The 144179-nt window shown below is 40.4% G+C and overlaps 1 protein-coding gene across 3 annotated transcripts; it reads left to right on the top strand.

The window, feature by feature from the left end:
* Positions 1–32343: 32343 nt before the first annotated feature.
* On the top strand, positions 32344–141437 carry ADRA1A (adrenoceptor alpha 1A). Of its 3 annotated transcripts, none has more exons than XM_030817001.1 (3): positions 32344–35741; positions 125806–126191; positions 139835–141437. In XM_030817001.1, exons 1-3 carry the CDS (start codon positions 34859–34861, stop codon positions 140003–140005), a joined length of 1440 nt encoding a protein of 479 aa, XP_030672861.1. In that variant the 5' UTR covers positions 32344–34858; the 3' UTR covers positions 140006–141437. The 3 variants fall into 3 exon arrangements, with proteins under 3 accessions (XP_030672861.1, XP_012363809.1, XP_030672860.1); XM_012508355.2 differs by lacking the exon at positions 139835–141437 and having other exon boundaries at positions 32344–32916; positions 34192–35741; positions 125806–127827; XM_030817000.1 differs by lacking the exon at positions 139835–141437 and having other exon boundaries at positions 32344–34316; positions 34463–35741; positions 125806–127827.
* Positions 141438–144179: the final 2742 nt, after the last annotated feature.

Here is a 144179-nt window from a genome sequence, read left to right as displayed (position 1 = left end):
ACATTCACAGAATGATGTAATTATCACCACTATCAGTTTTAGAATATTTTCATAATTTCAAAAAGCAACCCAGTATCCTTTAGCTGTCATCCACTACCTTCCCTATCACCCCAACCTCCCAGCCCTAAGCAACAACTAATCTACTTTTTGACTCTATAGATTTGTCTATTCTGGATATTTCATATACATGGAATGATATATGTGTAGTCCTTTGTGGCTGGCTTCTTTCATTCAGCATAATTTTCCAAGGTTTATCTAAGTTGTGGCATGTATCTGCACTTCATTTTTTATGGCTGAGTAATATTCCATTGTATGGACATACCATGTTTTGTTTTACCATTCATCAGTTGGTTGACATTTGGGTCATTTTCATCTTTTTGGTTGTTATAAATAATGCTTTTACGAACATTCTTGTCCAAGTTTTGTATAGACATATGCTTTTATTTCTCTTGATATATACCTGTGAATGGAATTGTTCGATCACTTGGTAACCTTATGTTTAATTTCTGAGAAACTACCAAGTGGCCGTACAAGTTTATATTACTACCAGTGGTGTATGAGGGTTCTGCTTTCTCCACATCCTCACCAAACTTACCATCTGACTTTTTCATTCTAGCTATCCTAGTGAGTGTGAAGTTTCTTACTGTGGTTTTGATTTGCATTTCCCTAATGGTGACATCAGCAAGATTCCAGAATAGGTGGTCCCAGGTAGCATGATCCCCACAGAAAGTCGAATTAGAAACTAGCCACAGACAAGGACACCTTGTGAAAACCCTGAAACATGGGAATGAGACCAAGACACTTTTGTGGGCCATGAAACTTAATAAAAAACACAAGAGAGAGTAAGAGAAAGAGTCTCACTTTGACCACATCACCCCCCTCGCTTCCTCTCTCCCAAATTGGCACAGTGCCATGAAGAGAGAATTTCCTAGGGCTTATGGTTTCTATTTTGAGAAAAGAGAACCAGAAAGGGACATTCATCTTCTCTAGCATTCTGAGATGTTTCCTGGGAAGCCCCCTCCAGTTTCACCTCATGGAGAACACTGAGGGCAATGACACCACTAGACAACTCGGAGTCAGGTAGAAACACAGAATAGAAGTGAAACAGAGTTCACAACAACCAGCACGAGGATCTTGGTGGCAGCTGTGCTCCTGCCAGCCATGGTGCCAATCAGAGGTACCAGCCAACGACAAAGCCCACCTGCAAAAGCCCAGCTGGTCACTCCTAGAAGTGGTGGACAGTTCTACCTGGCCTGAATCCCTAGATCCAGGCCCAGCCTCAGACCCTGACCCAAGACCCCTCTAGGGAGAGACATGCTCATCACAGCACATTTCAGCAAAAAGCAGGGGCTAATTATGGCACACCTGTGAGTTTAAACAGTGCTCATTGTGGCCTCAAATCCCACCACAAGAGACCATGTTAGGGAAGGGGGATGCTGGAATGAAATCTACCACATTGCATTTCTGCAATAAATGTCTAGATCCAAAAAAGAAGAAAGATCTCAAATAACCTAGTCTTACACATCAAGGAACTGGAAAAAAAAAAAAAAAAGAACAAACTAAACCCAAAATTAATAGAGGGAAGGAAATAACAAAGATCAGGGCAGAGAAAAATAAAATAGAGACTAGAAAAACAACAGGAAAAAAGTCGATGAAACTAAGAGTTGGTTTTTTTGAAAAGCTAAACAAAATGAGCAAACCCTTAACTAGACTTACTATGAAAAAAGGGAAATAAATAAAATCAGAAATGAAAGAAAAACAATTATAATTGACACTACAGAAATACAAAGATCGTAAGAGATTATTCTGAATAATTGTACACCAACAAATTTGATAACCTGGATGAAATAGATAAATTCTTAGACATGTATATCCTAGGAAGACTGAATCTTGAAAGAACAGAAAATCTGAAAAAGACCAATAATAAGAGTTTGAATTAGTCATTAAAAAGTTTCCCATCAAAGAAAGCCCAGGACATGATGGCTTCACTGCTGAAATCTACAAAACATTTAAAGAAAAACTAATATCACTCCTTCCCGAACTCTTCCAAACAATCACAGGAGGGAATATTTACAAACTCTTTTTACAAGGCTAGCATTATCCTGATACCAAAGCCAGATAAAGACATTACAAGAAAAGAAAATTATAGGCCAATATCCCTGATGAACAAAGATGCAAAAATACTCAACAAAACACTATCAAAGTGAATTCAATAGCACATATTAAAAGAATCACTCCTCACGATCAAGTGCAATTTATCCTAGGGATTCAAGGATGGTTCAACATATGCAAAACTGTAAATATGATACAACACAGTAATAGAATGAAAGACAAAACCCATATGACGGCTAATAATGTTGTGTATTGTTTCATGTGCTTTTTGACAGTTTGTTTATCTTCTCTGGAGAAATGTCTATTCAGATACTTTTCCCATTTTTTAATTGGATTACTTGCTTTTTTATTGAATTGTAAGAGTTGTTTATGTATTCCAGTTACAAGTCCCTTATCAAATATATGATTTTCAAGTATTTTCTGACATTATTTGGGTTGGAGAGCTTTCCAGTAATACTAATAATGCCTGATGCCTACTCTTCAGAGATACACATTTATTTGATCTGTTGGCTGGGTCCACTCATAAGTTTTCAATGTGTGGTGGACAAATAGAGACCTACAGAATTAGGATATCTGCCATCTTGGGGGCCCAGACTCCAGAGCAAGGGCCAGCACACTGGTTATGACTATTTCCAGGCCCACAGTCATTTTATTTGTGAATTTTGTTACCCTTTGTTACCCTTTGCTGTCCCCAGAGCTTTGATTAGCGCCAGGTTCACACAAAGAGATTTCTGTAACTTTTTTTAGCAATATTATGAGAATTTTTATTCCAAAATCTTTTATCCCATACAACACAAGAACCTAGATGGTTTAGCATTAAATTATAACTTTTCTACCCATTAACCTTGAGATATTGCACCACTCCAAGGTGAATTTGTACTCTCAGTGACGTTCAGAGATTTACTCCTTCCACTAGGTAGCCACACAGTAGTGAACTTAGATTAGTGTACTTTCACTAAAAAGGTGACAAATGTGAAGCATTTTGTATTAGTTTAAGAAAATGTCTCAATCACTTAAAAATGAAATTTAACTTCTTAACACATATTCTTTTTTCCCCTTTAGCTATAAAATCACCTGTTTGTTTAAGTAATGATGACCTGGCAGAAAAAAATAATAATTGTAATATTACCTGCAGGAAAAACCCTATCCAGGAGTCTCTCAAACTATTATAAACCATGAATATGCAAAGAGATTTCTCTAACTTTTAACCGGAGCAGAAGAGGTTAGGAGGATCTTAATCCCTTTCCTCCCTCTGAGATTCTTATGCAAAAATCTTTGATGACCCCACACCCCCTCCCACAGCCTCATAGATCTCAAGCAGTTTTGAGAGGGACAGAATTTACCATGCCACAAAGAGAAAAGCAAATGTACAGTGTCTTCTTACACCTTTTCTCAGACAGTAAATGCCTTCTTGTCTTGTATTTATATACCTACAAAAAACAAATCTTTATCATACTAGAGAATATGCTCCAAGATAAACTGCTGTCATCACCTGTAGACACAGGCATAGCTGCAGAATCTTAAATAGCAGCTTCCCTTGCTTAAAGCACAGATAGGTAGATAATGACAGATAAATTGGTAGGTAAGTAGATACATAGAGATACATACATACATACATACATACATACATAGATTCTGATGGATTCTGTGCTTTTCTACCAAGTCTACAGAGGCTTATGGTTTCTACCAGCACCTTCACTGTTTTTCTAAAGGGTGCTGAGTGGGTAAATGGGTGAAGCAAGCCTGTCACTTTTGCTTCGCAAGATAGTTCAGCATCCTTCTCTCCCTCCCCCTTGACTTTAAATGTCAGTAGCACCCCTTCCAGTTATTTTGACAACCGAAAACATCCCATGCAGATCCAAATTTTTTTTTTTGTGGTTAAAAAATACATAACATAAAAGCTACCCTTTGGTTATGCTTTTAAGTCATTATAGTGCATGTGCCATGTACCATTCCATGTGTAAATCCCGTGAACAACTGAAACTTAACATGTTCCAAGGAAACTCATCCTCCCTCCCTCCAAACCTGCTCCCACGTCTGAATTCTTTATCTCATTTACCTTCCAGTGTCTATCCCAACACCTTAATCCCTCTTCCTGCTGTCCTCCAACTTAATCACCATGTCCTGTTGACTCTGCCTCCTCAAAATCTCTTGAACTCATCCCTTCAAATTTCTGCTCACTTTTACCTGAGTGGCTGTTGCTGTTGCCTCCCAAGTGTTTTCCTGCCTTCAGTGGCTTCATTGTCCAATCCAGAGTGACTTGTCTAAAAGGAAAATCTGATCAGTGTGTCTCCTTCTTAAATCCCTTTATTAGTCTTTTGACTGGCTCTGCCTAGTTGGTGGTTAGAGGATTTAATGGGGATTTAATGGACGATTTCCAAAAGGTTCCAGGAGGTTCATGTCATTCACAACCACAATAGTGTCTATTCCTTTCAACTTTTATCAATGAGTTAATAGAACAGAAACAAAGTTTAATGAATCAATAAATAAAGCAACGATTTTAAGTATTTTCCCTTTTAAAAAGGAACACTTTGCTAACATCTCAGCTTGTATCTAGTGAACAGGTATGCTGTGGCCAGTGAATTTCAAAGTAAATAAGCCTATGTCTCATTTATTTGTTACTCAACTAAACCCCACTAGCCATGATGGTTTTGAATTGCTTTTACTTACAGTCTTAGAGTCTTCCTTTTGTATCCATAATGGATCACTTGCTAAAGAAAGCATAAAGAATATAATGTCAAAATGTAACTTATGAGAAGAATCAAAATGATAGCAATTCTGTAACCTTATCTCAAGTTGATATTCACTGTATCTGTAATTTGTATATAAATTCTTATGCAGCAAATTAATACATATGAATTACTTTTCAAAAAATTGAAAATATGAAATATAGTAATGAATATATCTAAACTGACTATTCATTTATTGGATGCAAAGAATAACACACTATGTTATTTAAAAAGAAAGGTTAAACACAGCAGCCAAAAATCATCTTTTGTTTTATCATGTAGAACCATAAAAATAAAACCATTGATTTTTAAGCCATGACAGTTTTCATCAATTTTTAGTGCAGTAATAAGTAATTGCATTTCAACCTACATATTAACATACATTCCATTCTAAAACCAAAACAACCCAGTCATTTCTAATTTATTTGTCGACAAATTATGCTTTCTTTACACAGTTAATATAAAATAAATCAAACTGTGCAAATTATTGTTAATGAGGAAAAAGATTTTGGTTTTAATAGAACTATTATTAAATATATTATATATATGTGTATATGTGTGTGTGTATATATATATATTTTGTTTTTCTTTTTTTGAGACAGAGTCTAACTTTGTCACCTAGGCTGGATTGCAGTGGCACAATCTTGACTCACTGCAGCCTCTGCCTCCTGGGTTCCAGCAATTCTCCTGCCTCAGCCTCCTGAGTAGCTGAGTCTACAGGTATCCACCATCACGCCTGGCTAAGTTTTGTATTTTTAGTAGAGATGAGGTTTCACTATGTTGGCCAGACTGGTCTTGAACTCCTGACCTCAAGTGATCCACCTGCCTTGGCTTCCCAAAGCGCTGGGATTACAGGCGTGAGCCATGATGCTCGGCCTAAAATTATGATTTAAGAGAGCTTTACATTTTCTAGAAGAGGCTGTTATCAGCTGAGTAACATGCTGCTGAGAGATGAAGGAAGATGAAGGCTGATAAAGTCACAGAAAATTCCCATCTACTTCAGGCAATGCTATCAAACACTCAATTCCCCTAGCCATTGATTATTCACTCAACAAATATTTTGAGTACTTACCACATTCCAGACCCTCAGATTCAGTGCCAGCAGGTGGTCCCTGCCCTCAAGAATTATAAATTTGAAAGGGAAAAAAATTAAAGAAGAAATTGCAAATTATTATATGTACTAGTAAAGAGATGCTTTCAGTCTGCCTAAGAAGAGGACATTTAAGCTGAGACCCATAGAGTAAGAAGTGAGGAGCAGCCAGGGAAACCTTCAGCATCAGTAGCCCTGAGGGAAGGTGAGTTTGCTAGGAGGGAAATAAGAAAACTGGAAAATTGTATAATTTTCCAGTTTTATTGGCTATAATTGATGTCTTTCCTGTGGCTAGCCATCTTTAGTAGGCCAACATTCTCAGACACGGCCTTCACAGATGACTTGTTCAGCTAATTCAGTGGCTTAGTTTTGACTTTTATGACAGCTATCAGGACCATATCTGTATGAACATTTCAGAAGAGATTTAAACAGTATTCTCCTGTTGCCTTGTTCTTTGGGCACAAACTGAATATGAAGGCAGGGACAGCAGGAGAAGCTAGGGAAAGAGAGACTGTTATTCTCATTTTCAGTCTATCGGCTTCCCTGGGTAATTCACTCAGTGTGAAAGCAATGAAGCATGGATTTCACTTGTAATACTACAGACCCAGGCATATTAACCCAATTATTTTATTAAATGAATTACAGAAAATTTCTCTTATCTGGTGCTCTAATATTACTTTTTTATTCCTGAAACTGAGAAAGAGAACTAGAGGCTCAGTTCTTATTTTAGAAGAATCCCAGCCAGCAAAAACATTGATATTTAAAGCTTGGATTTAGGGGTAGGGAAGTGGGGGAGATTTCATTAGAATTCAATTCCTCTAGTGTTTATAAAATGTAAATGATGTACAGAGCATTGATTGGGCTGTGGAAAATATAAGAAAACCTAAGGCCAGCTCTCTGCTGTCTACTTAGAGACATATATGAAACTCAGAAAGCATTCAGAAGCAATGTGAAGACCAGCCAAGAGGATGATGTGTGTATAAACATCAAATCACTCCTCCCCAGTTTCTACTTCAATGGCTATAAAGACTATGAAAAGGAGAAAAATATCACTATCAATGCTGCAGTTCAAGGAAAGGTCACATTCACACACACAGAAACACACACACACACTCACACTCACATGTTCCAGAAGCATTAAAGCATTCACAATATCATTTAGAAATAGTGAAGTGAGCAAAGAACATGAACAGACATTTCTCAAAAGAAGACATACAAGCAGCCATGAAACACATGAAAAAATGCTCAGCATCACTAATCATCAGAAGAATGCAAATCAAAACCACAATGAGATACCATCTCACACCAGTTAGAATGACTATTACTAAAAAGTCAAAAAATAACATGTTGGCAAGACTGCAGAGAAAAAGGAACATATACACTGTTGGTGGTAGTGTAAATTAGTTCAGCCACAGTGGAAAGCTGTTTGGAGATTTCTCAAAGAACTAGGAAGAGAACTTCTAATTGATCTAGCAATCCCATTACTGGGTATATACCCAAAGGAAAATAAATTGTTCTATCAAAAAGACACATGCACTCATATTTCATGCAACACTATTCACAATAGCAAAGACCTAGATGCCCATCAATGGTGGATTGTATAAAGACGATATGGTACAGATACACCATGGAAGACGATGTGGCCATAAAAAATAATGAAATTATATTCTTTGCAGAAACATGGATGCAGCTGAAAGCCATTATCCTAAGCAAATTAACACGGAAACAGAAAACCAAATGCCACATGTTCTCACTAATAAGTGGGAGCTAAACATTAGGTACACGTGGACCTAAAGACAGAAACAATGGACACTAGGGACTACTAGAGGTGAGAAGATGGGAGAGGAGCAAGGTTAAAAACTACCTATTGGGTACTATGTCACTATCTGGTTGACAGGATCATTTGTACCCCAAACCTCAGCATCACTCAATAAATCCAGGTAACAAACTTGCACTTTTACCCCTTGAATCTAAAATAAAAGTTGAAATAAAGTGAGCCTCTTGCAGACAGCAGAAAACAATAAAACTTAGGCCAGCTCTGTGCTGTCTACTTAGAAATATGCATGAGAGTCACAGAAAGCATTCAGAAACAATGTGAAGACCAGCCAAGAGGATGATATGTGTACAAACATCAAATTTTTCCTCCCCAATTCCTCCTTAAATGGCTATAAAGACTACACAAAAAGAAAAAAGTCAATAGCCAGTGCTGGAGTTCAAGGAAAGATTATACGCACACAAATGTTCCAGAAGCACTAGAGTATTCACGATGTCATTTAGAAATAGTGAAGTGAGACGAGATTTAATGAAAAGAAAGAATGATCTACCACCATACTATTTGCCCAGAAAACAAGTGGAAGAGAATCCAGTAAAACTGCGTTCAGATCCTGTAATGCAGAGGAGAAAGGTTGAGTGCTGGAGGCCCTGGTGTCACCTGCAGGGAGCTGGGCGTGGGCAATGACATTTCCACCCTACCAGCATCTGCTGGAGGTTCTCCCAGGCTGCAGCCACCCAGAAGAAGCACATCAGGGAGCTGTCTCCTTGGGGATTCGCTTCCTCCTGGGATCCCCGTCCCTGGTTCAGGCTCCTAGAGGCTGCACAATGACCAGTATTGAAGCGGGGCTAGAAGAGAGGCCACCCGGGAATGCAGTAAAGTAAACCACAGAAAAGCCCAGCTGCCCTGTCTTCCTCCAACTAGACTGAAAGTCTCTAAAAGAGACAAGAGCTACCCATTCTTAAATAGAGAACGCACACACAAAACTCGTCAAATCCTAACTCTATAAGCCAACACTGGGTAAACCTGGACCTCCCTCCTTTGGGAGGACTAAGCAGAAAGCCATTGAAACCACTGTATTTCATATCAAGGGGAACAAATGTCGTCTTCTGAAATCTACAGTTGTTATCAGAAACTGGCATTTTAAAGAAATTGCATAGTCTTTGTTCTCAGTTTCAAAAGGGCACTGCAGGTATGAGATTAGAGCACGTATTCATTGAAAAATAAACTGAGACTAGTAAAGAAAATTGTGATGAAAACTACAATTTTTGAATTAAAAGGTGCAATGTGATGTTGAATATTGATTAGATACTACAGATCTAATCAGTGAAGTAGAAGACAAGCTACTTCTCTAAGTAAACAGAAGAAATAAGAAAAATGAACATGATATAATCTGTGGCAGGAAATACAAGGATACACAAAATATATTTAATTGTAGTCCCAAGGGTAAAGAACAGAATAGAACAATAATACTAATTGTCTTTTAAAACCATAGAATAAAATTTTTCAAAACAATGTAAACCTAAGTCTACAGATGAAAAGGGTCTACAATCCACAAGGTCAAGGTTAAAGACATCATAGCAAATGTTTAAAAAATGTGAGGCCAAATAAAATGTTCAAAAGGCTTCTGGATGATGGCCAGATGCTGTGGCTCATGCCTGTAATCCCAGAACTTTGGGAGGCCGAGGTGGGCGGATCATTTGAGGTCGGGAGTCCTAGACTAGCCTGGCCAACATGGTGAGACCCTGTCTCTACTAAAAATTCAAAAAATTAGCTGGGTGTGGTGATGGGCACCTGTAATCCCAGCTACTTGGGAGGCTGAGGCAGGAGAATCGCTTGGACCTGGGAGACGGAGGCTGCAGTGAGCCGAGATGGCGCCATTGCACTCCAGCCTGGGCGTCCAGTGAGACTCTGTCTCAAAAAAAAAAAAAAAAAAAAAAAAAAAAAAGATAGGCATCTGGATGGAAAAACAATCACCTCCAAAAGAATGAAAATCAAGAGGACATCAAACTTCCTTGCAGCACTAAATACCGTAAGACAGCAGAGCAACATCTAGTTTTGAGGTAAAATATTGTGGCTCCAGAATCCTGCACTCTATTTAAATGTGTGCATAAGAATAACAGAAAGACACTTTCAGATCTACAAGAGATTAGAAAGTATATCATCCACAGACTAAACCAGAAAAAATTATTCAGAATTATCCTGCAGGAACTAGACTACATTAAATTCATAAATGGGAATAAAGTAGTATAAAAAGCTACAGTAAGGCAGGAAACTCTATCATATACAGATTGAGTTAAATGATATCAGTACAAATGCAAAACATTTTAAGAGAGGTGATTGATACACAAAGGTAATAATATGGGTCTAAACATCCATAAATGCAATTTAGGAAGTAGAATGGAGAAGAGTAGAGGCAGTAGTGGCAAAAATAAAATACGAAATGTCTTATCTTGTGGTTTATGTGTTGGGAAAACAATGATATTGTTTTAAGTTTTCCTTTGAGTTTAGGAAAAATAGATTCAAATACTATTTTTAAAACTTACAGGAAAGCAATAGTAGAATTAAATGTTATATAACTTCTAAATTATTGCAGAATATATAAAATATAACAATAACTCAAATTTGTATAGGAAAAGTCAAAGAAAAAATGAAAAACACACAAAAACACTAATATTAGTAAACAAACTAAATGAAAAGGAACACAAAACTGAAAATATTATATAGGAAAAAGTCATTTAATATTGTCAAAATATATAATAAAAAATTAAAATACAGCTACCACAAACTTTTTCTCTGCCACATAACATTGACCCAAAATACAGAAAGCAAAACCTGCTAGAAATATAAACAGAAACCAAAAGAAATTAAATAGCAGTGGAATAACTTCAAATATACATCCTCAGTCTAAGGCAGACTAACATCCAAAATACAGAGCATTTGAACAATATCCTTAATGAGAGTTATTAGATAGATAACACTTTACCATTTAAGCATAAAAATATCTTTCTTTTCAAGCTTACAAAAATTGTCTTAATAGCCATAACAAAAGCAAAACAAATTAAATATAGAAAGTGGAAACTGTACAGGCCACAGTTTTGACTGCAATACAATAAAATTAAACTTGTAACAAAAAAAAAACACAACAAATATATTCTCAAACTCCCGAACAATGTTCTGAATAATTCTGAGATCAAAGAGGAGATCAATACCATTGTTAAAGAACTATTGAGATTATGGCAATGAAAACACTATACGTATATCAACATTTGTGGGATGCTACTAAAGCTATTAAATGTGTTCTTCCAAAATTTCAAAGAATAAATTATTCCCATATGGTCTAAACTGCTCCAGAGCATAACAAAGGATAGAAACCTTCCCAATTTGTTTTACTCTGATATCCACGCCTGAAAATGATAGCACTAGAAAGCCTACAGGAAACACAGTAAAATTCAGCAATTATTCAGAACAATAATAGACCGCATCAAGGAAGCCTCATCTGAAGAAAAGAAGGTTGACTTAATATTAAGAGATCAACTGTCACAAATCACATTAATAATGCAAAAGAGAAAAGTCATATGGTGGTCTCGCTAGAAGCCAAAAAAAGATATTAGTCAATATTCAACATCTGTCCTTGCAAACTTTAAATAAAGAAGCATCTAATTAATTAGCATAATAAAGAATATCTCAAACTAGCCACCAATATCACAGGTATATAAATGTATTGAGATATGCTTAGCACTTTTTAAAGAGATAGGAAAATAACAGTTTTAAATGGTATAATTTATAATACCATAAAATTACATTTTATAGATTTTGTATATACACTATATTAATACATACAGTATGTATTACTGTACTGGATTAAAAGCCCCAAACTATGCTTACTTTTGTACTTATTTTTATGAGCACTTTAAGGAATTCTCACTGTTTAGTGTTGCCTATGTTTTATTTTTGTTCTATGTGTCCAACTTTAGCACTTAATGCTTCCTCCTCCCATCACAGGGGACTTTGCTTACATTTTTACATCTTCCCAGTAATCCATGTGTTGCCTTTCACTGTCTTTGCAGGAAACTTTCCACTGTGGCTCAGCTTATATGAGTAGTAACCCTTTTTACTTATACAGAATATAGAAGAAACCTTTCATCAAGAAAAACTTCATCAAAGTAGAGTATTGCACATATGTGCCTCCTGGGGTTCTTCTCTTCTATTTACAGGAATCAGATGCCATAGGACTTCATTTCAACAATGATTCAGAATAGAATAGATCCTTACCTTCACTAAATCTTATTGCTTTCTTTATGAAAAGCAGTTCAATATTATTGTTAGATATGACATGGCACAATAAAATGTATAATATGAGACTCTGAAGCACTCTGCTGAAGATCAACCCCATCCCTTTGAGTTGGCATAATGTCTAGAACTAAGTGACAGAATAGGCTGCTGAAATAACAAGCCAAGCTACAGACTTAAATTTGCTGAAACCACTGAACCATTGGATTACTTTCAAATTCATTTTTTTAGAAACTGTTAATTTTTAAATTGATACACAATAGTTGTGTATATTTATGGAGTACATAGTGATGGGTCTACACATACAATGTAAGTGATAAGATCATGGTAATTAGCATATCCATCATCTCAAACATTTATCAGTTCTTTGTGTTGGGAACATTCAATATCCTCCTTCCAGCTATTTGAAAATATATAATAAATTGTTAACTATAGTGATCCTACAGTGCTATAGCATGCTAAAACTAATTACTCCTCTCTAGCTGTAATTTTGTATCCTTTAATACAGCAGTCTCCAAACTTTTTGGCACCAGGGACCAATTTCATGGAAGACAATTTTTCCAAGGACGGTGGAGAAGGATGGTTTTAGGATGATTCAAGCACTTACATTTGTTGTGCACTTTATTTCTACTATTATATTGTGATACATAATGAAATAATTACATAGCTTACCATAATGTAGAATCAGTGAACCCCTGAGCTTGTTTTCCTGCAACTAGATGGTCCCATCTGGGGGTGATGGGAGACAGTGACAGATCATCAGGAATTAGATTCTCATCAGGAGCATGCAACCTAGATCCCTCACATGTGCAGTTCACAATAGGGTTTGCCCTCCTATGAGAATCTAGTGCTGCCAGTGATCTGACAGGAGGTGGAGCTCAGGAGGTAATGGGAGTGATGAGGAGCAGCTGTAAATACAGATGAAGTCATCACTTGCTCACTTGCCACTCACCTTCTGGTGCAGCCTGGTTCCTAAGAGGCCACGGACCAGTACTGATTCATGGCCCAGTACTGATTCATGGCCCAGGGATTGGGGACACGCGCTTTGATAAATCTCTCCCTATTCTTCCCTTCTCCCTACCCTTCCCATCCTCTAGTAACCTGTTTTACTCTTTAGTTCTATTAGATCCATTTCTTTGGCTTCCATATATGAGCAATAACATGGTGTTTAAATTTCTGTTGGTGACTTATTTCACTTAACAAAATGTCCTCCATGCTCATCTGTGTTGCAGAAAATGACAATATGTATTATTTTAATAATATTTTTATACTTATTTTTATAAAATGACATTATTTATTTTTTTCATGACTGAATAGTATTCCACTGTGTATATATACCACATTTTCTTAATCCATTCATCTGTTGATGGACAATTAGGTTAATTCCATATCTTGGCTATTGTGAATAGGGCTGCAATAAGCAAATGGAATTATATAAAACTAAAAAGCTTCTGCACAGCAAAGGAAGCAATTGACAAAGTCAAAGACAATCTACAGAATGGGAGAAAATATTTGCAAACTAATTCATCCAATAGGGGATTAACAACCAGAATGTACAAGGAACTCAAACATCTCAACAGCAAAAAAATAAACAATCTAATTTTAAAATGGGCAAATGATCTGAACAGAGATTTTTCAAAAGAAGACACACAAATGGCTAACAAATGTATTTTTTAAATCTCAACATCACTAATCATAAGGAAAATGTAATCAAAGATGCAATGAGATATTATCTCATCACAGTTAGACTGGCTATTATCATAAAGACAAAAAAATAACAAATGCTGGTGAGGACATGGGACATGGAGAAAAGGGAGCGCAGTGGCATGATCATAGTTCACTCTAGCCTCAAACTCCTGGGCTCAAGAATGGGATCATTGTTATCCCAGACCTCAACATCACACAATGTACCCATCTAACAAACCTGCATATGTACCCCTGAATCTAAAATAAAACATGAAATTATTTTTTTAAAAAAGATACCACTACTGAGAATCCTGTATAATAACCAGCCTCATCCCAAATTGTTTGATCAAAGTTTAAAGTCCCCCCCAAAAGCTCATCTTACTTGTGTCCAATAAAATAAAAAACATCATAATCTTTGGTTAAAATAGCCTCAAGAAGCATATTAAAAATTATAGCTTTTGTAATGGAAAAAGGTGGCTGGCTATTTTTAAAAATTCCCCTGGGACTGAAGAAACTCAAAGCGTGTATCTAATAAAATAGAAACTCCTTATGAATGATATTGCAGATTTCATGTCCTCCATTAAATTTCTCCCCATTCAGCAAGGAAAGCATTTTCCTTCGGTCTCCATGTGCGGTTATCAGCCACTGACCCAGCACCCCAGCCTGACTCCCTGATAAATTGTGACCCCAGAGTCTGTGGGCAGGAGCTTGCTGCTTTGAGCCACAGTTGTCTGAGCCAAAGATGTCAGTTTTGTTGTGTTCTGTTTCTTACTGGGGACAGGGTTATTGGAAAGGGGTTTTAAGTTAAATGGTGCTTATAAACCAATCCAAAGCAGCATAATAATGTACTTCTGCTAAAGAAGATGCAAGCTAATAGTTTATTTGGCATCAAAATTTTATTTTCTTCAATAAGTTAATGTCACATTAAAAAGGTGGAGGAGATTGATATTTATTAAAAGAGAATTTTATTTCATAATGACCACATAAAATGTGTGGACCTTAATAAGTTCAAACAAACCAAAGGTAGAAAATATTTGGGATACAACTGGGGAAATTTGACTACAGGCTGGGTATTAGAAATGTCAAAGAATTATTATTTTTGTCAGCTGTAATAATAATATTATGGTTATGCAGGCAAATGTCCTTATTTTTAGAGAGATATTCTGAAGTATTAGGCATGAAGAATGTCAAGATATCCATAATTTTAAAAAATTAAGCAAAAAAATAAAGCAAATATAGCAAAATGCTAATAGTTACGGAATACAGAGGATTATAAGATTTTGTCTACTTTTCTCTATATTTACAATTTTTCATTATAAAAGTTCCTAATAAAATTAAAATTTGAATATTTTATTCAAAATTAAGTATTTAAAATATTTATTTAAAATTATTTAAAATATTTTAAAATACTTTTTAATTCTTAAACCTTTTCATTATAAAAATTTTTAATTTTCCAACAGTAGAAACAATATAAGGTATGAGAATACAATGGCAATAGAGACTTTTCGAGCTGTGAAGGATATTGGAGAACATTGATTCCAACACCCTCACTGTAGAGATGTGGAAGTTGCTGCCTCAAGTGACTGGAAAGTTACCTGAGGCTACATGACTGTTTGGTGACTGATATGGTTTGGCCGTGTCCCCACCCAAATCTCATCTTGAATTGTAATCCCCATAATCCTCATATGTCCTGGTGGGAGGTAGTTGAGTCATGGGGGCGGTTTCCCCCTTATTGTTCTCCTGAGAGTGAGTGAGTTCTCACGAGATCTGATGGTTTTATAAGCATCTGGCATTTCCCCTGCTGCACTCGATCTCTCTCCTGCCACCCTGTGAATAGGTGCCTTCAGCCATGATTGTAAGTTTCCTGAGGCCTCACCAGCCATGTGGAACTGTGAGTCAATTAAATCTCTTCTTTATAAATTACACAGTCTCAGATAATTCTACACAGCAGTGTGAGAACTGACTAATACAGTGACAGAATTTAAAGGAGAGACAAGGTTTCCTGACTCCTAGGTACAACTCTGCAACCACATTCTGATTCCTAGATTCTGTCCTGCCCACAGGTGGTCTGCAGCTAAGCCAATACCGCTGCCACTCAACAGCCACCAATCCCACCTCCTCTGGGCCATCTGTTGGGCCTTGGACACCATCACCGCAGTTGTCCCTGCCACCACTATGGACTGACAGGAGCTTCAGTCACTCCACCTTTATGCCAATCCCACCTCAGATACGGCCCTCACCCTCAATTTGGCAATGAAGAAACCAATACAGTACCCACATCCTTCCAACACTGGAACTGCTTCCACCTTTGACCTCTTGGGTTCTACCAGAGTGAAAAGAAGGTTCATTGTCATTTGTAACAAAGCAAATACTCCAAAAATATTTTAGTCCTAGAAGATATATTAATTGAGACATATTTGCGTTTCTTTAATGTAATGATCCTTTTTTTAGGATATGAATTTTTGGTATATGTTAGCAATGAACAGGAGAAAGAAATCACACGGATTAAATGACTGTTGTTTTCTCAGCAGGAAGGCCCTACAAACATTTAGGCAGGTTATAGAATTACAAAGTGCCTAAAATTGCAAAAACAAAATTGGTTACACAGTTCATATTGATAAAGAAAACTTAAAAGTTGTGAATTTAATTCTCATTTATCATTCTAGGTTTAAATATAGTCTTCCTTTCTTCTTTTTTAAAATTTAATTCCAGGAGGATATGTCTATTGTATTTTTTATTCATTTATTCTATATATTTATTGAGCAACATGATGGTTTGATACACATATACAAACTGAAATGATTACTGCAGTCAAGCAAATTAACATAACTATCATTTCACATAGTTACTTTTTTTGTGTGTGGTAACTATGAACATTTCCAGTGTACAGTAAAATATTATAAACTCTTGTCCTCATGCTGTGCATCAGAGGTATAGGCTTAGCTATCCTGCAAAACTGAAACTCGGCAGTCATTGGCCTCCATCTCCCCATTATACTTTTATAGTGAGAGTTGCTGAAGGTAGAACAGTTGAAGGATTATACAAAATACTGAATGCAGAGAGAGAGAGAAACATTAAAATATTTGATTTATTATGATTTTGCTTTACCACAAAACTTTCATCAGTCTGTGTTGTCTTCTGGCAAAGAATTTTAGCTTCCTTGTCTTACTTGGGGATTAGGAATCAATTTCAGCTGTGGGATTTTTGCTACTCTTAGTTCTATTTAGTGTCTATCGCAGACCTGTGAGGCCCAACAGGTAGCAGCGAATATAGGAAAGAGTAGATCACTCCAGGCTCAGAGTCCCTCCACAGCGCGCCTGCATCCTGCTCTGCTGTCTGCAGTGGTGAATCTCAACCTCACCTTCCTGTGCTTTCCTGCTCTGGCTGCCTTCTGGGACTTCACTCCTCAGCTATCAGAACTACAACAGCTTCCAAACTCCCTCCCATCTCCTGGACTTTTCCTACTCCTAAACCTTCCAAACAACTGTTCCATTGCTTCTTATATTCCAACATAAAATAACAGTTTATGGTTGAAAATAACTGCCACTCCCTTCCCCCAAAAATTCTAGAACTAAAAAAAAAAAATCAAAATTAAGATTTAATTAGTTTAAAATGCGCACACTGTTTTACTATGGGTTTTGTGGTTATCCTAGAAATTTATTCATTTATGTTAACATATTTAATAGCAGAGTAAACACAGCTAAAGAGAAAATTAGTAAATTAGCACATAGGTCAGAAAATTTTATCAAGAAAAATGCATAGAGTGACAAAACAAAGAAGAGAGAAGAGATGTGGGAAATTCAGTGGCAAGATCTAACATATACTTGATTAAAATCCCAGAAGTTAGAAGAGAAAATAATACAGATAATAATTGAAGAGATAATGACTGAGAATTTTTTAAAACCAATAAAAGTCATCAATCTATAGATTTAAGAAGTCCAGTAAATCCCAAGTAGGATAAATAAAAAAGAAATTCACACCTAGGTATATCATAGTGCATAATGCACAACTGCAGAAAACTTAAAGAGAAAATCTTAAAAGCAGCCACAGGTAAAAGGACAGATTATGTTCAAAGGAGTGACAGAATAAAGCCTACCTCTCAGCAGCAATATCAGAAATTAGAACACAGCAGAATATGACTTTCAAAATACTCAAACAAAATAACTCTGAACATAAAATTTGATACTCAGCTGAAAATATCCTTTGAGGATGAAGATGAATTAAAAACATTTTCAGATACACAAAAATGAGAGTATTTGCTCCCAGCAAACCTATACTAAAAGAAATCTGAAAGATGTTCTTTAGGCAGAAATAAAGTAATCTCAAATAAAGGTTGGAGATATAGAAAGAAGAGAAAAATGACAAAAGGGATAGATATAAGGATAAACTTAAATAAACATTGATGGTATCACAATAATAATAATATCTAATTTGGGTGTTATATATGCAACTGAAATAAATGGCAATAATAACATAAAATCAAAGAAAGAATTAAAGGAAGGCAAAATGTTCTAGGGTCCTTTTGTTGTTTCAGAGGAGAGTAAAAGGATCAATTATCAGAAACTTTCATAGGTCAAGTATATATGTTGAATTTTTAAAGTAACTACTAAAATAATAGTAAAACAGTGCATAAATTCCAAACTAACAGAGGAAATAAGTGGAATAAAAAATTCTCAATAAATTTTAAAGAAAGCAAAATCAAAAAACAAACACAGTACCAGTAGCACATGCTAAGATAAGAAATTTAAATCTACACTAGTAAGTACATTAAACATAAGTGTACAAAATATTTCAGCTCAAAGCTGAAGATTGTCAGACTGGTTCAAAACAAGAGCGACAGAGTCCCTTCAAGAATTCCTCTAGATTTCCACAAAGCAGTGATTCTCACAACCACATACATGGGGACCTCACATGATCTGAACTGTGGCCATGTGGCCAAAGCAGCTGTGCCTTTTCTTAATATTCTTCCTTATTTCCCACTAAAGAGGAGTATTTCCCCTCATATGTATTAGGTACAATTTATTGTGTGTTTATATAGGATGGGTTTTATTTTTGTTAATAAAAGTTGGACTTCACTGTCTTTTGAACTATTATAGACCTGAGTAGCTCTTTTAAGCTCTGGAATTTCAGTATAAGAAAACTTTTTGTGACTAAGTATTGGTTGCCATTCCCTGAAATTACTGGCCCTTGTGGGAGGGAAATAACTAAAACCACTCAGAATTTCTCAAGAATTGAATTTAGGTTGTCCTGATTTGTTAGATCAAGGTACCTTCAACCAAGACCTAAAGACAGGGAAGTACATTGAAGTCCCTAAAATAAATTGCATTGAGAAAAGTGGGAGTCAAGCTGAAGAGTAGTATTCAAGATAAAGACCTAAGCTTTCATATAAAAGGATTGGTTTCTTCAATGCTGTTGATACTGGAAGCTCCTCCAGACCAAACCCCCTGTTACCTTGTTTGCATCGTTGGAAAGTAGCTGAACATGAGAGCATCAACTCAAAAAAAGTCCAGGAGCATTCTGGCTGAGTTTGGCACTCATTTGCCCTTAGACAGCCTTGACAACCTATGTATTAGTGATTTATTGCTGGTTAGCAAATTACCCCCAAAATTAGTGGCTGGAGACGTTTGTTATCTGTTGGTATTTGTGGGTCAGCTGGGTACTCCTGGCTGAAAGTATCTGATGAGGTTGTAGTCAAGATGTCAGCTGAGGCTGTGGTCTCATCTTAAAGTGCCATTGAGGGGTAGGGAGCTCTACTCCAAAGCTCATTCACATGGATCTCAGTAGGCCTCAATTCTTTGTTGACTGTTCACTGAAGGTCTCACTCAGTACCTTGCTTCATGGGCCTTGCCACGGCACAGCAGCCTGGAAACCACTATCTTTTGGTAACCTAATCTCAGAAGTGTCATGCTATCACTTACCATATTCCAGTTATTAGAAGTGAGTCACTAGGTCCATCCCACACTAAAGAAAAGGGGACTACACAAGGGGATGAATGCTAGGAGGTAGGAAACTTTGTAGGCTTTCTTAGAGGCTTCCCACCACAGGGATGGATCAATAAGGTCTCACTACAAAGAGGTCGGCAGCTTCTGACTGCAGAGAACAGGCCCTCAACAGTGACATCATGACACTGTGTGGCTGGAAGAAGTAAGGGGAATGGCAACAATAAGAAACACTATTTATTGAACGTTTTTCTATGCAAACACTAATCTAATCAATTTACATGTTTTCATGGACTGAATGTTTGTGTCCTCCCACCGAATTCGCATGTTGAAATTCTAACCTCCAATGTGATGCTATTAAAAGATGGGGCCCTTGGGAGATAATTAGATGTAGATGAGGTCAGAGCACCCCTTGTGTGGGATTAGTGTCCTTATCAGACACTAATCAGACAGGAATTCTCTCTTTCTTTCTGCTATGTGAAAACTTAGTAAGAAGGAAGATGTCTGCAAGCCAGAAAGAAGGTCCTTAACAGGAATGAATCTGCTGGTACCCTGATCTTGACTTCCTAGCCTCCAGAATTATAAGAAACAAATGTATGTTGTTTAAGCCATCCAGTCTGTAGTATTTTGTTATAGAAGCCAGAGCAGACTAAGACATGTATACAAACGAATTTAATCATCGTGGAGACCTGTTCTTATTATCTATACCTCATCACTGAGAAAACTGAGGCACAGAGAAATTAAGAAACTTGTCTAAGATCAGACAGGTAGTAAATAGTGGAGTCAGCACTCAATCCCAGGAACTCCAATCAGAGTCTGTGCTTTCATTCACTACTCTCCATTGGGTTGGCACAGTGTGAGGACATTAAATGGATATCAAAATCCACTTCTAAAGCTTGGGTTTGGGAAGATTTGAATTAGAGAATAAAGACTGGCAGGTGGGGGCTTGAGCAAGTGCTAACCAAAAAAATAAAGAAGTATGGTGTCATCTGTGCCTGCAAAGATGAAGAGTTATGGAGTGAATTGCCCAGATTCACACAAAGTGACAATGGAGGAGCTTGTCTTCTTTGGATTAACCTTCAGACCCCTCTGCTTTTGGCTAACTGTGGAGTGTCTCAGACACAAGGAAGTTGAAAGCCCCAGGAAAGACATCCATGGTTCCTATCAAACTCCACAAAGATAAGTCCGAAGAAATACAGAATACAGCCTGCTTTCCTCAATGGTTTCTGGTGATCAGTTCTTCCCTTCTCCAGACTCACCCCAAATGCATGTAATGTAAGCCCAGCTTTCCATTAATGACCTGCCATAAAAATGAATTGGAATACATTGACTGGAGTTGGATACAATCTAAAAGTAAAGGAGATTTTTTTTACTTGGTACCTCTGAATTTCTCATGCTTCAGAGAACATTCCATTCCAGATGCCCCCACACCTAAAGTCATGGTCCATCTGTCAACAGCCATCACTGTATCTCCCCGCAGTACATGCTGTTTACAGCACAGCATGGGATAAGCTCCCTCACAAACTGGAACTAGAACCTATTTGCATTTCTTCCTACAAACATGAAAATTCTGAAGGGTCTTAGATCAATTTTGCTTTTGCCTTTGAAACAGATGCCTCTTACTTTTCTAGCTGATTTAGCTCCAGGTAGTCTTTCTGCAGGGGAGGGTATTCTTAGTGGGTATATGCTGCAATGAGCCAGGATAAGCACCCAGTAAATACTTGTTGGGTGATATTTTCAAAGAAGGCTTCCCCTGAATGCTCTGCATGAACCTAAGTTTTCATGGGCCTAAAAGGAGAATGACTATTTCCATTTGAATTTGGCCTGGCATCAACACTTCTTGCTTTCTCTAGTTTTGATACCACTTCTCCCACTGCCAATTTCTTATAATTCATCTGGAAGCCTGGGACAACTCAAACTGTCCTGATAGCCAAAGTAACTCCAGAGCATGAGAGAGTAATTCTGTGAGCTCCAGGCAGTAATACCCAGGGATTGGAGGCCACTGTAACAAATTCTCCTTTTGGAATCTTGGCGTATAGAGGGAAATATGTTGCTGGGGGGAGACTTGTTTTTGGTGTGGAAGCTTATTTTACTCCAGGGTAAAGTAGAAGCTGTGACGTCTGAAAGTGGGTAGAGAACCCTGGCATGTGAAAAAAGCAGAGGCAGCTCGTGATGGCAGTGAGTGAAGGTCACATTTGCATGTGATTCAAAATGCTGAGGACAGAGCCACCCCAAGTAGCTGTCATGTAGCAATACCTGTCCATGTAGCAGTGCCCCAGGGACTTCCCTGCAACAATTATTACATCCACTTTCCCATAGCTGCTTTGATTGCTGGAGCTGGACTGTCACTGGGTTCCTTGTAACTTTCTCAGGCAGACACAGCAAACAGATGTAATTTCTGGTTGTACCTGTCTGAGTCGCCACTAGTCAGTGGTGAGATTCCTAGTTCAACACCTAATTGGAGGTTTACATGGTTTTTGGTGTTGATGCCACTTGCCATTTATTTGTAGAACTTCTTAACTGGAAGAGAAGAAGCCTGCCTTGTAGATATTTTGTTCCTAATAAATAGAATTTCTAGAATTTACTAGACCTCTACTGATCAGTCATTGATAAAGAGCTACCTCTAATATTCACGTTAGCAGTAAAAGAGCTATGTGCTGTCAAGACACAGACATACTCAGTGCCAAAAATACACACATATACTCCCATTACATTTATCTTTAATACTTACTATAATGTTTTCATGCAGTTATTTACATGCTCACCTCCCTTGTCAGTCCTTGAAATCCTTCAGGACAAGTAGAGTGTCTCATTCATCTTCATGGTCCTAGCACTTGACACAACGTCTTTAAAGAGTAGGTATTTAATAAAAGACTGTTAAAATACCATCTTTAGCAATCATCATCCTACATTAAATCTTTTAAATGGTAAATATAAGAGACTAAAGCCATATGTCAAGTGGAAGGAAACCTATTCAACTCCCTAATGCCCTTTACCTCCTCTCACGCAACTGCAGTAAATTAGAAAGTGAGAATGGGGAAAACCTACCTGGTTTTGTGCTCACTATTGAAACATACTCCTTAAGCTACTTTGATATAGGGTTCTACACCAAATATTCCAGAAAATTCTTGGAGGATTTTGAAATACAGAGAGGCTCCATAATTGTTCTCCTACACACAATGCTGAAGGATGCCCAATATCCAGTTACAATACTAAATGCACAGCAAACCTGACCCTGTAGGCAGAAGCTGCCCAGTGGAAGCCAGTATTCAAACCAAGTACCCTTTTCTGCTCAGGTTCAGCTCCCTAGCTTCAGAAACTACATAGGTCAGTTCCTAGAGACTTTCTGTGAGGTGTTTCTTTCTGCTATGTATACCACTTTCAAGAGTGCACTGAAAACAGCCTAGAAAACCCTCCCCCTAAAGCCTTCAGCCTGAGGGAGAATTTGCCAGCAAAGCCTCCTACTGTGCCCAATACCTACACCGCTATAAACAGGGTTCAGCAAAACTTGCCTGTAGAGGACCAAATTGTAAGTATAAAATACTTTGTGTGTCACCTACATGTCAATCGCATATTTTTCTTCGTTTGCTTGTTTGCTTTTTTTTTTTTTTTAATACTTTAAGTTCTGAGATACATGTGCAGAGCATGCAGGTTTGTTACATAGGTATGCATGTGCCATGGTGGTTTTCTGCACCCATCAACCCATCATCTACATTAGGTATTTCTCTTGATGCTATCCCTCCCCTAGCTACCCCCACCCCCCGACAAGCCCCGGTGTGTGATATTCCCCTCCCTGTGTCCGTGTGTTTCCATTGTTCAACTCCCACCTATGAGTGAGAACATGCAGTGTTTGGTTTTCTGTTGCTTGCTTGCTTTTTGTTTGATTTTTACAAACATTAGAAGCGTTACAAAAGCATTCTGCACTGGAGGACTCTACTACAAAAATTTAGGCTGCAAAACTGGATTTGGCCCACAAGATCCAGTTTAGCAACCCACGAGAAAGGTTAGCAATATTCTTTTACTTTGGTGGTACTACCAACACAATAATAAGTTCATTTTACGGAAGGTTTTCTTATTGAAGAGTTAATGATGTAGGTTCAGAAAACCCAGTTTTCTCCCTCCAAGTCACTGTGTGACTTGGGCCTGCTCATTGGCCCTCTCTAATCTTCAGTTACTTCATCGTGAAAACATGGGTCGTAGATAAGCGTCTTATAGCGTTGCTCAAAGAATCCAATGAGATAATGTATGTGAAAGTTCTTTGTAAACCATAAGTTCTATTTAAATGTTAGCTGTTATTATTGTTAATGTTACTGAATTCTTAGGAAATATAATTACTCTGATGACATTATGGTTTAGTTTGTATATATACAGTTCCAGTGATAGATAGAGTGTGGGAAAATCCCCAAAAAAATTGGTTTGAATTATAAATTATTAGAAAGCTTCTAACTTTTCTTAGAATCTATTATTTTGTTTGTGTGGGAAACTACTTTTAAGGAAAAAAATGTTGTGGTTTCCTAACTTTCCACATTCAAGGCTAAAAACCACAAAAGAAAAAAATATATTTTTATAAAACATATTTGTAGAGGTCAATTTTCAAATGCCAAAGATTTCGTCCTCTTAAAATTAAAATGAGTGATGAGTCATTTCTTTGAAAAAAGAGAAATTGACATTTCGCTAAAAATTAATATAATATACTTTGGTAAGGAGGAAATGCACATTTAACTAAATGCTATTGGCTGGTTGTGGCCACAATGCTTTCTTGCTTAATACATTTAGGAATTGAACACCTACTGATTGTCACCAAACTTGGTCAACAGTCAAGACAAAAAAATAAATTTTTATTCTTTCCATGAGACTTTTAAGGTATTTCTTGGGTGAAAGCAGGTATATTCCTGGCAGTATGGCAATAGACTCTTAAGGTATGTCTCCCAAAAAAGTTAAATAAGATCTTCAGCAAATTGTGGTCAATGCAATAATGAAGCATACCTATTTCAAAAATATGTATTACAAATTTTGTTTGTATTTTGTTGTTTGTGCAAACATTAAAATATGAAAAGCATACAAAAATATAAAACGCTATCTCTAGTTTTCCAGTTTATTTTAATCTTCAGCGTTCAATATCAGACCACATCTTTCTTTTAAAAACCTTGAAATGCTTAACATTTAACTCTGCCAGCTCTTTTATTCTCTGGGCCCTCATCCTCATGCTCCCATGAAAACATGAGCATTTCCCAATTTTTTTTTATTGTTCCCAAACTCTCTCCTCAGCTCCATCCCTCAGATGATAAAATCACTCATAAATTATTATCTAATGTGCCTATTCTAATTCTCATAAGCTCTGCGAGAGCAGGGACTTTGTCTCATTCCCTGCTAAATCCCTATGTAAGGAATATGAAAGCCAGCTCACAGCATCCATCCCGGGGTTTCCATCCCCCCTGTCTATCTAACACTCTGTGCATAACTCTGTGTTCTGCCCCATTTCTCACCAGTGACCTCAAACTCAATATATCCAAGCCACACTTGTCACATTTAGTAGCTGCATTACAAATCTCCTCCTTCTGACTTAACTATACCAATGGTGCCACAATTTTTAAGTCACTTAGAAGTATCTCTTTTCCCCTCACTAAACATCGATTCAATTGCTAAGTTATCATTGCCGTCAAGTCTTTTTTTTTTTTCTGATTCTAATATGAATACGGTGACCATATAACACCACATATAAACCAGGGTAATGTTGAGAGAAGAAAGAAGTGCTGACTAGATAGGCCGTCAGGACCAGCAGGATGTAGCATCAACCTGAAATCACCAGCACGGTTTCCTGATACTCCTGCACTTCAGAATTCCCAGAGGTTAACAGTAGCTTTCTCTAATCTGTTTCCCAACATTTCCCAGCAATATTATAAGCCTCTGATTCCCTGTATTAAATCCTTCCTACGTGAAACAACTACAGCAGTTTCTGACCAAATCCTGGTGTATTAGTTTGTTTTCACACGGAGACTGGGTAATTTATAAACAAAAGACGTTTAATTGACTCACAGTTCTGCATGGCTGGAGAGGCCTCAGGAAACTTACAATAAGGTGGAAGGTGAAGGGAAAGCAAGGCACCTTATTCACAGAGCGGCAGGAGAGAGAGGGAGTGCAGGAGAAACTGTCATTTTTAAAGCTATCGGATATCATGAGAACTCCCTCGCTATCACAAGAATAGCATGGGGGAACCCACCCTCATGATCCAATCACCTCCCACCAGATCTCTCCCCTGACACACGGGGATTAGAATTCGACATGAGATTTGTGTGGGGACACAGAGCCAAACCATATCACCTGGCTAACAGAAATATGGACAAGCAAATCACAAATGAATACACAGAAATGCCAAATAAATGTAAAGAAATAAAATCATAACTAAAGACTACAAATTTTAAAAAATGAGATATTATTTTTTACTTATAAAATTGCCTAAGGTTTATTTTATTTACATATATTTATGTACTTGTCTAGTTTATTATAAACAGTCAAAGTTGGCAAGAGACAAAAAATAAGTAAGTATTGCCTAGGTTTTCTTGTAGGATTTTAATGGTTTTAGGTCTAACATTTAAGTCTTTAATCCATCTTGAATTAATTTTTGTATAAGGTGTAAGGAAGGGATCCAGTTTCAGCTTTCTACATATGGCTACCCAGTTTTCCCAGCACCATTTATTAAATAGGGAATCCTTTCACCATTTCTTGTTTTTGTCAGGTTTGTCAAAGATCAGATAGTTGTGGATAGGCGGCATCATTTCTGAGGGCTCTGTTCTGTTCCATTGATCTATGTCTCTGTTGTGGTACCAGTACCATGCTGTTTTGGTTACTGTAGCCTTGTAGTATAGTTTGAAGTCAGGCGGCATGATGCCTTCAGCTTTGTAGGCGTGGGCAAGGACTTCATGTCTAAAACACCAAAAGCAATGGCAACAAAAGCCAAAATTGACAAATGGGATCTAATTAAACTAAAGAGCTTCTGCACAGCAAAAGAAACTACCATCAGAGTGAGCAGGCAACCTACAGAATGGGAGAAAATTTTTGCAACCTACTCATCTGACAAAGGGCTAATATCCAAAATCTACAATGAACTCAAACAAATTTATAAGAAAAAACAAACAACCCCATCAAAAAGTGGGTGAAGGACATGAACAGACACTTCTCAAAAGAAGACATTTATGCAGCCAAAAAACACATGAAAAAATGCTCATCATCACTGGCCATCAGAGAAATGCAAATCAAACCACAGTGAGATACCATCTCACACCAGTTAGAATGGCCATCATTAAAAAGTCAGGAAACAACAGGTACTGGAGAGGATGTGGAGAAATAGGAACACTTTTACACTGTTGGTGGGACTGTAAACTAGTTCAACCATTGTGGAAGTCAGTATGGCGATTCCTCAGGGATCTAGAACTAGAAATACCATTTGACCCAGCCATCCCATTACTGGGTATATACCCAAAGGACTATAAATCATGCTGCTATAAAGACACATGCACACGTATGTTTATTGCGGCACTGTTCACAATAGCGAAGAGTTGGAACCAACCCAAATGTCCAACAACGATAGACTGGATTAAGCAAATGTGGCACATATACACCATGGAATACTATGCAGCCATAAAAAATGATGAGTTCATGTCCTTTGTAGGGACATGGATGAAAATGGAAAACATCATTCTCAGTAAACTATCGCAAGGACAAAAAACCAAACACCGCATGTTCTCACTCATAGGTGGGAATTGAACAATGAGAACTCATGGACACAGGAAGGGGAACATCACACTCCAGGGACTGTTGTGGGATTGGGGGAGGGGAGAGGGACAGCATTAGGAGATATACCTAATGCTAAATGACGAGTTAATGGGTGCAGCAAACCAACATGGCACATGGATACATATGTAACAAACCTGCACATTGTGCACATGTACCCCAAATCCTAAAGCATAATAATAAAAAATAAATAAATAAATAAGTAAAAAAAAACAAAAAACAGGTTCTGTTATGCACTCCTATTGGGAGTTTACATTTTACATCTACATTTGTAAAACCTTTCTAGAGGTCAATATCTTAAATATCTCTTAAATGTTCATAACCTTTGTTATTCTAATTTTAGTTACCGAAATTAATCTTAAGGAAAATTTGGAGTACAATGTTATATGTAAGAGTATTTATAAATGTGGCACATATACACCATGGAATACGATGCAGACATAAAAAAGAATTGAGTTCATGTCCTTTGCAGGGACGTGGATGAAGCTGGAAGCCATCATGCTCAGCAAACTAACATAGGAACAGAAAATCAAACATCGCATGTTCCCACTCATAAGTGGGAGTTGAACAATGAGAATACATGGACACAGGGAGGGGAACAACACACACTGGGGCCTGTCAGGGGATTGGGGGCAAGGGGAGGGAAAGCATTAGGAGAAATACCTAATGCATGTGGGGCTTAAAACCTAGATGATGGGGTTGATACGTGCAGCAAACCACCATGGCACATGTACACCTGCGTAACAAACCTGCACATTCTGCACATGTATCCCAGAACTTAAAGTAATAAATAAATAAGAGGATTTACCACAGTTCAAGTTATAGATCAGAATTTTTTTAAAGCCTGAATATTTAAATATTTAATTTATCATGGCATACAGTGTCTTAGTCTGTTCAGGCTGCTATAACAAAATACCTTAGACTGGATAATTTACAAACAAAAGAAATATATTGCTCTGGAGGTTGCAAAGTCCAAGATCAAGGTGCCAGAAGATTTGATGCTAGGCAAGGGCCCATTCCTCATATTGTCGCCTTCTGTGTGTTCTCACATGGCAGAAGGGCAAAGAGGCTCCCTCTTTTATAAAGGTACTAAGTCCATTCCTGAGGATGGAACCCTCATGACCTAATCATCTTACAAAGACCCCACCTCTTAATACCATCACCTCGGAATTTAGGCTACAACATATGAATTTTGGGGAGAACACAAACATTCAGACAATAGCATATACACAGAATAGAATCACTGTGGAGCGCTTATAAATCATGTTTTGGTATAAATGTAACAATAGAATGAGTTCATGAAATAATATAAGCGAAAAAGTAAGATATATAATTATAGGTACAGTATGATTACACTATTTTATATAATGTATACAATGTATAATATGTGAAACGTATACGTACACATAATAAATACATGTACATAAAATATTTCCTGGTATGTACATGTGTATATATATTTTTCCATGTATATAATTGATACACATTATCAAAAAATGAGAAAATATGACAAATATTTAACAGTAGCTATTTCTCCAGTGGCAGGATTACAGATAATTTTTATTTTCCTACATTTCTGTCTGACTTTTCCAAATGTGCTATTATGAGCATAAATTTTATAATTAAATACAAGTCAATAAGCATTTTAATGTGCCTATAACAGCCCATCAGCAAGTAAAGAGATGAGATAAAAATGTGTCTGCACTTGGTACACATATTGACTTTCTTTTACTTCCATTTCTAGATGATATTGACAAAGATATTGAAAAAATTTGATTGATATGCCTCAGCTTAGATTTGCTATGCAAGAGCAAAGTCTTATTGTTTTAAAGGAATCATTTGCTGATCAGCTATAGGCTGACTTGACCTCATATTCCTACCATGATAGTCCCACAGTGTAGGGATGGGGTGGTATGACTCCCAAGACTTGGAGTATGTTATTTTCTCAGGGCAATGAAGATTTGGACAAATGATGGCAAAGACAGAATTATTATCTCATCAAAGACATCCCTCAGCAGTGTCTGTGGGCTGTGCAGTGTTCTCAGTTCGATAAAGGATTAGAACACAATGCTTCTTTGGAGAGCTGTGACTTGATACTGCATCAATACCTTTCTGAGAAATGTTTTTCATTTTCTTGCCTCTTTAACTTCTTAAGCCTTAGGAGAATTCGTTGAAAAGCCAAGTCTTTGGGGTAGATACTAACATTAAGTCTTCTACTCTGTCATTTGCAATCATAAATTCCAGAACACAGCTCCTAATTCCATTGTGTATTGTTTTCTAAGGGAATGATAGACAGATTCTTTATTTTTTAAACCCCTAAGCCTACCACACTTGCTGAGTTCCTCACCAGTCACTAAGAAAGTCCTGCCCATCAATGCATGGGTTTATGTCCATTGCTCAGCTCTTCTCCAATCAGACTCATTCCCCCAGCATCCCTGACACACCACTCTAAAATGAGGCTGCTGATGGTTCACCTTCCTCACTTTTGTCTACAAACCTCAATCCTGCTGATTCCACAGATCCTACATCAAGCAATATCATTTTATGAGACTTTCCACAACCACCCCTTCAGGGGATTCTTCAATTTCCGTCACACCGGAAGTCTTCAGAGTATCACCCTCAGAGCCAGGCAAGAGGGACCCCTGGCTAGGGTTTCAGGCTTTAGAGAGTCCAGCTCTGACTCCTTTTGGCCATAGGACTAATGTGATATGCCCACCTGGAGCCTGTGCCCTCCCTTCTAGACCATGCCCTGGGACTCAGAATCCCTTGCCCTAGATGGCCACACAATCACTTTCAGGTCCATTCTCTCTGGACAGACAACATCACAAATGTGTGCACTCCAAGGCCTGAGGCCAAGAAGGCAGCTTTCTGGCTGTAGGGGCTGAGGTGTTCACACACATTTGCATGGCCCCTCAAGACAAAGAACAAGGGGGAAAGTGAGAAGAAAAGAGATAGCCAGTGATCAGGGCCAGCTCTCACAACTCAGCCATGTTGGGTTATTCTGATTAAACCACTTAGCTCAAGTGTAGTGCTCAAGACACTTAGCACATTCTCCAGCTGAATTTACCAGTGTTCATGGACTACCTGGGTTAGAAATATATTTCACTATAAAGTAACATACAAAATGAGCAGAAAGGGAGTTAATAAGATTAATAATAGACTTAGTGAACATTATGAGCTGAGTTTTTGAGAAACATAATTTCTTTCAACACTAATAACAACCTTGTGGGGGTTCGTTGTCTCCCTTTAAAAATTAGGAAACCAAGGCTTTGCCATGGTCGCATAGGAGGGTCAGAATAGCATCTTTATGACCCCAGAGCATACTCCTCTCCACTCCACCTACCCATGTGTCCAGCTCAGACACCTACTGGGATGTCCATGTCAACTATTCTTTAAAGAGTAACCAACAGATGGATAGTTTTCTGTTTGTGAATCAATGGTAGGTGACTGAAAAATTGGTTCTGAGAGGTCGTTTTGCAAGGATTGATGGTCACAGGCTGAGAAACAGATTTGAAAGACCTACCTGCTAGCAGCATGAAGAGCTGCTCTTTCTTATCTTGGCATTAACTAGTTAATTATTTGAGGTGGGTGCAGGGGTGGATTATGTGTATTCTTAATTGTTGTAAAGTGGGGACTGGGAGTTACAAAGACCTTTGTAATTTTCGACCTTGCAGAGCTGAGCAATTTTCAGTTGCTTTATTTGCTGATAACATTGCTTCTGTTATCTATCATGGAACACATCTTAATGAAGAATTTGCATTCACAGCATCAGGTTAATGAATATGAAACTAAACAGTGTATATCCCTCTGATGGATGGGATTTAAGAAGCACAGACATTATACACATATTTGATGATAAAGTACTAGAAGTGCAGGGAACTGAGGTCAAGCTTCCTCCTAACGGGACTGAATCCCAGAGACAGCAGGTGACTTAGTAATGAGAAGGGGAGCTGTCTGTTCAACCAGGATGCTCCTCCTATGGCACAAAATTCAGTTTTAAAAATATGTTAAATTCAAATAAAATGCTTTAGGTGTGAGTTCTATCCCTACAGGTGTGAGGCAGAGGTGGAGGACTTTGTATACTGTAGAGAAATAAATATAAATATTAGGTCTTCCATGACATAGGATTCACTGACCCTCTCATGGGCATTCCTCTGAGGCATTTTGAGATTTATTGCTATAAAAGAGCCTCCCAAACATTATCTCACTTAGAAAAGGTAATCATATTAATATGATTTTGTTCACAGGAGAGAATTTAAGTGCACACCACTGCTTAAAGTTATCTCTTTGTTCCTAGGTTTAAGGGGACCTAGTGAATAAGAACATTCCACTTTGTCTGCATCAATAAAGATGAAAGAAGATGACTTAGGAGGTAGAAATCAGAATGGGAAACATTTTTCTGTGTTCCCAATATTCTGAAACACATATGACTTTATTCAATCATAAGCTAAACAGAGTATGTAATTTACCAGAAAAAAAGTAATAAGACTGGTGGTGCTAGGTTTTCATACTCCAGCTATTAATGAATTAAAGAGAGTAACACTCCTGAAAGGATACCATTTTCTCAAGAAAACTGGAAAAGAATGTGTGGCATTTAAAAAATACCAAACTCTGTGGCTATAATGCTCTTAAAATTCATCTGTCTAAAGAAATTAGAAGTGGATCATATTAAATAAGGTTTAGATATGTCCACTTTATCTTCCTGAAAATATAATTTCATTACGATCACATTTATCAAATTTTATCTGATTTTACTTGCTATTTAAAATACCTTACAATTTACTTGCATATTTGGAATTACAATATTCTTAATATACTTCTTGATTTTAACAAAACCTAGGCCAAATATTAATCAAGTCAAGCTGTTCAAAGTTACTTTATAGCACATTCCTATGAACACACCATACACACAGCAATATCTAGCAAGGCTGTCAATTTTTCTTTATTTTTAAAATCAGATCATTTAAAGAAGTTATTTACTACAAATGACTCTACACACACACACACACACACACACACACACACACCTTTTTAAAGAAACACTAGAACCCAACCCCCTCTAGGCCAGAGGAAAACATTACAGCTGTACACGCACTTGTGTCTGTTGCCGTAGAGTAATACGGTAGCAGCAGGAGATTACGGTACTAGCTGGGCTACTGCCTGTGTTACGTCAGCGAGAGCTGCAAAGTTCCTTGCTATTCTTTTCTGGTGTCGGGGAGCTGAATATTAAAAGGGTGATTGTGGAGTTACCGGTTATCTGCATTTTTTTTTCTTTTCTTATTTTGACTCTTTTTAAAAAATGCAGGTAAAGTGACAGCGGGCCAGGAGCTTAAAGACATCAGTGGTGGAGGGGTGAGTCAGCGGGTGCAAAAGGACAAGGATTTGGTTCCTCAGAGAGACAGTCCCCTCTCCGCCTCCAGAGAAGAGCAGGCAGGCAGCTCCCGGGACCGAGGCCGGGTCCGCCTCCCCCGCGCGCGAGCTGGTGGCTCAGCAGCTGCGCTTCAGGTGAGTGCGCCGGGGCCGGCGTCCCGCAGGGCCGAGTGGGTAAGGGCAGACCTCCCCCGCCGTCTGGTGAGACCGAACCCCCACTTTTCCCAGTTCCTCCCACTTTTTCCACCAGGTTTTATGCCGGCCCCTCTACCCACCCCCGATTCCCTTACGTCTTCTGCGAAGTTGCCTTCTACTTAACAAGTGTCTTTTTAACCCTGTGTTTATCACCCTCGAGGTAGGAGGAAAAGGGTTTCTGCAGTGGCACGTTTTTAATACCTGTGAGGTCTTAAACTTGCGATTTTAACAAGAGTCTTTGCCCGAAGTCCCACCTCAGGGCCCAACCCCAGAAGGCAAGGTGGGCACTTCCTCACGCCCCGCGGTCCTGCCGAATCCCTGCGGTCAGTTCGCAGTTGTGGAGACCCAGGTTTCTTACGTAGATGGTGGCCCCAAGCCCAGAAAATCGAAGGCAGCCCCTGCCCGCTGGCATACCGGCTTAATGTTTACGCCTGCAAAATCCGCAGTGACTGCCACTTGCAAAGCTCCCTCTGCAGATGGACGTCCTCCCCACCCCGTCCCCCGGCAGTCCCGCTACGGCTGGCAGCTGTAGCCCCTCGGGTGGCCAACAGTGAGGCTTGGAAAGGCGTCGTGGACAGACCTGGGTCGCTTTCAGCCCTTGGGTCCCTCCCGGCTTCGCTCGGGACCTGGCTCTCAAGCCAGCTTGGCTGGTGGACAGACCGGCGCGCTCTGCACACCCGAGTGCGAATTCCACCGGCGTGAGAGTGCGCGTGGTCCTGGCCCTGAGGTCCCTGGGTCGCAGCTGTTCCCTCTCCCAGGCCGCCCCCTCCAGGTGACTGCGAGGCAACCTGTTCTAATGGAAACCGAGTACATCCTCCAGAATTCCCCGGCTAGGATCGGTGCGACATACTCGCCAGCCGCAGTCGCCCCTCCGGGGCTTCGAGGATTTTAATTTCGCGGTAACGGCGCTCGAAATCCAGCCTTCGAGCGCTGGAGCCTGAGGTTTGGGGGATTTGTTTTTTTCGTTTGTTTGTTTTTCGCTTCGGACCCTGAACTCGGGCAGAGGTGACTCAGTAGAGCGCGCGAGGCAGGTTCCCAGTGGTGGGGGCGCGAGGTGCGCTCCGCAGTCGCTTCCGCCGCAGCCGGGCGAAGCAGCTTCTGGACCGTAGAACCAGCCCGGCTCCCAGCTGGCGTCCCCCAGCCCGTCGAGTCAGCACAGCCTCTCTCCCTGGGGCGCCTAGCTGAAAGCCCGCATTTCTCTTTGCGCTCTTTCAGGTGGACGCGGTCAAACGATGCACCGCAGCCGCCTGGGTCTCAGCACATATTTCACACCCACGTTCCCTGGCCTGTGCTCCTAGAAGCTGGAGAGAGCAGCAGCCTTCGGTGGGGCAGCTCAAAATGTAGGTAACTGCGGGCCAGGAGCAGCGCCCAGATGCCATCCGTCCCTGCCTTTGAGCGTCGACGGCTGATCCTTTGGTTTGAGGGGGAGACTGGCGCTGGAGTTTTGAATTTCGAATTATGTGCAGAATGCTGAATCTTCCCCCAGCCAGGACGAATCAGACAGCGCGGTAAAGCAGACTCTGTAATTCTGAAATTGCATGTTGCAAGGAGTCTCTGGATCTTCGCGCCCAGCCTCGGGTAGGGAGGGAGTCGGGGTCCAGGGCTGGGCCAGCCCAGCAGGTGGAGAGGGTCCCGGGCAGCCCCGTGCGCCCCTGGCCATGTCTCCTTTAATGCCCTGCCCCTTCGTGTGGCCTTCTGAGGGTTCCCAGGGCTGGCCAGGGTTGTTTCCCACCCGCGCGCGCGCTCTCACCCACAGCCAAACCCAGCTGGCAGGGTTCCCTCCAGCCGAGGCCTTTTGATTCCCGGCTCCCGCGCTCCCGCCTCCGCGCCAGCCCGGGGGTGGCCCTGGAGAGCCGGACCTCGCCCGGCCCCGGCTGGGACCATGGTGTTTCTCTCCGGAAATGCTTCCGACAGCTCCAACTGCACCCAACCGCCGGCACCGGTGAACATTTCCAAGGCCATTCTGCTCGGGGTGATCTTGGGGGGCCTCATTCTTTTCGGGGTGCTGGGGAACATCCTAGTGATCCTCTCTGTAGCCTGTCACCGACACCTGCACTCAGTCACGCACTACTACATCGTCAACCTGGCAGTGGCCGACCTCCTGCTCACCTCCACGGTGCTGCCCTTCTCCGCCATCTTTGAGGTCTTAGGCTACTGGGCCTTCGGCAGGGTCTTCTGCAACATCTGGGCGGCAGTGGATGTGCTGTGCTGCACCGCGTCCATCATGAGCCTCTGCATCATCTCCATCGACCGCTACATCGGCGTGAGCTACCCGCTGCGCTACCCAACCATAGTCACCCAGAGGAGGGGTCTCATGGCTCTGCTCTGCGTCTGGGCACTCTCCCTGGTCATCTCCATCGGACCCCTGTTCGGCTGGAGGCAGCCGGCCCCCGAGGACGAGACCATCTGCCAGATCACCGAGGAGCCGGGCTACGTGCTCTTCTCAGCGCTGGGCTCCTTCTACCTGCCCCTGGCCATCATCCTGGTCATGTACTGCCGCGTCTACGTGGTGGCCAAGAGGGAGAGCCGGGGACTCAAGTCGGGCCTCAAGACCGACAAGTCGGACTCGGAGCAAGTGACGCTCCGCATCCATCGGAAAAACACCCCGGCAGGAGGCAGCGGGGTGGCCAGCGCCAAGACCAAGACGCACTTCTCGGTGAGGCTCCTCAAGTTCTCCCGGGAGAAGAAAGCGGCCAAAACGCTGGGCATCGTGGTGGGCTGCTTCGTTCTCTGCTGGCTGCCTTTTTTCTTAGTGATGCCCATTGGTAAGTCTTGACCACCCCTCACTTTAGCATTTGGGGGTCTTCACCCTCCTCGGCTTCTGTTACCCCAGACTTCCAGTCCGGGATGGAAGAGGAAGGATTAGCATTTCAAACAGCACTGCTCTAGGCCAATTAGAAAAGGCTCCCTTGTAGAAAAGTGAATTTTCATTCTCTTTCTATTCCAGTCTCATTTATATTAGGTCCTAGAGCACTTTTTCGACTGTAAAGTGGCTTCCAACTGATGCAGATTAATTGGTCTCTTTAATAAGAATGTCAACTTTTCTTAATGCCTATAAGCACGTGTTTAATTTAAATGCATCTGCTCTCTCTAGTCTCAGAGTCTCCACCAAGTGCTTAGGCTGACTGTGGAATGCCATTTTCACTCTGCTACAGAATGCAAATTCTCTTGGCCTGAAAATAAGTACCATGCTTATTCTGGACACATGTGTGATTTTATTATTGCATTAGGTTATTCATAAGGGTTCGTTATAATGGTCTGTTTATGTTCTATATCTGTGCTAATTTTATTTTCTGGATTCAGTATGGAAGGAATTAAGGTGAGCCACTAAAAAAAAAAAAAAGATTTTATGTCCAAACCAATTTAAGCCTTAAATAATTAATCATAGTATTTCCAATAAGTAAATACTTATTTTTTTATTTTAATAGTAAGTATTAAAACAAACACTTCTCTTATCCAAAATCATCCGGGAAGTTGCAGATGACACTGTTTGAAAATAATACAGTACACATAATGTTACAAATCCAATTTTTGCAGATGCTAAATTAGCTGTTGTCAAAATTAATTAGCTCGTTATAAGTATCAGCAAGCTGATCCACTTGGAATAATCATCTATCTCCTTCAATGGGATCCCAAAATGGTTGTGTGCTATTTTTAGTGTGTAAGCTCAAATGCAGACCCAAACATCGATTATCCACCAACTCTAAAAAAGAAAACATTATGGCTGACATTAATAAAAGTCCATTTCAAGTGCTTTACAGCCTAATTTAAATGGCACGTACTTAAAGTACTTTAATTTGCAACTCTGTGGAATAATAGCAACTATTATTTTTTTGTGCCATTTATGTTCCAGACATTTTCCCAAGCTTTTTATTTCATTAGTCCCCTCGACAACTCAGTGAGTTATACACAATTATCCTGCAATCACAAGTCATGGGAAGGGATTCTTCAGGTTCTAATACCATAGCCACCAGCCATGGATAGCTATTTAAATGTTAATTGAAATTAAATAAAATTCTTTCAGTTCCTCAACTTCTCAGTCCCACTGACCACATCTCAATTGCCCAATAGTCACACATGGCCAGTGACTACTGTTTTAGACAGCAGAGATATAGGTCATTTCTATCATTGCAGAAATGTCTGTCCTGTAGGGCTGCCAGAGAGGCCCTAGTTAATCTAACACCTGGCCTTCCATTGTGCCTGCCCATCATTATTACTTACTCTGCTCCTGGAAGTACATCACAGCTTTGAAATTATGGAAATTACACTCTTTACCTGAGCCCCTTTGCACATTTATTCATGTGTCTGCTCGCTCAACAAGTATTTATGGACCATCTGCTCTAGGCACTTTGGATGAACAGGGCAGAAAAGTCCTTGCCAATGAGACGTTTGCAGTTGGAAAGGGTAAACATAAGCAAATGATTGTATCCTAAAAAGTCAAGATTAACATGCACTATCAAAAAATCAAGAGGATGAGAGGCTAGAAAGTGACAAAGACAACGAGGGCCTGCTTTAGTGGGTAGTGGGGAAAATTCTGTCTAAAGAGGTGATATTTGAGCAGAGTCCTGACTGGACTGAAGAGCAAAGCTTGCAAGATCTGGGAAGAAGAGCTTCCAGATCTGGGCAGAGGGAGCAGCGAGTACAGAGATGGGAAAGAGCCTGATCTGTTCAATGAAGATCACAGAGGCCAGTATGGCTCAACTACAGACAGGGAGGGGGCAGTCAAGTTCAAGAAGAGATTGGAGAGAGAGACAACACCAAAGTCATGTGGGGTCTTTTAGGCCAAAGTAAAGTTTGCATATTATTCTAATTGTGGTGGGAAGTCATTCAAGGGTATTTAGCAGGTGAGTGGCCAGTGTCATTTATATTTTTGAAGGATCATTCTGGTTGTTGGGGGGGAAATTGGCTGTTTGGGGGCAAGAGCAGAAGCGAGACTAGTTAAAAGGCTATTAGAAGTCGAGGGGATAGAGGTCATGACATCTTGGACTCAGGTGAGACAGGTAGAGGTGGTAAGACATGATCACATTCAGCACTTATTTTAAAGGTAAAGTTGATGAGTGTGGACAAGGGTGTGAGAAAAAGATAGGTTTAGGGCCTGAACAGCTGAGTAAATAAGTAATAATGCACTTTACTAAGACTGGCAAAACCAAAGAGTTACATGGTTGCAAGGGGCTGCAGGGAGTGAGAAGTATGAGCCTTTCTTTTGTATCACTGTGTTGAGAAACATTCGTTAGACATGGAAGTAGAGATGGCAAGTAGGGAGTTAGATACTGTACATAGATTTGGCGCTTAGAGAGGAGGCGGGCTACAGATATAAACCTGGGATATATCAACATCTTTAAAGCTACAGGAATGGAGAGGTTGACAAGAGAAAAGATAAAGAGAGAAAAGAGAGATAAGAACAGAGCCTCTGCACCTTTAGTCCCAGCTGCTTGGGAGGCTGAGGCAGGAGAATCGCTTGAACCCGGGAGGCGGAGGTTGCAGTGAGCCGAGATCGTGCCACTGCACTCCAGCCTGGGCGCAGAGCGAGTCTCCATCTAAAAGAAACAAAAACAAAAACAGAGCCTCTGGGGGTCGGGTCAGGAAAAACAGGAGAAACAGCCAGCAAACAAGATTGCAAAGGAGTAGCCAGGGAGAAGAAAAATCAGGAGAATGTGATGTCCTGGAAGCCTAGTGAAAATGTTTCAAGAAGGCAGGAGTAATCATCTGTGTTACATGCAGCTGAGAGGTCAGGTTAGCAGAGGACTGGGAGCCAACACTGGATTTGGCAGTAAGGAGGTCCTTAGTGATAGGAGGAAGGCACGTGAGGCTCACGGGTCCAGGGAAGTAACGGAACAAAAAGCCTAATTGTGTACTTTCTAGAAAGAACAAACAATGAAAAAAGTGGGAACAGGGAAAATAGACAACTCTTCTGAAAGGTTTTGCTATACAGTGGAGCTAGGAGATGCAGTGTAGCTGGAGGGGTATAGAGAGAGCTTTCAATGGTGGGAGGTGGGGATATGACATGATATTTATATTCTAATGGGAACGATGGGATAGAGAGAGGCACTGATGGGATAGGCAAAAGAGGCAACAGGATTCAGTGCCCAAGGGGAGCATTGGGAAGTGACAAGGAGAGCAAAGTGTGTGAACCCTGAGGCAAGTAGAGATGGAGGGAGAGAGATAGTGATCTCTTTAGGATACGTTTATGTCCTCAGTGAAATATGAAGCAAGATCATCAGCTAAGAGTGAGTCAGGAATGGGGAATGATGACAGTTTGAGCAGCAGAGAAGGTGTGAAAGATTCATCTTTGAGAGTGGGACAGTAAACATTTTATGGAAGTTTAGTAGAGTCACTGGGAAGTCCTGAAGGCCTATTTGAGATTTACGGTCATAACATTAAAGTAGAGCAGTAAGGAGGGTTGTGTGTTTTTCTCTAAGAGTTAAGCAGCTGAGGGATACAGGAGGCAATGCTGAGGACCGACTGTGAATCCCAGAGAGTGTGTTTGTGAAGAGACACAGACTCGGTCATGTTAGGGAGTATCCACAGCCAGGTTGTAGAAGGAGCCCAGGTGACAATGGGTGGCCTGAGAGTTTGGAGCTTGCGGTGGTGGCTGAGCTATGCATAGAGATCAGAGACAATGGCCTGGGTCCTGGAGTCGTCTAGGGGAAGTGGACACTGTCTAATCATAGCCCACTCTTGGATTTGCTCTCCCAGGGAGTCAGCAGTGTGGAGGAGAAGATGTTGTGGTGGAGAGAAGTGGTGGTAGACAGGAGCCCTCGGAATCAGTGGGCTTCTTTTAAATCCTAGTAAGGTGCCAGGTGCGGTGGCTCATGCCTGTAATCCCAGCACTTTGGGAGGCTGAGTGGGCAGATCACTTGAGGTCAGGAGTTCGAGACCAGCCTGGCCAACATGGTGAAACCCCGTCTCTACTAAAAACACAAAAATTAGCTGGGCATGGTGGTGCATGCCTGTAATCCCAGCTACCTGGTAGGCTGAGGCTGGAGAATCGCTTGAACCCAGGAGACAGACGTTGCAGTGAGCTGAGTCACACCACTGCACTCCAGCCTGGGTGACAGAGCAAGATTCTGTCTAAAAAAAAAAAAAAAAAAAAAAGTGATATGACAGGAGGGAAGTAGGAAACATACAGTTCACAGGTTCTGAGTAACTGCTCAGTAGCACAAAGGATTCCTGAACCTGCCAGTGTATGGCCCCCAATTTCTTCCTGACACCAATTGAGTAAGAGATGATTTCCTCCAAGAATGTACTGGCTGTGTGATAAGCACCAGGCTCTCAGCTACACAGAATAAAAAAGATGAATAAAACACATTGCCCTCAAGGGCCTCACAGTCTAGTTAAGGAGACAAATTGTCAACAATTATTGCAAGTTGGTGAGATAGGTGCTCAGAGTGATGTTATTACATAGTGCTCAGGATGGTGCTTAGAATGATATTATTACACAGTGCTAAGGAATATAGCAGTTAATTGTGTCCACAGGTCACTGAGAAGCTTCTATATGCAGGACCACTGACAGAGCAGAGACTTAAAGAAGATGGCACTACTTCTGCTGGGTCATCAACTAGATGTTACATTTTTTTTATTAACTATCTTAAGTATGTTTTTCATGCAAAATGTGAGCAGAAGAATAAATATACTATCATATTATTATATTCAAGGGACATACCTTCTTAAATATGACATGTGCTGTTTTGGAAAAAAGGGCTGTCGGTCTGCACTAGGCTGTGGGAGAGGAAAGAGATTAAAAACTGAAACCAGGGCTGGGATGAGTGTGCTATCCACAGCCGAGAAGTGAAACACCCATGTTTAATAGGGACTGACCCAGGAAAATCAGGTGAGTAGGCTATTTGACTGCAAAGGTCCTTCCTGTATATTGTGAGAAGTCTCACGTTCCCTTTTCCCAAGCTTCTCCCCACTAAGGCTGGGTTGCTTGCTGCATTGAATAGCATGACTGTTGGGAGGAATCCGACTTGCCTGCTTCCAAGTCTAAACCTTGCTAATCTTGTTCCTTTTTTGCACCCTAAATGTTTGGTTGAAATTCAGACCGCCTTCAAGGGAGGGGGGGTGCCACGTGAGGTTGTTAACAGTCATTTATCATTTATACTTCGGAACAAATGCTTTCAAAAAGCAAATTTTGGTCATGGAGATGAGTAGAGAGACTATGACAGTGTTAGCCTTCAACCTACAAAAGAGAAGGAAGGATAAGGACTCTGCTTCTCAGAGAGCTCCAGCATCTAAAGCCTGTGAATCATCTTTGTTGATTTCATCTCATTGTCTAGAGCCCACTAGTTCCACAGGCAGTGTGCTGCTGAGTGGAGAAACTGTTGGCCTGAGATTTAAACCTAGGCTTTCTTTTTCATATGAGAGGGGCTGTTATATGGCTCAGCTGCCCAGCATAGTGCCTAACAGAGTAAATGGTAATAAATGTTCATTTTACCAGAATTCAAATGATTCACAGACCATTACTGATGTATGTCAACATGTGGATGTTGCCATGAGGGGTGGATGTCCTTGGCATTCTGAGAAATAGAAAGCATTGGAAAGAAGATGAAAAGGCAACATTCACTGAAAACATAGTTATGTGTCTGAATTCTGGATATGTTATCTATTTAAACACAAAACCCAGCGTTATTATAGGACCTAAGCCATTGATTGCTATTGCCACTGAATCAAAGGAGGCAGTGTTGGGCTGAGATGTGGCATACATAGACATAGAATATTTGAGGATTATGTTTATAAAAGAACAGAAGGCAGGACATTGATAGAGCAGGAGAATGTGTTTTAAGATTGGATGTTTGAGAAGGGCACAACTGATGGGATTTATCAGGTGGAGGCAGTGAGGCACAGAATGATTCATTCATTCATTCAGCAGAGTTTCACTCAACATCTACTGTTTGCCAGGAAGCTATAGAATCACTGGAGATAAAGACAAATAAATCCCTGCCCTAATGGAGCAGAACATCTGAACAATTAGATAGCTAGCAAAGGTATATGAAAAATGATAAGGAAAAAGGACAAGTACATACAATGATATATGATAACCCCGAACCCTCTGTGGATGCCCAAGATAACCAGGGGTTGAGAGTTGCTTCACTGCAGGTACAAAGGGAGCAGTTCTCTAGTTCTCATGGAAAAGGTTCACCTCTTAGAGATAATGGTGTGAAGAGAAACTAATGCCATTAGGATTTATTTAATTTAATTTATTTATTTAATGACAGGATCTCATTCTTTCACCCAGACTGGAGTTCAGTGGTAATCATAGCTCACTGCGGCCACAAACTCAAGTGATTCTCCCACCTCAGCCTTCTGAGTAGCTGGGACTACAGGCATGCACCACCATGCCTGGCTAATTTTTATATTTTATTTTTATAGAGATAGGATCTTGCTGTGTTGTCCAGGCTGGTCCTGAGCTCCTGAGCTCAAGCAATCCTTTTTCTTTAGCCTCCGAAAACATTGAGCTTATAGGCATGAGTCACCACACCTGGCTAGAATTTATTTTAAGATAAGAAGCCAGTGTTTCGGGTACTCTTACTACACCACAGATCATCCCAAAAGGTAGTGGCTTAAAGCAACAGCCATCTATGTCTCATGATTCTATGGGCAGAAGTACATCAGCACCCAGCTTGCCTGGCAATTGAAGCTGGCTGTGAGTCTTGGTGGCCTCTGTTCCCTTCTAAACCACCTTCTTATAGCATGGCAGTTCTCCCCCAAGAAAGCCAAGGCGGAAACTGTGAGGTCTTTGAAGAGCTAGGCTCACACCTGGTCCAGCATCACTGCTGTTTCATTCTGCAGTCACAGCAAGTCAGGAGACCAGCCTAGGTTCAAGGGGAAGTGAGACAGACTCATCTCTTGATGGGAGAGCAGCAGGTGCATACACGGAGGGGCAGATCATTGTAGTCCTCTTGCAGATCACTGACCTCACAAGTGTGCCAAATTACATTTCCATCAGTTATATTGAGAACTTCCCATATGTCAAGCTTCATGCAATGCACTGAGTAAAACCAGTTGGGGTCTTTGCCTCCCTGCAGGCTTCTAATCTCCAGAAGGAGATAGACATTAATCAGATAGCCACACTAAGTTATCAAAAACCGTGTACAGAGCAATGAAGGGAACATAAATGGTGCCTTGAAAATATGTGCTGTGGCTAAGGTTGGTCCCGGACTGGGAGAGTAGAAAGGTCTTTCTGGGAAGGAGGGCTTGACTGTTAAGTCCAGATATATTGAATGAGTAAGTGTTTAATGGCAAAAATGGGGGGGGGAGGGAAGAGAACGTGCAAAGACTCTGGTGGGGCTGGCTTAATGTCCATAATGACTTTCTAGAAGGCCACTGTGGCCAGAAACAAGAGGCCAAGAGATAACTGGTGTCCAGTGAAGCTGGAAAGAGAAGAACCAGACTAAACAAGCCTTCATAGCCATTATACAAGTTTGTGTTTTTATCCAAAGACGAGCAGGAATGACATGATAGAGTTTACACAGCATTTCAAGATATCAAAGGCTTAGTGAAAACAAAATTGTGGATAGACCAATTGGGAGACCTTTATTCAGGACAAGGGGAGCTGTATCCTGCCAAGTGCAATCCTTCTACCATGCCATTTAAAAAACTTATTTCCGTGAGCTGCCACTTCGTTCTGAAATGCCCCTTTTGTCACTGCCTTCAGAGCTTAGATTTATGAGAAAACCTTTCTTGTGATCAGAAATAGTATAAATGGACTTGGCTTTAAATTAATTTTGGCTCTTTCCACAAGACAAATCTGTCAATGAAGATTTACCATCATTTTCAAAAGAATGTGCTGCAGGCTCAGAAGACGTCAACAATGAACTCTAACAATGCTTTGAACAATAGCTGACTCTTTCAAGTCAGGCTATAGACAGGTGAGTTATTACTTGGATGGAGTAATAATCCTTAGTCACTTAGTAACAAAGTCATTGCTGTGTTCTGTCACCTCATGGTTTCATGGTGGATGTGAGGACACTTTCCTAAGGCATTTTCTTTGTCTAACAAGTTTACTGTATTTTAGCCCTGCTATTTGGTTTGCCAGTTTGACACTTGCCTAGTGGCTTTTCATTTTTATGTTTTATATTTCTTCGCTATTTGAACGTTTCTGTTCTTTTCTTCTTCTTCTTTTTCTTTCATTTTTTTCTTTAAGTTCTGGGATACATGTGCAGAACGTGCAGGTTTGTTACATAGGTATACATGTGCCATTGTGGTTTGCTGTACCTATCAACCCATTATCTAGGTTTGAAGCCAGGCATGCATTAGGTATTTGTCCTAATGCTCTCCATCCCCTTGCCCCCCAACCCCCAACAGGCTCCAGTGTCTGATGTTCCCCTCCCCTCCCATGTGTTCTCATTTGAACATTTCTTTTTATATTTTTACCCATCACTTATATTTCTCCTCTTGTGAAATTTCCTACCTGTGCTTTTTGGTCACTTTTTATACAGCAGTTTTTCTGTCTTTTTTTTTTATCGGTAAGCTCATTTTATACATTGAAGATAAATAATTACTTGTTTATCACAAATCCTGGGTTGCCAGTCTTCTCACACTATATGCAAATGTGCCAAGAAAATGTAGCTTATTTTCTAAAAACGGATGTGATCTTTTCTACAAAATTCCATGGAAATACACATATGCATGCACTCACATGCACACACACACACACACGCATGCACACACGCTTTTAGTTAAATTTAATAAACTCATTCAAATCCAATAATTTATGCATCATCTTTGCATATTCAGTCTCTTTTGGATGGCTTGGTGTCTTAGTCCATTCAGGCTGCTATAATAAAATGCCATAGACTGGTGGCTTATAAACAACAGGAACTTATTTTTCACAATCCTCGAGGCTGGAGGTCTGAGCTCAAGGTACCAAAAGATTTCGTGTCTGAAGAGGACCTACCTTCTTCTTTATGGATGGTGCCTTCTGGCTGTGTGCTCACTTGGTGGAATGAGTGAGGCAGCTCTCTGGGGCCTCTTTCTGCATCACCTCCCAAAGGCCCCATCTCCTAATATCATCACATTGGGGGCCAGGATTCCAACATAGGAATTTCGGGGGTGGGGCACAAACATTCAGACCACAGCACAGGGCCTTTCAGATCTGCCCTCTAAGATACTGACCATGCCTAAGGGCTTACGAATCTCATAGTAGTCAGAGAGGGTTTGACTATGACGCCATTGATTCCTCCGTCCAGTGACACTGGCTCTGTTGCTGTTGGCCAGGGAGTCACTTTGTCCCTGCAGCCCTGTGAACAACTTTGACAACCTCTTGCACCAAATTCTCAACAATGTTTCCATCCCAGTCTCGGGGCACAGAGAGCCCTGTGGGTTCCTTCCACACCACACTCTCTGCCCCACCACACTGGCTGCCACATTAACAGGTATGGTGGCTCTCATGGAAAGGACTGACTACACCCAGAATGGAGAATGGGAGAAAGCACCTCTGCCCCCACCTTTAACTTCAGGCATTTTTTTGTTACAGACAGGGTCTTGCTGTGTCACCCAGGCTGGAGTGCAGTGGCACAATCATGGCTCACTGCAGCCTAGAACTCCTAGGTTCAAGTGATCCTCTCTTCTCAGTCTCCTGAGTAGTTGGAACTACAGACATGCACCACCGTGCCCAGCCAATCTTCAGGCATTCCTACCACTCTTGTTGAGAAAGGGGGCTCAGAACAAATGCCAACTGCCTTTTTCCACTACCTTCTTCCTCACCTTTCTCACAGTCCCTCGGGGAAGACAGGAAAGTCTTTCCTCTTCCTTAGTCTGGCTAAAGGGGACACTCCTCCTCCTTTCCAGAGTGGCATCCACCTTCTATGGAATAGCAAAGCCAAGTGGACAGCAGAGAAAGAGAGAGAGAGAGGTTTACTAAGAAAAGAATAAAGATGAGGAATATTTTAAAATATTATAATACTTATACATATTTAAAACTATCTTTTCCACTTGGTTATTTGCATTTTGTTGTTTTATGGTTTTTACAAATGTTTGGACATTTAAAATATTTATATAGTCAAATATTTTCATGTTTTTTCATGGAATGTGCCTTCTCAGGGATGCTCAGAGAGACCTTCCACAATGTAAGTCTGTTTCCTCCTCATTCTTTTAGAGCATCATTTGTAATCTACCTGGAATTCGTGTTTGTATTTTGGTAGATTATGCCTCACTGTATTTATTTGAAATGGTTAGCCAGATAGTCTCAAAAGACTTATCAAATAATCCATCATTTCCTTTCTTATTTGGAAAACCACATTTGTTATATTAAAAAGAATTTTGGACCTATTTTGGAACACACTCTCTTCCATTTATCTGTCTCTCTGCTCTAGTATTGCTGTCACATTACTTTAATGGCTGTGGTTGCATAATACATTTTAATAATCTCTAGTTTAAGGCCTGGATGAATATTCTTTTTCAAAATTATTTTGTCTATTCTTGTACATTCTTTCGGCCAAGAAAACTCTGGATTCATTTTGTCACTCCATTTACTTCCCAAACTACTTTTGAACTATTGTTTACACTTTACTTTTAAGCACATCTGCTAACATCTCCTGGAAAATTGATTATAACAATGAAGTTGGCAAATGCTGCTTTGATATTTTGACAGGTATGACACTGTCCATTGGCTTTAGATTGATATACTCCATCATATCAAAGAAACATCTTTCTAGAGTTTACAAAACTATACAGATCTAGATTTAAAATGTATTTTAATTTGTTTGCATTTTTAATATACTTCAATCAAAATTATAATTTTGTTAAATTAAAGATTTGCTTTATTGATATCCATCAATATAATCTTTTTTCATTGACATTGATTTGATAAAGTTTTATTTCATATTATTAACCTATCCATGTATTCTTGGATTAAATTCTACTCAATCAGGTGACATCACCCTTATTCATATTGCTGTATCACAGGAAATATTTCACTTCTCATTTGCATCTATATTTCTGTGTGAAATGAGTCTATTGTTTTACTTTAATGCACTGTCTTTGTTACATTTTGGTAGCAGGTTTATGTGAATATCATAAAGCAAATTGTGACACTTTTCATTTTTTTTCTATGAACTGTAACAGCTTAAATAACGTAAGAATTATGTGTTCCTTGAAGGTTTGAAAAACTTGCCTATAAAACATTCGGGCCCAGCTCCTTTTATGGATGCAATTCTTTGAGATTGTTTTCTATTTCTTCCATGGATAGTGGTCCGTTCTGATTGTCAGATTTGATAATCTTTATTTTTGTATTTTCCATTTGCCTTCTCATTGAGGTTCAAGTTTTTAGCATAGACTTCTACATGAAATTCTGTAACTTTTTATTTCTTTGCTATCTTTCTTCTTTCTTTTTGTCTTCAATCAGACTTTCTGAAAGCCTGTATATTTTATTAGTTTTTTTCAAAGAATCTAAGTCCTGAATTTATTAGTCATTTTAATCTCTTTTCCATTGCATTAATGTAATCTCTAGAGATTTCTCTCTTTTATTTTCTGGTTATATTTTGCTTTTCAATATTAGCTTACCCAGAATGTTTAGTTCATGAATTTTAATTCTTTGTTGCCTAAGATTAAAAACAATCCAAGCTGTACATTTGCTTGCAAGCAAAGTTTAGTTTCTTCCCTTATGTTTGGGTAGGCAGGGCTCTCATCCAATCAGTCTGTCTTCCCACTTTTAATATTTCCCTTGTCCTGTGTAGACAGGAAAGGATTCATTGTGTTGTTGTTGTTGTTTGTTCATTTGAAAATAATTGGTAATTTTATCTCCCACTTTCTCAAATGTAATTTCTAATTTAATGCTTTGTGGTCAGAGAGTGTGAGCTCAATAATTTTTAGCTTATGGGACTTATTGAGATTTTCTTAATGACTTAATATGTAATCAATAACTAACACACTTAATAGATTTAATCTTTAGTGTATATATTAACTAAACATTAATAGTGTTTTCCAGATCCTCTTTATCCATTCATCTTTATTTATCTTACCATTATCTATTATATACTTTACTTGCCAAATATTGAGAGAGGTATGATAAAGTTTCCCTTTGCTACCAGGTTGCTTCCCATTATTTCTTACATTTTTAACAAGTTTTGCTTTATATATGTTTATGCTTTTGCCTCATGCATAAAAGATCAGATCAATAATATCTTCATTTAAAGATAGACTTTTTGTTCTATTTAATTATTTTTCCTGGATATGCACGTTTGAAAAAATAATATTTCAATCTCTAATCTATTTTTGTTCACATTTGTTCATCATTTTATATAGCAGCTTGTGTATTTCACATCAAATGGATTTCTCATAATCCATGTTTCTAATCTGGGTATTTGTCCTTAATAAGGATTTAACTAATTTTCATTTATTGTGACAGATTATTTGGTGTGATTTTTGTCAACTTATCATATGCTTTTTGGCTTTATGCTTCCTTCGTTTTCACTATTTTCAGTCTTTCGTAAAACGGGTAATTTTTTTCTTTGCTTTTTAATTCTGTGGTGATTTGGAAAGTTTGTCTCCTGTTTTTAATTTTACTAGACATAACTTTTGAGTTTTTCAAAACCATGTTTAAATCTTCAGTTCTGTAACTCCACCACCTACCTTTGCCCATGGAAGGTGAGAAGTTTAGCACATTCTTCTTTTCCCTCCTCCTTAAAACCTCTATCTTTTAGTTAATAAAATAGTGCATTTAAATCTAGATTATTTTCATTAAATTTTGTATTGCCCCTCCTGTCTTTTGTATCTCTCTATAATTTAGTTTACCATTTGTCCTCCTATTATATATTATGACTTACTCACTCCTGTGCTCTGGATTTTTCTTAATCTCCCAGATGGAACAGAGGTCAGCAAATCATGGCCTGTGAGTAAAGTTCTACCAGCTGGGTTGGCCATGCCCTGTAATTGACATATTGTCTGTGGTGCTTCCATGCGACAGTGGTGGACTTGGGTAGATGCTACAGAGACTGTATGGCCCACAAAATTTAAAATATTTATTATTATATTAGAGAAGACTATAGCACCAAACAGAATCTTACCAATAAAGATAAAAGCAAGGGCCACATGCAGTGACTCACACCTGTAATCCCAGCAATTTGGGAGGCCGAGGTGGGCGGATCACTTGAGGCCAGGAGTTTGAGACAAGCCTAGCCAACAAGGCAAAACCCCGTCTCTATTAAAAGTACAAAAATTAGGTGTGGTGCCTGTAATTCTAGCTATTCAGGAGCCTGAGGCACAAGAATCACTTGAACTCAGGAGGCAGATGTTGCAGTGAGCCGAGATTTCCACACTGCACTGCATCCTGGGCAACAGAGCAACACTTTGTCTCTGACAACAACAACAAAAAAGATATAAGCAAAACACATTTTCTCAGCCCTTCGAGGCCTGAGCCTTAACACATGAAAGACAACTTATGTGACATAGAATTCAAGTGAGGCTTTTTTTTGTTTTTTGTTTTTTTGTTTTTGCATTTCAAAATACTCTTGTTGCTTCTTTGTTTCTTGGCATTTAATGCTTCATGGAGGACGTGAGGTCCCCTTGATTATTGTTTTTTTGTCAAGTACTCTCTTTATGTATTTATTTTTCAACTAAGATGTTTATAAAATTTTTTTCTCTATTAAATTAAAAAGTATATATCCTGGGGACTTCTGTTTGGGGTAACTTTTCATTACTATTGCCTGAGATCCAGTGCACCTTTTGCTCTGAAGCCAAAGGCAGCCTCCTTTAATGATGACGTCCTCTGCTCTGATCTTCCTCTTGGAATTTCAATTCCTATACCTGCCTGGTTTTTGTTGTTGTTGTTGTTGTTTGTTTGTTTTTTTTTTGCATTTCTCTCTCATTAGTCACTTTTTTACTATTTTTTTTTTAATTTCCATTTGAATTTCTCAAGTTCATGTTCCACTTTACTTATTTGGTTTTTGTAATACACAATCTCCATATTCCCTCCATCCCACTCCATATGGTGGGCACACTGTCCATCTTCATCACCTCCTACACTTGTTTTGTGAGCCTCATAGCTGCTTAAGTCTTGTTTGAATACAATTTAGAGATCGTCTTCCGCATCACCATTTTAAAGGTGTACACTTGCTCTAATTCCTCAGATCAATCTCCTCTATTGAATAGCTGAAGCTTTTCATAGGAACAGTATTTTTCTCTTTTTGTTCAACCTCACAGAGGGTGACCTGGTATTAAAATTTGAAATGGGCTTTGTTTGAAACTGGGTAGGTTCCTCTTCAAATCTTTCAGATCCAGATTAATGGGAGAAGGAAATGGATTGTCTTTGTTGTGATTCGAATCTGCCAGAGTACAGATCGCTTTATCCTTCAGGAGATGGAAGTAACACGTGTTGATTTTGTACAGCAAAGGCTCTTTCTCTTTTCTGTTTGGTGCAGGGTGTGTAGTGCCCTCTCCTCCGGGTGGCATGACTGACCGCCTGGGCACCTGTTGTAGAGAACCTCCTTCATCTGCTGACCTTGCCTGGGAAAGCTCAGGGTCCTTCCCATCCTGCCTGGATGTGAGCACTGAGATTTGCCTTTGACAAGCTGGCCCTGATCCTGTGTGTGTGTCTCAGTTTCTGTTCTCTCAAGCCCTCAGGGCTATTCCTGAGAAGCAACTGGAGCCATTCCATCTTTCCCATCTTTCGTTGATGTGAACCGAGGATTCATCAGTTTTTTATTCAGGATGGTCCTAACCAAACTATAGTTTCAAGAAACTTCTCAGAGATTCTGGCTTATGAATATTGGCTTTCCCTAAGGTTTTTAGCAGGGAGGTAAAATTTCACCTGTACGTGTGTTCTTTTAGATAGATTGAGAATTTAGAAAGAGGACCTGAGAGTTCAGCTCCGTCTGGAATTCACTGCCTCTGTGCAGGCTCCTTTTCATGGGGATATCAGAGTGTGAAGCAGAAGTGAGTCACCTGCAGTGCGATTCTCTCCTTCAGTCCTTCAGAAGTTTGTGGTTCAAGACAAAGCAGACCCATTCTCCTACAGCCTTTGATTCTCAACAGTTAGAGGAAGACAACGGTGGGGTCAGACAGTAGCAGAATCCCTACGCAGTTCAGTAAGCTGGGCTTTCCCTTGTGGCTGTGATCACAAGAGGATTGTGTGAAACGTGTAGAGTTTAATGACTCTTTTCCTAGTAAAAAAGAAGTGAAACCATTCACACACCTGAGGATGTGTGTGATGTCAAGCGGTAGCCTTGTCAGCTCAGGCTGCCATAATGGAATACCTGGGCAGGTATAGACTGGCCAGCTTAGGCAGCTGACATTGATTTCTCAGAGCTCTGGAGGCTGGAAGTCCGAAATCAGGGTTCTAGCATTGTCAGGCTCTTGGTGAGGGTTCTCATCCTGGGTCACAGATGGTTGCCTTCTCCCTGCATCCTCACCTGATGAAGAGAGAGAGAGAGAGAGAAAGAGAGAGCTCTAATACCTTCCTCTTTGTATAAGCGCATGAATCTCATTATGAGGGTTCACCCTCATGACATCATCTAGTCCTAATCACCTCCCAAAGGCCCCACCTCCTAACACCATCACACTGGTGGTTAGAGTTTCAACATGTGAATTTGGTGTGGTCACAAACTTTCCATCCATATTAGTGGTACTTGCATGGCACTTACCGCGTCTAATTTAAGTCCCGGAAGTAGCCAGGAAGATGGAGGTTGCTATGCTCATGTAGAGATAAAGAAACTGAGGCACACAAGGGATTAGCGACATCTTGCAGAAGCTGCCTGGCTGCCTTCCCCAGAACAGAGGATAGGGGCCTGGCTATAGTTAAAAGCCCTGGAATCACACCTGGTACTGCCCTTCGCTCTGCACTCTGGTGTTCTCATCTGTAGGAGAGGGGCTTGGGTTGAGCCAGCGGCTTTCAAACTTCTCAGCTTCAGAACTCTTTGTGCAAAATAAATCCCACTCAGAAACCCAAGACATAAAATGGATAAAGGCAGCACTGCGCTGGTGAAGCAGCCAGGGAACCCTGCGTCCTGAACACTCAGCCCTCCCTTCCTGCTGGCAGCGGCTGCTGAGGGGGATCTGGAGCACAGGTTGCTCTCTGTGCTAACAATGTCTGATCCCAGACTCATTAAATGGTATCAGAAGAAGTTTGGGAAGAAGTGTGGTTTGTATTTTCAAAGGAGAAGTAGGCAAGGTTGACAAAGGGCACATGAGCTGTCATTATACTGGAATGCTGGCAGAGCAGTCGTCTTTGCCCAAAAAGGGTTTGAAAAGGGAACATTGCACATTCACTTTTTTTATGTGCTATCCACATTTAGCTTATTGCCAGGGCATTCGTTGCCAGTGGGAAACCTACTGTCTACAAGTGGACTGCATAGTTTAGTTCCCCTTAATGAAAAAGGTTTTTGACATTTACCTGGAATTTTCATGTTGTTTTGTTTCATGAGTTTGCTGTCATTTGGAAATTACTAAAGAACAATCTCAGAAATGGGTTTTTAAAAAGAAACTTTAGGAGAGGATAAAATCCCAGGATAATAAACTTTTCCTAAAGAGGTCACATCAGTAGTTCTCAATCGGGGGTGATTTTGAGATCACCCAGGAGGGACTTGGCAAGGTCTGGAGACGTTTTTCTTTTTGTTTGTTTTTGTTTTTGTTAGTGTTTTTGTTTTGTTTTGTTTCGTTTTTTGAGATGATGTTTCACTGTTGCCCAGGCTGCAGTGCAATGGCACGATCTCGGCTCACTGCAACCTCCACCTCCTGGGTTCAAGCGATTGTCCTTCCTCAACCTCCTGAGTGGGTGGGATTATAGTCACCTGCCACCACGCCTGGCTAAGTTTTTGTAGGTTTTTAGTAGAGATGGGGTTTCTCCATGTTGGCCAGGCTGGTCTCAAACTCCTGACCTCAAGTGATCCACCCACCTCGGCCTCCCAAAGTGCTAGGATTACAGGCATGAGCCACTGTGCCTGGCCCAAGACCTCTTTTTGTCATAGTGTCACAATTGGGGTGGGAGATGCTGCTGGCATTGTGTTGGTTAGACCAGGGGTGCTGCCAAATGTTCCACAATCACAGGACAGCCCCCACAACAGAGAATTAACCAGTCCAAAATGGCAATAGTGCCAAGATTAACAAACTCTTGTTTATGCTACAGGAATTCCTGAAATTTACAAAAATACATTAGAAACAGCACATTTAAAGCAGACATCAATTATTATTATTGTTCAGATTTTGTTTACTGTGTTGCCAACATCTTAGCTAATGATTCAAAACAAAACAAAACACATGAGCCAAACAAACCCTGAGGTCTCCTGATGCCTTGAGGTCCCCAAAGAGGAAATAGTTGTCTACTCACTTTTTTTATTGTAATTAAATTCACATAACGTAAAATTCACAATTTTAACCATCTTAAATTGTAAAATTCAGTAGCATTTAATACATTGACAATGTTATCTAACTATCACCACTATCTAGTTCCAAAGCACTTCATGACCCCAGAATGAAATCTGGGTCCCATTAGCAATCACTCTGCATTCCCCACTCCCCAAGTCCCTGGCAGCCATCAATCTGTATGGATGTGCTGATTCCTGATACTGCATATGAATGGAATCACATATGTGACCTTTTGTGGATACCTCTTCATTTTGCATAATGTTATCAAGCTTCATCCATGTTATGGTATGTGTTTCAGGACTTCATTCCTTTTGTGTGACTGAATACTATTTATTTGTATGAATATACCATATTTTATTTATCCGTTGCTTCACTGAGGGAAATTTAAGTTATTTCTGCCTTGTGACCACTATGAATAGCATTGCTATGAACATGCATGTACAAGTTTTTGTTTGAGTACCAGTTTTCAGTTCTTTCAGGTATACCCCTAGGCGTTGAATTGCTCGGTCATATGGAACGTCTACATTTAGCTAATTAAGGAACTGCCAAATTGTTTTTCACAGCAAATTCCCCAGTTTACATACCCACCAGCAATGTTTGAGGGCTCTAGTTTCTCTACATCCTCATCATTACTTGTCATTTTTTAAAATGATGTCCATCCTAATGGGCATGAAATAGTATCTCTAGTGATGATGCTTTGCATTTCCCTAATGACTAATCATGCTGAGTGTCTTTTCATATGCATGTTTGGCCATTCATATAACTTCTTTGGAGTTATATCTATTCACATCCTTTACCCATTTTTTAATTGGGTTATTTGTCTTTTTATTGTTGAGTTGCAGGAGTTATTAATATATTCTGGATGCCAGACCCTGGTCAGATATTTGATTTGCAAATATTTTCATTCGTGGGTTGCCCTTTCACATTCTTGGTAGTATCCTTTGGTGGACAGCTGTCTTTAATTTTTATGACATCCAATTTATCTACTTTTTCTTTTGTTGCCTGTGTTCTTGGTGTCATATATCTAAGGAATCACTGTCTAATTCAAGCTTGTCCAACCCATGACCAGGACAGCTTTGAATGCAGCCCAACAAAAATTCATAAACTTTCTTAAACAATTATGATTTTTTCCAATTTTTTTAGCTCACCAGTTACTGTATTTTATATGTGTCCCAAGACAACTCTTCTTCTTCCACTGTGGTCCAGGGAAGCCAAAAGATTGGAGACCCCTGGCAAAGTTGCAAAAATATATCCTTATGTTTTCTCCTAAGAGTTATAGTTTCTCCTAAGAGTTATAGTTACACTTAGGTCCTTGATCCATTTTGAGTTAATTTTTATACGTGATAGGAGGTAAGCTTCCAGTTTCATTCTTTTGCATGTAGAAATCCAGTTGTCCAAGCATCATCTATTAAAGAAACTATTCTTTCTCCCACTGAATGGTCTTGGCACTCTTGTCGAAATTCAACTGACCATAGTGAGTTCACTTCTGGAGTCTAAATTCTATTCCATCAAATAAAATTGTATTCCATATTTCATATGTCCTTTATCCTTATGACAGTACCACACTGTTTTGATTACTGTAGCTTTGTAGTAAGTTCTGTAATTACTACCCACTATTTTTTACATCTCTAAAAGTTTAATAGAAACTTTCAAAAAGACTACCTCTTTTTTAAAAAAAAAAAGATGTAGAATAGGACAGGTACACAATGTCTGTATTCCTAAGTTCAAAAAGTCTGAAAATCGAAAGTTCTCCATTAATAATTTGGGGCCAAAATCTGACCTTATCAGAACTCATTTGGCAGTGAACTCAATCTGAACTCAGGTGAGTCCATTTGTAGATTTTATATTTTACATGTTGTGTTGCAGAAATATTTGTGTGTTTGATTGTAGGGTGCTGACCCATATCCCACTGGTAGCAGTATACAATATATAACATATGATCCAGATGACCTTTATAAAATCTGAAAAATCCTGATTTCCGAAACACATCTAATACCAAAGGTTTTGGAAAAGGAATGGTGGACCTGTATCACAACACTGTTATCTCATGATGCTCAAAACTCCCAGGATTTTTAAATCTTTGATTAGAAAAACACAAAGGGAAACAAATAATCATAATTTGCTTTATGCACCTAACATTTATGGCACAACACGTGTTCGCCAATTTATTAAGCACTTTACCACTGTGTCTCTGCAGCCATTGTGGTCCGTTTGTGAATTCCTTCAGATATTTACACAATGTAAAAAATGTAAAATATTGCACTTGAATCAGTTCCTTTGTTTTAAACTTTGCCCTTCTGGATCATCCCTTAAGATGAAAATGCCCAGATTTTCCATGAGGCAGTTGCACTGTGATTCTGGTACATCCAATCCTATATTCTTAGCCCATTACTCATTATTCATTTAATTCCATAGTTCCTGTATATGTTGATGAGGAGGTATTTTTATCCTCATTTTATCTGACAAAAAAAATTTGTCTATATAGTTTTAACTGCCTCATAGAGCCATGTTGATCATATGGCAAACAAGGTGTTCACCATGGCCATCAGTTCCAAGAGAAAATAGACAATCCTGCACTCTCTACTCCAACCCTGATTAGCTCATGTGGTTTACTGGACAAAGGGAAGAAGTGGACAAATGAGAGGAATTGAAGCTGGAAATGGCCAGGAGAAATAGAGGGATGAGCAGGAAACTAGGGGACAAAGAGAGTAAATTATTAACAAGGCGAGTCTCATGTTCACTGAGCTCTCAGATGTTGTCACATCCAGTTCTTATCCTGCACTTGCTGATTAATCAAGACATGTTCACAAAGCACTGAGCATCTGCTGCGGGCTCAGTTCTGAGCTAAGTCTTCTGGAGGTCAGGAAGAAGTAGAGCCACTTTCTTCAAGTCTAATCTGGGGAAAAGGATAACACACGTGAAACAATAGTCATCAGGACAAGATAACATTCACTATAAATGGTCTAGGAATCCAGAGGGGAGATATGCCAGGTAGGTCTTAATTAGGGAAGTTTCCATAGAGGGAAGGAGTCTTCAACTGGGTCTTGAAAGGTAGAATTTGAAAAGCCAATAGAGGATTTGAAAAGCCAATAGAAGCTCCAAGACGGGAGTGAACACAGCACATTCATGAGCTTGTGAGATAATCCTCGAGTGGTGTGTGTGTGTGTGTGTGTGTGTGTGTGTGTGTGTGTAGAGAGAGAGAGAGAGGGAGAGAGAGAGTCGTGGAAAACCAGACTTGGTGGGACAATATTATTGTCCAGACTTGGTGGGACAATATTATTGACCCAGACCAGGGACAGTATTATTCTGGGTGTCTTTTTGAAAACCAGACAAAGGTTTTGGCCATGAAATCAGAGGAAGTGGGGAGCCACTGGGGGTTTGAGGCATGGAAGCCACATTGCAGAGCAGTGTTAGAATAAGATCTGGTCTGCAGTAATGGCAAGATGTGTTGAAGTGAGAGATTCAGGCTAGCTGTTTAGGTTTGAATGAGGACCTGCCCAGGGGTGTGGCAGTAAAACACAGAAGGTCGGGGAGAGAACAGGGATATTTCAAGGCAGGTCAATGGGAATCAGAGACTGCGTCTGAGGAATCAGAGTGGAATTAATAAAAGAGGCTTTTGAGCTTTGCATGCAGTAGGGAGTAGTTGTCCATAGACAGAGATGCTGGGAGAGGAGTTGGTTCCAGAAAACCTTTAGTATTGATCATATTTTGCCTGAAATGATGGTGTTTAAGTGAAACTATCTGGAACTATGCTGTCCAATATGGTAGCCTCTAGCCACATGTAATAAATTAAATTGAAATTGAAATTAGATAAAATTAAAAATTCAGTTTCGCAGTCAGGCTAACTGCATTTCAAGTACTTCATAGCTTCATATGGCTAATGTCCACTGCATTCAACAGCCCAGGCATAGAACATTTCCATCCTCTCAGAATGTTCTGTTGGACAGGGTTGACCTAGAGATCAGCAGAAATAATTGGCATTTGGTGAAGGACAGCTCTGGAGATGAGAGTCATGGGAATAGAAAATAGCAAAGCTAAGGGAATGGGTCATCTCCTAAGGAGGGCTGAACATTAGAATATGTTGGCATGAGTAGGCAGAAGAAAAACAAACAGAAATCGCACGACGTTTTGGAAAAGTGGGAGACTCACCACAGCATAAAATCCTGGCAACAAAAAGAAGAGAGAATTTTAGTGAGGAGAAAGTGGCGCCAATGTCAAATGCAGCAGAGAAGTCAAGGGGAAAGAAAACGAGAAAAAAAATAGTGTTTAGTAATCTGAGGTCATTTGTGACCTATCAAAGCTGATGCAGAGTCGGGAAGAGATGTCACTAAATAGGAATGCCACCAGCTTTCTTTTGTGCTAGGGTGGGAGTTTGGGACCTAGGAACAGTTTCAGCTGAATGTTAGGGACGGGAGACTTGTCATGGAGGATGTGGAAATGAAAGTGGAGGTGAGGAACAGAGCCAGGACCTGAGAGGACAAAGCAGAAGGATGAAAGATTGTGCCGTCACCATCAAGGGCTCCAACAAGGGTCCAATTTTGTTTTTGTTTTTCTCCAAGAAAATAAAAATGAGTACAGAAGAAGGGGAATCTGCAGGCGGTGGTTGAGAGGATTTGAATGCAAAGGATATCTGGGAAAGCCCAATGCCTTCACAGTTGGAAAGGAGTAAGAAAGGAGGTGCAAGAGTGGGGTAGGCTTTGGTGGCTCAGACAGTGGGGGGTAAAGGGAACTGTAGGTGGCCTTGAGACTGTGGTCCTCTGAGACTGGAACAGTCGCTTGAAGCCAACCTGTCAGCCTGATCTGCCTGCTACTTCCCACTTCCCTTCCACTGGATTCTTTTTGTGATTGCTTTCCATTTGGATTTCAGTTTGTGCTTTATGTGCTTTATTTCATTGAATCCATGTGAACATTTGGGAGCAGTTGGGCATTTTGATTCTCATTTCCAACCTGAGGAAACTGTGGTAGAGGGTGGTTAAGTAACTGGCCCAGGATCATGCAGCAAGTAAGTGACAGAGTAGAAATTGAACCTGTTCTCTCTGGTGCCCTTAATGTCCTCTGTATTCTTCGCCCAGTGCACTCATGCAACCAGCCTATTCCTGCTATCGTGACTGGCTTGCTACAACTCTGATCATGCCCACATAAGGCTGTGTTTGCTCTCTATAGCCATAATTCTCCTGTCATTACTGAGAGGTGGAAAAATGGTTGAGGGGAAATAACACAAATAACACCTCCTGGTGTCAACCCAGCCTTCATAGGGGACAAAAATGCTTAGCAACTCTTTCAAAGTATCCAAGACAAAACTTGACCTTTAAGCAGTTTCTCCATTTAGAGTTAAATTTGTCTTTAGCAAATATGGTTTGAATAACTCAAGACTTCCTGTTTTAGCTATTTAACGGGGAAGGTAATATTTTCAATCTGATTTTAAATTTTTCTTTTGCCAAATTCCACAGTGCAAGAAAAAAAAAAAAAAAAAGAACGCTAAAGTTCAGGATAAAAAAGAAACTTCCCAAGAAGCGCATTGGTACAAACCATTGCTGTGGTCATCATAAATGTTTTTTACTTTTACTTTCCAAACCAAAGTCTAGGGTTTCCATGGTAACTGCTTTGACCCCAGCTGGTTTGCATCATGTTGTTTGTATAGAAGCCAGTGGAGCAGGGCTCGGCTGTGTCACAAAGTTCAGGTGTCAATATGGATCTCCCGGGACAAATACCAGAAAGAAAAATATTGCATGCGACACCCTCTCCTACCCAACCGCTACTTTCCCAAACCCTAGCACTCTGCTACTGTGCTGACCAAATGCCCAGGGATTTCCAGTTTCCCATCCTCTCAAAGTCAAACCTCCAGCTGCATCCAACTGTGACTTCGCTATATATCTAACTGTGTCCATTGGAAGGGAATTAAAGCAGCAGACTTTTAATTTACGAATGTTGCATCCATTCGAATGTTCTTGAGCAACAGTGTTTCATAAGGGTTAGAACATAGATTCGACAACCCCAGCCAAGTGCAAACTTGAGAAATTGCAGATTGCCTTCCTGTGATTCACCCAGAATTCCAGATGGAAATTATTTCTCAAGGTCAGTGCAAAGCTCCGTACAAAGGTGTCTCCTACAGAGAACATGTGGTGTGAGGCTGGACTGAGGGTCAAGGCTTCCATTCCTGTTTGCTCCTTGACGTTGGCAGAGTTAGCCTGCCTCCGAGAGCTTCTCTCTAGCCATAGGGGAATCACATAGTTTGTGCCTTTCTTCCCCCCACACCCTTCCCACCACCCCACCCCAAGACCTGCTCCTATTTTCTAGGCTTGGTGAGGGCACTAAGGAAGAAATATGCCTCCTTCCGCCAAATTACTTCCATGTCTTAAAATAAATCCCAGCTTTTCTCTTCTGGGAAGCCACTCCAGAGTGGACTAAGATCTCAAAATATCTTTTATTTACTTTATTCAAGAAACATTGAGAGTCTACTAGGCACCAGACAGGAACAGACCCTGACTTCAAGGTGGAGACTAGCATGTAATTAAGCCCAATAAAGGACCAAAATCATTGTACAGGTACAGTCAGAGGAGGCTGGTTTTCCATTTTGAAGTTCAGGAAGTCAAAAAACTTCTTCAGGCCGGGCATGGTGGCTCACGCCTGTAATCCCAGCACTTTGGGGGGCTGAGGCAGGTGGATCACAAATTCAGGAGATTGAGACCATCCTGGCTAACACAGTGAAACCCTGTCTCTACTAAAAATACAAAAAATGAGCTGGGCGTTGTGGCAGGAGCCTGTAGTCCCAGCTACTTAGGAGGCTGAGGCAGGAGAATCACTTGAACCCGGAGGCGGAGGTTGCAGTGAGCCAAGATTGCACCACTGCACTCCAGCCTGGGCGCAGAGCGAGGCTCCATCTCAAAAAAAAAAAATAAATAAATAAATAAAATTCTTCATAGAGAAGTGAAGCACCACTTAACTAGCACCTTTATTACTTTCTAATATCATTAGCATGCATAGTCCATCATTATATCATATGATTTAAATGCACAAATTTGCATGCAAGTCTATCTTGATATCTATTGAAATAACAAAAATCTCTAATGTAAAGACCTGGTTTTCATTATACTGGGTTTAATATCTGACTTGTCCAGGATAGAGCTAGTCACATGGTGAGGGTCAGGTGGCCTTAACTCTAGTTCCAGAGGTGAGGGGACACATTAGAGGACACACTGGTGGGTTACCTGAGGGGGTGGCCCTATGCAGACATTAAGGAGGGAGGCCTTTCCTCTGTGTCCAGGTGAGGAATGGATCCACATCTAAGCCCAAAGCTACAGAATAGGGACTTGCACACAGTACCTTTATCTTCTACCACTTCTTTGATAGTAATGGCATCTACATTTTTACCATTTCAAATTTTTGAATGACCCTGATTCTCCCTTGCTTTGTGCCCTTGGGAAGCTTCCTTCTCTCCAGCCCTCAGTTCTTCACCAGCTGAATGATGGAAGTGGCTTAGGTGATCATCTTGTAAGCTCTAAATTTTATTCCATAGGCCTAACCTGAATCAGTCTTTATCAGCTTGGAATCCTCAGGGCCTAAACACGGTAGTAAGTCCTGAATAAATATTTGTTCAATTAAATTGAGGAGACTCAAAGTCAAGTCTTACATTATTGGAGAGCATAGAGATTCCAGTTATTGTCCTCTATTTCAGATGAGCAGCGGGGTGAAGGGTCTGGATTTTCTACCCATCACTAAGCCTCGGAAGGTGGCGTCAGTGACTTGGATCTGCTTGTAAGCTGCTCCAACTTGGCTTCTTCAGATATAGATTCATACAAAGCCTAGACCTGTGCCTTGCTTTGTTAAATATCTGAATGTAAAAAGGAAAAATACATCAATTGTCCAAAGTACTTACATGTGGTCCTATAAACTAAAGAAAGTAACCACGTAGCTTTCTGGTGCCTGAAAAAAAGAAAACAAGGTGTAGAACATCTGTATCATTAAACGCCTGTCCAAGTTTGTACTCAACTACTTGGCTTAACTTTGCACAGTCCTGAGAAATACAAGTCTTGTGATTGGTATAGACAGCCAACTGGAGCAATTCAAGCTGGAAAAACAACAGAATTGTCCTGGTTGTATATTGCACTGCATACAATCACTGAAAGACAATTCTAATTCTGTCTTCTCTATTACTTTGGTAGAGACTAAAGTAATGTATTGAGATAGGAATCAAAGGCAGTAAACGTGGAAACATTCTGAGCATACATGGGAGGTACTGAGCTTCTACTCATTGAGCCTTCTCCAAACATGTCAGCTCACTCAGGTGTGTGTCAGAATAGCCCTTGCAAAATTGTCTCATAAAGCAAAGCTTTTTTCCCTGTGCTATAACACATCCCCACTGTAGGCACTGGTTAGGCCTCAGGCTATCTAGCCCAGTGGCTACTGTAGACTTTTTTTTTTTTTTTTTTTTTGAGACAGAGTCTCTCTCTGTCGCCCAGGCTGGAGTGCAGTGGTGCATTGCGGCTCACTGCAACTTCCACCTCCCAGGCTCAAGCGATTCTTGTGCGTCAGCCTCCCAAGTAGCTAGGATTATAGGCATGCACCACTACACCTGGCTAATTTTTGTGTTTTTAATAGAGATGGGGTTTCACCATGTTGGCTAGGCTGGTCTCAAACTCCTGGCCTCAAGTGATCTGCCCCGCTCAGCTTCCCAAAGTGCTGGGATTACAGGCATGAGCTGCCATGCCCAGCCTGGCTATTGTAGACTTTAATAGGACTCTTAATTTGACTTCAATGTGACTACTTCTCTTCTTATCTGTGCTTCTTCATATAGATTCTGCAACGCACCTGGAGATATTTTATTCCACATAATCAATGTCAGACAAAAATAAATTTAAAAAACTTTTTTAAAAAGCCTGAAGAGGTCCAGGCACATGCCTGGTAGAGGAAGGTGAATTCTATATGCTTTTTTTTTTCTACTGACAAGGACAAATATCTCTCAGCTCTTATATACTAGCCATTGTATATCTACCTTTGTTTAGTAATCACAGCTCTATTAGGCACAGTGAGGTGAGGGCCCATTACCCAGTTAGGAAGTGGCAAAGCTGAGATTCAAACCAAAACCCTTGGATTCTGGAACCAAGGGCTTTCCCCTGTACCATGCTGCCTTCCTGGGCTGGTCCTTTGCCCTTCTCTCAGCTCTTTGGAACTGCATTCACTGGCACACAGTCTGAGGGGACCTAAGCACTCCCCTTCACTTGCCACCCAGCCCAAATACCACTGCTGGCCCCTCCCGAAGAGCACAGAGAAGAGAATCTCCTTCTGAACAACGAGCAGAGATTTTGTTTAAAATTTCTCACATCTCTTTGTAGTTTATTTTTGCAAACTTGGCCTATAAGACGCTACTTATTTGCTCTTATATGTGTTACCAGACCAACAATATCACTTTGGTTTTGGTTTATGTAGCCTAAATAACTCGCTACACTTCTCTTCTTAAAGTGTTTAATGACAGTTTTTAGTGAAATTTGCTACTGTTTTGTGGAAATATTCACACTAGGTGATGGATTATTTGAAATTTTCTTCCTAAGGCAGTGATGCTGTGTGAGAACATCATCATTGTTCAGTTCGGTGGGTTTTCTCTTCAAGGTGTAGATAATGGTAGAAGGGACGTTTGCAGGATTAGCATTTACAATGCTTTGTCAGTCAGGGTCATGGGATTAGACTCACTGAGTCAGTGATCAGTAGCTCCGTTAACTGAAACATAAACAGATTCATTAAAGAGTGGAATGAGGTCCAACGTTGATGTCTTTGCTGAGGGTCACACTGAACTACCAGCTTCATCATGAGCATCTTTAGAAGTCAGCACCTTGGCAAAAGACGTGAAGACCAAAATCAAGACCTACAAGACTGCCCCTTTTGACAGATGCTTCCCCAACCAGACTAGGAACTGCTGGCAGAACTTTCTGGACTCCCACCTCTGTGAGAAGGCAACAACCGCTGAAGGGGGTGATGTCTCTATGTGTGAATGATACCAGTGTGTGTATAAGTTCTTCTGCCCTGCTCCTGGGTTTCAGCCTAGGATGACAGCTGGGCTAAAGGCACATTTCCTGGAAAGATCTGAACTGGCTGCATCTTACCCCTCCTATGTCCTTCATCCTTCTCCCAGGCAAAGGGAAACCTGGGTACATGGTGATCCTCACCCTGGAGCCCTGAATCATGACTTAAGTATGAATAAAAATGCATTGGAAAAGCAAGGGGGAAGGAGTGGAAATAACAAAAAATAATGAATCACGGAGGGCTTTCCAGGGTGCATTCCAGCTTTGTCAGTAACCCCTTTGACCATGTCACTGAATATCTCTATGAGGAATTGCATTTCCTACCTGACATAGTTTGAGTATATCCCCACGCAAATCTCACTTTGAATTGTAGTTGCCATAATTCCCATGTGTTGTGGGAGGGACCAGTGGAAGGTAATTGAATCATGGGGGCAGTTTCCCCCATGCTATTCTCGTGATAGTAAGTTCTCACAAGATCTGATGGTTTTATAAGGGGCTTCTCCCTTCACTTGGCCCTCATTCTTCTCTCTCCTGCTGCCCTGTGAAGAAGGATGTGTTTGCTTCCCCTTTCCACATAACTGTAAGTTTCCTGAGGCCTCCCCAGCTCTGCAGAAGTATGAGTCAATTAAACCTCTTTCCTTTATAAATTACCCAGTCCTGGGTATGTCCTTCTAGCAGTTTGAGAACAGACTAATACACTATCTGAGAAATTGGGTTTATAAAAAGCTGCCCCAATTACCTCAGAATCGTGTTGTTGGAGAGGAAAAGAATTTGCATACTACAAAAAGTTAAGTGTTATAAAAATGTAAGATTGTCTCGTTACACAGATCACAAGGCATAAAGGATCACTAGCTAAAGTAGTAGCCAGTTCCCTTGTGATGAGTTATATAATGGTGCAGTCAGTTGATAAGGGTCAGGCCACCAAAGAAAATAAGTTTTTAAGGACATATACAGCAACATGACAGAGTAACTTGATTTCTATGAAATGTAGTAATAAAAATGGGGGCTTGTATTTGCTTGACATTGGCTTTCTTTTTAATTTCATTATTTATGATTTATTTTTCATACACTTAAAAAACATCATGGTGCACAACGGATTTGAGAAAAACTGGCCCTTTACACAGATGATTTGAGAGCTTGGTATATGTGGCATCAAAAATCCCAGGAAACAAGTGAAGAATTAAAATAGAAGTCTGCATGTTTTACCTATCCAGCAAACAGTGGAAGTGGAAAAAGTCCAGAGTTCCAACTGGATGGGTCAGTTCTCTGCCAGATGTTGGTGTCCTGTAGACCCAGCCAGAGGACATGCTTTGATACTCTGCTCTTGGAGATGCACTCAGTATTGTCAGAGGAATACAGGTCCAAAGTGAAGAGCTATCCGACCGCAGGGGCCGATGGCTCTTCTGGGCTGGTGGGATCTAGGTGGAGATTGCTGTGCTCTACAAGGCTAAATAACACTCATGAGAATCTATGGTCAACTGAGGAAAGAGAGAATGTTAATTTCCATGTCTAGAAACATCAGAAATGGCTGAATAATCAGCAGATGGCCTGATTTTTATTTTGGTCTTCCTATCTGTAGATGAATGCAACTTAAAAACACATCCTAATATCGAATAGTAAAAGCTCCCCCCTTCCACCCATCTCATTTTAGTTTTTCACCTATAATTATTCTTCTAGGTAAAATTTAGAATTATTTTGTCTAGTTCTAAGTAAACTCTTGGTTGGAATGCTGTTAATTTATAAATCAGAATGGATAAAACTGATATCTTCACAACCTAAAGACTTCAATCCCAGCATGTATTATTCTTTCAAGTCAGTTCATTTTTGTAGCTTTCTCTATTGTTTATTTTATACATTGCTTATTAAAGGTATCCCTTTGTATTTTATAGTTTTGTTGCTACTGTGAGCAGAATATTTACATTCTAATTACAATTAATGCTGGCATATAAGAAAGCTATAGATTTTAATATATTTAACCTTTACCCAGCTACCTTCCTGCTTTCTTTTTACATACTACTAATAACTTTTTCCAGCTAATAACTTTTGAGTTATCCAGACATATAAAAATTATCAATATTTACTAACTCTGCTCCTCTTCCTTCTCAATACTTATAACTCACCTTTTCCTTGGCTCATTGCATTAACTATTATTTCCAGAAAAATGCTGAATACATGAAGATATCCTATTGAAATATAACAGGCTTTCTTTTCATATCAACAGAAATAAGTTATTTTCAAGCCATATGCCAGCCCCCTCTTCTTCTCCATAGTTTCTCAAACACTTGCTGATAGAAACAAAATCTCATTCAGAGAAGTATGAAAGACAATCTTGAGGAAAATATGCAAGCCGAATGAATTGTCTCTGCTTTGCCTTAGCAATATGGTGCTAGGAGAAGGTGGGATTTAGGGACTGATTGTATGTCTACTTATAAGGTTCCTACATGTTTTATAGCATCTTAATTGCTCTCAAGAGCAGTGGCTGAGTCATTGCTGGGCTTCTTAGTTTGAACTGGGTCAGAGCAGTTGCCTGAATTTTCCAGCACCCTATGCAAAGTTCTGCCATGGAGATAGCTGGGTGTCCTTCTGAGGTGTTTACTTTGAATTTTATTTTTGGTTCCAATTTGAACCCATATTCAAGGCACCCAACCCTGACAAGCAAAAGGGAGACAAAATTTATCCCTTGGTTCTATTCCCAACCCATTCAAAAATAGAAGGCAGTCAGAGTTCTCAGGAGCTAAGATGATGGGGGGCTGGGTTGCCTGGCTTCCATGTGGCGAGGTCAAGGGAAATCATCCGGCCAGTGTCACTGCTATAACTGCCCAGGCTGAGAGTCTTGTCTGTTTCCCATTGGAATGGGGTCCAGTGAGGCTTCAGACTCACCAATGTTAGAAATAAATTTTACATTCTGAGAATCAGAGGCCCTCTTTTCTTCTGCCTACTCTCATCCTTTATCGATTTCCACACACACGTATATCTATAACTTTACTAATATACATACATGTGATCGTGCACCCGTGCAATGGGCGCTGCAGTGTGCCCTCTGTGTCCCTTCCCTATGGTGCTGAGAGGGCCAATGCCTGGCCACTCCCAACGGTGTCTCACTCCTGGTGGCTGCCCGCTGCAAATGAGTCTCCTTCTTCCTGGGGTCAGCCAACATCCAATGACTGGGCAGCTGTCCAGAGCAATGCTGGCTTCCCTGGGATGGGCTGAGGCTTTTGTCCTGACTGCATGGCAGCCCGGCTTCCCTCCCTCCCCCACAGGTGTGACATGGAGGGCACATCCTCCTGCAGGCAAACCTCCGTCTCAGAGCCTACTTCCCAGAGCCTGTTTCTCAGTCTACTTCCCTGCCCTAGACAATCTGCTTGAATTGTTAAAGTGTCATCATTTTTCTCGTTTTTCTTTTCTTTTTTCTTTGTTGGGAGCGACTAACCCCTCTTCATCTCTTGTGCCGTACACCAACTTCAGCTTCCTTAATTTCTCCCAAGAAAACACCTGTCCACAATCTGATTTGTATCTGTCAGTGTTTTCATTAAGTTTTCTCTGAACGGTGTCTGTAGTCTATTGTATTCCTCCTTTCTTCTATTAAGGATACTTATCTAGTACCCAGACTTTTGCCTCCACAAAGAGTGCACATTGTTTACAGAGGTCCCTTTATACCTAGATGCTTTTACTTCTATGGGAGAGATTCCTAAGAGGGGGATTTCTGGTTTAAAGGGAATGCGTGCTTGCAATTTTAACGATGTTGCCAGGTCACTTCCTCAGGGGTCTGGAACACGGTTTCACCAGCAAGGCAGGAGAGCAGCCTGCTGCTTGTTCTCACCATGAGCATCCCACCTGGAGATCCCACCTGAAGATCAAAGGGCTAATCCAATCCAAAGACTTCGCTCACAACTTCAACATTTCTCGCTGCAAACCGAATCTCCTCCCTTCCCTTGTGAAAGGAAGGGGAGATTGGGAGGGGGAAGAGAAGGCTGGTGGGCCAGAGGAGCGTCCCTGGATTCTCAGGTGGCTCCTTCCTCTAAATGGATGAGAAATGTGGGGTGAGATCAGCAGGCCTCTTTCCCCACTCCAGCCTACAAACCACATGGCCAGGCCCAGGCGTCTCTTAGGGAGAGGTGGGAGCCAGCCTGGAGCACAGGACTCCACAGGGCAGGGAGCCCGCAGTGCAGGGGCGGTGGCTGCTGACAGCCCAGAGAACATGACAAGGAGCACTAGACAGCAAAGAAGATGCAAGGATGGAAAGGAAGCTGCAAGCAGCGTGTTCCCGCCAAGGCCCAAAAGGGTCCTTCGTTCCCTGAGAGTAAAACTATGTTCTTCTTGTCCTGGAAAGAAAGCAAGAAGGCAATTGGCATGTGGCTGATCTACCCAGGCTGGAAAGAAGAAAGATTGAAGTGACTATTCTTAAATTTAGGAAAAGCTATTTAGGATATTTGGACACAGATGCACCTCCTCCAGTGTCTAGGACATTGGGTGTGACCTGGCACTTCCGTGACCTCTACACCCTTTCCAAACTGGCCACAATCAGTGGTGGGGTGTGGGCAGGGGGTTGGTACTGGGCAATCCCAGCAGAGCTCAGTATCAGCCTGCCCACTTGAGCACTGGGCATTGCATAGCAGGCTCTCTCTCTCTCTCTCTCTGCCTCGTCATCATTGGCATCTCTTCTCCCCTTACTTGTGTGTGAAATTAAGCTGACCCTATAGGCTGTTTTTGTGACACAGAATCATTATCCATAATAAGCATTTCATAACTCAATCTGTTTCTGCCAATTGTTTTAAATCTCTCTTATTAGCTATGTTAGGCATGCTATTATCTTAATCTTCTTAACAGCCATATGAGAGTTTGACAAGTCAGCAGGGGATCTCGCCTTTGCTGCCAAGGATATGTGATTAGGTTACAGCTCCAGAGACTGTGGTGGCAGAGCCCCAACCAGACCAATCTCCTGAGTATATTTCTTTAACTATAAAAGACTTCAGTCCCCCAAAGTCCAGGAAGTAACAGTGCATCCATGAGAACAAAGACACTTCTACAGACCAGTATCTTGGGCTTTCATCCAGTCATTTAACTTTGTGTATATAAGATAAAAAGAAAAAAGGTGAGAAAGACTCCCTCCCACCCGCAATGACCCTAACCTCATCTGGGAGGCTAGTGCAACAACCCAGCTTTGTTCTGGCAGGCTACAGAAACCATTTTAATATTCCAAGGGAGTTAACACAAGCCCAGAGGGAGTAGTTGACACTCTGGTAGAAGTTGAATCATGCTTTCCCCTAGGATCATCTCAGGGTAAGAAAATAATTTGAGTTTTGGCAGCTGTGATGACTGTGGGCAGAACAGCTTATTTCTTGGTTAATTCCTTAAATAAACCTTCATCTTTGCAAACTCTTGTTACAGCCACAACTGATGAGAAGGTTCAACTATGCTGTCTTTCTAGCCAAACCGTCTTTGGTTTAACCCTCTGTTAACTCTTCCCCTTTCTTTGTTAGGAGAATATTGTCTGGCTTCAGGGTGTCATCTTTTCATGGCCATTTATTTTCCTGTGGTCCAGTCATGTGTTATCCTAGCACAAACAAGGGAGTCTTGATTAGTGCATTTGGCGTTCTGGAGATGGCAGAAGAAAACAAGGCTCCAAGCCAGCTTTTAGACTGCAAGATCTTAGGGAGCATCATAATATCACAGCCAAGTTCCTCCCCTCTCTTTGAAATAAGGGTTTCAAGAGCTGCCTTCAAGCTTTGAGGGCAGGTGCAGAAGAAATAAACCATGAAGCATCTCTTCTAGTACCAGTCCTGTGTGTCTACCCATCCTTCGGCTTTCTCTGCAGGGGAGCTGCCCAGAAGCAATCTGAGAAGCAGGGTCAGCTCTGGGTGGGAGGTGATAAATTAACTCTTTTGGGCTAGGCTGGGTTATTGACAGTTCTGACACAGATCTCAGAATGGAGTCCATTAGAGGCCCAGGACAGTGGTCACTCTAATATACACTTAGTGCTGTCTTCAAACATCCGACATTCCTTCTCCCTGAAACACCACAATCCTTCCCCACCCACCCCCACCCCCCAGACACACACCCTTGACATTTAGGAGTGTGGAGCCACTATTTCCCAAATGCGTTGACCTCTATTTGGCTTGTTTGTACCTTAGCTAAGGATTTTCATGTTCTTCTGCAAAAACTTACCAGGGGGAGTGTGGGGCTGTCTGTAAGTGATGTGTTACGGAATTGCTGATTTTTTTTCCAGGTTTCAATTTTCTACTGGGTTGTTCTGAATTCCATTGCAGCCTTTCTGCCTATATTTATAATAAACTCCAAATACAGGGAGTCCTCCTTGTTTCCAGATGTGGAATCCAGGATTATGTAACTTGTAGCTGTATTTCTTTGAGAGGTGATTAAGCATGTTATCATATTATCATATTACCGACTGTTCACTTGTTATTTTTCCTTTTGTCATTCATTCATCCTTCTTTTTCCTAACTATATTTTTTCCTAGGGGTAAAATTTATAATGTAATTTTAAGTACCAAGGAAAATTCTATTAGAATGACATATTTATTAAAAATATGAGATGGATTGGGATCTTTGCCGTATCTTTGCTTTAAGGAGCACACATAGCTCATTGTTTCCTCACTTTTGAGAAAGGTCCCCAGGCACCATCTTGTTTTTCGGTTGTTCCTTTCCCAGGGCAGTTCTGTTTTATACATGCCACCAGTAGCCACTTGAATTTGCCTTGCTTTGCAGCCACTTTTTGTCAGCCTATATTTCTCTCTCTCTTTATATGGTCTTGTATCAAGCAGGATTTATCTAGACCCTGGCTTTGGCATTAGGTGGGTCTCCCAAGTATTGTGAGTGGTGGTTCAGTGCCTGCTCCGGTGACAACTGGAAGGCACCACTGCTCCTAGTGTGTTTCCCAGCTCCCAGCAGTCATGTGCGTCTTGTGGATCTGTTGTACTGGTATGTGACGCTCTTGCAAAATTATCACACACCAGCCACTATACACTTGATGGGCACCATCTCATGCATAAAACCTAATAAAGCAGGTGCTGTTCTTTTTAAAATTATAAAGAAGGAACAAAAGAATCCTGAGGTTAAGTGATTTGGCTCACAAAGCAGGTATTTGGGAAAGGCAGGGTTGGAATGAGGTCCTGGGCTCTTACCCAGAATTCCCGCATGTGGTTATCACGTGTCCCTAGCAAATAGCCATAGGCATGATGATTGTTTTCAGTGTTCAGGTCAATTGAATACTAGATCACTGACCACAAAAGCTTGAAATAATTGAAATATTCACCCTGTGACTTCATTTAATCAAGAAGAGTTCGACAGAGAATGTGATCCTCTAAAATCCAGAAAATGTTGTCATATTATGCAAATGCCAGTATCACAGAAAAATAAAATTAACAGAAACAAAATCAGTCCTCGGCATTACAGACCTGTGCCCCTGGCCCTGCATTCTTAAACCCTCCCTTCTTTCCCCAGCTGATAGAGCTTGCTCTCTGAAGACAAGAAGCACATTTAGGTTAAGGTATTAATGACTGAGGAAGGACTCATGTGTTATCTTTCTAGGTGTGTAGTGTTTTTTATTTTAACAGGGATAGGGAAAAGGGAAGGGAGCTAGCATTCTTGAGCCTAACGCCAAAGCTTGTCTCTAATGAGGACTTGAAGCTTTGGTAACCATGGATGAGTAGGAGGTATTTGTTTAGACAGTCATCTTTATTCTCGACAAAAGAAAAAAAAGAAAATGCAGCCTGGTGTCAAGCATGCCAAGAACAGTTTCTTAATACTTGTGAAGTAAGTGGTATTATTATCTGATTTTACAAATAAGAAAGGCCACGTGTGGTGGCTCATACCTGTAATCTTAGCACCCTGGGAGGCCCAGGTAGGTAGATCGCTTGAGCTTAGGAGTTTGAGACCAGCCTGGGCAGCATGGTGAAACCCTGTCTCTACCAAAAATATAAAAATTATCCAGGCATGGTGGCACACGTTTGTGGTCCCAGCTACTCAGGAGGTTGAGGTGGGAGGGTTGCTGTAGCCCAGGAAGTTGAGGGGGCAGTGAGCCATGATCATGCCACTGCACCCCAGCCTGGGTGAAAGATTGAGACCCTGTCTCAAAAAAATAATAATAAAATAAAGTAAACTAAAAACAAGTAAGAAGACAGAGTCTCAGTGCTATGATCTGAATGTTTGTGTCTGCCCCTCCCCAAATTCCTATGTTGAAACCTAATCACCAAGGTAATAGTATCAGAAAGTGAGACCTTTGGGAAGTGAGTAGGTCACGAGGGCAGAGCGCTGATGTTTGGGATTTGTGTCCTTATGGAAAAAGCCCAAGACTGGGCATTCCTGTTGCTAAGAAAAAATAAATGAATTGAGCATTCTTGTTGCTAAAAAAAAAAAAAAAAAAAAAAAAACGAAAAGAAAAGAAAGGAAAGCCCCAGAGAGCTGTCTTGTCCCTTTCACCTTGTGAGGACATGGATAGAAGGAGCCTTCTATGAACCAGAAAGTGGACCTCACCAGACACCGCATCTGCTGGCACCTGGATCTTGGACTTGCTGGCATCCAGAACTATAAGAAATATATTTCTGTTTTTTATATGCCAGCTAGTTTAGGGCATCTTGTTATAGCAGCCCAAACAGACTAAGACACTCAGAGAAATTAAGTAAGTATCACATGTCACTAAGCTGGCAAGTGGCAAAGCTGAGATTTAAATCCACATCTGTCTTTAACATTTCCATTCAATCTCAACATTTCCCATAAAGAAGTTTTGGCTGTAATGAGACATTATGATTACAGCTATGTTATCATCCTGTGGCAGTTTTTAGAAAAACGCAAGTATTTCATAAATATGAATCATTGTTGTATTGTCATAATAATAAAAAGGTTAACCTTTATTTAGTGCTTACAACGTGCCAGATGCTATTTTAAGCACATTGCATGAGTCATCTAATTTCTTCCTCACGCAGTACCATGAGGGAGATTCAGTTCTTGCCCTCCATTTTACAGATGAGGAAACTGAGGGTTAGTGATTTGCAGAACGGGCACAATCGTACATAGCTGTGTCCTCCCTCAGACTGTGTAACCGTAAGTTTTTTCATTTTTCCCAAGCTGGTGAAATGAAGAATGCTATAGTAATTGACTGAGGTCTTATGAGATGATCTCTTGAATCTATTTCCAGATGGGAACTGGGTGTTTCTGGTTAGCAGATAGCTCTCCTACTGGTCATATTCAGGGATCAGACTGGGAGACCCTCACCCTAGGCAAGGCTTGCTGTAATGTGCTAGGGCGCTAGCAAAAGACCCAAGATCTTGCTGTCTGTCTGGGGAGGCTGACAGGAACATACCAAGAAGGCAAAGCAAGGTGGCACATGCTGGATCCAAGGGCATAGGATCGATGAGCACCACAGGGGTCAGACTGGGAGGTAAGCACAGACAAAGATGAGCACAGGTCCGCAAGACTTTTAAGGCCTCATGGAAACGTTTCTATTTCTTTAAAATCAAGATAACAAAATAGACTTTATAGCCAAAAAAATATATTTATATACAATGTAGTCATCTTTATACCAGTAGAGTTATAAAATATAATGTTTAATTCTTTGCATGGAAGAAGGAGCCCATGAAGGCAAGAGTCATTGGAGCCATAAAAGTCATAATGTGACCCTGCCATTGCCCTCTGGATGCAGGTCACTCCAAGGCCTTTGCGGGTGGCAGAGCCACAAGTGGAAGGAGCCTGGGTCCCTGAATTTGGTCTGTAGGAGAACTGCTTGCCAGTCAGAAACATCCAACTACCCACTGGAAATAGATGCAAGAGATCACTCATGAAACTTTCATTAATTACTGTAGCATTCTTCCTTTCATTGTCTTAGGGGAAAAAAATGAAGAAACTTAAGGTTCCATGGCCTGAGGAAGGCCACAGAAGGAAACTCACTTTGAGCTGAGCTTTGAGAGGCAGGAAGTACCAGCTCAGCTGGGATGCACCCTCTGTTCATGATCTCCATGACGAGAATGAAGTCAGTGTGTAAGTGAGCTGGCCGTCTTCTCAGGAAGAAGAGGTAAGCGCTCTCTGGACAGAATGTGTTTTTGGCATGGCCAGTGCCCAGCTCAGCACTTGGGACATCGTAGGAATTCAAGGAATGGGGCTCACGTCCTCATGCAAACACCAGTGTGCAGAACTTGGAAGTGGATTTTCTGTTTTAAGCAGGTATCAAACAGGCAATCAACCCTGTGCCTAGTATCAAACCAGCATGCCCACAGGATACAAGAGAGACTGTTCCTTAAGGATTGTTAAATCAGGAGGGAGAGTATAAATTGGAAATTTATATATCATTACAAGCTAAATTTTGATTTTTCCTGAAGAATGACAGTTGCTCCGTGAAGGCTGACATAGTTAAAAAAGACTTTTTGGAGGAAGTGAAGCTTGACCTGGGGTTAGTGAGTAAGTGGGATAGAAGTATCAAAATTAGGAAATTTTGACAAGGACAGCTGACAACTAGAAATTGGGGTAATAAGGCCTTTAGGGGATGAGAAGCCCCAGGATGACCAGTGAAAAGTGTTCATGGTCCCCTTATAGGAAATGAAGTAGGGCGGAATTAGAAAACAAAGAAACTCCATCTTCCTCCCTACCCACCTTCCCCGTTTTTTGTCAAACAACCAAACTCTCCCACTTGAGTGTTTCATGGAAGAATGGTTAAAGGCAAGAGGAAGACAGAAGAAAAGAAAAGGAGCTACAGTCAGAAAGAAGAAAACAAGCTACAGAGTGAAGACATCTCTATGACCCCCATTCCCTAAAGAAGGAGCTGTCTCCTCTCTCTCAACACAGATGTGGGGATCGAGGCCCTGGAAGGCCTGGCAAGCTCAGGGTGGGACATGTGGGGGCTGGGGGTCTCTCTGGAGCATACAGGCATTGTTTTATGCCATGCTTGAATTCTGAACAACCAAACGCTGTCAGAAGGAAGCTGGCATGTTGCTCCACTGGTAACTCAATTCCACGCTGCAGATCTGCTGGCTAGTTCAAGAAGAACTACGATGCCATCAAAATTCAACGTTCAATCAGAGAAGGAAGCTGCCTTCTCTTTCTGCAGATGATTAAGAGGCAGACATATTCATGCATCGGAGAGCCTTGCTGTCTTTTCTTCCAGGAATAAAGATGGGCTCATTTAACATGATTTCTACCTGTTCTCCTGCAATTAGTGTTTAAGTGACTGTCTCTGGGTATTAGTCACTCTGAGAAAATGAAATGATGCTATGGTAATTGGCCATGTGTGTTTTTTTTTCTTTTCTTTTCACTTCCCTGGGGATTTCACTTGGCTCAGAAAGCATTTTTTAACATAGGCCCTGTCTGCACTCTTTATTTAGCTAATTAGAGAGCTTAAGGGAGCACACTGGCATTGAGCAAAAAGGGAGGAAGGGGGAGGGGCAGCATGTTATGCTGGGAAGAGCACTTCATTGAACAGGAATATCTGGGTTCTAGCCCAAATTCATCAATTTTCTCTTCTATTAAGCTCTTAAATTTTGGTCAGCTGTGTTACAGGCAGTACCTTGTTTGATCCTCACAGTAACCTTACAATGTTGGTATCATGGCCTCCTTTCAGAGATGAGAAAAACAAAGTTTGAAGGAGGCTGCCTTGACTGTGGCTTCCCGGCAGGCATGCGACAGGGCTGACACGGAGACTCTAGTTGGCCTTAATTCCTACGCTTTGCCATCCTTTATTCGTTTTTGCTTACTAAATAGACCCCTGTTACCCAGGATGAGTCACTTCACCTCTCTGACCTTGCTTGCTTTAACTGTTCGTGATTCTGTAAAAATGCTGGATCTTCTGAAGCTCTAAGTGCCTTCCTTTCTGAACAGATGAAAAACTACTATACATCCTTTCTATTACCTTTCTAATACCTTTCTCTTTCCTTGCCCCCTACCTATTTTGTTCTGCTTTTCTTCTCTCTCCTACTACATCCAGACAATGGCCAGTATAGCAGGTGTGGGGATGAGCAAGAAGAGGCAGGGGGAGGAGAAAGAAGCAGCTGTATTCACTGGGCACTCCATTTCCCAGCCCAGGGCAATACTTTCTTCTAAATAAGCCCAGAGTAACACAGTATGGAACAAAGACCCAAAGAAAGGCTTGGAGTATGAAGATTTCATTTCCAATTCTGCCGCCGTCTTATTATATTGTGGGGTTTTGACCAAGCCATAGTCTTATGGAACCTCTGGTTCCTCACCTTGACAACTATGATTATAACACACATCAGAGAGTGGTTGTGTCCTTGAAGTTACAAAAATATGAGGTGTCAAGTATAAACGATGAAATGATGGTCCTGGTAGGGGTCCTAGGCCACCTAGTCCTGATCCTCTGTCTTATAGGAAAAAGGGAGGTGGGCTTCCTGGTGCCATTTAGATAGGTGGTGACACAAATATGTTGATAGCCCAAGCAGCCTGATCCCTAGGCCAGCGCTCCCCGAACCAGTGCATTTGTTCCAACTTCCAAGATGGAGGAAAGGTTTTGTTCTTCATAGAATTCAGTTTTTATGAGAGAACAATAATTACCTGTCAATGTAACACCTCCACTTTCTCTAGCTAATGTTTTAGAAGGTATCAGAGATGGGGCTCACCAGGGACAAAGATATTACGCTGGTGTGCATTCCCATTCATGACCTATCTCGATGATGAATTCTGTGAGGCTGTGCTCCATGAGGAAGCAGATGGAAGTCACCGCCCATGCCCAGCCCCCAGCATGTGACAGAGTGTGGAAGGCAGACACTATACCATGTGGCCATAGAAGCATGTGTCACAGACAAGAGCACACTTTGCAGAAAGGCTAGCCACATATTTTGCTTCATGACACTGCCCTCCCCCATTTTTTGTTCATTTCTTGCTGGTGTTTGCTCTTCTGTTAATGCCTATAACAAAAAATTAGAGTTCACAGTTGGAAAGGAGAGAAAAACTTTCTTAGCCTGTGATATGGTTTGGATCTGTGTCCCCACCCAAATCTCATGTCAAATTGTAATCCCTAATGCTGGAAGTGGGGCCTGGTGGGAGGTGACTGACTCAAAGGGTGGTTTCTCATAGTTTAACACCATCGTCCCTTGGTGCTGTCATCATGATAGTGAGTTTTCATGAGATTTGTTTATTAAAAGTGTGTGGCACCTCCTCCCACCACTTTTTTGCTTCTGCTCCAGCTATGTGCCTCCTTCCCCTTCACCTTCCACCATGATTGTAAGTTTCCTGATCTCTCCCCAGAAGCAGAAGTCACCATGCTTCCTGCATAGCTTACAGAACCATGAGCCAATTAAACTTCTTTTCTTTATAAATTACCCAGTCTCAGACATTCCTTTATAGCAATGTGAGAATCGACTAATACAGCCTGTATCTAAACCATCCTTGAGTTAGTTATTGTCTATAAATAGCACCTTAAATTGTATACTACAATGTCTTCAATGCAGTTTTCTTTTGCATTTTTTTCATTCTGCATCAACCTTGTGAGGATTATTGTAATCTTCATTTTACAACAATGTAAATCTGTGCTGTCTGATATAGTAGCCACTAGCCACATATGGCTATTTTAATTTAAGTGATTTAAAATTGAGTAAATGAAAAGCTTCACTTCCTCAATGATCCTGGCCACATTTCAAGTTCTGAGTAGTTGCATGCTAAGAACTTGCTTGTATAATCCCTTTTAACCCTCAGACAATTTAACAAAACATTTTATGAAGTAGGCATAGCTTTATAGACAAAGAAGCTGAGTCTTGGAGAGATTTGCTCTCATATCAAGACACATACAACTCAAAAGTGGTGGATATCGCTTGGTTTGGCTCCACAGTTTTCTCTCTCAACCATGACACCATACTTTGGAAAAACTTTCACAAATTCTTAAAAATATGAACATGCAATTACCATTCAACCTGTTCTCCTGGCCACATATTCTAGAGAGATGAAAATTTATGGTCACACAAAAAACTTGTACAGGAATTTTTACAGCAGTTTTATTTGTAATAGCCCCAAACTGGAAACAATCCAGATATTCATCAGTGAATGAAGGGTTAAGCAAATGGTAATACACCCCTACTTAGCAATAAAAAAGAGCGAGCTATTGATACGTGCAACATTCTCTAGATGAAGTACCAGAGAATAATGCTAAGTGGAAAAAGCCAATCCCAAAATGATTGCATACTATATGACTCTATTTACATAACATTCTTGAAATGACAAAATTATAGAAGTAGAGAACAGATTAGTGATTGCCAGGAGTGAAGATCGGGATGGGGCAGAAGGGAAGTGGGTATGGCTATAAAAGGGCTATTTGAGAGCTCTTTGCCAGGATGGAACTATTCTGTATCTTGACTGTATTGTTGTCAATATCCTGGTTGTGATATTGTACTGTAGTGTTGTCAATATCCTGGTTGTGATATGGTACTGTAGTTTTGCAAGATGTTGCCATTGGATGAAACCTGGTAATGTGGTTTGAATGTTTGCCCCCTCCAAATCTTATGTTGAAATGTGATTCCCAATGTTGGAGGTGGGGCCTGGTGGGAGGTGATTGGATCAGGGGGTTGGCTTCCTCATGAATGGTTTAACACCATCTCCGTGGTTCTCAGTTCTCAGTTCACTCGAGGTCTGCTTGTTTAAAAGTCTGAGGCCTCCCCAATCCCTTGCTCTCCCTTGCTCCCACTCTCACCATGTGATATTGCCTGCTCTCCCTTAGCCTTCCACCATGACTGTATGCTTGCTGAGGCCCTCACCAGAAGCAAATGCTAGAGCCATGTTTGTACAGCCTGCAGCAACACGAGCCAATTAAACCTCTTTCTTTATAACCCATCCAGCCTCAGGTATTTCTTCATAGCAACACTAAAATGGCCTAATGTGGCCAGGAGTGGTGGCTCATGCCTGTAATCCCAGCACTTTGGGAGGCCAAGGTGGGTGGATCACCTGAGGTCAGGAGTTCGAGACCAGCCTGGCTAACATGGCAAAACCCCATCTCTACTAAAAATACAAAAATTAGCCAGGTGTGGTGGCACCTGCCTGTAATCCCAGCTACTCTAGGAGGCTGAGGCAGGAGAATCGCTTGAACCCAGGAGGTGGAAGTTGCAGTGAGCTAAGATGGTGCCACTGTACTGCAGCCTGGGTGACAGAGTGAGACTCTGTCTCAACAACAACAACAACAAAAAATGGCCTAATGCATCTGGTAAAGGTTACACTAAATCTGTCTGTATTATTTCTTACAACCATATATGAATCTACAATTAACTCAAAATAAATTCTATTTTTTTAAATATGACTAGATATATATGCTCATTACCTATAGAAGCTGCATTTTCCCAGAATCTCAGAGGCATCAAGCCAATTCTGTCTAACGATGCTCGCATATTGGCATAGGCATATGGGCATATGGTGCATGTGCCCACAAATGCATGGATTTGTAAGGTGAGAAAGTGTAAGGTGCAAAGAGCCTGAAAATGCTCAGTCTATGCCATGGGGAAGGTGGTGAAAAGTCTACACTGAGAAGAGAATGGCTGTACTATCCAGCCAAACAGAGGCAAAGTAAAACTGTGGTGATCAATGATGTTTAGTCAAGAAAGTATCCCTGGGGCTGAGATTTAGATGTACACTTTTTTTCCAGCACTATTGAGGTAATAATGGACAACAATTATGGTCAAAAAATGACTTGATATGATTTCAATTTTCTTAAATTTGTTAAGACTTGTTTGTGGTCCAATATATGATCTATCCTGGAGAATGTTCCACCTACAATTGAGAAAAACATATATTATGCTGCTGTTGGATGAAATATTCTATATGTCTGTTAGCATTTGGTATGTAGTATAATTCAAGTCCGGTATTTCTTTATTGATTTTTCATCTGCATGATCTACCCATTATTGACAGTAGGGTACTGAAGTTCGCTACTATTATTGTATGGCTGCCTATTTCTCTTTTCAGTTTTGGTAATATTTGCTTTATATATCTGGGTGCTCTAGTGTTGGGTGCACTTACAGTTATATCTTCATGGTTAATTGACTCCTTTATCATTATATAATGACGTTTTTTGTCTGTTGTGACAGATTTTTACTTCAAGTCTATTTTGTCTGGTGTAAGTATAGCTACCCCTGTTCTCTTTTGGTTACCACTTACATGCAATATTTTTTTTCCATCACTTCCCTTTCAGATGTGTCTTTAAATCTCAAGTTAGTCTTTTGTAGGCAGCGTGTTTTTGGATCTTGTTTTTTAAACCCATTCAGGTGCTCTGTGTCTTTTTATTGAAGAATTTAATCCATTTATATTTAAAGTAATTATTGATAGATAGCAACTTACTATTGCCAATTTATTATTTTTATGACTGTTGTGTGGTTCCTTTTTTCCTATATTACTTTCTTTATGATATTTTGTAGTAGTGTGCTTTGATTCCTTTCTTTATCTTCTGTGTATCTACTAAAGGTTTTTGCTTTGTGATTACCATGAAGCTTACATCAAACATCTTATAGTTGTAACAATCTATTTTAAGCTGATAACAATTTAAATTTGATTGTGCACAAAAACTTACCCTCTAACTTCTCTCCCCCAACACACATTTGATTTATTGATAACACAATTTACATCTTTTTGTATTATTTATTAATAAATTATTGTGGCTATAGTTATTTTCATACTTTTGTATTTTAACTTTTATACTACAGTAAAAGTGAGTTTTATATTTTCATATGATTTTAAATTACATATTAGTATCCCTTTATTTCAACTTGAGTAACTCCCTTTATCATTTCTTATAAGGCAGTTTCATGGTGATGAATTCCCACAGCTTTTGTTTCTCTGGGAAAGTCTTTCTCTCTCCTTCAGTTCTGGAGGACAGCTTTGCCAAGTATGATATTCATGGTTGGCAGTCTTTTTCTTTCAGCATTTTTAATATATCACTCCCCTCCTGGCCAGCAAGGTTTCTCCTGCGAAATCCACTGATAGCCTCATGGAATTTTCCTGCTTTTCTCTTGCTGCTTTTGGAATCCTCTCTTTGTCTTTGACTTTTAATAATTTGATTATAATGTGTCTCTGTGTAATCATCTTTGAGTTGATCTTTTGGTGGAAGTCTGAACATCAAAAGTCTGGATGTCCACATCTTTTCTAAGTTTTGGAAAGTTTTCAACCATTCTTTCTTTAAACAAGCTTTCTGCCCCTTTCTCTCTCTCTCTCTTTTCCTCTTAAATTCTCATTATGCGTGTATTATTTTACTTGATAACATTTCATAAATCCTGGAGTCTTTCTTCACTTTTTTTATTTTAATTTTTTTACTTGTTCTTCTCTGGATAACTTCAAATTACTGGCCTTTTTATTCACAGATTCTTTCTTCTCCTTGATCAAGTCTGCTATTGAAGCTCTCTACCTCATTTCCAGAGGTGTTATTGTATTATCCAGCTCCAGAATCTCTCTTTGGTTCTTTTTTAATGTATTCTTCAGCTCCAGAATTTCTCTTTGGTTCTTTTTATTTATAGTCATATAAAATGAACTAGGAAAATTTTGCCCCTTTTCCTGTGTATTATACTTTGAGATAGTTAAGCCATCAATTCCTTGAATGTTTGGTAAAACTCATCTGTAAAGTTTTCTGGGTCTATTGTTCACGTGTAGGAAGCAGCAAGTGCAGTTTTTTAAAAATGATTTCAGAAAATTTTAAAAACAAAAAAATGTTAATAAGGTTGTCTTTGGATAGTGAGATACCACGGAATTCTTTTTGACTTAATATTATTTCATTTTTAACATTAAGATTTAATTTATATAGACTAAAATTTATCTTTGTAGTGTCCAGTTCTGTGAGTCAAATTTCTGCAGTCACATGCCATGACCATAAAAAAGGCAGAAAAGTTCTATTACCCACAAAAATTTTCTCATGTCTGTTTATAGTCAAACCGTCTGTCCACCCCCATCCTTGGCAACCACTGAGTTTTCTTTCTCTATAGTGTTGTCTTTGTAAAAATGTCATATAAATGGAGTCATACAGTTTGTAGCCTTTGGAGTCAGGCATCTTTTACTCAGCATAATGCATTTGAGATTCATCCACGTGTTGTTGGGATGTTCCTTCCTGTTGCTGAGTAGCATTCCACTATGTGGATACACCACAGTGTATTCATCAATTCCCAGCTGAGGGATGTATGTCTGTGTTGATTCCAGATTTTGGCTCTTGTAACTAAAGCCACTGTAAACATTCACATACAGGTTTTAAATGAACAAGTTTTCATTTAACTTGGGTTAACATCAGCAAATGAATTTCTAGGTGGTAGGATAAGCCTATTTTGTTTTTGTTTTTGTTTATCTGAGATAAGGTCTTGCTCTGTCACCCAGGCTGGAGTGCAGGGACACAATCACAGCTCACTGCAGCCTCAACCTCCCAGGCTCGATCAATCCTCCAATGCCAGCCTCCCTAGTGGTTGGGTCTATAGGCATCGGCCCCCATGCCCAGCTAATTTTTGTATTTTTTGTAGAGACAGTGTTTTGTGTGTTTCCCAGGCTGGTCTCAAACTCCTGAACTCAAAGGATCCACCTGCCTCGGCCTCCCAAAGTGCTGGGATTACAGGCATGGGCCACCGTGCCCGGCTATTATGTTTAACTTTATAAGAAACCACCAAGCTGTTTTCAAAAGTGGTTGTACCATTTTGCATTCTTTTAAGCAATATATGAACAATCCAGTACACAAAATTGTCAGGATGTTCTTGTTTTCGTTTTGGTTTTAGCCATTCTAATACATGTAAAATGGGATCTCATTGTTGCTTTAGTTTTCATTTTCCTGAAGACTAATAATGTTGAGCATGTTTTAATTTGCTTATTTGACATTTGCATATCTTTTTGGTGAAGTGTGTGTCCCAATATTTCACTTCTATTTTCATTGAATTGTCTGTTTTCTTATTACTTCATTTGATGGTTTTGTATATTCTGAATACAAGTCATTTATCAGATATATGATTTGTAAATATTTTTATCCTAGTATATGGCTTGTCTTTCATTCTCTCAGCACAGACTTCTTAAATAAAAATTTTTCATTTTGATTAAGCCCAATTTATCTTCTTTCTTTTATGGGTCATGCTTTTGGAGTTGTAGCTAAGAAATCTTTAACCCCAGAATCCTTGACTAACTCCAGATCACGAAGATTTTTTTACCACATTTTCTTCTAGATGTTTTACAGTTTGGAGTTTTACATTTGAGTCTATGATATGTTTGAGTTAGTTTGTTGCAAAGAGTGAGAGGGAGGTTCAAACTCCTGTAGGATGGGGGCTGGCATGCCAGGGGCTTTCATAGGGTCTTCTCCATCTTCCTCTTTAGGTCTTCCCTTGCGCTACAAGAAGTGTGTGTGGACAAGGTGCTGAGCAGCTGGTGGGCGCTGAGGTGCCACATGGAGGCGTGAGTGAGCCAGTGTCCACTCGAGTGTGTGACCGCACAGGTGCTCTGGTCTGGGTGCCATGCAGGCTGCCTCAGTGTGTTAGGCATGTGCACATGAGTGTGTGCACACAATGTGGATGCACACACACACACACACACACACACACACACCATGAGCACCTCTCTTGTTGTTTTTGCCCTTCTCCCAGCCATAGACCACTGTTCCTTGTTACTCAATGTATGCTACACTGGTTCCAGGGGCAGCCATGGGTGTGCTCTGATGCTCTGGTTAAGTCTCTGTCCTTGGCAGGCACTGCATCCTTGGGTCTCAGGAGAGGAGTCCCTCAGTGATCTGCCTTGATCCCAGTCAATAGGTCTGAACCCAGCAAGTTTACCCCACCTTCATGGAATACGGTTTTTCCCATGCCCTTCCCCCGTTTCAGTGGATTTTCTCCAATTCCTTGAAGGTGACAGGGTTTGTGTCCTTCCCACACCAATTTAGGCTTTTGTTCCAAAGGAAATATAGGAAAGACAGATCCAGGCGGGATTTTACACCTATCCTGCAGGGCTGCTCCTCCCCACCCCTCAGGCCTACACTAAGAGGGACACCTCCTCGGGATGCTGCTGTGAGGCACTGTTTCTGTGTCTTGCCTTTCTGGAGATCCCAAAGAGTGACCAAATGGGTACAGCTGCCAGGGAACCAGCGACTTTTCAAGGCCCATGATAAAGCAACCAGCAGCACCTGGACACGCCCCCTCCCTCGCTTCTCATCCTGCCCTGTCTCATTTCCCTTTTCTCTCATTCCTTCTGCCCTGGAACCTCTCCAGTGAAGCATTAGCACTTAATCACTCTGCCTTACTCTTTGTTTTATAGGGAACACAGACAGCTACTTTGCTCATTAATTTTCAGCCTTCTTCTTCTGTAATAGAAATATTTGAGGCTGCACATTTCCAATTATTGCTTTGGCTGCATTCTACAAGTTTTGGTATGCTTTATTTTTATTCTTGTTCAGTACTCAACAGAGACCTTTCTCTCCCACAAACAGTACCCAGGCTGAGACTGATCAGGTTCCTAGTCATCTACCTTTCACTAAAGGCCTAGCCCTGTGAGGGTTCAAGCTTGCATGTAGGGATCTCAGTTTATATTCCTTCCAATTTGATGTAAGCCCAAGGCCTCATCTTCTGTCCTGATGTGGTTTATGCAACCCACATCACTTGATTGTCAAGACCAACAAATCCCATAAGGTAGCTTGAAATCAATGTTACATTGATACTTAGGTTTTTGCTACCTCTTGTTTTAGTGCTTTGGATAATTTTTTGCTGCCATGGAAAAATTTTACTATCTTGCAAACCTAACCATGCATGTAAAAGAAAGCTTATCAAATTTTTCCACTCTGTCTAGGTGTTCTCTGGCAACATATTTTTCAGTATTCTAGAATGTCCTATTTCCAGAAAAGGAAATCTGCATGCAATTTCAAGTGTCTATTTAAGAGTGTTATCTTATTATATTTTACCATAAGATTTAACCCAGCATGTCTCGGTGAGGATTTGGTAGTGGAAAGTTTTGATACTTTGGCCCATGCATCTAAATTATATTGACCAATAAAAGAAATAAAATATGTTTTTTCTAAATTACTAAAGTGAGTTAAATGCATAAGGATTGGTATCGGGGAGAAGGCTGTCTAATAAGGAAGCTCAAATTTTCAAATTTTTCTTGTTACCTGAAAAATGGCATTCACCATTAATTTAGATTTCACTTAATTACATCCATTAAAGGTTCAGTTCAAGAGATAAAAGAAGAGAGACATATTTTAATTTTAAGGGACTTCTTAAATGACAAGGACTAATGTTATATAAAAATGAAATATGTTAAGTACTAAAAATGCAGCACAGCAAAATACAAAATAGAAAGTTAAAGGTCATCTAAAATTCCACCATCCTAAAGTAACCACCATTATCATTTGGCCAACACAAATCTAGACATCTCTCTAAATGGAAGGGTAGATGGATGAGTAAATAGATGGAGAGAAAGAAAATTATAAAACAGATGATATATATTTATTTTAAAGAAGTGTTAAATTTAAATTATTTAACAGAACTAAAATTAAAGCTAAATGAAAGGAATCACTTGGCCAGGCGCAGTGGCACATAGCTGTAATCCTTGGCATTTGGGAGGCCAAGGTAAGAGGATTCCTTGAGGCCAAGAGTTTAAGACCAGCCTGGGCAACATAGCAATACCCCATCTCTACAAATAATTTTTAAAATTAGGCAGGTGTGGTGGCTCACTCCTGAAGTCTCAGCTATTCTGCAGTCCCAACTACTCAGGAGGCTGAGGTGGGAAGATTGCTTAAACCCAGGAGTTTCAAGCTGGAGCTTGAAACTATGATCACATCACTGCACTCCAGCCTGGGCAACAGAGCAAGACCCTATCTCTAAAAACATAAATAAACAAAAAGTTTTTAAAAGGAATCATTTAATTCTAGGACGTGTGTTTTTTTTTCACCATAGGAGATAGTAATCACTAAAACCACTCCTTTAAAGCTAAGAAAAAACTTTATAAAAATAAAGAAGCACCCTCTTTTTGTTAGGATCAACCAGACTCAAATTTTATGTGAAACAGTCTAATTTTAAAACTTGGCAACTAACTCATTATTTTAAAAATATTGTGCTACCCAAACAAACCACATCTATAGGCCCCAAGTTACAAAGCTTGGCCTGACCTGAGGATCACTGGTTGGGCTTGGCAGGTCCATGTCACTTGTAGAGAAATCTTTCACCTGGTCCAAGTCAGATAGAAAAATGTTAGCTGTCAACATCATCCTTCACTGTGTCCAGGTTTTTGAGCCTAGTCTAAAAAGACGTTTACATATGAAATTGCTTTTTGTTTTTAATATCCTATTTTTCCAGTGTTTGGGAAAAAAAAGTTTTTAAAAAATGGGAAATAAAATAATGAGAAAAAAATGCCATCTTATCAAAACTACCTATTGATTACCTTCTAATTAGGCAACTTTGTTACCTTGTCAGAACTGAGCTGGCTGCTTGGCTTGTATGAATTCTATATCACTGGAAACACTCAAGCATAGGATGGATGTCCACAATGTAACCTACTGTCCTGGGATCCAAGCCAAGCATCTGAGGGATGGTTGACTGGATTAATAGGTGGATGGATGGATGGATGGATGGATGGATGGATGGATGAATGGATGGATGGATGCAAGAGGAATTAAGATCCCTTTTAACCACAGGTTTTCTTGCAAGTAGGGTCTTAATTAATTCACTTATTTGTAAGAAGGAAGCTCAATGAGGCAGAAAGTTAGATGAGTGGGTTAGGAAAGAAAAAACAAAAGGATATCTTATAGTTGTTTTGCCTTCTTCTCAATCTTGCTTTAAAAAGCCTAGCCCCGTGATGTCACTGAAAATAATTTTAACTGCTCTTTTGGTGACTTAGGTTAGGTTAGTCTGCTGTGTTTGTAATAGAAGGAAGCAAATATTTAGTTTCCACTCTTTCATAGCAACTGAACAACTTTCTGAAACTCTAATTGAAAAACTTTTCCCTAGTATGTTTTACTATTAATGCAAGTGTAGTCTTTTATTACCTGTCCCTTAGCTTTCAATTGACAGGAAGGGTATGACTAAAATTAACAGTGGAAAATTGTAGTTAGATGATAGCACAACTCTGAGAATTCTAGATCAAACTAGAGGTCTTTATCAGCATTTTTAAAAAATTAAATGTATTATAAAAAGGCAACTCCCTTTTTTGGCTGTATTAAGAACTGGCTTCACAAGAAAGATGTCTATTTTATGATTTTCTGGTACTGAAAATCAGTTTTACCCACTGAAAAACTATCTCCTGAACTTTACTGACTTCTAAAGTTTCTCCACAGAGATAGATCCCTGTTTCCTGTAAATGGGCACATATCATTAAGAAAGTAGTGTCATTATTATTTAAATCTATTAGTTATTTGATTATTCAGGAGAGTAGGGTAACCATTATTTTAACCTAAGTATCAGTTATTTGGTTATAAATTTTCTGAGTGATTATGAGTTGACAGAATATGGAGATAGTATGAGAAAAGCCTCAGAAGAAAAATGGGTCGGCAGGAGTTGCCACTGCTAAGAGTGGAAGCAGAGGAGGAGGAAGAAGCAGGCATGAGAATGTCAAAGATGGAAAAAACACGGTTTTTGCACAGGTTACCTCTGGATGCATCTAATCAGGTCCAGTTTTCTCAGCCTCTCATTTCATTAGATCTCATTGTCTTCGTCTTCCAAGCTAGAAAACATATAATTCATTAAATTAGAAATTTTGATTTCTTTAGAAAAGACATATCAGCCCAAAGATATTTATAAGAATGTTTTCGGCTGCTTTATTTGTAATATTTACCTATTCCAGTGCCCATCACCTGTGGAATAGTTAAATAAATTCTGTTATATTCCTACTATACAATAAAAAGGAACAAAGCACTGATGCATATAACAATGTGAATGAATCGCGCAGAGGTAATGTTGAGTAAACAAAGTCAGACACAAATAGGACGTTCCACGTGACCTCATTTATGTCGAGTTCAAAAGCAGATCAAACTAAGCTGCAGTGTTAGAGATTGGAATAGTTGTTACCTTTATAGGGAGGGAGCATGAGGGAGCCTTCTGAGGTGCTGGAAATGTTCTATATCTGAAGATTTGGAACTTTACAAATCTTAAGTTATATCTATCTAAAAAATAGAAGAAATTTGAGAGTGATCTCAAAATCTCAAATTTTATGCTCCCATCAGTTGAGAAAGGTTTTATGAGTGGGCTCTAGTGGACTGGAGTTTAGTGGCAGTGACAAGGAGAGATTGGTGTAAATACCAGTTTGTCTTTAGAAAGCTAGACAGTGAGACCCAAATGGATAGAATCCAGCCTTCATTTCTATTTCTCACCCTACAGCCTCACACAAAATGATGATGAAGAAATGCACCCAAAGTTTGTCTATGTTTGCCAGTGAACTGTTTGATAAACCATGTCTTGCATGGATTCAAAGCAGTTCTTTCATCTTTTTCTATTAATTTACTTCCAAAGCTGATTAAACACAGGAGCACAAATGTGGGAAATGATGAAAGACTAAAAGGTCATGCCAAGTGACTCTTGGATTTTTTTTCAGGTAATTGATTTTTCAACTAATTGATTAATCATAGTTGAAATTAGGGCAATTCTCTTTATTTTACTTACAAACTATTTCGGGTCAGTTGAGTAGGAAGCATGCTCATTAAGAGTAACTGCAAACGTGCCACCCAAGGAACAAAGATGTGGTGGTCATATATGATTCTATGGGAGTGGGCATGCTGAGGTTGAAGAGTAGGACCTGAAAAAATGAGTCCAGGTCTCCTCTAAAGTCCTGTGCCAGCTCTCCAGTGAACTAGCTAATTTTTTACCATCAAATCACTGGCCATATTTTAAGCTGGACCATGCCAGAGCTGCCTCACTAGTTGACACAGCAGTGGGATATTGTTACTTAAAGCTGGCTTTCTTATTTGAATTGTTTTAGGTCATCCCATAAATATTGTTACCTTCAACTGAGATCCTTGAATAATTCTCCATTTCATTCTCCATTATCACACTGCTGGAAGATTCTAGCAGATGGTTTCATTCAGGGTACACATGCAATCTCTCTCCCCAGTGAAGCAGAATGGCTGTTTTAGGCTTGCTGCCTGTCACCAAGTCCTAGGATGGATCAAGAGAAAAAACCCATAATCATGATGACATTCCGTAGAAACTGCTTTGGGAATTCAGAAATGCAGCATGAAATTAACCCAACGTGGAATTTGCCCTGAATTACTAGAAATTGAATGGCGACCCTTTTGTAAAAATTTACTTTGGTACTTGTGTTGACCACAATTGGTCAAAAATCTTGGCTTTATTGATTCAACCTCTGAGTTTATTAAAGTATTCATGGTTAACAAAAATTATGTGTCTGAGCCAGTGGAGCTCAGTTAAAAGAAAGGCAGAAAGTAATCAGGGCAGCCAGTTTTCAAGGGCAGATATCCCTCTTAGAACCAGAGTTCCTCAGCTGGGATAAAAATTGCAAATGAGACACAGAACAGGGTATAATAATCTAAGAAGAAAGTTCCATGAACAACCCAGGAAGTCTAAGGACCAAATTGCTCAAGGGACTTTGCCAAAATTATATAGCAAGCTATTTAGAGAGGTAAGCCATGTCCATGATTGTGACTCTTTTATCTTCGTGTGAGTAGATGACATCCTTCTGCATTTATTGAGGCTAAATCAATAGATTCAATAAGGTCACAGCTTTCTCTTTCTCAGCCCTTTGTGGGAAGAAACCATTCAATTTGTAGCACATTGCTCAGTGTATAGTAGAGGTAGGAGCTTAACACGTGTTTATTTAATTGAATAGAAATGCACTATATACTTCACTACAGTTTATAAGATTTTGTGCTTTTATAAATGATTACTAATTCCATCATTCCATGGGATCCTCCTTATTATCCAATAAAGTTGTAAGACAAGTATCATTCTAGCCTCCAAGGCAGGATGTCGTGGCTCACTGGGAAATAGAATGTGCATTTCTGGATCTTAGAGTCTCTACTCTTTCTAGGCTCATGAGAGGTGAGAAACCAGGGTTCTGGTTCCATTTCCTCTACTGAGGAAGTTGCTTTCTTTTGGGCCTTGGTGTTTTCAGGGTAATCAGATAGAACTTCTCAGAGGTGCTGGGCCTTGGAAGCTGTTGGCTTTTCAGTACCTGAACAGAGTAGCACATAGAGACAGAGGGAAGAATATTCTAGGCAGAGAGAATGGCATAATCCAAGTCATGAAAGTTAAATAGTATATCTGGACAGTAGTTCGAATTAGCTTTGGCAATAAAATTCATTTAGGGGAATAATGGGAGGTAAGATTGGAAATGCCCATTGAAATTGTATTGCAGAGACAAATTCAGCAATTATTTACTGAACACATACCTTATGCCCAGCATCATAGCAGGTGGTAGGTGAATTGTAGTAAATAAGGCAGGTGTCTACTCCTAAAGAGCTCACTCATCAAAAAAGAGAAAGCAAGTTTCTCGTTATGAACAGCAATGTACACTTTCTTCATTAGGCATTGGGATACCTCTAGTGACAGAAAAATGATCCCACCAAAGTTGTGAGATGTTTCCTACCAAAGCTGTCTAGATTACTGCAGAGGACATGTAAGACAGAAGTGGAAAAATCAGCTATTTATGACAATAAGAATAAAAAGAAAGAACATATGTCCAAAATGTTATGCAAGAAAACAATGTGTTTGTTACACTCAATGGATGTAGAGTTCAAGGTAGAGAAGAAATCACAGGCAACTGAAGTTTCTTATCTTAGTGAGTAGGAGAGAGAATGTGACATCTCAGCATATACTTTTCATCAGGAAAACCTCCTCAGCAGAGGAGGGTGGGAGAAGAAAATGAGGTCAAGTTTAGAGTTGTTGTTGAGATGTTTGTGAGATAACACATTGTAATAGATCAGGAAGGCAGCTAGAAGCAGGAAAGGGGATGCACACCGCAATGGGGCTTTGTCATCAGCATAGAAGTGATCTATAGAGTCCTAAGAATTGCCAAGATCACAAAAAAAGAAAAGGCATCAACAATCAGGTGAAAGGCTAAGTTCAAAAACTGTTCAAAATTATTAGTTATTCATTTCCACAGTGTATATATATAATGAAAAAAATCCAGCACTAGAAGATTAGTTGAATAAACTATGCTAAATACATACAATGGAATACTACACAGCTATAAAAAAGGATGAAGATCTTTACACATTGATAGGGAAAAGAGGACCAGGTGTATTAAGTGGAAAAAGCAATATATAGAAGTATATGTAGTATGCAATCCTTTGTGTAGGAAACATAAGTAAATAATATATAGACATACTTCTTATATTTGCATAAAATACTGGAAGAATAAAAAAGAAACTAATTAAAAGGATTATGTGTAGGGATTGAAGGGGGATGGGGAGATAAAGTCAAGGGTATAACACCTTAGAGTATAATTCGTTATATTGTTCTAATTTTTGAGCCACGTAAATGTATTACTTATTCAAAGTATGAACTTAGAAAACATAAATGCAGAATGCATAGCCTTGTGTCTAGTATAAAGAGCTTGGGAACTGTGGCTCCATTTCCAAAGGGGAGCAGGAGGTGATGGTGGAGAGAGGGAGCCATATTGTGAGGCTTAGACCTTGCAAAGGAGGAGGGGAGCAGAATTTATAGGTGAGGAGATAAGGTGGATGGGTCCTGGCCTCTTTTGTGGGTCTCTTGCTCAGTACTCCTCAATTCCTGTTTTCCACCCACGCCACCCTCTCCTGTCTTTTCCGGGACATTCTAAGTAACTTCTTAGTTTTTATCATGCTACATTCCCACCAAAAGAAACATCCTTCCCAATGTTTTCCATTATTCCAAATCTTTACTCATTCTTTTATTCAATAAACATCCAAGCACCTTTATGCACTAGATGCTATAATGAGACCTGAAGACGCCATGGTCCTCCTCACTTTGAAGGTTCACTGTCTATTAAAAGAGACAGATACTGAAATTAACAATGCAACATGATCTTAGAGAACAGCTTCTCTGAGAGATGACATTTACTCCAAATAATAAAAATTGACCAGGGTAGGGGTTCCCTCCAGTTCTCATACACTCTTTCTAACTTAGTGGTGCCAAACATTTGTTTTGCTTTGATTTCTTCAGTTAATATTTTTATCCACCCATGTGCTTGTCACCCTTCTTGATTCTTGTACCTCCTTATTATTTAATTGTTAAAAGAAGCAGCCCTGTGAAAATCAGTATGATCACCCTCATGACATTGATAAAGAAGGGGAGACTAGCAGAGCTCAGTGTCTTGCCCAGGGCCCAAAGCTAATTCCTTTTAGGAGGCTATGCTTAATGGAAAGGGGTTAGATTTGTGATTCTTATGAAGGGTAATAACTACTTGCTGTGAAAAGTATTACAAGGCTTCTTTTTGTGTTGTTTCTACCTGATACAAGAAACTTGATAAGCCAAGAGTTACTGGAATTTTAGTAAGCTCATTCAATGAACACGTTTATTTTTATAGCACTTTACCCCTGACATAAGTTTGACATTATTAACAGAGCCAAAGCCAAGCTACATTGGCCCTTGATAAAGACACAGCTTGTCAGAGTTTGGGTCCAGTTCCCTCTAGGCATCTTCTCTCATTATCACAGATGCCGGCCCCCTCCCCACCCACCCTGGGAAGCTGAGGGTTGTGGCCGGTTCTCCTTTTCTAGGATGTTCCATGAGGCCACTTCTAACAACGGCCACTGCACTTGCTCTTCCTATTTCCTCCTTCCAGGCGTGTGGCAGTTTTATGTAATGACCGAACTCTTGGTTAAGCCAGAGTAGAGACTTAGGGAGCAACCTGGGACTCTCTGGATATATAAGAGGTTCCATTCTAAGCTATAGGCCATTTCATTTACTCCCCAGTGTGAGGCATGACATCTCCCCACTAATTAATGGTGGCCCTCCTTAGTGATGAGTTGCTATCTGGATTCCCACACCATCTGGAAAGGAGTCTGGACACTGGAGTTTCTATTTTTACCAGGCTCTGGCATTGCACTTACATTCCATTTCAACTGAGCCAGAGGCCACAGAAAACTTGAATCATGCTCTTTTTTTTTCTTACCTAAGGCCACTATTAACAGGATAAAGGGCTTTTTGCACCCTGCTATCTGTTATACAGTAAGGGAAGAGCAAAACAGAAGGCAGCTTTCGAAAAAAAAAGAAAAAACTTTGGTGTAAACATTCAGCTTCTGGGGCCAGTTCCACCTTGTCTGAAGGAAGGCTGTAGGGAAGTGATTTTGCAGTTAGGAAGCTGCATGAATTGCAACCCAGTTAAAAACAGGGCAGTGCTAATTCCCCATAATGGGTCATTTTTGGAGTAAGGGGAAAAGAGAGGCAAGACGGAATGGGAACATTCGGGAGTTCGGTCATTAGATAAAGCTGCCACATGCCTGAAAGGATAAAGTAGGAAGAGCAAGCACATTGGCCGCTGCCAGAAGTGGCCTCAGGGAATGTCCTAGAAAAGGAGAACCAGCCACAATCCTCAGCTTTCCAGAGTGGGTGGGGAGGGGGCCCATATCTGCAACAGTGAGAAAAGATGCCTAGTGGGAGGGGGGCCCAGGCTCTGATAAGCTGTGTCTTTACCAAGGGCCAATGTCGCTTGGCTTTGGCTCTGTTAATAATGCCAAACCTATGTGGGGGGAAAATGGTTAAAAATAAATGTGTTCAAGTAATGAGCTTACTAAAGTTCCAGTAACTCTTGGCTCATCAAGATTCTTGTACCAGGTAGAAGCAACACAAAAAAGAAAGCCTTGTAATACTTTTCATAGCAAGCAATTAGTACCCACCAGCTCTGGAGCTGGGGTACCAGAGTTCAAATCCAGTTCCATCTCTTACTTGTTGCATGGCCTTGGGCAAGTTACTTAGCCTCTCATGCCTGTTTCCTAATCTGTAACAACACTAATGTATTGGTATCCTCCTAGCATTTTTGGAAAATTAAATGAGCTAATATATGGAAAGCGTTTCGAAAGTACTGGGCATAGAGTGGACACGCAGTAAGTATTCGGTCTTGTATTACCCAGAGTCTTGGTCTCCCTTCTCTAAGACAATGTGGTAGCGTAGTAGACAGGCGATTTGCCTTATCTTTAAAGTGGGAATAATTCCCACCTTGTAGATCCAAACCAGGAAATATTAATTCAATGTTAATTTACTGTCTATCTCATAACACTCAAAACAGCACAATTGATAACCATACTGAGGCAATAGGTGTAAACTGAGAGTGGACAAATGAGGAAGGCGACTTCAAGTGAAGAGCCAGGTAGCAGAGGTGAGAGCCCCATTTTCGGTGGTCACAGTGGGACATAATATAACTGACCTTTTAGGATTTGATTCCTAGCCTAGAATTAGCATGCAAATAACCAACAGCATTAGAAACAAAATTCAGAGCCACATCCTTTATCTCCAGAAATAATGTCTGAAACCTGAGTGGTGTATGTTTGCGTGTGTGCATGCATAAGCGCATGTGTGTATGTGTGTGTGTATGTGAGAGAGAAAGACTGACTCCAAAGCTTATTTTGATGCAAATCCTTCACTGCCCTCACTGATGAGCTATGAAATTATAATTTCAGGCTTATCTCTAGCTATTAATAACAAACAATAAGAATAAATTAAATTTCTATCAGATCTTATAATTACTATTATTTTTAACAAACCATCTCATTTGCTCTCTGACATAACCATCCTTGAAGCATCATATGTTCTTCCAATGAGACACACAGAGGTTACTGGTGTTATTCTGGAATTAGACTCCAAACTTTTAGTTTAGAGGTTGATTTTTCACTTTATATGATGATTTGTTCATCAAATAGTGATATATGTCAGATAAGTCAGAGCACAACTCTGACACCCATGGAATCCATGGAGTTACGGATTCTGTCCCCAGGCAAATACTGATCTGTTTACCATCACTGTAGATTACCTTGCAATTTCTAGATTCCTACATGAAGAAAATCATGCAGTATGAATCTTTTTGGCCTCTTTTCTTTAATTTATGATAATGATTTTGGGATGCATGTCACATGTATCAATAGTCTATTCTTTTTTATTCTAGAGTAATAGGTATACTTTTTTATACTTTCACATATGGGTGAAATTTGGACTGTTTCCGCTTTGGGGCTGTTCCAAATAAAGCCTCTTTGAACACTCATAGACAAGCCTGCATGTGGATGTGTTTTCATGTGTGCTGGGTAAGCATTAAGGGGAATAATGGGTCCTAAGATAGATACACGTTTAACTTTTCATGAAACTCATGGCTTATTCCTGTAACCCCAGCACTCTGGGAGGCCAAGGCAGGAGGATCACTTGACCCTTGAGTTCGAGACCAGCCTGGACAACGTAGCAAGACCCCGACTCTACAAAAAATTTAAAAATTAACCAAGTGTGGTGGCAACACCCTGGAGTCTCAGCTACTTGGGATCTCTTGAGCCCAGGAATTCAAGGTTGCAGTGAGCTATGATCTTGCCACTGCACTCCAGCCTAAGCAACAGAATGAAATCATCTCAAAAAAAAAAAAAAAAGGAAACTTCCAAAATATTCTTTTGCAGAGTGATTGTAGTAGATATGTGGTAGTATCTCATTATGCTTTTAATTTGCATGTCCCTGATGACTGGCAATGCTGAGCATCTTTTCCTGTGCTCATCAGCTGTTTGTATATCATCCTATGTCAAGTGTCTATTCTGGTCTTTTATATATTTTTAATTTGATTTTTAAAATTATTGAGTTGTAGCATCTCTGCATATATTCTGGATACAAGTACCTTGTTAGATAGTGATATTGTCTCGTTGGCTGTGTTTTGTCTATTTTCTTAATGCTATCTTTGATGAGCAGAAGTTTGCATTTTGATCAAGCTTATTTATCTACTTTTACATTTATCACTTTCCAAGTCTTATCCAGGAAATATTTCACTACTCTAGGATCACAAAGGTATTGTTCAATGTTTTCTTCTTAAAGCTTTATAGGTTTAGCTTTTTTTTTTGAGACGGAGTCTCGCTCTGTCACCCAGGCTGGAGTGCAGTGGCACAATCTCAGCTTACCGCAAGCTCCACCTCCTGGGTTCATGCCATTCTCCTGCCTCAGCCTCCCGAGTAGCTGGGACTACAGGTGCCCACCACCATGCCCAGCTAATTTTTTTGTGTGTTTTTAGTAGAGATGGGGTTTCACCATGTTAGCCAGGATGGTCTCGATCTCTTGACCTCATGATCCACCCGCCTCATCCTCCCAAAGTGCTGGGATTACAGGCATGAGCCACCGCGCCTGGCCAGATTTAGCTTTTATGTTTATGTTCAGACTCCATACAAATTAATTTTTGTGCATAGTATACAGTTCAAGAATCATCTTTTTTTCATTTTTAATTTTTATGGATACATAGTAGGATATATTTATGGAGTACATGACATATTTTGATACAGACATATACTGTGTAATAATCATATCAGTATAAATGGAGTTTTCACCACCTCAAGCATTCATCATTTCTTATTTGACAAACATTCCAATTGTACTCCTTCAGTTATTCTACAATATACAACAAATTATTGCTGACTGTAGTCATTCTGTTATGCTATCAAATACTAGATCTTATTCTTCACGTCTAACTATATTTTTTAGATTAAACACCCCCATTTCCGACCTTCATCCTCCCACTACCCTTCCCAGTCACTGGTAACCATCATTCTACTCTCTGTCTCCATGAGTCCAGTTGTTTTAATTTTGAGCTCCCCAAAATAGGTGACAACATGCAAAGTCTGTCTTTCCTTGCCTGGCTTATTTCACTTAACAAAATGTCCTCCAGTTCCATCCATGTTGTTGCAAATGGCAGGACCTCATTCTTTCTTATGGCTGAATAGTACTCCATTGTGTGTATGTACCACATTTGTATTATTCATTCTGCTGTTGATGGATACTTAGGTTGCTTTCAAATCTTGGCTATTGTGAATAGTGTTGACAAAAACATGGGAATGCAGATGTCACCTCAATATATTGATTTCCTTTCTTTTAGGTATATACCTAGCAGTAGGATTGCTGGATCATATGGTAGCTCTATTTTTAGTTTTTTGAGGAGCCCGCATTCTGTTCTCCATAGTAGCTGTAGTACTTCACACTCCCACCAACAGTGTATGAGGGTTCCCTTTTCTCCACATCCTCACCAACATTTGTCATTGCCTGTCTTTTGAATAAAAGCCATTTTTACTGGGGTGAGATATCTCATTGTAGTTTTGATTTGTATTTCTCTGATGATGAATAATGTTCAGCACAGTTTCATATGCCTGTTTGCCATTTGTATGTCTTCTTTTGAGAAATGTCTGTTCATATCTTTCACCCATTTTTAATCAGATTATTGTATGTTTTCTTATTGAGTTGTTTGAGCTCCTTATAAATTTTGGTTATTAGTTTCTTTTTAGATGGATAGTTTGCAAATATTTTCTCGCATTCTGTGGATTGTGTCTTCACTTTGTAGATTGTTTCCTTTGCTGTGCAAAAGCTTGTTAACTTGATGTGATCCCATTTGTCCGTTTTTGCTTTGGTTGCCTGTGCTTTGGGATATTACTCAATAAATGTATGCCAGTCCAACGTCCTGAAGAGTTTTTCTGACGTTTTGTTTTAGTAGTTTCATAGTTTCAGGTCTTAGATTTAAGTCTTCAATCAACTTTGATTTGATTTTTGTATATTGCAAGAGATAAGGGTCTGGTTTGATTCTTCTGCATATGGATATCTGGTTTCCCCAGCACCATTCATTGAAGAAAGTGTTCATTCCCCAGTGTATATTCGTGGCACCTTTGTCAAAAATGAGTTCACTGTAGATGTATGAATTTATTTCTGGGTTCTTTATTCAGTTTCATTTGTCTGTACGTCTGTTTTTATGCCAGTACCATGTTGTTATGGTTACCATAGCTCTGCAGTATAATTTGAAGTCAGGTAGTGTGATTCCTCCAGTTTTAATCTTTTTGCTCTGGATACCTTTGGCTATTCAGGGTTTTTTGTGGTTCCATATAAATTTTAAGATTATTTATTTTATTTCATTGGTATTTTGATAGGGATTGCACTGAATCTGTAGATTGCTTTGTGTTGTGTGAATGTTTTAATAGTATTGATTCTTCCAATCCATGAACATAGAATAGCTCCATTTTTTATGTGTCTTCTTCAATTTCTTTCATCAGTGTTCTATAGTTTTCATTGTAGAAATCTTTCACTTCTTTGGTTAAGTTTATTCCTAGGTATTTTATTTTATTTGTAGCTATTTTAAATAGAATTACTTTTTAAATATCTTTTTCAAACTGTTTGCTGTTGGCATATAGAAATGCTGCTGATTTTTGTATCCTGCAATTTTACTGAATTTTTAAATCAGTACTAATAGCTTTTCAGTGTGGTCTTTAGATTTTTTCAAACATAAGATTATATTATCTGCAAACAAGGATAATTTGACTTCTTCCTTTCCAATTTGGATGCCTTTACTTTCTTTCTCTTGTCTGATTGATCTACTTAGGACTCCCAGTACCACGTTAAATAACAGCAGTGAAAGTGAACATCTTTGTCTTGTTCTAGAACTTAGAGGAAAGGCTTTCACTTTTTCCCATTCGGTATAATACTAGCTGTGGATCTGTCATATATGGCTTTTATTGTGTTGGAATATGTTCTTTCTATACCCAGTTTTTTGAGGCTTTTTATCATGAAGGGATGTTGAATTTTATCAAATGCTTTTTCAGCAACAATTGAAATGACATACAGTTTTTGTCGTTCATTCTATTGATATGCTGTATCACACTGATTGATATAAATATGTTGAACCATCCTTGCATCCCTAGAATGAATCTCGGTTGGTCATGATGAATAATCTTTTTAATGTGTTGTTGAATTTGGTTTACAAGTGTTTTGTTGAGGGTTTTTGCATCAATGGTCATCAGAGATATTATCTTGTAGTTTTGTTTTGGGGTTTTTTATGTCTCTTTTTGATGATTTTTCATGTGTTTTGGTAGCAAGGTAATACCGGCCTCATATAATGAGTATTTGGAAGTATTCCCTCTTCTTCTATTTTTTGAAATAGTTTGAGTAGGATTGGTATTAGTTCTTCTTTGAATATGTGGTAGAATTCAGCAATAAAACCATCGATTGGGTTCCAGAATTTTCTTTGCTAGGAAACTTTTTATTATGGCTTTGATATTATTACTTGTTATTGGTCTATTCAGATTTTTGATAGCTTCTTGATTCAGTCTTGGTAGGTTGTATGTGTCTGGGAATATATCCATTTCTTCCAGGTTCAAGGATGGTCATTTTGGCATATAGGTATTCAATTACTCTTACACCATTTGTTGAAAAGACTTTCCCCCATTGAGCTACTTTCCTCCATTGAATTACTTTTATACCATTTTTGAAAAATCATTTTTCATGTCTTGACCTCTTCCTAGAGTTTCTGTTCTCTTCTATTCATCTATTAGTCTGTCCTTAACGCTAATGTAATATTGTTTTGATGATGATCATTTTTTCTCTTTTTTTTGAGACCTAGTCTCACTCTGTAACCCAGGCTGAGGTGCAGTGGCACGATCTCAGCTCACTGCAACCTCTGCCTCCTAGGTTCAAGCAATTCTCTTGCCTCAGCCTCCCCAGTAGCTGGAATTACAGGCATGCGCCACCATGCCCAGCTAATTTTTGTTATTTTTAGTAGAGACAGGGTTTCACCATGATGACCAGGCTGGTCTCGAACTCCCGACCTCAAGTGATCCACACTCCTCGGCCTCCCACAGTGCTGGGATTACAGGCATGAACTACCATGCCCAGCAGATTATAATCTTTTTAATACATCATGAAGTCAAGTAACATAACTCCTCCAACTTTATTTTTTTCCACATTGAATTGGCAATTCTAGATTATGTGCATTTCCATGTAAATTGATTTATTCAAATGTTCTTTCCTCTTAAATCACTTTTGAAAATTTGTGTACCTCAAGAAATTTGTTCAATTCATTTAGTTTGTTTAATTTATTGGCATACAGTCTAAAATATTCACTTATTGTCCTGGAGAGCTGCAAACTCAGCAGAGACCCCAGATGTCACACATGACACATTGAAGGTGAAACAAGCTACAGTAGAGAACTTGTTCCATAATCTGAGCTCAGCTGAGACCCCAGAAAAGTATATCTTAGAGCAGCATTGCTGTAGCCTTAAAAGTAATGGCAAAGCTTAAGGCCATGCCTCAAAGAATCAAACGAACCCACCTACTGGTATTCTTGCAGGCAATTACCCTGTGCTTGCACTGGGTATATTTGACCATAGATTCAAATATTTGTCTGTAGTTTAACTGAGAACCAGCACATAGATTCACTGGAAGTCACTGCACAGCTCTCTCCTCTGTGGCACCTTGCCTTGCAAATTTCACCCATCTCAGTTTCCCTGGGTGACAACCTCTGTTTTCTCCACCCAGAGATCAGTTTCATTAGGGCACAACTTCCCTGTGCCACAATTTAGAAAATGCCCTGAAGTAGAAAGAGTAACATCGAGCTCATCTCATGTGTTTACTTCTCCAGAGGATCAAAATCCTAAATCCTTAAAAACAAGGACTTCATATATTGTAATCAATCAATTATATGTCTTTTTTCACAGCAGAAGTGTATATCATACCCATTACTGTGTCATAACTGGACCCCACTAATGAACTTTTGAACAACTACATACATTAAATAAACAAATGCAATCTTGACAACATCCAGGGCTTTCTTTAGCTCATTAAATTCAACATCCATTATTGAAACTTGCTAGATAGAATGTACCATGTAAGGGACTGTTGGAAATCAAATGGGAATAAAGCAAAATACCTGCTCTGCAAGATCTCCCTGGGCAGAGAGAGAAAAAAGAAAGAAATGTAACAAACTATCATATACCAGAGATGTTGGTAATACTATAGGAGGAAAATTGTAGTACTCGTGGGAGCACAAGGAGAGTGTTTAATTTTGGCATGGGGGTGGTGGTAGGTGAGTGGTGTTTTAAACTGTTTCTTATAGAAATAATCTTATTCAGGTATTTAATAATGGTAACCTACATAACCCCAAAATCCTCTTTTTGTTAACTTTAGTATATTCTCTAAACTTTGTGTCTTTTTCACAGGCAGATACCATTCTAGTTCTATTTTTCATTAGACTCCTGATAGTCAAATGACTTGGCTTCCCATGCACATGCCTTAAATGAACATCAAGATACTGAATTATCATCTCTGTCTGGGGAAATAATTTGGGAATAAAAAAAAGTCCTTTGAACAAAAGTAAATGAGAATAAGCAGGAGGTAGGTGAGAGCTGACAGAGTTTATGACTTGTGTAAGCAAAGGGATAAGTGTATTTGGATCTGCTTAACATATTGAGTCCTTTTGAGAAAGCATTTTTTCTTTGTGGGTTAAAAAAGCTATGCTTTTCTGAGTGAGATTTAGAACCTCGCCCATCTAATTCTCTGAAAGAGCAAATCACTTGGAACATCACTAGAAGTTACTCAAGACTAGCCAGGTACAGTGGCTCGCACTTGTAATCTCAGCACTTTGGCAGGCTGAGGTGGGAGGATCACTTGAGGTCAGGAGTTCAAGACCAGCCTTGCCAACATGGCGAAACCCTGTCTCTACTAAAAATACAAAAAGTAGCCAGGTGCGGTGGCAAGCACCTGTAATCCCAGCTACTCAGGAGGCTGAGGCAGGAGAATCACTTGAGCCTGGGAGGCGGAGGTTGCAGTCAGCAGAGATGGTGCCACTGAACTCCAGCCTAGGCGACAAGTGAGATTCCATCTCAAAAAAAAAAAAAAAGAGAGACTAACTTACTTGTTGATGCAGATGACAATTTGTATCTGAATCAAACAGACCTCCACCTTGACCACCTGAAGACACCTTGTGTCCTTCTACTTCATGTTTAAGACCTTTGACGTTATGAGTGCTTAACAATTATGTATTAACGTAAACACCATGTCATGATCACTTTTCCTTTGAAATTCCTCTTGAATCCCCCTTCTCCATAGCCTCAATAAACACTCAAATGTAGGAATTCCCAGACCTGTTGGTCTTAGGACCCCTCTACACTCTTAAAATTACGTAGGACATTAAAGAGTTTTTGTCTATGTAGACTCTGTTGATATTTACAATATTCAAAATTAAAACTGAGAAATTTAAAAAATATTTATTAATTTCTTTAAAATAACAATAATAGGTCAGGGATGATGGCTCACACCTGTAATCTCAGCACTTTGGGACGCCAAGGCTGAAGGATCACTTGAGCTCAGGAGTTTTGCCCAGCCTAGGCAACATAATGAGACCCCATCTTCACCAAAAAAAAAATTAAAAAATTAGCTAGGCATGGTGGCTCATGCCTGTAGTCCCAGCTATTCAGGAGGCTAAGTCAGGAGGATTGCTTGAGCCCAGGAGTTGAAGGCCGCCGTGGACTGTGATAGCACCACTGCACTCCAGCCTGGGCGACAGAGCAAGACCTTGTTTCAAAAATAAATAAAATAAAATAAAATAAAATAAAAATAATAAACCCATTACATATTAACACAAATAACACACTTTTATGAAAACAAACTGTATTTTCTAAATTTAAAAAAGTGAGAGGGGTGATATTGTTCTATGTTTTTGCAAGTGTCTTTGATGTCTGGCTATAAATGATAGCTAAATCCTCATATCTGCTTTTCATTTAATCTGTTACAGTAACACACATCATTTCATCTCTGAAACATTTCACTCCACTCTCACAACAGAATGATAGTGGCAAAGGCAAATACTGCCTTAGTATCGTGGTGAACATATTGTTCACCTTGCAGACCCTTTGGAGGAGCACATTGAGAGAATTGATGCTCTAATATGACTCCCTTCATTTCACTCTCGATTCTAGTCTCATCTCTATAAAAATTTGCTCAGTGAGGGAATAAACCTCTCCAATATGTCCTGAACATATCTGCCTTTAAAACAAAGCCATATGCAAAAGCTTCCTGTGATCACACATTACAGAGGCTGCCTGATAATCATGGCATCAAATCTATGTGCCTGTGCCCGATTTCAGGTGTGTCCCTTCATCTTGCGCTCCCCTTTCGAAATTAATCATCTCTCTGTCCACTTTCACACTGACCCTCCTTTAGCATCATTCCCCTTCATTTAAAATACCCTCCACTCCACTGTCTCATATGTCCCCATGGTGTCTGTTCTCTGCGGCCACGTGTAGGATACATTTGTGCTCGAATCTTTCCTCCTTGACTTCACAGTATTGTAGGCTGTGAATTACCGTAGGATTTCTACCAGTCCTTGTTCATGATGAATCCAGGAGATCGGGAACAAAATCCCACCTCTTTGTTTCCTTCACAGCCCCAAATGCATTTGGCTTTCAAGCAGGATGAATTAAAAAGCAAACTATTTAAGAAAGCTATTTAAAAAAACTTGGAAATGCAGATGAAGGTAACGAAATGTTATAGGTAATCAGTGAGTTATTTTTTAGTTATGTGCTTTTATTCTTGTTTAATATTTTAAGTATTTATTATGGATATTATCAAATGCATACAAAAGTAGAGAAAATCATGTAATGAAGCTGATGTACCTATCACCCAATTTTAATAATTGTAAACTAATTCATAGGCAATTTTATTTTATTCAGATTTCTCACTCCACTCAGGTTCTTTGGAAGCAAATTCTAGAGAGCATGTCATTTCATCTGTAAATATTTTACTATTTACTTCTAAACATTACTCTTTTTTTGAAATGTATAACAATAATACTATTATATCTAAACAAAAGCTGACAATAATTTTATATTATCAAATATCTTCCATTTTCTTAGGACACTTTTAGAACTTTTTTATTTGAATTGAGATCCAAATCAGGTCCATATAGTATGAATGGTTTATAAGTCTAACTTTGTTTCCTGTACAAGTTCTCCCTTATGTTTTCTTTTTCTTGGAATTTCTGTTTAATTTTCCTTTGAATAAACAATTTTCCATAGTCTGAATTTTGCTGACTTCATCACAGTTGTCATTTAATATATTCTCCTCCTTATGGTTCCTGGAAGTTGGTTATTAGACTTAGAAGGATGTACCACTTTGTCTGTTTGTGGTAAAACTAATGCTTAGATGGTATATACTTCCATCAGGAGGTACATAATGTTTTATTGTTTTTTCAAAATATTGCTAATTATAGTAATTGCCTAAATTTATTAATTTATTTTATTTATTAGGGTTGCAAAGTGGTGATATTCTATCATTCCACCTTCATTTATTAGTTTGAAAACACATAGATGGAGCAACTTCTGCTCGTCAACCATTTGATTAACTGGTGTAGATTTTACAGGAAAGGTGGGATATAGGCCTGGTTCGTTACTTATCAATTTTCAAAATAATAAGGCAGTTATTAGTTTCAAAGGTAATAAATAAATTAATAAATAATTATTAAATGAATTAATAATTGAATTAATAAATGAATTATTAAATTTTCAAAATAATAAGGCAGTTATTAGTTTCAAAGGTAATAAATGAAGGTTTATTTTCCCCCAGCATCATTGGGATCTTACTAATTGAAACTCATTATTAATCCTTGCAGCAATTTTTAATCCTTTGTGAATGCTTATCGAGTCTCACATTGTCTCATCATTGGCCAACGGTTGTTCATTTAAGTTAGTTCCTGAGTTCTTTTGACACTATACTGCAGTCTCTTGTGGCCACCTGACCAGTAGCAATAATTCTGTTCTTGTATGTTTCCTGCCCAGACCTGGAATCAGCCATTTCTCCAGGAAGTCTTGGTCCTTTTTAGTAGGAGATGGTGTTTGAAGGACACAATCTAACGGAATATTCATTGCAACTGCACTGATCATCGCTTCTTAGTTTTTTTAGAATTCAAAGTTAGGAAAACAAGTTTTTTAAAAAATACACCGTTTGTTTTCCAGGTAAAAAATTATTATAGTACACAGGATACAAATCTCAATAAGTTGCCTTTTCCATTATTTATATCTGCTTTCTTTTCTTCTCTCATTAAATTGACTTAATCTTCTAGAACATTGTTCATTAATTGTAATTTTAGACATCTGTTTCTTGTTCATAATAATATTCTCAATAATCGAAGGACAGAAGAAGCACTTTTGTTCTTAATTCTGTTTAAAGTGAGGGATAAATCCTACCTTAGATATTAGCTAACTAGGGCTCATAGGTCAAATCCAAACTGCCTCGTTTTTTTTGGTATGGCCACATGAATTAAACACAATTTTTTCATTTTTAAATAATTTTTAACAATCAAACAAAGAATTTATTTTGTGACACAGGAAAATTATATGAAATTCAAATTTTAGTGTTCACAAATAAAGTTTTGTTAAAACACAGTCACACACATTCATTTACCTAACGACTATGGTTGCATTCAAGCTACAATGGCAGAGCTGAATAATAGAAACAGAGACCATACAGCTAGCAAAGCCTAAAATATTTACTACCTGGTCCTGTATCCCAAAATTCATGCAAGATTCATGAACCACAATTCTGAGGCCAGAAGAACCACACAGACTATCTATTACCAGAGATAGCAGGCTTCTTTCCTCCTAAATTTCACTTTTTCTCTTAATTTATTCTGACAACAATGAAGAACAGATAAAGCGGCATGAAAATGATGCAGAATCTAATGGTGTATCAATGAATACAAAAAGAGCCACCTCAGGTAACAACTTTAATCCTTGAAATGAAAGTGTTCCCTTCCTGTTAATTATTCTGTTATTCCCTAATGTTTTTAATAATAAACTCCAAAAGTTTGCCAGTTCCTGCCCTGCTTGATCATGGTTTGTTTTTACTTAATAGACTGGTAGATATAATTGACAACTCTTACTGTATTTCAACTTCATTTCTAAATGATACAAGTCTGTGGGATTGTTTGTTTTGTGGTGACAGTGGGTTGTTCATATTTATTTTTATTTTCTTTTGATTTGGCTCTATTTCTCAGTTTTGAGATCAAGATTATGCTAGCTTTGAAAGTGAATTAGGAAGCATTTTTACATACTGAAAGACTCTGAAAATACTTATATAGCATGAATATAAATTATTTGGATCCAACAATTTCTAAGGACAAATTTTGTCAATTTTTGTGTCTTCTATAATCATTATAGTTTTCATATATTATCTCTCCTTGAATAAAATTTGACAAATATCTTCAAATTTATCAAAATTCTTCGTGTTTTCTGCATATGGTTTTTTACTTGAAATTGCTTTCACTTTTTTCAGCATCTGAAAATATATTGTTTCTCATTACTGATGGACAATTATGCTTTTCCTCTTACTTTCTGGTCAGGCTCATCAGAGGCATGTCCAGTTTAAAGTATTTTCAATGAATCAGCTTAAATGTACTAATTAATCCTAATGATTTTCTGTTTTTTAATTCATTAATTTTTGCTTCCTTTGTTTTAATTTGTAGTTCTTTTCCAACTTATTTACTCTAATGCCCAAATTAAGCTATTTGTGTCTTTCTTGTTTAAATATAACCATCTAAGACTTCACAGAGGAGAGTAACTTTGGCTTCTTGCATGAAGCTCTCATTTTCAGTATTTTCTAAGTTGTCATTGCAGTTTTGATTTACTCTTGAACTGAAAACTTGATACATATTTTGTTGTCTGTATCTTAGTCATCTACTTCAAGTAAAATGTTATCAATTTTTAAGCATTTTAAAAATATACATACATGTACGTAAATATTTGCTATCTCTTGGTACATAAAATTTAATAAATATGGCTCTATTGGTAAGCATGACTTTTATCAACCTAAAATAATCCTGTTTATTCCATGAAATCCTTTATGTCATGGAGTCTGCTTTGTTTAATACTAATACTACTGTCTCAGTTTAGTTTTTTTTACCTAGGCTTAGTATATATTTCCAAACCATATTATTTTTGTAACCATGTCTTTTGTGTCTTTCATAAACAGTATATATTCAATTTTTTTCTTAATTCAGTGTGAGAGGCTTTATTTTTTAACACAGCGCTTTAATCCATTTACATTTATTTTTGTAATTCACATATTTGAATATGTTCATACTTAATTTTACTCATGAAAGGGTGAGCATGGATGTACTAAAAATATAAGCAAGAATTAATGAATGGTTACAAACTCATTATTTTAATTGTATATGTTATATAGTGGTAATAACAATAATCACCAACATATATGACCTTACTATGTGCCAGACACTGATCTATATATTCCTCTCTACATTAATTCATTTGATGCTTACAAAGTAAACATTTACTACATAAAGAACCTAAGGCAAAGCGTGAGTGAGAAAGTACTGAGTTAAATGTCTATGTTTTTAGTGGTTCTTTGTGAAATATTGTGATGGAACTTACAGGTCTTCTTTGTGCTACTAAGAGAACATCCTCCCAGTCTATACGCATTAAAATGATTTTATCCAGAATTGGTGATGAATTCTACTTAATGTCTTTCTACATCTATCAAATTAATCATGTATTCTTCTTTTCTACCTGTTTTCTTACCTGGCAAGGATATATTTAGAGGTCTAATACAAATATTGATAAATACAAAAAATGAGAAAAGATGACTAACCAATGGAAAAAATGGGCAGAGGTAATTAACAAAAGCAGAAATACAAATAACTAATAAAATATTAAAATATATCATATTTTACCTATCAAATTGGCAAAGAGCAAATAAATAGATACTGCTGCTGAGGGTGGGATAGGAGATATCCTCTGTAGATTGCAATGATTAAAGCAAGATTTAAAAGTGCACTTGGGTTCCAATTCTGATGGCTGCTTTTTAGCTGTCCTTTCATATGGGCATTTATTCATCAGCCAGCAAGCATGTATTGTATTCCTACTGTTTACCAGGCTCCATTCTAGTGCTCCTTGTCCTTAGGGAAATTACATTTCATAAGTGAAAGAGACAATTTTTAAACGTTTCAGAAAAGGACAAGAGCCATTAAAGAAATACAGTGGGCTGATGTGATAGGGAGGCTGGTGTTAGGGATATTGGGAAGTACAGACAGACGTATCCTTTAGATTGCATGTTTAGAAAATGCATCTTTGTGGCACCCGGCCTCACTGAACAGCCTCTGAGCTGAGACATAAAAGAGAAAGGTCTAGACCTGCAAACCCAAGGGAAGAACATCTCAGGAAAAGGGAACATGAATGAATACAAAAGCTTTGTTAGGAAAATCTGGGCAGTTTAAGAAGTAAAAAGCACTTTGGCATGGCTGTTAAATGTTTTCCTACCAAATGGCAGAGGCCAGGTCAGGCAGACCCTTGTAGTCTTTGGCAAGAATGTCTTTCTTAGCTCCTGTGCAGATAAAACCTGCCTATATTAAACAGGCTTCGTGGCACCCAACCTCACTGAACACATGGGAAAATTAGATCAGCTGCTGCATGTGAAGCTGTAGGAGTTTAGCACCCAGTGGGCACTCATAATTTACTGCCATCATCATCACCATACTGTCATTACTTTTCACTGCTGGATAAGTATAGGTAGGTATATCCTCTCCAGAGAGCAATTTGGCAATATGGATCAAAAACCTTATGAAATTTATATTATATGACCCAGAATTCCTTCTCTAGAAATGTAACTTAAAAAAATACTCCAAATCTATCCACACAAATATTTATTTCATAGTTATTTATAATAGAGGAAACTGGAAATAACCAAAATATTCAAATTAGCAGAAGTAGATAAATTTTGTTATATTCATACAATGAAATACTAAGATGCCATGAAAACTTGGGTTCTGTAATAAAAATAAAATAGCAAAATGTTCATGACATATTACATAAAGGCTGGTCAAAAGCATGTGCTCTAAATACAATCATAGTTGTTTAAAATCTGTTCTTATTTCTAGATTGTAGCATCATGGTTGATTTTTGTGTTGTGTGTGTGTGTGTGTGAGTGTGTGTATGTGTGTGTACATATGCACCTATATGTGCATGGGAGGCATACCAACTGTGGATATGGCAGACTGTAAAAATTTAGCATATATTAATTTTGTATCTTAAAAGACACAATAATTTTTAAACATAGTTGCTATGACCTTCTTCAAACTGTTTTGGTGCCTGAATATAGATCAAACTTATTCCAAAGAGAAAGTCACTATAATTTCTATGTTAGGAAGTTTTTAACAATTTATTTTTATTATATTTCTTTAATTGACACAAAATAACCATACATATTATATTTATGGGGCACATAGTGATGTTTTGATATATATAATGTATAGTGGTCAAATCAGAGTGATTAACATATCCATCACTTCGAACATTTATAAGATCATTTCTTTGTGTTGGAAACATTTAAATTCTTCTCTTCTAGCCATCCAACAATATATCATAACTTTTTTTTTTTTTTTTTTTTTTTTTTTGAGACGGAGTCTCGCTCTGTCACCCAGGCTGGAGTGCAGTGGCGCGATCTCGGCTCACTGCAAGCTCTGCCTCCCGGGTTCACGCCATTCTCCTGCCTCAGCCTCTCCAAGTAGCTAGGACTACAGGCGCCCGCCACCATGCCCGGCTAATTTTTTGTATTTTTAGTAGAGACGGGGTTTCACCGTGGTCTCGATCTCCTGACCTCGCGATTCGCCCGCCTCGGCCTCCCAAAGTGCTGGGATTACAAGCATGAGCCACCGCGCCCGGCCTAGGCATTGATATTTTTATGCAGCACACGAGATGGTAACTATTTCTGTTATCATCTCTCCTTCACTTTTCCCTTCTCTCCATATCCAAGAACTACAGATGGCAGTTCTCCTTTTATTCCTACACTTTCACTCAGATTTTGTCATACGTAACAGATCATACTTTCTGACCAATCTTACCTGATTGATTTTTAGGCATACTTTCTTAGTTGCATTTTGTCAAAGACTTTTCGGACAGAATATAGTATTTGTGGGTTTTTTTTTCCGTGTCCAAAGATGTCTATTCTGAACAAACCTAATTATTAACATTCGAGAATTTTATTTTTGTGTTAATAATTTGAATTACACATGTCTCTGCTTTCTGAAAAAAATAGGACATGGAATGAGTGATTAATTTTCTTGGCTATTCTGATGATTGTCTTTGTTTTGAACTTCAAGTACTATGACTCTGCACTATTTTCACTATAAAGCCAGCAAAGCAGTGACAGACTCGCAGATAGCATCATCTAGAAATTTAAAACATGAGTTTGGGCATCAAGCCTGGATCTGAATCTGAGCTCAGCTATTTTCCTTAGTTGCAAATTAAACTCCTTAAGCCTCAGTTTCCTCATCTGTAAGACGAGGTTGGTAATACAGTCACATCATGTTCTTGGGAGAATTAAATGGGATAATGTTTGTGTAATATTTTGCATGATGTCTGGCACATAATGAGTGCTCTATAAATATTTTATTCATGAACAAATACTTATTTAACAACTACAATGTACCAGGCACAAATCCTATCTTTATGAAATTTACATAGGGAGATATGTTGAACAAATCATCACCCACATAATCAAATAAGAACAATTGCTTGAGCTATGAAGAAAAAGTTTAGGATGCTTTGATAACATTTAATGAGAGACCCCCCAACCCAGCATGGAGTCTGAGGTATGTGGGTGGGTGGAAGGGGATCAAAGATCTTTCCTCTGAGGAAGGGGGATTTAAGCTAAGATATAAATGGTGAGTGGAGGGGACAGAGGTTGAGAGGACACTGCATGCAAGGAGAAGAGCAGCAGTGAAGGGCCTGGTGCAGAGAAGTATTCCATAGATCAAGAGATCAAGGTGTGTAATCCCAGCACTTTGGGAGGCTGAGGCTAAGGCAGGTGGATCATTTCAGGTCAGGAGATGTACTCAATGGAGTACATCTCTCGCAATAGTTAATCTCATTATTCAACATGGTGAAACCCTGTCTCTACTAAAAATACAAAAATTAACCGGGCTATAGTAGCGTGCACCTGTAATCCCAGCTACTCGGGAGGCTGAGGCAGGAGAATCGCCTGAGCCTGGGAGGCGGAGGTTGCAGTGAGCCAAGATTGCGCCACTACACTCTAGTCTGGGTGAGAGAGTGAGACCTTATCTCAGAAAAAAATTAAAAAACAAAAATAAAAAAGAGATCAGGGTGGCCAGAGCAGGGGATAGGGAAGAGAGTGAAAGGCAGGCCAGGAGAGGAAGGCAAGAGCAGATCATATGGCCCTATGGCCCATGCTACGGACATTGGGCTTCATCTAAGAGTAATGGAAAGTGTTTGAGGCCTTTAAGTGGAAATGTCACCAAATTAGAGTTGTATTCCATAAAGGTCATCCTAGGGAAAAGGGAAGTCACCCAGGCATGCAGGAGATCAACAAGAAGGCTCTTACAGGTGACAAGTGTTGTGGCTGAGTAGGACCTGACAATGGAGATGGAGAGACGTGGAAAGACTGGGGCAATACTAGGAGTTCTGATCTACTGAAGACGTCAAGAAGACATCAGGACTGATGTCACATTTTTATAATAGTGAGTGAATACCAAATATAATTTATAAAGACGGGAAACGCTAGAATCAAGCAGACTAGCATGTGTCATTTTGAACACATTAACCCTGAGATTTCTGTGAGACATTTACATGAAGAGGCATGTATGAATCATGAGCTGAAAAAATAAGCAAGGACTGAAGCCACTCGCTTGATGGTTGAATGCTAGCTGCAGATACTCAGCTTGAACATATTCATGTTTTTTTAGAGTAGGGTTTCTGAGAGCCCCCAAATAATTGGAGGATATTTCTACTCTTGCAATTGAAAAAAAAACCAATGTATTAAAAGAAAGATTTCTAAACTGGAAATCTGAAGAACAGAGTTTTTAACCTAGTCCTTTTGCTCACTGGCTGTGTAACCCTAAGCAAGTTCCTGATCTTTTCTGAATGTTTCTTGCCTATTTGTAGTCCAGATATCAGCTCAGCTCTTGGTGCCTTAACGGTTTATGTGAGGTGATTATAAATGACTTCAACAACAAAGTAGATCAAAATGTGTGTAATGAATGCTAAATGGAGAAAATTTAGGAATTATTGAAATACATATAGACTAGTCTCATTCTCAGAAACAGATAAATCATGCTAAATAAGTTGTCATGTCCAATAATATATCCATATTCTTATATATATATGCCCCTTAAAATGCTTCTAATGTATACCTTATTGCAATATTAAAAAGGAAGCAAGACATTCAATTTTTTCATTCATTCAACATTCATTCATTCAACATTCAAAACACAATCAACTTTCTCTCCACCAATAATTTTTGCTTTCTCAGTAAGTTCTAAAATTTCAGGATTTAGTTGTCCCCCAAAGAGTATTTTAATAGGATGCTGTGCGGTACTTAACTCCCCAGTCTTGGGCCTCAGTAAGTGGGTATCCCACCTATTCTGAGATACTTTTTACGTATCATTGATGGTAAAGCCAAGTTCCAGGGCAGCCCAAATCAGTCTTCCTATAGCTTTCAGCCATCGGTTAGAGCTCTGACCCCAAACCAATGTGCTAGCCTCCTGGTTGGTCTCCCTAGTGGCCTTCTTCTTTAGTTATTCTTAGATAGTATAAGCCTTATGAAAAACTTAGGAAAATAGAGTCGTGCCAGATCCCCAGGTTCTAACACATTCTGAAGGCAGTCACTTGCTAACACCAATTCCTGTCTTGAGACAGAAACTCTTCTAACTCTCCAAAATCAAATCTGAATAAACAACAATAGTGAGTCTCATTATTTTCATTTTGACGAACTATGCCAGCTTTCTTTTCTTCTCATGAACGTTTTTCTGTGAGTGAGAGAGAGAAATTGATAACTACAGTTGGGTAAAAGTTTTACTGCTTCCACACCCACCTGGGGAATTAGTACATCTGTGCTGAGATTGCTGACCAACACTACTGTTCTCTAACAGCACATCCAGAAACTATTATTGGTGGTGATCTGATATGTTCTGAATTAATCACCTAATTGGAGCAGATATTGGATGAGCATTTCAGAGGGGAATCCCAACAGTGGGAAACAACTTTTTCTTAGAAACATGGCTGGTTTGGGGTCACAGAAAATCACAATGGGTACCAGGGATTAGTCCTTCTGAGACAGCCTCAAATGCACTTGTTTCTGTGTTTGATTATTTTTCTTCAACTTTTATTTGAAGTTCGGGGTACATGTTGCAGATTTGTTACATAGGTAAACTTGTGCCACAGTGGTTTGCTGCACAGATCAACCCATCACTTAAGTATTGAGCCCAGCATCCATTAGCTGTTCTTCCTGATGCTCTCATTCACCACACCCCCCAAACAGGCCCCAGTGTATGTTGTTCCCCCAATGTGTCCGTGTGTTCATTCAGTTCCCACTTATAAGTGAGAACATGTGGTGTCTGGTTTTCTGTTCCTGCATTGGTTTGCTGATGATAACAGGTTCCAACTCCATCCATGTCCCTGCAAAGGACATGATCTCATTCCTTTTTATGGCTGCATAGTATTCCGTGGTATATAGGTACCACATTTTCTTTATCCAGTCTATCATTGATAGGCATTTGGGTTGATTCCATGTCTTTGACATTGTGAATAGTGCTGCAGTGAACATACACATGCATGTATCTTTAAAATAGAATGATTTATATTCCTTTGGATATATACCCAGTAATGGGATTTCTATGTCAAATGGTATTTTTGCCACTGCCCATGTTGATCCTTTAGGTGTTTTTATGTCTGTCTTGGGTCTTCCAGGTTTTACAAAACTTTCTGGATCATTGTCATCACTATCTCTGGAACAGCTGGAAATTCATTCTGAATATTCTTTGGCCTTGGGAAGAGTTTTTTAGTGGACACACTGCCTTATAGAAGATGTATATTTATTTCTTAAAATTAAATTCTGATATCTCAACCACTATAACCCTAACCTACATCCTAGTGAACAAAAGATGCCACATCACTCAGCTGAGTTAACAGTTACACAAATGGTCACATCCTGGCGGATGTAATTCTCTGCTCTTCTACGACACTGACTAGAGTCTCTGGGTGGGCACTTGGATTACCGTGCTCTAATACCTACTTATCCAGCCAAGTGAATTTTCAGTCTCCCAGGCCTAATAAGTTTTCGTATAGAACTCATACTTCATCTTTAATTCAGTGAAGAATCATTGAAATGACTAACTCAAGGGTGGGATAGTGTCATGTTTGCTTTCTCAGAATCTCTCGGGCAAGAGTGTGAGAAATGGGTTGGAAGCAGATAAGACCAGAAGCAGGAAGCCCAGTTAGAAAACTGATATGAGGTTCTAGCTAGACGTGGTGGTGGCCAGAACTGGAATGGACAATAACAAGTGAATACAGGTTTCGTAGTCAGGGCTGGGTGATTGGATGTGGTGGAAGAGGTTGGAGAGTGGAAGGTTGAGGATGACAGTGGGTTTCTGGCTTGGACAAGTGAGAGGAAGGCTGCCCAAAGTGAAGCAGAGGAGCAAGAGTCGGTTTTGTGGGAGATGGTGAATTCAGTTTGATGATGTTAAGGATGAGATAGTTTAGAAACATCGGGAGGGATGTCTGGTAATAGTCGCGTGTGCAGGACAGGAGCTCAGGTGGCAGAGATGGTCTAGGCATAGAGATTTGCAAGTCATAGGGAAAAGAAAGAAACTAAAGGTATGAAATGAATGAGCTGCCCTGACCTTGATCTTCCCCGTGAAAGTACCAGCCAGTTCTCAGAAGAGAATGCAGAAGGCTTCATTAAGTTTGAAAAGAGCAAGGATGTCTCTTGCAAGCAAAGCTGAGCTTTCTAAATGTGGCATTTATATGAAAGAGGAAGGCATGGCCAATTCCTATTTTCAAAAATGTCTATAATCAAAACAGTACCATACTCTATTGACTTTTAAAATTAAAGAGGAAATTGCCCCAATCCCTTTCTGTGTGTTAAAATTGGTCTGCCCAGCTATACTTAGAAGCCATATTATAGCTTCCAAAAAGACATCTTGCATGTTTTAAATGAGCTATTAAAATTCCTATATATATGTATTATGTCCGTTTGAATACAGGACCCATGATTGATAGAGGTCAGGCCCTGGTCAGGTGTTCTAGTCCAGATGGAGCCTAGGACTGTTTACCCAAGTGGCTGGGGAGAAAGAGCAGAGACCTACAGCCAATCTTCATCCCTAGCTTAATCCAGGCAGGGGAGGGAGCTGCGCAGGAGCTGGGAGTGAAGAGCAAGTGTTTATTCATATTCCTGCTTTGCACAAAGCTAGAAGATGCTGTTGGAAGATGCAAGGGCCATGCCTCTGGGTGAGCCAGTGGCGTGGGAGAGAACCCAGTATGTCCTTTCCAAGTAGGGAACTGTCCAGAGCACTCACATTAAGCATCTTTGCAGCAGTCCAGACCAAAAACCCATTTTCCTGCTCCCCTGTTCACCTGTGACTATTCAAGCATCAGCAAACTCACCTGTGTCCTTTCTGGCAAGGCTCAGGACCTGAACCTGCTTTAGCTTTTAAGCTGAATATGAAGGGACACAGTCCTGAAAAAACCTCACACTTCCTCCTTGGGAGATCAGTTTTGGTTGTTTGTGTCACTGCTTCAGATGTGTGGTGTTTGGCCTTGGACTTGAATCCCACAAATATGAGAGGAGATGATGACTATCACATCTGAATTACAGGCTTCAACCCTTCCTCCAGGACCCTATAAAATGTTTTTATAAGTACTGGAAGTAATCACTTTATGAAGTGCCTGCAACTTAGCTGTATAAAATTACTTGGAGAATGGTCTTGTTTTCACATAAATGTGAGTGTCTTGAAGATCTGAAAGATCTCCTTGGAATGTGAGTTAAGACAGGCTCTGTTTCTGCGGTTGAGAATCTATCTCCAGCTGTGAGTAATTGAAGCAGGAGCTGTATTCAAAATATTGTTTTCTTCCATTAACCAATGTTATCTATTGGCTCAATAAGCATTCATTGAGAATCATGTTGATCACTTAGAGAGACACGAATGAAGGATAAAAAGGAGGGTGTATCTTTAAGGAGACTAAAACCACGAGGATTGAATGTGTCATTCATTCAGCAATGTTGTTGAGAGCCTACTAAATGCTGTACACCATTATGGGTGTTGAGGATACAGCAGTAAATTAAGACAGGAAGCTCTTCCTTCAAGGGAGTTTATAGTCAAGAAAGGCAACCAAAAATAGAAATAAGTAAAGCACAGAAAATGGTGATAAGGGCTATAGAGCAGTGGTCCCCAATCTTTTTGGCACAAGGGACTGGTTTCATGGCAGACAACTTTTTCATGGACCTGGAGATGGGATGATGGCTTCAGGATGATTTAAGCGCATTACATTTATTGTGCACTTTATTTCCATTCTTATTACATTGTAATATATAATGAAATAATTATACAACTCACCATAATGTAGAATCAGTGGGAGCCCTGAGCTTGTTTCCCTGCAGCTAGGCAGTCCCATCTGGGGGTGATGGAGACAGCAACAGATCATCAGGCATTAGATTCTCATAAGGAGCACAGAACCTAGATCCCTGGCATGTGCAGTTCACGATAGGGTTGGTGCTCCTATTAGAATCTAATGCCACTGCTGATCTGACAGGTAAGGTGAGCAATGGAGAGAGGCTGTAAATTGTAAATACAGATGAAGCTTCACTGGCCCACCACACACCTCCTGCCATACAGCCTGGTTTCTAACAGGCCACAGACTGCTACTGGTCTGTGGCCGGGGGGTTTCCCCTGCTATAGAGAAAAGAAACTGGTGCTAAATCCATAGGGGAAATGGCAAGAAAGCAAGTCATACTGTAACAAAGAAGGGCTCGTGGATGAGTGGGATTTTCAACACAGCCTTGAAGACAGAGAGAATTGGACAAATTCAAGTTTGAGTAGATACATGGGAGAGAGACAGGTCACTGAGTGAAGAGCAGAAGAGTGCAGCAGAGAACAACCACAGGAGCTAAGGTCACAGTCACCTCGCGAACTAACAAAGTTAGAGTGAAAAGTCTACTGTGGCAGGAAGAAAGCCTTGGTGTCGGAAACTCATAATTCATTTGTCGGAGCAACAAAGGCCTCCAACATAGGCATTTGTTGGAGATACTCATAGAAGGTAAACACCTTTGCATGTTCCTGACCATTCTACCTCCAGTATCTATGGAAGTGCCTGGCCTGAGCAGGTGCTAAGTAAATTATGTGTTAAGTGCATGAGGAATGGAGAAGGTTGTGTAGGGCTGGTGGAACCAAATGATGAAGGGCCTTGAATGACAGAGTGAGGAGCTTGAACTTGATCTTATCAGCAACAAAAAGATAATGCATAACACATGTCTTGGCAGATACCCCATTATGAGGTTCCCTTAGCTACAATACTGAGCCCCTTGATAAGCCTCCCCTCCCTTTAGTTATTTCTGGGAATTTTCCCCCATGGTTTCTTCCCTTTCTGTCCCATCTCCTTGGAAAGGACCAGATGAGCACAGCCTTAGCCTCCCAGGCCTCAGATGTGGAGGTGTGTGGCCCGTGTATTATTAAGGAGCACACAAGTTCTGACGCGACCAGCAGCCCAAACCGTGCTGTGCTCCAAGCAGGAATAGAGCTAATTCCATTCCTGCTTCATGCAATGAGAGTTGCCTGGGCCCCTATGCAGGCGCACTGCATGACAGCAGCCTTTGGATTATCCTCCCAACCCTCCTTTCCGTGATCTCAAAGTAAACCTCTAGGATAGACATCAGGGTGTCCTCCCAAAGCCTTCCCCAAAACCTCAGGTTCCCCTCTTCCTTCCAAAGCCTGCCCTCTTCCCTTCTGGCCATCTCTCCACCACGTTCCTTCATCATCCTGCTTGTCATGGGCCTGTTTTCCCCTTTTGACTGTTTCCATTTGCCTAGAAGCATCTGCTCTTACAGATAGGAAGGGGTAGTGTCAATTACTGTTCTAAGTCTTTAATTTTACAGATGAGGAAACTGAGGCCCAAGAGGGAAAAATGACTCACCCAGCTTTAAATAACCAGTTCACCATGCAGCGGTGCTGGGGATGGAGGTGATGGAGAAGGAAAATTTGGAAGGTGTTTCAAGGAAAGACACCTGTGGGGTTTGGTGACCAGTTGGAATGTAAGAGGCAAAAAAAGGGGAGAAGGAACTAGATACATATTCTTCTGGCAGGAACTGTTAATTGGGTTCCTGCCCCCACCTTGCACTACAGTGAGAGAGATAACCTGGTCTCCTACCATTGGAAAGCATATCATCTGTGCTCTGGAGGATGAGACAATCAAAGAAAACAAGTAAATAAGAAAACTTAAAAACTGTGATATGTACCGTGAAATAAATAAGCCATTCAGCAGGCGTGAGTTTGAAGATTACTCTTCTTTAGACTGGGTGGTCTCAGGGAGAGCTTTTGTGCAGAGACAATTAAAAAATTTTATATATATATATATTTTTTTTATTATACTTGAAGTTCTAGGGTGCATGTGCACAACGTTCAGGTTTGTTACATATGTATACATGTGCCATGTTGGTGTGCTGCACCCATTAACTCATCATTTACATTAGGTATATCTCCTAATGCTATCCTTCCCCCCTCCCCCCACCCCACAACAGGCCCCAGTGTGTGATGTTCCCTTTCCTGTGTCCAAGTGTACTCATTGTTCAATTCCCACCTATGAGTGAGAACATGCGGTGTTTGGTTTTTTGTCCTTGCGATAGTTTGCTGAGAATGATGGTTTCCAGCTTTATCCATGTCCCTACAAAGGACATGAACTCATCCTTTTTTATGGCCGCATAGTATTCCACAGTGTATATGTGCCACATTTTCTTAATCCAGTCTATCATTGTTGGACATTTGGGTTGGTTATTATATTATAAAAATGTTTTAAATGGAAGACTCGTGAAACAATGGTGACCTTAGTAAAATTGACAAGGCTTGGAAAATACACTGGCTTATGAAAGGATATCTGCTTTTAAGGAAGTAGCCCATAAAAGCACATGATGACTTCCTTATTGCTAGCTTTTTCCTGAACAAGTAATCTTTTAAATAAAGGGGGTTGGGTAGAGAATCTTGCTATCTTTTGAGAGTGTTTCAAATCAAATTATTTATTCGACACAAGGAGGTCTTCTAGGGAGAAATGCTCACATGTGGGGTCCCCTATTACTCTTTGTAGCGTTCTTATGGGCATTGGGGTCCAAATCATGCATTCGGGTGGACCTGCTCCTTTTTCCTAAAAGGAGAAATGCTGCTTAGGCTTTGTTAACTGGTGAGACGAACCATTTGACAAGTTTTAATTCGAGCAGCTCAGACTCATCCAGGATGAAATTCCTGATTCCGCAGAGCTCTCCTTGGCCAGCCAGACAGATCCTGTCAAGAGAGCTTTAGCTGCCACTTGCAGAAGTTTGAGGGATGAGAGGACATCTCCCCAAGTGACCTCTTTCTTTGCCTGGATTGGAAGGAGCAATGGTTTTTCACAGTAACCATAGACCAACGTGCCTCAGTCCCTGGAAAAGTGGGCAGCACTTCCATCCCACACTGGGCAGGCCCCTAGGGTGCCCCGAGCCTGTCTCCTTCGGGGCCGTGTGCCCAGCACAGTGTGCCCAGTTCCCTTTACTCACTGCACCCTCCTATGCCGTGCTCCCATGCTTTGCTCCATGCAGGAGGAGAGCTAATTCCATTCCCACTCAGTGCCACCTTCCTCACTTTACCAACCACTCAAGCTTTCTGCCAGAAAGTTCAGAAAAGACTCCACATGCCAACACTCTCAAGTGAGCATGCACACGACTTTACTCAGACACATGAATGGAGAGCTGTACAATTTCAGGCCCCAGTTAAATAGGGGAAAAAAAGACTAGCGAAGTCCTTCCAAAGAGGAACCAAAATCACATCTGCTTGCTCTGTTGGTAAGCTTGATTCTATCATTAGGACATACGGGCTAAGTGAGGTTCCCCAGCCAGGGTACAGCTTGTCCTTTCTACCTGGGATCCAGGCTGAACCATCTTTACCATCACCAGAAACCACTGTGAGAAGCTAATACAAGCTAAGGGCTCTTCCCAGGAAAATGTATCTCTGGACATACACATTTAATGTCAGTCATAGGAAGTCTGTCTGTGAACCTGAGGTTGCAAGCCCAAGGTTACAGTCCATGGTTATTCTGACCACCTTCTTAGAGAACCCTAGTCACCATCTAAGGTAGATAATCTAAAAACTTCTTGCTGACTGAGAGCTGCCCAGGTGGCCCCACATAAACCCCAGGAGGGCTCAGGCCAAAGTAGTTCAGCACAAAGGAGTCTGGTAGACTCTGGTCTGCTCTTAAACTTTGACTCTACAGCTTGTCTCTGGGGTTTAATTTGATGGGGCAGTTTTCTTCCTGGTAAGAAGGCGCCATCGGGTCTGGCCTGAATGTTACTGGCACTGGAGCTTCTTGGCCTGTTGGTGTGGCAGCCTGTCTCTCTCCTCTGCTCATTGGATGTGTACCAGGCACATCAGAGAGACCACTCGCTGTAAAAGGAGAAACAATTAAGGATTATTTTCTCCCATGGTCATGTAACATTATCTTCTTCTTTGGAGTCTACATTTTTTTAAATTGAGATCATTCAAACTCCATTTCTCAGAATGTAATGCCCTGCTGACAAACCCTTCTGAACGGCACACTCTTTTAAAATAATGCAATTATTGAGGATACTACTCCCCTCTCTTCTGTCTCCTTATCTCTGCAAAACCTGTTGTCATTCATTGAAAGCTAGACATATTGCCATTAACACTTCCATGCCATCATAGGGTTGCTAAATGGCACACAAAGATCAGGAGTGGAAATGGGTGAGGTGGAGCCGAGTTTGGGTCCAGCTGTGTGATTTGGGGGAACTACTCCCGTCTTCAGCCTTGCTGTCTTCACCTGTAAAGGACAGGTTGACAGCGCTGATCTCTAAGTGCCTGCCAGTCTTCACATTTTAGCCTTATGCAACTCCAGCTAAGTAGGGTTTACCATAGCCCAGTGTCTCTCAAAGTTGTCACTAAGATGTCAAGTTTTCCAGGGGGTAAAATTAAGCACAGAAGCTGGAGGCTGGAACCAAGAAGACTGACTCACAGCTTTCGGCTTCCATATCAAGTCACCCGCATTCTGAGAGAAACAGTTGAACTAAGGAGGAACCCCTTAATGACCAGTGCTGGATGGGAATTCGAGAACCCAGTTCCTACTCTCACTGACTTTTGAAGCTAACCATAGCACTCACCAGTGTATCAAATTCATGGAGGAGACCAGCATGGGCAGGAAAAAATGGTTTTATCTTGTATTGGAGCCATTGGGGCAAACCTTGCTGTAATTTTATAACTATAAAAGATGACTCTAGTGGCCAAGCCTTTACTGGGATGACTCCTAGTGCCCCCTCATAAGCCTATTGGATGAGCCCCAGTTCAAAAATGAAGTCAGATGTTCCCAATGGATATAGCATTCAGTGGAAAGACATAGAGGCAACATTTTAAATTATTCATTTCAATTTCTGCTGGGCATCTAGAGTCCTTTACAGTGGAAGTGAGGATTCTGAATCTCCATGAATGAGAATGTTGATGGTGTTTGGCCATAAACACCTGTTCTATCCACCTCAGTCTAACCGGTGTAAGTTGGTCAGGGTGTCCGGAGGGTCAGGAAAGAGGCAGAAATTCTGCAGCAGACCAAATGGTGGAAAGAAACTCAGTGAAAGGAAGAATCCTTAGGGTGTGGGGATTTTCCGAAGCCCAAGAATTAAACTAGGCAAATTCACATGCAAAGGATGGCTTGAGCTGCAGGGCAAGGTGTTCAGGAGATTAAGTCAGGAGCTGTTGGCTCTTCTTGAAGCAGAGATTGTTGAGGAGAAAACCATAGCTACAGTGACCAAAGAAATAGGAGCCTCTATTCTCACGTGGGTGATTTGGAAGTCTGGCTCTTCCTATGAAGCATGATGAGAAAAACTAGAGGGTCTGATGCCAGAAGATAGAGCAAGGAAACAATGGTAGTAAAATTACATTACACAAAAACCAAATGACTGAACAGAAATGGTGGGCAAAAAAAAGGAGAATGAGACAGCAGAAGGAAGGCAGGGTTGGGAGATAATATGAGCCTACAGCCATCAAGCAGAGAAGAAAACCAAGCCACACTGTGAAGAAGAACCATGGCAAGAACACAGAGACACAGCCATTCATTCATTCATTCAGTCAGTCCATCCGTCTATCAGAAGATCGGCCATTCATGCAGCAAAATCTCAGAGAATGCCTTCGAGACTCTAGCATTATACTGGATTCTGGAGCTCTGTGAGTGAGCAAAGCTGGCCGGATGGCTGCTCGAATGGACTTCCCCACAGAGTGACTGGGTCAGAGGCACCCACCCCGGAACCAGGCTGGTTCAGCCCTGACCCTCTAGGTCCTGATGGGTGGAGGCCAGGAACAAGCATTCTCCAGCTGTCTTCCCACCCTAAAAACATTGCCAGTTCTCAGGAAGAAAGAGATTTGGGAAGAATGGAGGCTGGGGATAGAACTAATGCAGAGTTCAGAGAAAATGGCACCAGACAGGGAAGGTTTGGGTAGAGAAGGAGAGAGCAGGAGGAGGGAACACTGATTGGGACCAGGCAGCTGCTTTCCAAGCCCAATTCCAGCCCCATCTCTCCTTTCTAGGAGAGGAAAAATGAAGGAAGAGATACGTGGATGTAATGTCAATAAGGAGAGGAGCAGCCCTTTTGCTGTCCTTTTTTTTTTTTTTTTTTTAGACAGGGGTTCACTCCCATTGCCCAGGCTGGACTGCAGTGGTGCACATTGGCTCACTAAAACCTCTACCCCCCGGGCTCAAGCAATCCTCCTGCCTCAGCCTCCTGAGTAACTGGAACTACAGGCACATGCCACCACACCCAGATAATTTTTGTATTTTTAGTAGAGATGGGGTTTCACCATGTTGCCCAGGTTGGTCTCAAACTCCTGGTCTCAAGTGATCTGCCCACCTCGGCCTCCCAAAGTGCAGGGATTACAGGTGTGAGCCACCATGCCTAGCCCTTTTGCTGTCTTTTCTCACTCTTTGGAAAGTTCCTAAAGGAAGCAGAGCTATGAGTCTCTCATCTAACCCCAGCCAGTCAGCAGCTGCTCAAAGAAAATCACGTGGCTCCCCGCACCTGCTCCCCATCACAAGGGAAGAATACTCCAAGCATGAGAATGGATCCTGCAACCTGCCCCCGGTGGAACTATCAGTTTGGGAGCATGCAAATCTGTGCTACGCTTACACACATCTGGCTGCTGTCACACACTTAATGGGATAAACCAAACGTTGTCATTTACAGGAAGGTCTCTGGCCTGGAAGCATAAGCCAAAATCTAGAGATTTGCTTGGATTAAAAAGAAAATATTCCTGGGGTTAGGGCTAGAGATTATCTGACATTCAGATCTTAGTGTAAATTAGTTTTAATCAACTCTCTTTCTCACCCTATACCTATACCTGAGCCCTGTTGAAGAAATGAGTGTTTTGAGTGGGGTACAGAGAGGGGGAGGCCAGGATTCACCTGTGAAGACTGGAACACAGCAAGAGACTAGAGGGAGGGCCCAAGAGCTTGGCTCTGGGTTAGCCATACCTGGAATTAAGAGCAGGGCCACACAAGGAAAGAAGGGATGGAATGGAAGTGACTAAAAGGAAATGTTGAGATTTATGAGTGCAAAACTGGGCTCTGTAAGCAGAATGAGTGTAATTGAAGGAATTATGGGAAGTTCCAAGTCTCTCAAATCATATATATTAGCATTCACATTCATAGTGCATTTTTTTTTCTTTTTTAAAAATTGAAATTCTTCAAATAAGGAAAAGACCCTCCCCTCCCTCGCTGATTTACAGAGTAGTGACATTCCCAGACAAGGTGAGTTTCAGTGTGCTCAGCTCAGACATTCTTGTAGTCATTAAGCACAGGCCCAGGCAGGTCTTTGTGAAATGGGTTTCCTTAATCACATCACTGTCACTATTAGGAGGAAATATTGGGCAATATATAGGTATCATAATGTAAGACAAATTTTTTTCTGGAACTGACCACATTTGCACAAAACCATCAGTCATGTTGGCATTAGCCATTTTTTCCATCGCAGATGAGGTTCGAAAAAGCATTTTTCCAATTCAGCTTCTCCCAGCTGCACACTTTATCACTCCCCATCAGCCATCCTCCTAAAAGAGGTATTATTCCAATATATTTGGAGATTCCATAAAGGAGCATGGGCCCTGAAATCACACTGCCTAATTTCAAACCTACCAGTAACTATGTGAGTGACCTCGGTTGAGCTACTCAAACTCATTAAGCCACAGTTTCTTCATTTGTAAAACAGGGAAGAGTCACATAACCCTTCATGTTACTAATGATAATTAAATCATATGGAAAGTGTTCAGCACAGTGCCTTGCCTGTTTCAAATCAGGCATTCAAAGACTGTAAACTTTATTATAATTATAAGACAACATGAAAAGCTTTAGAGCTAAAGAATAAAACTTTCTCAGTTTACATGTTTTTTTCCAAATAAACACCCATTGTGTGTGTGTGTGTGTGTGTGTGTGTGTGTGTGTGTGTGTGTGTGTGAATTTGAGACACATGGAATTTGGCAGGGAGTGTGCTTCAGAGGTAATAAATGCTCCCATCAACAACCACACTATTGTGTCTTCTTTGGGTCTTCAGTATTTAAGTTTACTCTTTGTTTATATTGATGAGCTTTTTGACTTAATTTCAGAGCACCGTTTGCCAGAGTAGATTTTAAGAGCACAAGCAATTTGTCACGGCTCTGATAGGTCCACAGAGCAGAGAGGAAAAGAAAGACATAAAATCAAGACCTTACGCTTGAAACAACAGCAATAAAAAAAATTGTTCAGGGCCATTAGGAATCATCCATTCAACCTAATCCTTTTTCAGATAAGAAAACTGGAGGCCCAAAGGGATCATAGGAGTTTCCCAAAGCCATTCTACCAACTGTACGCAAAGCTGTGACTAAAAGCCTGTGGAGAAGGAAAAGGAGCTTGGGAGCGAAGAAAGAAAAGAAAGGAGGTGGAAGGAAAGTCGGGATGTTATTTTGCAATTTCTCTGAAAGGAGCGAAGAGGGACATTTGGGATTTCATAATTCATAAAGCTCCTTTAGTAAAAGCCTGTGGAAGTCTGAGAATCAGAGAATAAAGAACATTGGACTGGGAGTCCCATACCCTTTATCCATCACTCTTATCAGTATTGTAGCTATGAGGTTTGTGACAATCTCTTTAATAAGCATTTTTAAGAGTTCAGCTTTTTATTGAACATGTTATAAAATAGGTTTACTAAAAAAAAAAACAAGCCCATATTATCATCAGACTCCAGATTCTTCTTTCTTTGCTTCTACCTTCTTCTCCTCGGCCTGGGCCACAGTGACAGAGGGGCAGGACCTCCTGCAGGTACACCACCAGCTGCTGGAGCAGGTCGTCCCACCCCACTCCTCCGCTGCAGAGGAGGCTCCCGAAGTTGACAATGGCCAGGGCCTTGGCAGACAAGCCAGGCCAAAAGCCGTCATCATTTACCCCAGCTGCTTTAGAAAGGACATTGACCTTATCCTATGTGATGATCCCCTCAGCGTTATGCAGAATGATGGCTGAGTCGTGCAGGCGAGCTCTGAGATGGAGTCCGTGGTGTGGACAAGTGCAAGGATGGGCTGCCTGGAGTACTGCTAGTGCTGGATGCAGTGAGGGCCTGACCCCAACGCGGCCTCAGCTCAGAAGGGCAGAGCATCTTGGCGGCAGCTGGGAAAAGGCTAAATAAGCATTTTTTAAATTTGTAAATTGAGTAATTGGAGGAGATAATCCTTAAGGTTGTTCCCTTTTAAGACTTCACAGTTTTGTTCTTCTGCTGCCAAATGCCCTGTGGCAGTCTCTGTGCAGGACATGACGGGTCCTGAGGCCTGGTTCCTGCCATGCACATCAACGGGTAGGGTTTGGGTAGGTAGAGAAGGTGGAAAAGGGCATCAAGGACACAGTGGCCCAACTTGAGAGGACAAAAAAAAATGATCAATGACCTGGAGAAAAAGTGTAGTGAGTCTGGCTAGAGAAAAAATAACAACCAATCATATTAGAAAGCTGGTTAGACCAGGGGCTGTGGAGGACTCCAAATGTGAAGCAAAGACACTCATTTGGGAGTCATCAAGGGATATTGACAAAGGGAGCTCACGGTGACATCAAAAGACATCATCTAGGAAAAGTGATTGAGAATCACTGGCCCAACGTTGGCAAGGCCAAAATTGTTTAAAGTCGAGATCCTCATCAAAACCCATAATTCTAACATTCGGGAGGGGAGGAATTCACAAACACTGAGGCTGTGTCTGTTGCATAACACTGCATCAGAGAATAAAGGGCGTGTCCGGATAACTGAATTTTAATATGGATTATTTGCATGGATTCCAACTTACTTTTCAATTTAGGCAAAACAATTTACATATGTGGACTCAGTCTGAGTTTCATGTGTTCATTTGGTAAAACTTCACAGCAGCCGTTGGTCACTGAGAGCTAGTGCAACCCTATCCACTGGGCCTGCTCCTGTAATTAATGACACACACGGACCAAGTAGGAATGGTCTTTGAAGATATTGCAAAAGGATGACAGTCATAGGAGCTAGTCAGTCAAATGTGAGAAACTCAAATGTGTTTGGGATCATTTTAACCATTTTAAAAATACAGAAAGATGTTTGTTTGATTGTTTTCCTAGCCAATTGGCCTGCTGGCTTGCAAATAATATGTATAAATCTGTGTGTTTTCTTCCAGGGTCTTTCTTCCCTGATTTCAAGCCCTCTGAAACAGTTTTTAAAATAGTATTTTGGCTCGGATATCTAAACAGCTGCATCAACCCCATCATATACCCATGCTCCAGCCAAGAGTTCAAAAAGGCCTTTCAGAATGTCTTGAGAATCCAGTGTCTCCGCAGAAAGCAGTCTTCCAAACATGCCCTGGGCTACACCCTGCACCCGCCCAGCCAGGCCCTGGAAGGGCAGCACAAGGACATGGTGAGCATCCCCGTGGGATCAAGAGAGACCTTCTATAGGATCTCCAAGACGGATGGCGTTTGTGAATGGAAATTTTTCTCTTCCATGCCCCGTGGATCTGCCAGGATTACAGTGTCCAGAGACCAATCCTCCTGTACCACAGCCCGGGTGAGAAGTAAAAGCTTTTTGCAGGTCTGCTGCTGTGTAGGGCCCTCAACCCCCAGCCTTGACAAGAACCATCAAGTTCCAACCATTAAGGTCCACACCATCTCCCTCAGTGAAAACGGGGAGGAAGTCTAGGACAGGAAAGATGCAGAGGAAAGGGGAATAATCTTAGGTACCCATCCCACTTCCTTCTCAGAAGGCCAGCTCTTCTTGGAGGACAAGACAGGACCAATCAAAGAGGGGACCTGCTGGGAATGGGGTGGAGGGTAGACCCAACTCATCAGGCAGCGGGTAGGGCACAGGGAAGAGGGAGGGTGTCTCACAACCAACCAGTTCAGAATGATACAGAACAGCATTTCCCTGCAGCTAATGCTTTCTTGGTCACTCTGTGCCCGCTTCAACGAAAACCACCATGGGAAACAGAATTTCATGCACAATCCAAAAGACTATAAATATAGGATTATGATTTCATCATGAATATTTTGAGCACACACTCTAAGTTTGGAGCTATTTCTTGATGGAAGTGAGGGGATTTTATTTTCAGGCTAAACCTACTGACAGCCACATTTGACATTTATGGGGAGAGGGCCTAGAGAGGAAGAGCATTAAGATGGTGGCCGAGATCCAGACACATTATTTTTAGAGCAAGTTCTGAAACTCCACCCTTTCTGATACATCCAATTTCTCAGCTTGAGGGAAACTTAACAGTGAGGTTTACCTCTGACTGCACTTTGAATGGATGCTGCTCCTCATTTCCCAAAGATGAGAGTGAGGGGCACTCATGATGTGTCGGAATGTAATGTTCTCTATCCCTGGGTCAGGAGAGGGTTGAAAGAACCAACCAGGGTGGTATGGCTTTTCCCGAGAGAAGACAGTAGACCTGAGCATCATTCTTTCAATTTAACTACTAGAGAGAAAATCCATTAAACAGTTCCAAGATCAGGTGATGATAGGCTTTCTCTCTAATATCTTTAAAGATCAAGAGGTTGGTGTGGCTGTTAATTTCTTGCAAAGATAGAGGTTGTTCACTTACTGCACAGCCATTTCAACATGGCTTACAAAAGCCTTTCTTGACAAATCACTTACCTGTTTCAGAACTCTGTTATGAAAATCCAGAGCTTATAATATTTTGAAAGGCAAAAGATTGTCTCCCATTACTTCTTGTCTGCTTCACTATTGCATAATGAATGAGTTTCACCTGTGGCATGTTGGAATGAGCCTTATGATCCAAGTACATTATTCCTGAACTTTGAAAAATACTAATGCTTAGCTTCAGACAATACTGATGGATCACCAAAGAACTGTCTAAAGCAGGAGTTTGCAAACATTTTTTGATATAAGCCCATTTGTCCTGGAAAAAGATCCAGTAGTCAACTCAACTTCATCTACTCCTACTTTTCTGCAAGAACTTGGGGAACATGCTATATTTTGCTTTATGTATACCAAATTTTGGTAAACCATAATAACTCAGTACAGAACTTGCGTATCTCTTTTCTGAAATGCCTGGAACCAGAAGTGTTTCAGATTACAGATTTTTTCAAATTTTGAAATACTTGCATATACATAATCAAATATCTCTGGGATGGGACCCAAGTCTAAACACAAAACTCATTTATGTTTCATATACACCTCATATGCATAGCCTGAGGGTAATTTTATACAATATTTTTAATTGACTGTTTTTGACTACAACCCATAGACATGAGGTCAGGTGTGGAATTCCCCACCTGTGGCATCATGTCGGTGCTCAAACAATCTCAGATCTTAGAGCATTTCGGATTTCAGATTTTCGGATTAGGGCTGCTCAAGCTATAGATTACTAAGGATGAAGATGGTAACTATATGTAAAAATTAAAATATGGCTGTCTTTTCACAATAAGGATTTAAAATAGAATTTAAGTTTTTGGAATAATTCTCGACAACAATGAGTGGTCTAAAACTAAAGACCATTTGCCTGGCCTCTTCCCTCTATTAGGGTAATTTCCTCTAAAAAATTCAAAGCAGCTGTAACCTTCACAGCAAGAGTAGTGGTCTCAACATCTTTTTCTTCTTCTCTTGCAGCAAAATGATAATTTCCTTAAATCCTTCTTAAAACCAAATCTCTTTCTACATTGCAATGGAGGGTATGTTTGCATGTGGATTTGGGTTTTGTTATAGGTTGTATTTAGACCTGGAGTGTGACTGTTTTTTCAGCCTTTTTCTGAAGAGTGTCTTCTTACTGGCCAGATACATATTCAGCCTTATGTTCAGAACTTGGATTCTGGCACTAAGATGTTGGCCAGATTTTTAGACTCTTCTGTTCTCTCTCTGTGTCCCATAAGAGCTCTGCCAGATGTGGATGTCCTATTATAGAGGCAGGCATCTAGGAAGAACTTGAATATGCAAACCCTCGCTTCTCTTTGGTCTTGATAGGAAAGATCAGTTTCATTGTTGACAAGAGCTTGGTCCAGGATCTGAATAAGAAAATCACTTGCCCCACTCCCCCTTACAGGAAGAGCGTCCCAACAGGAAGAATGATTATCGTTTTTCTTTAACAAATTATGGTTCCAGGTTTGAGATGATCCTTTGAACACCTTTACAGACACATTTAAATTTTAGATATGGGAAAGCTTAGAAACACAGGAAATCTGGCACTAATGCCACATCTAATCAAAATAAACAACCAGAGAATCTTTCAGTCAACAGATTAAAACCATGACAATTGTATCCATGTAAAACTATCCGTAAATAATTGTCTGCTACACTCTTCTCCAGCCCCCTCTCTCCAGGGAGGTAAACTTTTAACATTTTTTTCCTTTCCCATAGCATGATACACCAAATTTACAAGAAATTGATAACGTCACCCAAAACTTAGTCAAAGTGGGGTAAACAATATATGAGTTGAATACTTTTTGCTCATTCCCCCTAAATCTCTGTACCTTTAAGCATGCCAAAAAATATCTAAAATTGTTGCAGTTTAACAAATGATTGTCATATTTATATTCACATGTTTACTGCTTCTATTTGGAGTTTGAGGAATTTACCCAGAGTAACGATGTCTTCTCTAATGTGTTATAAAAAGTAGTTGCTTTGGGATTGTCTAAACATCACAAAAATCAACGTGACATTATGGGATAGGGAAAATTTGAGTTTATTCTGACATTATGGGATAGGGAAAATTTGAGTTTATTCTACAACTTAAACTGCATGCATTAAGAGAGACCCTGAATCTCATTATTCAAAAATTTCCCCAGACTATGTCAAGGATTTCAGAAAAACATTTTACTCGTCAGTTTTCTTTCCTTTGCCTCTCATGTCTTATCCAAGAGGTCTTCTGCTTGTAGTCACATAGCATATCTAACATGCTCCAAAATATTCTAAAATAAATATTCCATGGTAGACAGTAGTGTTTGGGTAAGTAAATATTCTCTTAAGATTTTTGTTAGGTCCTACTGTGTGCCAGGCATCTGCATGGAATTTTGCACCCATTGCCTCTAAATTCCCTGGAAACTCTGCTACCCCTATTTTACAGATAAAAATCTGATCATTGTAAGAGGTTAAGGACTTGCCCAAGGCCAAGGGGGAACCATGATTTAAACCTGGGTCTCCCTATTCTCAACCTGCACATTTTCCATAGCCCCCCTTCCTCAAGAGAATGGGGGTAAACGTTTTCCCATTTGGATTGGGTGTGCTGAGGATGCCAAGCCATATCCAAACTTTTTAATGTTCTGTTTCCTTGGGATTTGCCTCCAAATTAACCATGACAAACATGCTGCCAAATCTCCAGCCCAGTCAAACCCAAGAGCAGGGCATCTGTGGAAGGGTTTGGTGTCTGCACTTCTAACTATCAGACTGCATCACATTTTTATGAGTTAATGGCCTGGAATGCGATTAAGGCCTTGCAAGGAGGACATACTATGGCACGCTGGGGGAAGATGGGCACAGAAGAGAATGCAGAAGGGACTACACTGGCCAAGAACAGTAAAATGCAGTTGCAGACAGGACACATACCGGGTGTTGTATTGAAGGTATTGATGGCCAGCCACAGTTCATAGAAACACTTTTGGGAAGTACAACCCTTTTAAAAATAAATGAAAACAAATACAACATAACTCACTCTCACTCACCTGTATTCCAACTTTTTTTTTGGTTGGACAGAGGGGAATGGATTGTAGATATTTCACCAAGAATTGCAGAGAGCATATCAAAGCATGTGAATTTTATGATGACACCGTGGAGAAAGGGTACAGAATGCTGATCTCCAGGTAGCTGGAGACCTAGGCAGTCTGCAAATGAGGAGTCAGCTGGAAGCTATGGCTATGTATTATGTGACATCACTTGTTCCTAATTTCTTTTCACAAGTGAAAACTGGATATCCCGACCTTCTGGCCCAGTAGGTTTCATGGTTAAGACCTGGGAGTGAGAACATTTCAGGAACTATTTGCTTGGGCGGGTAATTTTTCACTCTGATGACAGCTACTTAATCAGAGCTTGACAAACTTTCTCAATTGCTTCTGGGGCTGGTCTGCTCAGGCCCTTTGGCCAAAAAAGATGCTGCCTCTGTGTATGAATACTTATTGACTTAATTAAAGAAAGAGCTCTGCTCATCAGCAAAGGGCACTGAAGCAGATGGGAGGTAAACTCTCCGAGGAAAACTCTCCAAGGGAAAACCAAGTGAAAAGAAAGCAGAGGAGGCAAATATGGAGAATCAGAGGTATGCTTACCAGTTAGTCTGATTTTTCTTTACACTGCTAGGACTTTTAAACATGAAACCACCTGCGCACAGCTCCAGTGGAGCCCAGTTGGAACACTGTTTGCACCTGCTCCATATCTGCAGACTGTGCTGGGGAGCTGGGCTGAGCCGGGCTGCTGTGGTACCCACCATCTTCAGAAAGCAATGGCAGCTGTGGCCTCCTGGCCCTCCAGAACCCCTGGGAGCAGAATGAGTGGAGATGACCATTGTGGGGCTGGGCTGACAAAAGCAAGTAAGGATTTCAGCGGAGGACACCAGCCCTGCTCCCGTCAGCATTAGCTCATTCATGCTCCCCAGACGTAAATGTCATGGAGGAGGCGTTGAGAATGGACCTTATCTGCTCTATGCAGGAAATTGCCATTTCTGCTTTGCTGCTGCAATATCATTACTGGTTCTCCCACCTAAAAGGAAGGTTGTGGGGTTTGGGGGTGGAGGGATTTAGGAGCAGGAAGATTTACCATAGACATCACTCAAAGCAGGATGGTTGAGTCATGCCTTGCTGCAACTAATAAGCAAGGAACTGCCCGATAGATTGTGGCTGATTCATTTCAAAAGACAAAATAATTGCCTTTCCTTTTCGTGTGGCTCAGGACTTATTACTTTACTTTTTCTCCATATCATATTCAGTGGAGCCACGTTATAAGCTGGAAATGATTATTACTAAACTATAAAAACTACAGACTTAATTAGGCAGAAAATCTAAGAGCAAATGTACACTGTATTTGGAGAAAAAAAAATGATGGCACTGGCTTCTTCAAAAGCCTGGATCAGAGAGAAAGCTAAGACAGAAAATCCCAACTTGAGTTTAATATTTCTGTTCGTTTATATAGCACTCTATATTTGTCAAAGTAATTGTGCCTATCTTAAGTCATCCCTGTGCAGTAGAAGGAGAAGGAAGAGATTATTACCTACACTTTAGCATATAAAGAAAAGAGGAGGTGGGAGATTAAAGGGTTTCTTTGAATATCCCCAAATCCAGCCTCCGACTCCTTTTTCCATGACACCTCAATGTTTCCCAGGTCCACTGTGTTTCTCGACACTCTGACGTTCATATCTCACTCATTTGTCCCAGACCTATAATTCCAGCTCTATTGGCACTTTCTCTCCCGCCTTATCTCTGCCATGGCTGGGCAGCATGCCACTGTTCTACGGGCCGAGGGCATATTTGTCTATGCTTCTGTCATTGACTGACAGACAAACACATGTGATTCTATTCTTTCTCCCTAGATGGCAGCAGCAGAGCCAAGGAAATAGGCAGGGCAGGAGGCTCTTGGTTTGCTCCACAGGGTGACATGTAAGGCAGTGATTGTCGCCTTAATGTCCTCAGGAACGTAGAGGTCCCAAAGGGAGTTTGGAGAATAATTCTTTTCCCGGTCAGCCTGTGGGTCATTGCATACCCACTGGTCATCAGCAGCAGCAAACAACCTCTCCTGCACCCCGCCCTGCACTTGGCATGAAAAATACAGAGAGGCACAGAGAGTCCCCAGCTTACCAGCTAGATGGAGTTCAGGTTCATCTGTTTCAAAGTCAAGAATGCATTTTTCCAAGAGGCATTGTTATAAATGGGGGAGGGGGAGGATGTTCCCAGATGAACCAAAAAATAAAATCTATTTAATATACATTAGGAGTTTGCAAACCTTTTCTGTATGTGACTAGATAGTAAATATTTTAGGCATTGTGGGGTCATACAGTCTCTATCACACATTCTTATTTGTTTTGACTTTTTGCGGGGAGGGGGACAATCCTCTAAAATGTAAAAACCCTTTTTCTCTCAAACAAAACAAAACAAACAAAAAAACAGGCTGCAGGCCAGAGTGAGCTCATGGGCCGTAATTTGCCATCATGATCTATGCCGTTACTAGCTACCAGTGTAGCACAGATGATGCTAAACAATGGGTTTCAGTGTTCAACATACAAATATTTTTCATATGCCATTGACACAACTCCACTTGGCTAAATTCATGTTCTCAACCTGCATGAGTCGTTGGACAAAGTGACAAGTCCATATTCAGAGTGGCCTCACTCCATGAATTGTTGTGACCTTCCAAGCAGGTATCAGGATAAGAGGTGAGCGTCTGCCACCCCCACTGCTGTTGTCTGTAGAGCAGAAAGGTCCACTGGAGCCCAGGGAGCCTCAACATCATTCAGCTCCTCACCTCATCAGGGAAACCCCCACAGCACAATCTGGCTGACCCTAAGAGTAGCAACAATAAATACACACCTCCTGACCAAAGCCAACCTGAAATTCCTCCCTGACCCTTGGGACCTGCCCAAGTGGAAGTCCCCAGAGGACCCCAAGAGAATTTCAGGGCCACACTTGGCTCCTTGGGAAGGCCTCCTGGACATGGCACCCCACACCAGGGCATTTGAGGGCCTGCCTGGAGCTCACCAAGAAGAGCCATGGGGTTCAGAAAGCATGCTGGGTATGAGCGGCATTTCCAAACGACAGATAGGATGCAGAATTTCTCTCCTCCTTTTTCTCTTCCTTCTCCTCCTCCTCCTCCTTCTCCTCCTCCTCTACTTCTTTCTTCTTTTCTTATTTTTCCTTTTCCTTTGACTAACTGGAATAGAAATGATATTACTATGGGGAAGCATATTTAGCCCTCCTCTGGGAATACCAGATTCATGTTTCCCTGAGCTGACACACTTGTTGAAGGGACCTCTTGTTCCTTCCTCTCTCCAGTCCTGATGGGCCATGAGGAAGAGAAAGACTCTCCCGATCAGAAACAAGGTGCAGTTCCTGCAGCCGAGGGCATGGTGTTCACAGTGTTGAGAGAGGAGGCTCCACAGCAGAGCTCTAAGATGGTGCATGGATGGTGGTGGGTGCAGAACTGATATGGAAGAACCTGGAAATACTGAGGCCATTAAGTAATCTGCCACCTTTGGCTGATGCTTCGTGGCAGCTTTCCCTCCCTTCCCTTCTTCGTCCCCGTTTGGTCCTGGTCCTGTGCCCTTTCATCTTTCCCATCTCCTTTCCTGATCCCATCCTCTCCATAATTCCACTCTCCCCTTCTTGCTAAACTTACAAACAGTGAAAGAAGCTGGGGTGGGTGCCCTTGCTCCAGAGGGTGCCATTTCCCATGGAATCTATGTTCCATGCATAGCTCTGGGTGACGAGATGGGGCTGCCCTCAGCAACTCCATCTTCTTCCCAGGTCAGCCTGATTCTGTGAGCTCCAGGCCCACAGCTTCCAGAGAGCCCAGAACAGGAGACAGTGCCAGGAGGATGAGAACATTCTGAAGGCCCCCAAGGACTTTTACCCTCTGCTTATAGTGCTGCCTTTCTGTTCTTACACAATTACTTCCAAGTGAAAGGTACAAACAATGTGCAGCCACATTTTAGAAAAGAGCTGGTGGTCAGAGTGGGTGGCTGCAGTATTTCTATGAGCCTCCCTGGTGTGCACCTCTTACCACTCTCTGATGGTTCAAAAGTCTCTACTGAGCCCAGCAAAGTCACCTTCTCTTTCTCTTCTTCTGCATCTTCTGTCTCTTGCCCTTATTGTTCCTTTCTTGTTGACTTTCCCTCTTAGGAGTGCCTGAGGGCCTTCGAGGCCTTGATTAATCCCATAAAGTAAACCTGGTTTTATGTTAGCATTGAGTAATGCTTAACCCATCGGAATGTATACCCTAAGCAAAACTGTGAACCAGGCAAAGGGTGTTCTTCCTCTTCTGGCACTCTGCTCTTTGTCCCTGTCCGCAGCAGCCCATCTGCTACTGGAACTTGTTCACAGAGTCCTTCTGCCAACTCATCATATTCTTGTTCCAGGAACTTTTCTGCTTTAAGTAAAGGATCTTCTCCCAACCAGTATGCTCCTGCATTTGCAGATACAGCACAGCTCCATGCATTTGTAGCCCCGCCATATTAGTGTCCTAGCCAATCATAACAAATGGGGTGGCTTCAACAACAGAAATGCATTGCCTCACCATTCTGGAGGTTGGAAAGTCCAAGATTAAGGCATTGGCTGGTTGTTTCCTGTGAGGCATCTCTCCTTGACTTGTAGATAGGTATCTTCTCCCTGTGTCTTCACACGGTCTTTCCTCTGTTCATTTCTCTGTCGCAATTTCTTCTTCTTTTAAGGACACCTGTTTTATTGGATTAGGGTCCACCCTCATCACCTTATTTAACCACACCATGCCTTAAAAGGCACTATCGCCGAATACAGTCACATTCTGAGGTCTTGGGGACTTCAACATATGAATCTGTGGGAGACTCATTTGAGCCCACAAGGACTCCCTCCTCACTCTCTCATTTCTGCCCATACAAAATGTTATCCATAATTCTTTTCCCAGATTAGAAGTTTAAATTCGGTCCTTTCTGATCATCCCAATTTCTCTCCAAGTTCTTACAGCAATTGTCTGTAGAATGTATTTGGCAACTAATTCTGTACTCTATTGTAATTTTTCTGTTGTTTTTAAAAGTCTATATCTATTTAAAGTATTTTAAAGGGTACCTTGTATATACTGTACTTATATAAGTTCTGTCTTCTCAACTAGAGGAGAACTCCTGGATGGCAGTAATGGTCTGTCACTTAGCATGCCCATGACAGTACTACAGCCTCTAAGCAGGCATGGAGAGAGGGGTGCACAGCAGAACCAGTAATAAGATCCAACCACTAGTTACAGATAGCAGCTGGGAGTCCAGTCCCCAGGGACCTGGAAACATCAGAAGATCCACCCAGAAAGGCTCAACTTGATGACCCTGAGGATTCTAAGGGACAGTAAGATCCCAGTTAGGGGTGCAGAGCACAGCAGTGGGGAACCCCAGGTCAGCAGTGGGGAATCACAGCCATCTCGAGTCAGGTGGGCATATGCTTACCCAGCGACATCTGCATCTGAGGAAGCAGAGCCCCATCACTAAATAGGACAGACCCTAGACTCCGAGAGGAGGGTGACGCAGAACAAGATGGGATAAGAACCAACAGCAGAGCCCAATCTTGGGAACTGGGGCATTGAGGACCACATGAGAGCCCTGTGATCACCCTGGGGTGCCCGTGCCAGTGATAGGTGGGTTAAGGGTATGTCAGTGCTGTCTGCCCTGTATCATGACTGGCTTGAAAAATGGGTGCCAAGGAGCCTCATGTAGTTTTCCTCTACTCTTCTCATAGCCTAAGAAAGACAGAAAAGAGGAAAGGAAGCTGCACTGTTTGGATTTGATATGAGGATGTAGACAGCCAGGCCCTGCTAAAAGCTCTCTTAATTTCGACCTTCCGAAGACCACCTCTCACTCTTAAAGCCTAAGCCTTCATGAGCGCAATGAGATGGTCCTGCTGCCCTGCTGCCCACTCTGCCTGGTCTCAGGGCATCCTGGGCTGCACGTCTTGTGCCTCTTGAAAAATCCCATGCCATTTCCACTTAATCACCCAACCCAAAACCCTTGTATTGCCTCACAGTGTTCCCTGACAGACACAGAGTGATATATTCTCTTCTGTCCTGGTTCCTGCTGAGAAGCGATGAGCACTTATCCTCATTTGGAAGAATCAGGACTGTTCTAACTGCATAGCACCTACTGTTGTGTTTTCTGGGCAAGACACCATGCCGCTCTGGCCTCCTATCCACCTCCTTCCTCCCTGGGGACTCTCAGGTTGCAAGTATATCTGGTTCCACAATATCAATCACATCAGAACACCCTTGCTGTCTAGAGTCACGTGATGCACCAGCTTCAGTCCAATCTAGAAATGACAGGGGGAAAATCACATCAAAAGGCAAAGCCTACAAAAGTATTCGGTCTATTCAAGCCCAAAAGCCATCCAAAACCAAGTTCAAATAAGTGTAGCAATGGCTTATTGATTTATCTTTAAAAATTGCGTTTCTTCCCCTCCCTTGTCTTCATTCCTGTTGCTAAATGCAGCCTTATCTTTCTTAATGAAAAGAGTTCGGCTAATTGAAGTCTCAAGGGATGGGAGGGCTGTAGCCCATTAATCAAAAGTTGAGCATCGGGCAGAGTACTTCGTGCCCCACAGTGCCTCCCCAAGTCAGTCCTGGAGTCATAACAGAGGTGACGGTTGTTGTAAAGAGCAGAGAAGGAGGAGACCTTGAAGAATGCGGTGCTGAATGAGCAGCTTGAATCTACAAATAAGGATGCCCAAATTCAATCTGACAAGTAGGAAGGCTATTAAAAAGTACTTCTGTGAAGTATTTTGAAGATCAAAGCAAGCAAATATTACAAATATTTAAATAACAATCTATTGCTAGTTTTCTACATACTTAAAAAAAAGAGTCATACTTTTATTGGGAAGTAATTGAATAAAAACTGAGGTCCCTTGCTTGCTCTCATCTCCATTCCCAGCAGCTTTTCTGGCCCCGTCTTCCTCTTCTGAACACCATATGCAACCCTGATACCTAAACTTCAACAAGTGAGAGCTGACATTTGTGCAACAGAAATTCTGCCTCAGCATTTAAAGCTGAATCAAAAACACATGCTTTCTTCATCAGATGTGAGGGAAAACAAACTATTTTTATCTCTGGGTATAACAAGTCACAAGCAATTCACTCTCTGTATTAACACAGAAACTTTTTTTTTTTTTTTTTTTTTTTTTAATTTTTTTTTTTTTTTATTATACTTTAGGGTTTTAGGGTACATGTGCACAATGTGCAGGTTTGTTACATATGTATCCATGTTAACACAGAAACTTAACCCAGTATTCCTGACAAAGAAATCATTTTGCTCCCTGTAATGCATCCATGATGATTTATACAAAGATAAAGCTTAAATAGTAAAAATTGTATTTTCAGAGTATCCACTACATGCCAAGCTTTTTGCACATGATATGGTAAGGTATGAGATTTCATAGTCACATTACAAAAAAAAATTTTCCCAGAGAATAAATACAACATTATGGGTATGAGAAGAGGAAAGTAAGTCAAGTCTGCAGGGAGTTTTGAAAAATAGAAAGACTGGAAAGAGCTGCACTCTCTTGTATGTCCTCCTGGTGTTCTCCTGTGCTCATCTCTTAGCTTGCTAAATGTGACCTTCCCAACTCCACCCCAAGGCCCATGCTAGGAAGGGCACTGGAAGGACCTGGAAAATGGTGTTGAGAGAAGACCGATCATGGACTGGGAGCCACCAGCCTGGGCTTCACTGCAGTTCCCGTCTCTGTACCTATTTAAGTGGCCCTAAACAAATCACGTGACCTCTCTTGATCCATTTTCCTCACCTGTGAAATGGGATTAGCAGATACAATTGTGTACATTAAATGCCTTACGAGCTGATAAAGCTATAAAATCATAGTAGGCCCCCTATAAATGCTAGCACTCTTTTCCCATCTTCATTTCCCCTCTCAAATGCTATCTAAATAAGACGCAACTATAAATTAGATCACCTTTAAAGTATCTTCAAGCATTGAAAGTGCCATGTGCAGGAAGAGAGAAAATAAGTCCTTCACTTTCCTTTGCTCTTTATCTCACTTCAGGTTTACATTTCCAGGAGCTGGTCATCCCCACCCGAAGATATTCATTTCTCTGTAATTAGAAAGCAGGTCACAAAGCACCTGCTGCACCGCGGCTCGGGTCCTGTCGTTCCTACATTCAAGGTGCTAGGCACCAAATCCCAACTCTCAGTTATTCCCCACACCACACAGTTTTCTTTGGGTTGGAAATATCCCCACCTGGAAAAGTTGTCTTAGCTTTTAAAAATCAGGCAAACTACACTACTTTGAAGATTTCCACCAAGCTCTCTGAATTGTAGACAGCCCAGAACAAGAGTATCCAAGGCTGGTGTTTGTCATCTTCCTCACATTTGCTACTTGCTCAGCAATAGAAAGTATTTTAACTTATCGTAGTTGTCCTATGAAAGATGCTACATAAAATGCAGTCACTATAGAAAAGGTGTGAGTATCTGCCTGTGTGTGTGTGCATGCGTGTGCTTATATAAATGATGTTATGGGAAAGAGAAGTAGTTTTGACCACTGGAAAACAGTACAGCATTTGAAGCAAAACTAAGATGTAACATCATCTATGGAAATACGGGATGAACACCTCTTGGCTTGGGTAACTATTGGAAGTAAATGTTTACAAGCCAAAACCACAAATTCCCAATCATGAACAGAAGTCGTTTTGACTTCACTGCAAATTGAAGATCACTATAATACCCCCAAAGGTTGGCTTTCACATCATCCAAGGGTCACATCTCATGCTACATTGAAGCATATGAAAGAGTGTCTCCTTGTGTTACAAACCTGATGGAGCAGAGGTGGGGGGTGGGGGAAATGGAAGCAAAAGGGACAGACTTGAAGCTGTACTTCCAGACTCTCATGGAAGCTCCAGGTCACAATCTTAGTTCTAATTTCAGGTTCTGCCAATCGAGTCTAGACATTTCTGGGGCACCATTTAAGTGGTCTCCTGCAGCCTTCTAGGCAGGTGGCTTCACAGGGAAGTCCACACTGCAAGCTCAGCTCACCACGACTCAGGCTGATGGGGTAGTCAGCCATGCTCGGAGGCTGAATTTGGCAGGGACTTGCTGCCATCTCCCTGCCAAATGGTCTCTCGTGACTCAGAATCTCAAACTTGTTTTAAAGAGAGGAAAAAAGTCACTTTCGGGGATGAGGTTCTTGGCCCAACTCTGCTTTATATAAACACAGTCTATGGCTATTTCAGTCTTCTGGATTTTGAGAAGCAGCTGCAAGGATGAACAGATTGGTGTTGGCCCAAATTAAAAAGAAGAGCGTTCAGTTCCTTCAGTGTTTGGAGAAAGAAGACCAAAAGCATCATCTCACAGGGAGCAGAATGTGACCAGCCTGGCTAATGAGGAAATTAGAGGGATCCTCAATTTGAGAACCCGCTCTACTGAAGTCTGAACTTGGAAAAATGGACACATTGGGTTTGGAGTAAGAATTCTTACTCTACAAAAGGATAAAATTGTGATCACATTGATGCATGATGCCTAGGATATTAAAAATGCATGATTAATTAAATGTTAGTCTACCTTGTGTTTTAAAGGGACACACACCCATGACATGAAGCCAGCTTCCCGTCCACGACTGTTGTCCTTACTGCCCAAGGAAGGGGAGCATGAAACCCACCACTGGTCCTGCGACCTACTGTCTTTGGAATCCACCCCAGGAGCCCAGGAGCCCAGGAGCCTTGCCTGACACATGGATTTACTTCTTTATCAAGCATCCATCTGACTAAGGCACAAATCCAACATATTACTGTTACTGATGCAGGAAAAACAGTAACTTAAGGAATGATCATGAATGCAAAGGGAAAGAGGAAAAGAGCCTTCAGGGACAAATAGCTCGATTTTTTGTAAATCAGTTTCACACAACCTCCCTCCCCCGTTTCATTCTTTAAAGTTCATTGAGAATCATCAGCCATGTGTAGGGTGTGAGGAATTCCATAAGGCACCCCAGTTTCTTCAATAAGTAAATGGCATTTTAAAAAGGGGAACTTTTATGGGTTAAAATATTCTTAAGAGATGTATTCATCAAGTATACTGTACAAGCCTTGTTCATTTAGATCTTTACTGAAACAAAGTGTAAAAAGATATTTTTGAAGTAATCGGAGAAAATTAAGCATAGGCTGGGTCCTATTAGAAGTTAGATAATTAGATCGTTACTTTAAATTTTCTTGGATGTGATAACGGCATTGTCCTTAACTGGTAAGTGCATATCGAAGTACGTTTACAATTTGCTTTAAAGTTTCATTGCCAAAAGTGGGGAAGCAAGTGTGATAGATGAAATAAGAATGGCAGGCAAGGCCACACGCCATTCTTCCATGTTTGTGCATGTTTGAAATTTTTCAGAATAAAATATTTTAAAAGAAAAAAAGTTAGGCACATTTAACTTGTAAAAGTTAGTGTCCCTCAAATTCTAGAACATTCATAGACATGAAAATCACGCTGCAAAACAAAATCCCCTTCGTTCAAAGACAGCTGCTGTTGCACTCTCTGCTCTCTCATTTCTTTATTCACTCTATAATATTCAGTGTGGGCTGACTGTGCTCCAGCGCTAAGTCCAGGGGGTGGAGAATAAGAGGGCAGAGACATAGTCCTTGCCCTCCAAGCACCTGTGATGGTGATACAGTGCCATGGGAGCTTGGTGAAAGGCCTCAGCCGGCTGCAGAGTTAGGCTTATCAAAAGTGGTGATCTCTACGGTGAATCCTGGAGGACACAATGGGGTGGGGAACAGAAACAGTTGTTTCAGGCAAAGAAGGGAGGAATCTGTGCCAAGGCCCAGGGGCTGGTGAACCTCGGGCGTGTGCTGGGGGTGCTGCCTCCTCCCAAGTATCGGGCACAGGGAAGTCAGTCTCGCTTATTATGGTGGACACTTGGCTCTACAAACCCCCATTGCCCAAGTCCCCACAGGCAAACCACACAACTGCTCTTCTTCTCACTTTTTTTTTTAAGCCAAGAAAGAATTCACTGAAACAGCCAGTCAGGGATGAGTCCAAGGCTTTCCTGACAGAGTGACCATGTTTGGCTTGGCTGAAAATCACAAAGCCTTGGTTTCCCAGTTGTCTGATTCTCTTTGTTCTCAAGGCTTACTGCAGCATTACAGTGGGATGGCTAAACAAAAAAAAAAGGAGGTCTATTTCTTTCTCTTCATACAAATAAATATTTGCTCAAGAATGGAAGTGCCTAATTCTTAAGAATAACCAAATGCTTTGGACGTCTTAACAAGCAAATCATGTACAAAGCAATTCAGTGTTCCTACTAATTGAGAAATTGTTTTTAGCAAGAAGATGTTATGCAGCATGTTTTTAAAAAACAAGTTTTTCCAACAACAACAACAAAAAAAAAAAAACAGAAAATATCTGAATCACTGTAATATCCCCAAAGGCTGGCTTTCACACCATCCAAGGGTCACATCTCATGCTACATCGAAGTGTATGAAAGAGTGTCTGCTTGTGTTACAAACCTGATGGAGCAGAGGTGGGGCAGGGGGGAAATGAAAGCAAAAAGAACAGACTTGAAGCTGCACTTTTGCAATCAACTAACAGTTAGGAAGGACTTGACTTGCTGGGGCTAAGGAAAACAAATCTGGAGGTTCATTTTGCCTGTGAAATTAAAATTATACTTTAATAAATAAAGCTGACGCCATTTAACCATGAACCCGGTGACATTTCCTGGCTTGCTGCAGCGTTTCTACTTGTCTCCTTGTTACATTTGTTCAAAATACAAACACAGCATTTCCACGTTGCCAGAGAAGCAAATGTGGGCTGACTGGCTGGTTTTAGCTGCTATGGTTTTTCTGTAACCTTTAACAATTGTTGTGACAAATAAGATTCCATGTAAGGTGCAATTTCTAACCGTGCAGTGTTTGTGAACCACATCCACCTTCTCCAGGTTTGGTATTTGGTCGACTAAGTTGACGATGTCATTACGTTTCCTTCCATTTAAAAAAAAAAAAAAGTTAATCTGAATCGTGCTGAGAGTTTGGTATGCACGCTATACTATTCAAGGGAGCATTCTCTCCTATGTCAGAATAATATATTTATGTGTGTGAATCATTATACTTGAATTTGTGGCAACATTTTGTATCGATGCATATATATGACACCCAGGCTGACTACAATGGCTTCAAAGAGTTTAATTTCTCTTAAATGGACTCAGTATCCTTGGAATGTGCTGTTTAAGTGTTTCTGAATTTTCTACACGCCATTTTTACAGGTCCATCTGTTTATGATGTGATGTGGTTAACAATCACGTTGATTTTATGTTTCTTTTCAAAGAAAATGAATGTATATAGTACTAAGCAGATGAATAAATTATTGAAAAAATATACTTCATGGATCATGCCCACTGATAAAAATGAATTTATTTTATTTGTTGAACAAACTGACTGTTCAAATTATAAGAATTTATATTGTCCTTATTAATATGAATGCCATCTATTTAAGTGTTGTTCAATATTGATATGTGTTATCTAATAAAATATTTTAAACCTCTTTCTTTAAACACATAACACCCTAGTTTTTCAGTCATGGTGTGTTATTAATGTCTCTTGAGAAATGGAGTGGGTAGTGCAGACAAAGAAAGTTGGTGTCTTCAGCCAGCTAAATGAGGTAGATTGTAATAGTTTGCAAAGTGTCTTTTGCTTGTTGGATGAATAGGTATTAAGATTTATTTTAAGATTTGTCTTCATTTATCCATTGGTAAGTAGCATTTTTTTGTGGTAGAAATATTCATTATAGAAAATGTAGGAAATAAGTAAATAAGTATAAGAAGAGCAAAATATAAGGTGCCTTTAAGTTTACCTTCCAAAGATAACACTTTATTATTTTCTTCAAGAATCTCATTTTTATATCCTCACTTAAAAAAAATAAAATAGTATACTGCAAAAAAAAATAACAATAAATAGGGTAGATTGGACATAGGGTGTACAGGGGCCGCATTCAAGATATGGGCAAGGACCAGAATACACCTGGATCATCAGGTTTAGAGGCAGGTAGCAGGGGAAGGTGGTATTGGAAGTCAGGCACATGGTAACATTGGATGTGTTCAAGACAGGACATATTAAATTACCCATAGCCAAGGCAATAGGTTATGAGGGCCGAGGTCAGAGAAGATCACAGAAAACACAGCTGTGTTTTGATGGAGTTCCTTGATGGAGGTTCTTCTCTGGCCATGGGCTCAGAACCTGGAAGCCTCAGGGCTACCCTTTCGGCCCCACTCCCTCAGTGGGACTCCTCAGCAGTGTGGTTTCCGCCTTGGGGACGTGAACTCTGGAGTCAGATTGTCTGGCAGCTGTTACAGGCTCCAAATTCCCTCAACCACTTGCCACTTAGAAGATCTCAAGCCAATGTTTCAACATCTCCAAATCCTCATTTCCTCTTCTCAAAAATGAGAACAATGACTACTGCGCATCATTAGACGGCTTCTGGGCTAATGAAATAAAACCATGAAGGTAAAGATTTAAGGAAATGCCTGATATATAGTTAGCACTCAGCAATTATAGGTTGTTCTTTTTCTCATTGATCTTGCTAGGGGGTTTTTGTGGCTGTCATTTTGACTATCCACAAAGGTGAGCATCTGCTTCCTAGTGAAGAGGGATCATTATTTTCCACCCAAAGTCCTTGGCATCTAAGTCAAATGGTAGTAATACAGGAGCTAAAAAGAAATTATTTAGGCAGTTAGGGCAAAAGAGCTCTCGGTGGAATTTCCTTTTAATAAAAAGCAGACCCAAAATAATTTCTTTTCTAACAAAAAGCAGCCTGAAAAATCAAGCTGCAGGCATAAATAAGCAAGCTTGAAGCTTGCATAGGTAAATGCTGGCAGCTGTACCAATAAAAAAGGGATACCTGGAAGCCAGTTATATTCAAAA

The sequence above is a fragment of the Nomascus leucogenys genome, chromosome 8, assembly GCF_006542625.1.
Source record: "Nomascus leucogenys isolate Asia chromosome 8, Asia_NLE_v1, whole genome shotgun sequence".
NCBI lineage: Eukaryota > Metazoa > Chordata > Mammalia > Primates > Hylobatidae > Nomascus > Nomascus leucogenys.
Note: the sequence above shows the minus strand (reverse complement) of the source record. Positions and strands in the feature narration are given on the sequence as shown.

What these genes read in the sequence shown, in the direction of transcription:
- ADRA1A (XM_030817001.1), top strand. Translation starts at nt 34,859, where the DNA reads ATGGTGTTTCTCTCCGGAAATGCTTCCGACAGCTCCAACTGCACCCAA. An exon ending in TTTCTTAGTGATGCCCATTG is followed by an intron (nt 35,742 to 125,805) that starts GTAAGTCTTGAC and finishes GTTTTCTTCCAG; the next exon opens with GGTCTTTCTTCCCTGATTTC. An exon ending in CCTCCTGTACCACAGCCCGG is followed by an intron (nt 126,192 to 139,834) that starts GTGAGAAGTAAA and finishes ATTAAATGTTAG; the next exon opens with TCTACCTTGTGTTTTAAAGG.